Below are 121896 nucleotides of genomic sequence, written 5' to 3'. Positions count from 1 at the left end.
GGCTAGGGTTGGAGCTGATCAGGCATTAGAGACCTGTCTGTCCTTAACCTGATTAGAAAGAGAAAAGTTAGTAGGTACACCTCTACCCCTATATAATGCTGTCCTCGGGAGCCAAAAAATCTTACCGCATTATAGGTGAAACCGCGTTATATCAAACTTGCTTTGATCCGCCGGAGTGTGCAGCCCCACCACTCCGAAGTGCTGCTTTACCGCGTTATATTCGAATTCGTGTTCTATTGGGTCACGTTATATCGGGGTAGAGTTGTATGTATGTGTGTTCTATGTAATATTATGGGAGAGAGACCAGTTAAGAAGGTGAAATATTTGATTGCCTAATAGCTAGCTAGCAAGTTACATTCACATACAAAATATTTGAGTTCCATTGGTGGGAGTACTTGAGGCATAAGCATTAAGCATTCTTTTGTCATGGATTTCTTGAGCTAGAAGAGCAGATAGTGCTGTTTCTCTTGTAGCAACTTCCAAATGAAAGGGTTGGTTGGGTCAGGTGTGACTAGAATTGGAGTCGAGACTACAGTTTTTTTCAGAGCGGTAACTGCCTTTGTATGTTCCTCTGTCCAGCACCCTTGCACCCCCTTTCTAAGAAGATGATAGAAGGGAGCAGTGATTGAAGCAAAATCAAGTATGAAATCTCTGTGGTAGCCAATAAGACCTAGAAGAGATCTTAAGGCAGATACACTAGTAGGTAGAGGCAAGCACAAAATTAGGTCTACCTTTTGTTGAGCTGGTGTCTGTCCTTAGAGTAATTCTTAAAAAGGAAACTGAGTTAGCAGGTAAGCTTTGGGTGGATTACACTTTAAACCCACTTGTTGTACTTCATCTGGGACCTGGAGACACTCCTCCTGGGTAACTATAGCAAGGCACAAGTCATCAACATACTGAAAAAGATTAGATGGTTTAGAGAAAGGAAACAATGCATGTTTAGTTTGCCTATGGAAGATGGAGCATTTTGGAACCCGGAGGGCAACCGATTCCACATAAGTTGTTGCCCTTGAAAGGTAAAAGCCAGGTTATTGACATTTGGGGTGCAAAGGGATGACCTATTAGAAATATCTAAAACAGAGAACCACTGAATATCAGGAGAAAAAGATTTGAGTAAATCTGATATTGTGACCGGGCAAATCTGATTCAATTTGCGATAATCAATTGTGAGTCTCCAAGACCCATCAGAAGCAGTAGTTTCTGAAATATATGGTTTTGCTTCATCTGGGTAAGGATATTGGTGTTGAGGGGGTGGATCTGGCCCTGCAATCATTACAATAACTGCCATCCTGCCACAATCACATTTGTGTTGAGCAAAAGTTGAAGCGTTTGCTTCCACTAAAGGTTGCAGAATATCCCTCAAACGGCGAGCCTCATAAATTGCTAATAAGTTATATTGTGCAGGTTTCTTGATCATAGCAATTGCATGTAAATCAGAAATTGGATTAGTTACATAGAAAGTAACTATGTAACAGCACACAACAAGCAATTAGTAAGATCAACTATGCACCCATGTTGAACTATAAAATCAAAACCAAGTATATTTTGGGGTTCAGGCAAACTAGTGAGTGCAAACAAATGTTTGTTGCATTGGTCCTAAAGTCAGTGGTAAAGAAAGAGTAGAAGATAGAGAATTACTAAGAAAAGTTTCAAAAGCTAAATACTTACCAGAAGAAAAGGAAGACACAGAAAGGTTAACTTCATGCAAAAGAGAAATGGATGCTTTGATTAGTGGTGTATGGTGGGGGTTCATGGCCAGAAGGGTGACCAGTTACAGTCTGTTCCTCAGTCCGTAATCCTAGCATAGATAAATCCTCCTCTGGGTTTATTACACACAGCTGAATTCCATCCAGGGAAATTTTTCAGTTTTTCCTTAAAATCCTGGGTTTGGATTTTACCTCCTATTTATGTTTAACGCTTTGGGGCCTTCCATCCTTACTGTGTTTGCAGCAATTTTCTTTTTCCCAGATTCAGTCTTACTGGCCATGATCCTTTGGTGAGCTCGCACCATTAAATCCAAAACTTCATTTACGGAGGGTGTCTGGTTTTACTGTTAATTCCATTTTATTTCTGATCCCAGTGCTAGCATTATTAACCAGCAAATTTACATACTGGGGGGTTCTAATACTGTTTAATATTTGCCACCAGAGTAATCTCAGTTTGCCCAGGATTTGAAATTCCCTGTAACTATGTTACTGTTTCATCAAAGTCCCTCTGGCCAGTTCTAAAACTGTCTGGAATTACATTCCATACTGCCTTGTCAACTGTCATCTGCTGTATTTTAATTAGGTCTTCCTGAGTTAAATAAGAACATAACATAAAAACGGCCGTACTGGGTCAGACCAAAGGTCCATCTAGCCCAGTATCCTGTCTACCAACAGTGGCCAATGCCAGGTGCCCTAGAGGGAGTGAACCTAACAGGCAATGATCAAGTGATCTCTCTCCTGCCATCCATCTCCATCCTCTGACAAACAGAGGCTAGGGACACCATTCCTTACCCATCCTGGCTAATAGCCATTTATGGACTTAACCACCATGAATTTATCCAGTTCTCTTTTAAACGCTGTTATAGTCCTAGCCTTCACAACCTCCTCAGGTAAAGAGTTCCACAAGTTGACTGTGCGCTGCGTGAAGAAGAACTTCCTTTTATTTGTTTTAAACCTGCTGCCTATTAATTTCATTTGGTGACCCCTAGTTCTTGTATTATGGGAATAAGTAAATAACTTTTCCTTATCCACTTTCTCCACATTACTCATGATTTTATATACCTCTATCATATCCCCCCTTAGTCTCCTCTTTTCCAAGCTGAAGAGTCCTAGCCTCTTTAATCTTTCCACATATGGGACCCTCTCCAAACCCCTAATCATTTTAGTTGCCCTTTTCTGAACCTTTTCTAGTGCCGGTATATCTTTTTTGAGATGAGGAGATCACATCTGTACGTAGTATTCGAGATGTGGGCGTACCATTGATTTATATAAGGGCAATAATACATTCTCAGTCTTATTCTCTATCCCCTTTTTAATGATTCCTAACATCCTGTTTGCTTTTTTGACTGCCTCTGCACACTGCGTGGACATCTTCAGAGAACTATCCACGATGATTCCAAGATCTTTTTCCTGACTCGTTGCAGTTAAATTAGCCCCCATCATATTGTATGTATAGTTGGGGTTATTTTTTCCAATGTGCATTACTTTACATTTATGCACATTAAATTTCATTTGCCATTTTGTTGCCCAATCACTTAGTTTTGTGAGATCTTTTTGAAGTTCTTCACAGTCTGCTTTGGTCTTAACTATCTTGAGCAGTTTAGTATCATCTGCAATCTTTGCCTTCTCACTGTTTACCCCTTTCTCCAGATCATTTATGAATAAATTGAATAGGATTGGTCCAAGGACTGACCCTTGGGGAACACCACTAGTTACCCCTCTCCATTCTGAGAATTTACCATTAATTCCTACCCTTTGTTCCCTGTCTTTTAACCAGTTCTCAATCCATGAAAGGATCTTCCCTTTTATCCCATGACAGCTTAATTTACGTAAGGGCCTTTGGTGAGGGACCTTGTCAAAGGCTTTCTGGAAATCTAAGTACACTATGTCCACTGGATCCTCCTTGTCCACATGTTTATTGACCCCGTCAAAGAACTCTAATAGATTAGTAAGACACGATTTCCCTTTACAGAAACCAGGTGGACTATTGCTCAACAGTTTATGTTTTTCTATGTGTCTGACAATTTTATTCTTAACTATTGTTTCAACTCATTTGCCCGGTACGGACGTTAGACTTACCTGTTGTAATTGCCGGGATCACCTCTAGGGCCCTTTTTAAATATTGGTGTTACATTAGCTAACTTCCAGTTATTGGGTACAGAAGCCGATTTAAAGGACAGGTTACAAACCTTAGTTAATAGTTCCGCAGCTTCACATTTGCGTTCTTTCAGAACTCTTGGGTGTATGCCATCTGGTCCCAGTGACTTGTTAATGTTGAGTTTATCTATTAATTCCAAAACCTCCTCTAGTGACACTTCAATCTGTGACAGTGCCTCAGATTTGTCACCTACAAAAGCCGGCTCAGGTTTGGGAATCTCCCTAACATCCTCAGCCATGAAGACTGAAGCAAAGAATCCATTTAGTTTCTCCACAATGACTTTATTGTCTTTAAGTGCTCCTTTTGTATCTCGATTATCAAGGGGTCCCACTGGTTGTTTAGCAGGCTTCCTGCTTCTGATGTACTTAAAAAACATTTTGTTATTACCTTTGGAGTTTTTGGCTAGCCGTTCTTCAAACTCCTCTTTGGCTTTTCTTATTACACTCTTGCACTTAATTTGGCAGAGTTTATGCTCCTTTCTATTTGCCTCTCTAGGATTTGACTTCCACTTTTAAAAGGAAATATTTTTATCTCTCACTGCATCTTTTACATAGTTGTTAAGCCATGGTGGCTCGTTTTTAGTTCTTTTACTGTGTTTCTTAATGTGGGGTATATATTTAAGTTGGGCCTCTATTATGGTGTCTTTAAAAAGCACCCATGCAGCTTGCAGGGATTTCACTTTAGCCACTGTACCTTTTAACTTCTGTTTAACTAACCCCCTCATTTTTGCATAGTTCCCCCTTTTGAAATTAAATGCCACAGTGTTGGGCTGTTGAGATGTTCTTCCCACCACAGGGATGTTAAATGTTATTATATTATGGACACTATTTACAAGCGGTCCTGCTATAGTTACCTCTTGGACCAGCTCCTGCGCTCCACTCAGGATTAAATCTAAAGTTGCCTCTCCCCTTGTGGGTTCCCATACCAGATGCTCCATGAAGCAGTCATTTAAAGTATCAAGAAATTTGATCTCTGCATTTCGTCCTGAAGTGAAATGTTCCCAGTCAATATGGGGATAATTGAAATCCCCCACTATTATTGAGTTCTTAATTTTGATAGCCTCTCTAATTTCCCTTAGCATTTTATCATCACTATCACTGTCCTGGTCAGGTGGTCAATAATAGATTCCTAATGTTATATTCTTATTAGAGCATGAAATTTCTATCCATAGAAATTCTATGAAACATGTGGATTCACTTACGATTTTTACTTCATTTGAATCTACATTTTCTTTCACATATAGTGCCACTCCCTCCCTGCACGACCTCTTCTGTCCTTTCGATATATTTTGTACCCCGGAATGATTGTGTCCCCTTGATTGCTCTCAGTCCGCCAGGTTTCTGTGATGCCTATTATATCAATATCCTCCTTTATCACAAGGCACTCTAGTTCATCCATCTTATTATTTAGACTTCTATCATTTGTGTACAAGCACTTTAAAAATTTGTCACTGTTTATTTGTCTGCCCTTTTCTGATGTGTCAGATTCTTTTTTATGTGAATGTTTATCATCTGATCTGGCCCTTACATTATCCTCTTCCATCCTCTGCTCCTGACTATAACTTGGAGATTCTCTATCATTAGACTCTCCCCTACGAGAAGTCTGTCTGATCCACATGCTCCTCTGCAGCAATCGGCTTTCCCCCATCTCCTCGTTTAAAAACTGCTCTACAATCTTTTTAATGTTTAGTGCCAGCAGTCTGGTTCCACTTTGGTTTAGGTGGAGCCCATCTCTCCTGTATAGGCTCCCCCATCCCAAAAGTTTCCCCAGTTCCTAATGAATGTAAACCCCTCCTCTCTACACCATCATCTCATCCACGCATTGAGACTCTGGAGCTCTGCCTGCCTACCTGCGTGTGGAACTGGGAGCATTTCTGAGAATGCCACCGTAGAGGTCCTGGATTTCAGTCTCTTCCCTAGCAGCCTAAATTTGGCCTCTAGGACATCTCTCCTACCCTTCCCTATGTCATTGGTACCTACATGTACCACAACCACCAGCTCCTCCCCAGCACTACACATAAGTCTGTCTAGATGCCTCGAGAGATCCGCAACCTTCGCACCAGGCAGGCAAGTCACCATACGGTTCTCCCAGTCATCACAAACCCAGCTATCTACGATTCTAATGATTGAATCTCCCATTACTAACACCTGCCTTTTCCTAGCAACTGGAGTTCCCTCCCACGGAGGGGTAACCTCAGTGCGAGAGGCAACCCCAGCACCATCTGGAAGAAGGGTCCCAACTATGGGAAGGTTTCCCTCTGCTCCCATTGACTGCTCTGATTTCCTTGGCCTTTCATCCTCCTCAACAGTGCAGGGGCTGTCTGACCGGAGGTGGGACAATTCTACAGTGTCCCGGAAAGCCTCATCAACATACCTCTCTGCCTCCCTTAGCTCCTCCAGTTCCGCCACCCTGGCCTCCAAAGTCTGTACACGGGCTCTGAGGGCCAGGAGCTCCTTGCACCGAATGCACACATACACCACCCACCCACAGGGCAGGTAATCATACATGCTGCACTCAGTGCAATAAACTGGATAGCCCCCACTCTGCTGCTGGGCTTCTGCCTGCATTTTCTCCTAGTTAATGAAAGGGTTGTCTAAAGCAAGAAGTTTTGAATGTAGTTTGGTTTATAGGTTTTAAGGGGACTAAAGGGAAACGGATAGAACCGGCACGGGACCCCGCTCCCTTCCCACTCCTCTTCCCAACTCCCTTGTGAAACTCTCTGTTAGCAGCTCCTGTTCGCAAAACTCCCTGGTCGCTTGTGCGCTGCTTTATAAAGCCCTGGCCTGTGTGAATGCCCCGCCCACTGATTAAGGCTCAGCCAATTACCAGAGGCTTCTAGCTTTCAGACCTTCCTTTGAAGCTCACAGCCTCCAACTGCCAGCCACAGCACACGGTCCTTCAACCAACCAAACAAACAGACTGACAAACACAAGCTCAGCACACAGCAAGTAACCCCCAAACACAAACAAACACACACTACAGACAGTCACTTACCCCTAGGATGCTGTATTTGCTCCTCCTTCACCTGGAGGACTCTCTTGTGAAACTCCCTGTTAGCAGCCCCTGTTCACAAAAAAATGATGTAACTCCCTTTGTTTAATTCTACTAGCATGCAGAGAGATAGAATCCCCTTTTTGCATGTGACCCACAAGTTGAGCTACAAATGTAAGTGTTTTAATATTAGTTATATTTCTGATTTATCAGGTGTAGTGGAAGTTCCTAACCTATTTGTTTAGTGTTAAGTGCTGAAGGCTGGAATGTCATTGTCATGGTAACACTGGCCAAGGACTGCTTTGAGTTGTTACAGCTGCTCAGTGTTTCTGTTTCTGGAGCTCCAGTGTTATTAACACAAGCATAGAATGCAGTTTGCTAATTTAACAGACTAACCACCAGCACAGTTTGGTGACAAAGGCACTGAGCCATGTGTATTGCCCTCAGGACAGTCCTAGCACCTCGGCTCTAGGGTTACAGGTACACTAACACGAGTGACCTGTGGCAAGGAACAGCTCAGTTAGCAGCAGGAATTTATGCTGTCCCCTAGGCTGCACAAAGGGTTAAGGTGAGGTACCCCAACATTTATAGGCTGAGACAAACAACTTACATACCACCTTACGTGTTTCATGACCTCTGCTTGTTACCTCCCGTTGCATCATGCTCCCGATGTCTCGGGAAAAACACCCTCTTATCTGGTGTTAGGTCAGGTTAATCTTTTGGAGTATGTTCTCACACATACCCAGTGTCTGTTGCTTCTTAGGAGTGCCTGTGTTTTATCAACACCAGCAATACTTTTGCCAAGTTCATATATTGGACAGTGAACTTGTAAACATCTACTTCCTTGGCAACCTTGTACAGAGAGAGAGATCCTGGAGCACTGGGCCTGGTGCAACACCTGAGGCCTGAACCAGAGGCTGTGAGACCATCTATTAAAGTCATTACTGGGTTTACTATGGTGACAGTGGCTCCATGGTGCTGGGACCACAGTGTCAGGGGCCCCAGTGTCAGGACCATGGGCCCAACTCCCCTCCCCACTCTGCCTTTGCTGTGCCCAACCCAATGCTCACTCCTCTGCCATCACCTGCTGTCCTCCATCTGAACCCTGAGTGTGGGGCCAATAGCACAGCTGGGGTGGGTGGGCTCTTGGGGAATCACATCCCAGGGGTCCCCGCCATGGTTCTGGCTTAGGCAGTCTCTGCTGCCCACCACCTGTGGGGCCCCACAGACCTCCCCAGGCTGAGCTGGGGCACAGGCGGGGCTGTCTCGTCCAATGTGGGGCAGTGTGCAGGGCTTGGCTGGGCCCCTCCAGGCAAGTGGGTCCTGAAGGAGCCCAGCCAAGGCAGGCCCCACTCCATCCTGGCTGATTGCACTGTTCCCGAGGGGCTGGAGTGATCCCTGACCAGCCCCAGCTATATTGCCAGCTCAGCCCACACATGGACAAGTCACTTCCCAGTGGGCCAGTGAGTGCTGCTGGGAGGCAGGCAGGCGGGATCTCTTGGGAATCTGTGTGTGTTGGGCTCTGAGCAGTGGGGGATCTGTGTGGGGTACTCCCGGGAGAATGAAAACAGGTCCCCCTGCAGATTTCTTTCCTTCCTTTTAGAAAGTGAGAGAGAAGCAAAGGGAAGCAGCCAGATGTGTGTGTGTGTGGCGAGGGGCCTGGGAATGCCCATGGGCTTAGTTTGGGTGCATTGCCCACAAACAGAGGCAAAAGTTGGGGGGCACACAGGGTCACATGCCACTGCCCCCCCTTTTTTGTGAGCGCAGAGCTGCTGGACTGAAAAAAGAGGGTGCTGCTCAGCTCTGTTGACTTTGCAGCTGGATGCCACCTTCTGGGTCTTAGTGCTGGTTGAACTCCCCTTCTGTGTGCTGGGAGCCATCCTGTTTTTTGTATAAGTGAGTGACCACGGCAGGGCAGGGGCAGCCTGGGGCTGGGGAAAAGAGGCAGTGGGGAAGGAAGAGAGGTGTGGTGTGGGGAAGGGATGGAGCAGTGGGTAAGGGGCATGAGATGGGGAAGGGGCAAGGGATAAGGGAAGCAGAAGCCCAGCATGTGGCATCCCCTTGGCAGCAGCTGGGGCTCCCCCATTTGACAGGCCCATGAAACCCTCACTCTGAGAAGCCCCACCTCCCCTGCACCTGGACCACCCCAATGAGCCCCCCAGACACCATCCCCACTGAGTCACAACCAGCTGCACCTGGCCCCCGCCCAAATGAACTCCACCTCCCCTGCAATCATGCCCCCTCGCTGAGCTCCCACCTAGACACCCGCTGCTAAGCCCCAACCACCTTCACCTGGACCCCCTGGCATAGTCCCCTTGACCCCGCAACTTCACCCAAATCTTGCTGCTGTAACTTGACCCTGCACTAACTTGTATGCACTCTTCAACTCTGCAGCTTGCTCTTTCCAACTTTTCTCTCCTGACTAATTTGTTCCTGCAATGCCCAATTTTATCCTTTGCCTCCTGCAAATTACAAGACAAGGAGGTGTTTAAACTACTGACACTCTCCAGCTGTTTTAATTCCTTGTTTTGCTCTTTTTCTGATTCCAAATTGTATCCTAATTCCCTCATTTTTGTCTTCATTTTACGAACCATATTACTTAAAGCCATGGAGGTTACATGCCTTTTAGCCATGCCTATATAGCCATGCCTTTTAACTGTTTCTCTTTCCCTTTTCTACCTTTTCCCCTCTCTCTTCTTCAAACAACTTATATCCAAAGATTACTTTAATCAATTACTTTTAATGCAAATAAAGTGGTTCCTTGTTTAATAACATTGTTTATTATAAAATTCACGAGGGTTTTCCCTATTGTTAGTAATGGCAATTGTTTTAACTCCATCTAAGCCTTCCACATATTTTTTCAATTAAAAACAAACTTGAAAATAGTTATTTCAAAAGCCAGTCAATAAAACCAAAAACTCTTTACCAGCCCCCTAATACATGCAAAGTTCTGGTTATTTCAGTCTGTTTGATGTTTAATATTATGCTATTGCACAAATAAAAACTAATAGCAATAACACTTATAGCCTTGAGTATTACAGGAAATACATTAGTTGTTTTGAATTTGCATATCATCTTGCTCTAACTCCATTAAAAAAGAAAAGCATTAATTTTAAACCAGTTATTTCAAAGTTGCAAACTCATCAAAACAAAACAAAACAAAACAGCCAGTACCATCTTCTGAATGATCAGGAATAACTATCTGTTGCATTTGACTGGTATCTTGATCGAAATTACAAAAAAAAAATCTTTAAAAACATTTATTTTAAAAACAAATCATAATTCTGTAAAAGATTAAGCATCTTACCAAAATTTGCGAATCCTCTTAGTAAGTCTTGTGAAAATTCAAAATTTGTCTTATTTAGACAGAAATTATTGATTTTTTTAAACACTTGTATAAAACACGTGTCACACACAAAATAGTATTTTGTCTTACAATTTCATTGTCCCCTATAGAGTCAGACATTTTACGTAGGAGTATATCAACAATGTTTTTTCAACTCTGCATTCAGTTTTCTCTCTCTCATAATTTATAGCGCTAATAGGGGAACTAAACCTCTCAAAAATGTTAAAAATTAATCTATAGGAGGATCCCAGAAAACTTTTTTTTTTAGTTTAAAATAGCCTGTTATTGCAATGTCTCTAATAACCCCATAATTTAAGAAATCCATGCGTATTGTTATTGGGATTTTATAGGCAACTCCATTGCCATGGCTACCGATACTTAGTAACAGCACCAAGCCACATTCATCATGGAAGGCCTCTGTCATGCTGCTGGCTAAGATCTGTGAGAACAGCAACCTGCCTTTGTACACAGACCTCTTCTTCTAGACACCTTTTATGGTAATTTATGCTACCCCAGGATATGGTGGAAGCTGCTTGGCGCAATGAATGGTAAACTCTATGACAGTTGTTAATCACTTTCTCGTCATTGACCCAACTATCGGTCCACCATGTTTTGACCTGCCAAGTCAACTGTGGTCATATCTGAACCAATTTCAAAGAGGACAGAGCAACTGTGCAGCCAATTTCTTTAAATGGGGTTTTTCTAATGACCAATGATGCAGCTGTTGTCAACTTCAGACTATGTCGCATATCCTCAATGAGTGCCCACTGACTTGTTTTTATGACGGGCTAACAGCTCTCCACCTGGCTAATGACGATGCCATCAAATGACAGGGCACATTGGGCATATGCTGATAACCCCATTATAAAACATCTTAACATGTATTTGATTTTTAAAAAAGTTTATAATTTATTTTAGAACTTTATTTTAATTCTCATTTTATTTAATTAGTCCTTTGCTAAAAACAATTTATTGAGCAAAAGAATATCACAGCATAAAAATCTTTGAATTTTTCACAGAAAAAGCACTTGTGTAAATGAAAAAAATTACTAAAAGGCCTTGACTTGAAACCAAAGAGAGCCTTTTCATTACAAATGCTGCCTTCTAAGTGTGATGTTTAAAACCACAGTTTTATTTCTAATAAAAAATTATTTTGTTGAAAAACAACAATTTTTTGAAAAAAGCAGAAGGGGATTTGTTTCTTCAGATAGGAACAGTCCTTCATGCAATTACAAAAGCACAGAGTGTCCTTCTAAACTTTTAATGTTTATCGTAAAACTGCCCTGTAAATGAATATTTAATATATTAAGCCTTTATTTTTCACCTTTTCCTTTAAGCAATTAAAAATCTGAAATTGGATAAATTTTATTTTTATTATGAATGTGTTTTGTATATTGACATCCTTATTTTTCTCTCTGCCCTTTATCCTTTAGAAAGCTATGAATTGTAACTTTTAAAATTTACTATATACATTAGAAACTGGAGATGTTATATTCCTCAGAAACGTATTTCTTCAGAAATGACAAAATATTTTACAGGGTTTTTCTTAATACGCAAGACTATTAAAAATAAATCTTTATTTAAATTGTATCACGGGGTTGATTTTTTTAAAGTAAACTAAGCTAGTTCCTGCTCTTAGCATTTCTTTAAGCTGTAAAAACCTGCTTACATTAAAAAGCTTACAGTGAAAAAGTTTTTCCTAATATCCAACCTAAACCTCCCCCACTGCAACTTGAGACCATTACTCCTTGTTCTGTCATCTGGTATCACTGAGAACAGTCTAGATCCATCCTCTTTGGAATCCCCTTTCAGGTAGCTGAAAGCAGCTATCAAATCCCCCCTCAGTCTTTTCTTCTGCAGACTAAACAATCCCAGTTCCCTCAGCCTCTCCTCATAAGTCATGTGCCCCAGCCCCCTAATCATTTTTGTTGCCCCCTGCTGGACTCTCTCCAATTTTCTACATCCTTCTTGTAGTGTGGGGCCCAAAACTGGACACAGTACTCCAGCTGAGGCCTCACCAATGCCAAATAGAGGGGAATGATCACATCCCTCAATCTGCTGGCAATGCCCCTACTTACACAGCCCAAAATGCCGTTAGCCTTCTTGGCAACAAGGGCACACTGTTGACTCATATCCAGCTTCTCGTCCACTGTAACCCCTAGGTCCTTTTCTGCAGAACTGCTGCCTAGCCATTCGGTTCCTAGTCTGTAACAGTGAATGGGATTCTTCTGTCCTAAGTGCAGGACTCTGCACTTGTACTTGTTGAACATCATCAGACAATAACGAGGCACCCCTCATGACAAAGGGGTGCCTCGTTATTGCAAAATACTCATTTCTTAGTGTCGTGTTTAAAACCATAGCTTTATTTCTAATAAACAATATGCAATATGCTCATCTCTCTTTCTCCTTACAAAAGTTACTCAATCCTTTGTGCTGACACACAGCTTTTGTCTTTTTAAATTCTAATTTGTTATTGAAACACATCTGTAAATATGGGTTATTTATAATAGAGAATTGTATCTTAAACATTTTCATTTAACTGAATCTCTTCAAAACATCTCTTAGATTGTAAAGACAGGTCTTTTTGTTATGTTACAGGGTTTTTCATCTCAGTCAAAAGTGACCAATTCTGTTTTCTCATGTTAAACTTTTAAACGTTTATTTGCTAAAACTTTACTTCATGTACCATAATTTAGATTTTTTTTTTAAGTTAGGAAAGAAGGGGAGGGGGAGAAATGGCTGCCTTATCTCTGGTGAAAAAGTATTAATTGTTTTATGTAATCTAGTTTTTCTTTTGAGTTTTGTACAAAGTATATAAATCTAAAGCTTTCTTCACAGTTTACACATAATACGTTTTCAGAGCAGTTTTCCTTTAGGCAAAACTTGAAAAAGCAAGCTAACACTATTTTTAATAGGCTAGTGTATTTATTAAAACTTTTATTTGATTTAGTAGCATTTAGTTTTTTAAAAGGTTAGGAAAGAAAAAGAGTGTAGGGGAGAAATAACATGTTTTACCAGAGATAAGAAAGCTATCAACTGTTTTACAAGAGCTAGCTTTTCATTTAAGTTAGCCTGTGTGTATATTTTGTATAACATGTGTAAATCTCAAGGTTTTTTTTAAAGAGTTTACAAGCAATACATTTGTAGAGCAGTTTCCCAAAGTTTAGGCAATACTTTAAAAAGCAAGATAAACACATTAGCCTTCTAAAATAGTGTTATGTACAGTGTTTGTCTTTCCATTTATTTGTTTAAAGAGATGTGTTTTTAAACAGGCCAATGGCCACACCCCTTGACATATTATGATTGGTTCAGAAAATAGTTCAGGAAAATGCAATTCTGTGACATGTCCAATCAGAAGCTATTCTTTAGACAAGCCGTGCTTCTTGGCTGAGCCAAACTTGACTGGCCTGGAATCAGGGCTGGCCTTACAGATGGGCAATATAGGCTGTAGAAGGGCTGTGTTCACTTCAGGGAAGGGGATAAAGGGGACTGTGAGGCAAGAACCAGGCACTCTCATGCATTCTTTCTCCACCTTCCCAGCAGCATGACACCTGCAGTGCCACTCTGCCTGTTCAGTGGCTGCCCGCTGTTCAGAGAGTAGTAGTTAAAGGATGACAAAGAAAGATTGCCCAGGGCACCATTTTCCCTAAGGCCAGCCCTGCCTGGAATTACTGGCATTTGACTAGTGGTGACATTCCTCTTCACTCTGCCACTTGGTCAGTGACACAGGCTTTTGTCCTTTCCTGTTAGTTTAAAACTTTCTCTGCAGCCTCTCTGAATTTATTTTCTCTCTCTTTCTGCAACAAGCTGAAAGGCTTTTGCTTTTCTTAGCTCTTCTACAGCTTCTTTCACTTTGTGTCTTGTTTAACTCACCTCCACTTTAGTTTTCTCTAAAAATACATATTCTGTTACTAATATTTAATGCCTTTATTTAAAAAAATGCATAAAATATTTTTCTCTCAAAAGGCCTGTTAACACATTTGTTTTAATACTTTATTTCTTTGGTTACTAAACTTTATTTAAAATCTGTAAAAAGCCTCTTCTGAAAAAATTATTTGTCTTCTAAGTTTAAAATGGTTCTAAATGTGAAAAAATACACACAAAACTGCACCCAATAAAAATAAATAAAATAATTTCAGAATGGCCACTGCACCAAAAGTGTACGCATCCAAAAATGAGACCAGAGGATGGGATATAAATCAAGAAGGGGGGGTGGAAACATGTCAAAACTTATATGGTGATGAATGCCATAGAGGTCTTTACTACTTAAGACCCCTTTGTGGAGCAAGCCCTGGGAAAACAACAACTTTGTGGGGAGTTCACCTACCAATGATCTCCATGAATTGGAAGAGTCAAAGCCACAAAATTTAGCCATATAGAAGCCTCCTGAGGGCAAATACAAAATAAAACAACATGAAATGGAAAAGTAGTGAGTTGCCTAATTTTAAAGGCTATATAGTTAATTAAAATTACTCCCTCTCCATTACAGAAAGAGACATGTTAAAAGAGTGCACTGTTTGTATATAAATAACTAATATGAAATGGGCCAGTAATATGTAGTATTGTTTATAGATTTGTTATTACCAATAAAAAGTTCATTGTTGTCTACTGCAAATAACTTGCTTAGTGCAGCTCTTTACACCAGTTCTTAATGGGGAAACTTTGGCAGAGTGTGTATAGAAAGGACATATGGTGGGGTGGTTGGGACAGGGGAAGAAGATAAAACAGATACAGTTTTGTGGGGTAAGGAAGGGAGGGAACAGAGGTAAGCTTTGTGAAGCAGAGAGGGTGAGTGTCTTGGTGGGAGGGGAAATGAAAGGTTAGTGACTAGAGAGACAAATGTATTGGGGAAAATATACATGGTGGGAAGGGGAGCAAAGAGGCAGACAGTGAAAAAGATGAAAGAAACAGAATTAGTAAGATGGAGAAATATGGGAAGAGAGAGAGAGAAAGAGAGAGAGAGTCCTGCTTCATGATGTGGATATGGAGGGGCAGGGAACCATGTAGGGAACAATGAAGCATGGGTGGCAAGTTTGTAGAAATTTTGGTGGTGCCCAGAACCCGCCCCCCAACTCTGCCCCCCCCAAACTCCGCCCCCACCTGCCTAAGGCTCTGGGAGAGGATTGGGGGGGAGGTCTGGGGTGCAGATCCTGGGCTGGGGATTAGGGTGCAGGAGGGGTGCAGGGTGTAGGCTTTGGGATGGAGTTTGGGTGCTGGGTGCAGGCGCCAGGCTGGGGCAGGGGGTGGGTGTGCAGGAGGAGGTGAGGGGTGCAGGCTTTGGGATGGAGTTTGGGTGCAGGCTCTGGGCTGGGGGCATAGGAAGGGGTGAGGGGTGCAGGCTCCAGGAGGGAGTTTGGGAGTGGGAAGGGGTGTGTGGGAATGGGGAGGGGGTGCAGGGCTGGGGCAGAGGATTAGGGTGCGGGGGGGATGAGGGCTCTGGCTGGGGCTGAGGGTTTGGGTAAGGCCAGCCTGCCTTGCCATTAGTAAATGGCAGGCGCTAGGACCCTGCGGCAGCAGACAGCAGTTCTGCAGGGAGCCGCTCTACTCCGGCAGCACGGAGCAGGCAGGGGAGAGGCACACACTGCTTTTTATCAGGCAGGGACAGGGCGCGGCGGAGTGGGGGCGGGACACACACGGGGAGGGGTGGCAGGCGGGGGCTGGGACCTGCTCCAGGCAGGGATGCAGCGGGGGAGGGAGGAGGCCCACGGGGGCTGGGGGCCGATCCAGGCAGGGCCGGGGGAGAGACCCAGCTCCAAATATTGCTGGAGCAGGGCCCCCAGCCCTGAATATTCCTGGAGCCCAAGCACTGCAAATGTATATAACCTGCCGCCTATGCAATGAAGATATGGAGAAAATACAGAGAGGACAGAAAAGAAGTTGTGGGTGGGTATAAGAGTAAGTGGAGCAGGCAGGAGAGAGAAGTTTTCAAACTCAGGTGCTTTTTTCACCATATTGGGGATGCTGCACAAATAGAAAGATGTTTTGCCCAGAAGAAACTTGGGGATTGATTGTGCCTCAGAATACAGATCTCCTCCTTGGGATAGCGCAACCTGTTTCTACCCTCCCCACCCTCCATAGACATTAAGGGCAGAAGGGACCATCAGCATCATCTAGTCTGACCTCCTGCACATTGCAGGCCACAAAACTTCACCCACCCACTCCTGTAATAGACCCATAACCTCTGGCTAAACCACTGAAGTCCTCAAATCATGATTTAAAGACTCCAAGTTACAGAGAATCCACTATTTACTCTAGTTTAAACCTGCAGGTGACCTGTTTCCCATGCTGCAGAGGAAAGCAAAAAACTCCAGGGTTGCTGTCAATCTGGTGCTGGTGAAAATTCCTTCCCAATGCCAAATATGATGGTCAGTTGGACCCTGAGCATGTGGGTAAGACCCACGAGCCAGACACCTTGGAAAGAATTCTCTGTAGTAACTCAGAATCCGCCCCATCTAGTGTTCCAAAACCAGACACGGGATATTTGCTGCTAGCAGTACAGATTGGCTACATGTCATTATAGGCCATCTCATTGTACCATCCTCTCCATAAACTTATCAAGCTCAGTCTTGAAGCCAGTTAGGATTTGCCCCCACTGCTCCCCTTGGAAGGCTGTTTCAGAGCTTCACTCCTCTGATGGTTACAAACCTTTGTCTAATTTCAAGCCTAAACTTGATGATGGCCCGTTAATATCCATTTATTCTTATTGGCTCTTAACTTAAATGTCTCCTCTCCCTCCCTGGTATTTACCTCTCTGATGTATTTATAGACAGCAATCACATCTTCCCTCAGCCTTCTTTTGGTTAGTCTCTGCTCATAAGGTAGGTTTTCCACTCCTCTGACCATCCTAGTAGCCCTTCTCTGCACTTGTCCCATTTGAATTCATCTTTCTAAAACACGGGAAACCAGATTTGCGCACAGTAGTACAGATGAGGTTTCACTAGTGCCTTCGCTTTCCTATCTCTACTGGAAATGCCTTGCCTGATGCATCCTAGAACTGCATTAGCCTTTTTCATGGCTGCATCACATTGGCGGCTCATAGTCATCCTGTGATCAACCAAGACACCCCAGTCTTTCTCCTCCTCTGTCACTTCCAACTGATAAATCACCAGTTTATAGCAAAAATATTGTTGTTAGTCCCTAAATATATGACCTTGCACTTTGCACTGTTAAATTTCATCCCATTTCTACTACTCCAGTTTTCAAGGTCATCCAGATCTTCTTGTATGATTTTCCAGTCCTTCTTAGTATTGGCAATACCTCCTAACTTTGTGTCATCTGCAAATTATATTATCACACTCATACTTTTTGTGCCACTTTTGTGGCAACTTTTGTGCCAATAAAAATGTTAAATAAGATTTGTTCCAAGACTGATCCCTCAGGAACTCCACTAGTAACCTCCCTTCAGCCGTCAGGTTCACCTTTCAGTATGACCAGTTGTAGTCTCCCCTTAAACCAGTTCCTTTTCCACCTTTCAATTCTTATATTAATCCCCAGTTTCTCCAAATTAATTAATAATTTCCCATGTGGAACTATATCAAATGCCAAACTGAAATCCAGGTGGATTATATCTACTACATTTGCTTTGTCTAAAAAAACAGTTATCTTCTAAAAGAAGGAGATCAGGTTGGCCTGGCACAATGTACCTTTTGTAAAACCATGTTGTATTTTATCTCAATTACCATTTACGTCTATGTACTCCACTACTTTCTCTTTCAAAATGTGTTCCAAGACTTTGCATACAACTGAGGTCAAACTAAAGGGCCTGTAGTTTCTCAAATCACATTTTTTTCCTTTCTTAAAAATAGTAACTATATTAACAATTCTCCAGTCATAGGGTATGAACCCTGAGTTTATAGATTAACTAAAAGCAACAAAGAATCCTGTGGCACCTTATAGACTAACAGACGTTTTGCAGCATGAGCTTTCGTGGGTGAATACCCACTTCTTCTTTCACCCACGAAAGCTCATGCTGCAAAACGTCTGTTAGTCTATAAGGTGCCACAGGATTCTTTGTTGCTTTTACAGATCCAGACTAACACGGCTACCCCTCTGATACTAGATTAACTAAAAATCCTTGCTATTGGTCTTGCAATATCATGTGCTAGATCCTTTAATATTCATGGATGGAGATTATCCAGGCCCCACAATTTGATCCCATTAATCTGTTTGAGTTTCACTTCCACCTCATATGTGGTAATTTCTACTTCCATATCCTCATTTCCATTAGCCACCCTGCAACTACCGCTAAGCTCCTCAATACACTTATTAAAAATTGAGGCAAAGTATTGCTTTAGGTGTTGGGCCATGCCTAGTTTAGTAGTCTCATGTGTTATGTCCTTGTTTTCTTTTTATTTATATGGCAATAAATAAATGTATATTGCTTTTACTATTGGTTTTAATTTCCTTCCCAGGGTCCAACTCTGCTGGGCTTTTAGCAGTTCTCACTTTTGCCCTACATTTTCTGATCTCCAAGAGGTAGCTTTCATTTCTGATCCATCCAATCTTCCATTTCCTGTAGGCTTTCTGCTTTCTCTTAATAGCCTGTTTGAGATGCTTGCTCATCCAGCGTGGTCTGCAACCCTTCCCTATGATTTTTCCCCTTGCTTGAGATGCAGGCTTCAGATAGTTTCTGCAACTTTAACTTAAACTAATTCTAAGCCTCCTCCACATTCAGATCCTTGAGTTCTTCAGTCCAGTCCACTTTCCTAATTAATTTCCTTATTATTTTAAAGTTTGCCCTTTTGAAATCATGGATTCTAGTTGCAGATCTATTTTTGTTTATTCTTCCATAAATTTTATTAGCTCATGATCACTTGAACCAAGGTTGTCCCCTACAACCAGTTCTTCTACGAACTGCTCACAATTCACTAATACCAAATCTAAAAGGGCATCACCTCTTATTGGTATGATGACTATGTGGTAAAGAAATCTGTCAGCTATCACATGCAGGGAAATCTGGGCCCTACCATTACTTGTCCTCCAATGTATATCTGGGAAATTATAGTCTCTCATAATCACACAATTCTCAGTAGTATTTGTTTCATTAAAAAGATTAATGAGATCTCTATCCATATCCAGATCAAATCCTGGGGGTCTGTATCATCACTGTTGGAGGGGATCTCTGCTAGCTTTCTTCACCAAAGTGATTTTGACCCACACAGACTCTCATAGAATTCTAAGAATCATAGACTATTAGGGTTGGAAGAGACCTCGGGAGATCATCTAGTCCAATCCTCTGCTCAAAGCATGGACCAACACCAACTAAATCATCCCAGCCAGGGCTTTGTCAAGCTGGGCCTTTAAAACCTCTAAGGATGGAGATTCCACTACCTCCCTAGGCAACCCATTCCAGTGCTTCATCACCCACCTAGTGAAATAGTATTTCCTAATTTCCATCCTAGACCTCCTCCACTGCAATTTGAGATCATTGCTTCTTGTTCTGTCATCTGCCACCATTGAGAACAACCTAGCTCCATCTTCTTTGGAACCCCATTCAGGTAGTTGAAGGCTGCTATCAAATCCCTCCTCACTCTTCTCTTTTGCAGACTAAATAACCCAAGTTCCCTCATCCTCTCCTCGTAAGTTATGTGCCCCATCCCCCTTATCATTTCCGTTGCCCTCCGCTGGACTCTCTCTAATTTGTCCACATCCCTTCTGTAGTGGAGGGACCAAAACTGGACGTCATACTCCAGGTGTGGCCTCACCAGGACCAAATAGAGTGGAATAATCACTTTCCTCAATCTGCTGGCAATGCTTCTACTAATACAGCCCAATATGCCGTTGGCCTTCTTGGCAACAAGGGCACACTACTGACTCATATCCAGCTTCTCATCCACTGTAATCCCCAGGTCCCTTTCTGCAGAACTGCTGCTTAGCCTGTCGGTTCCCAGCCTGTAGCGGTGCATGGGATTCTTCCTTCCTAAGTGCAGGACTCTGCACTTGTCTTTGTTGAACCTCATCAGATTTTGTTTGGCCAAATCCTCCAATTTGTCTAGGTCACTCTGGACCCTATCCCTACATTCCAGCATATCACCTCTTCTCCAAGCTTAGTGTCATCTCTAAACTTGTTGAGGATGCAATGAATCCCATCATCCAGATCATTAATAAAGATGTTGAACAAAACCGGCCCCAGGACCGACCCCTGGGGCACTCTGCTTGAAACCAGCTGCCAACTAGACATCGAGCCATTGATCACTACCCAGTGAGCCCAATAATCTACCCAGCTTTCTATCCACTTTATAATCCATTCTTTCAATCCATACTTCTTGAACTTTGTGGCAAGAATACCGTGGGAGACCATATCAAAAGCTTTACTAAAGTCAAGATATATCACATCCACTGCTTTCCCCATATCCACACAGCCAGTTATCTCATCATAGAAGGCAATCGGGTTGGTCAGGCATGACTTGCCCTTGGTGAATCCATGTTGAATCTGTCTTATCCATTCCAACACTTCTAATTTCTTTACAATCTATCTCAACATTAACATACAATGCTACTCTACCACCTTTTTTTCTGTCTTTCCTGAACAGCACATACCCTTCAATACCTGTACTCCAGTCATGACTACTATTCCACAACATTTCTGTTACCACTATAGTATCTGGTTTCACTTCCTCCATCAGTAGTTCTAGTTCCTCCATTTTGTTACCAAGGCTACTTGCATTGGTGTACAGACACTTCAGCTGTTTTGTCTTGTTTTCACACAGATTCCTCACCTGATTAGTCCCAGTCATCTACTGCCAGTATCACCTTCCTGCTGGTACAAAGGGCATGAGCGACTTCCTCCACATACCCCAGGGACAATTTCTACTCCCAGGGCACAGAGAGGTTTCATAGATTCATAGAATATGGACTATTCATCTAGTCCAACCTCCTGCTCAAAGCAGGACCAATTCCCAACTAAATCATCTCAGCCAGGGCTTTGTCAAGCCTGACCTTAAAAACTTTAAGGAAGGAGATTCCACCACCTCCCTAGGTAACCCATTCCAGTGCTTCACCACTCTCTGAGTGAAAAAGTTTTTCCTAATATCCAACCTAAACCTCCCCCACTGCAACTTGAGACCATTACTCCTTGTTCTATCATCGGGTACCACTGAGAACAGTCTAGATCCATCCTCTTTGGAAACCCCCTTTCAGATAGTTGAAAGCAGCTATCAAATCCCCACTCAGTCTTCTCTTCTGCAGACTAAACAATCCCAGTTCCCTCAGCCTCTCCTATTAAGTCATGTGCTCCAGCCCCCTAATCATTTTTGTTGCCCTCCGCTGGACTCTTTCCAATTTTTCTACATCCTTCATGTAGTGTGGGCCCCAAAACTGGACATAGTACTCCAGATGAGGCCTCACCAATGTCGAATAGAGGTGAATGATCACGTCCCTCGATCTGCTGGCAATGCCCCTACTTATACAGCCCAAAATGCCATTAGCCTTCGTGGCAACAAGGGCACACCGTTGACTCATATCCAGCTTCTCGTCCACTGTAACACCTAGATTCTTTTCTGCAGAACTGCTTCCTAGCCACTCGGTCCCTAGTCTGTAACAGTGCATGGGATTCTTCCGTCCTAAGTGCAGGCCTCTGCACTTGTCCTTGTTGAACCTCATCAGGTTTCTTTTGGCCCAGTCCTCTAATTTGTCTAGGTCCCTCTGTATCCTATCCCTACCCTCCAGCGTATCTACCACTCCAAGTTTAGTGTCATCTGCAAACTTGCTGAGAGTGCAGTCCACGCCATCCTCCAGATCATTAATGAAGATATTGAACAAAACCGGCCCCAGGACCGACCCTTGGGGCACTTCACTTGAAACCAGCTGCAAACTAGACATGGAGCCTTTGATCACTACCTGTTGAGCCCGACCATCTAGCCAGCTTTCTAGCCACCTTATAGTCCAATCATCCAGCCCATAATTCTTTAACTTGCTGGCAATAATACTGTGGGAGACCGTATCAAAAGCTTTGCTAAAGTCAAGGAATAACACATCCACTGCTTTCCCCTCATGCACAGACCCAGTTATCTCCTCATAGAAGGCAATTAGGTTAGTCAGGCATGACTTGCCGTTGGTGAATACATGCTGACTGTTCCTGATCACTTTCCTCTCCTCTAAGTGCTTCAGAATTGATTCCTTGAGGACCTGCTCCATGATTTTTCCAGGGACTGAGGGGAGGCTGACTGGCCTGTAGTTCCCCAGATCCTCCTTCTTCCCTTTTTTAAAGATGGGCACTACAGTAGCCTTTTTCCAGTCATCTGGGCCCTCCCCCGTTCACCATGAGTTTTCAAAGATAATGGCCAATGGCTCTGCAATCACATCCGCCAACTCCTTTAGCACCCTCAGATGCAGTGCATCCAGCCCCATGGACTTGTGCTCATCCAGTTTTTCTAAATAGTCCTGAACCACTTCTTTCTCCACAGAGGGCTGGTCACCTTCTCCCCATGCTGTGCTGCCCAGGGCAGCAGTCTGGGAGATGACCTTGTCTGTGAAGACAGAAGCAAAAAAATCATTGAATACATTAGTTTTTTGCACATCCTCTGTCACTAGGTTGCCTCCCTCATTCAGTAAGGGGTCCACACTTTCCTTGACTTTCTTCTTGTTGCTAACATACCTGAAGAAACCTTTCCTGTTACTCTTAACATCTCTTGCTAGCTGCAACTCCAAGTGTGATTTGGCCTTCCTGATTTCACTCCTGCATGCCTGAGCAATATTTTTATACTCCTCCTTGGTCATTTGTCCAATCTTCCACTTCTTGTAAGCTTCTTTTTTGCGTTTCAGATCAGCAAGGATTTCACTGTTAAGCCAAGCTGGTCGCCTGCCATATTTACTATTCTTCCTACACATCGAGATGTTTTTTTTCCTGCAACCTCAATAAGGATTCTTTAAAATACAGCCAGCTCTCCTGGACTCCTTTCCCCCTCATGTTATTTTCCCAGGGGATCCTGCCCATCAGCTCCCTGAGGGAGTCAAAGTCTGCTTTTCTGAAGTCCAAGGTCTTTATTCTGCTGCTCTCCTTTCTTCCTTGTGTCGGAAACCTGAGAGGCAGGGACCATGAGATGGTCGAGTTCAGGATCCTATCTACTTTTGCTTCCCCTACTAACTCTTCTCTGTTTGTGAGCAGCAAGTCAAGAAGAGCTCTGCCCCTAGTTGGTTCCTCCAGCACTTGCACCAGGAAATTGTCCCCTACACTTTCCAAAAACTTCCTGGATTGTCTAGGCACCACTATATTGCTCTCCCAGCAGATATCAGGGTGATTAAAGTCTCCCATGAGAACCAGGGCCTGTGATCTAGTAACTTCTGCTAGTTGCCGGAAGAAAGCCTCGTCCACCTCATCCCCCTGGTCTGGTGGTCTATAGCAGATTCCCACCACAACATCACCCTTGTTGCTCATACTTCTAACTTAATCCAGAGACTCTCAGGTTTTTCCTGCGGTTTCATACCGGACCTCTGAGCAGTCGTACTGCTCTCTTACATATAATGCAACTCCCCCATCTTTTCTGCCCTGCCTGTCCTTCCTGAACAGTTTATATCCATCCATTACAGTACTCCAGTCATGTGAGTTATCCCACCAAGTCTCTGTTATTCCAATCACATCATACTTTCTTGACTGTGCCAGGACTTCCAGGTCTCCCTGCTTGTTTCCCATGCTTCTTGCATTTGTGTATTGGCACTTAAGATAACTCGCTGATTGTCCCGCTTTCTTGGTCTGAGACAGGAGTCCTCCCCTCTTGCACTCTCCTGCTCGTGCTTCCTCCCGGTATCCCATTTCCCCACTTCCTCTTGGGAAGGGATGGGGAGGGATGTGGGTCTGGTTCAGTTTGATCTGGTGGGGGTGGGGGGGTCTGGTCCAATTCAGGGGGTTTAATCCAGGGAGGGATGCAGCTCGGGTCTATTTAGTCTGGGAAGGGATGTTGAGTCCAGTTTGATCTGGGGAGGGATGTGGGTCTGGCCCAAATTGGAGGGTTGGCCTGGTCTTTTGGGGGAACAGCTGGTCCTGAGCCTAGTCTCTGTGCCTCTCTGCCTGTGGGGGAAGGACTAGCAAGACTAGTGTGAATAATGACACTGTAAATAAACTGTATTAATGTTTTTCATATTTTTTATTTTTAAAATGTTTTAAACAGTTCTTAAATTTGCCCCAATTTCACACAAAAATTTAATTCAAGCCCTGGTAGTTCATATGAGAAATGTGAAGGATGAGATAGTGTGATGGTTCCCTTCTAGTGGGAAGCAGCACATGGCTGGTGTTTTGGCCAGTTTTGGCTTTTGTTAGCTGTTTTTACCCCCACACACACTCGCTCACACACAGTCTCCCTCACACAGTTTCCCCCTTTCTGCCCCCCCCCCCCCACGCAACACACACACCAGGGCTCCCAGCATCCAGGTCACTTTACCCACTTGGGCTGTGCTGTGAGGCATCAGGAGCTGCTACTCTCGTGCCTTCTCCTTACGCAACCCAGGCGGGAAAAGTGACCTGGATGCAAGGAGTCCTGATGTTGCTCCTCACTCCCCACTCACAGCCCCTTAGGGGTATGTGGAGCAGAGGAGCAGCAGTCTGGGCTGGGGTAGCGAGCAGTAATGCCAGCTGCTTTGTGCATCCAGGTCAGTTTCCCCATGTGGGTGCAGGAGGAGGATGCAGGGATTAGGAATGAAGGGGTGGGGGCGTTGCAGGCATTAGGGGCTGTGTAAACGGGCTACTCACCGCCGCGGCACCTCCCGCTGGTTTTTCCGGGGAATTAGCTCTTTTTCAGCCCGGAGTGCCCTCTGCTGGCCGGTGGTCCGCCTGTTTTCCTCTCGGCCCCGTGTCCCTCCCAGGATCCCGGTGCCCCTTTAACTGGGTTTCCCCCTCCCCGGGGAACCCCCACCCTGCTTTCCCCGCTTCACCTCAGGATGGCTACTGCCCAGTCGTGCTCTAGCCCCAGCTCCTGGGACAGACTGCAGTATCCGCCTTCTCATCACAGGCAAAGGGGTTTGGACCTGGTGCTCTTCCTACCCCTGGGTCGCCCCTTGCAACCCCCAGTACCTGTGGCCTACCGCTAGGCTGCAGCCTGGGGTTTTTCTGGCTCGAGCTCCCCAGCTCCCTAGCCTGTTCCCAGCCCTGCTTCACCCAGGTACTTTAGCTCTGCTCACAAGCAGCCAGGCCCATCCCTCTCTGAAGGCAGAGAGAGACTGTCTGGGCTCTGGCTTCCCTGCCTTCTTATAAGCCCCAGGGCTTCAGTTCGGGCATGGCCCCAGCTGCGGCCACTTCCTTACTCAGCCCAGCTTCCAGAGCCACCCCTCTCAAGCCCTGGCAGGCAGCTTTTCAAGCCCCTCTGGGCAGGAGCAGGGTCCACCCTGCTACAGGCTGTAATGAGCCTCCAGTGCCTTTCCCTCCGAGGGAGGGCACTGGTGCTCAATCAACTGGTCCTGTCCATGCTCTGGTACCGGCTCAACACCCTGGTCCCGGCCCCGGTGTTCCTGACCGACCTCCGGAGGGTGGTGCTGGAGTTCTTTTGGCCAGGACTGCACTGGGTCCCTGCAGGGGTACTCCACCTGCCCCTGGAGGAGGGAGGGCAGGGCCTGAAGTGCCTCCGCACTCAGGTCCACGTCTTCCGCCTCCAGGCACTGCAGAGGCTCCTTTATGGTGCGGGTAGTCCGGCATGGAGAGCCCTGGCGCACGCCTTCCTGCGCCGCTTCCGAGGGCTCCGATACGACCGGCAGCTCCTTTATCTCGACCCGAGGGGCCTTCCGCGAGACCTCTCCGGGCTGCCGGTCTTCTACCAGGACCTCCTCCGGACCTGGAAGCTGTTCTCTGCGACCAGGTCCGTGGCGGCCACCGAGGGGGCAGACCTCCTCGCGGAGCCCCTGCTACACAACCCTCAGCTCCGTGTGCAGGTGGCGGAGTCCCCCGCGGTGCGCCAGAGGTTGGTCCTGGCAGAAGCCACCAGGGTCGGAGACCTCCTGGACTACGACCGGGGAGACTGGCTGGATCCCCTGACGCTCGCTCGGCGGATGGGGCTCTCCAGACCTTGTACTCCCCGGCGCGTACTACAGGAGGTGAAGGCCGCTTTGCCGCCCGCTGCTCGGGCTTACCTCGACCGGGTCCTGCGTGAGGGCACGCCCCGCCCACCCCCCACCCCGAGCCCTCCGGACCTCTTCATCGGGCCCCTGCCCCGTGGACCCGACCGGCCCCCCCGCCCCTTCTCCGCCAGCCGGCTGCACGATCTGCAGCCGGTCCGTTTCCAAACCGCGCCAAGGAAACAACTCTACGCGCTCGTGCTCCATACCGTTCACTTCCTCACCCTCGTGTCCCGCCCCGACACCAAGTGGCGGGACCTCTTGCCACCTGTGGAGGGTGAGGAGCCCCGGTGGGCCAGCCTGTACTCCACCCTGGTCCCGAGGCCCGCCGGGGATATCAGCTGGCGGCTCCTTCACGGGGCTGTGAGCACGGGCGTGTACTTGGCGCGGTTCACCCCTGTCCCGGACACCTGCCCCTTCTGCGGCGTGAGGGAGACCCTGGCGCATGTTTACCTAGAGTGCGCCAGGTTGCAGCCCCTATACCGGCTCCTCACCGACATTCTGTTACGTTTCTGGCTGCACTTTTCCCCTCACCTCCTTATCCATGCACTCCCTATCCGTGGCCCCACAAAGTCGCGGGACCTCCTGGTCAACCTCCTCCTCGCCCTGGCTAAAAAGGCCATCCACGCGACCAGGGAGGGGAGGTTGGCCGACGGAGACTCCTGCGACTGTGGGGCTTGTTTCCGATCCCTCGTCCGCTCACGTCTCCGGGCGGAGTTCCTCTGGGCGGCGTCCGCTGGCTCCCTTGACGCCTTCGAGGAGCAGTGGGCGCTGTCCGGGGTTCTCTGCTCGGTGTCCCCATCAGGGTCCCTCCTTATGACCCTTTGACCTCACTCCTGTCCCTGTTCTTTTATTAGTTGTCCCCCGCACTTAGTGGGTTTCCGTGGCCCTGTGGATCCTCCCCTTAGGCTGAGGGGGGGTTCCGTTAGCATGGGGCGGGCTTCCGCCCGCCCCCTCTCCCGGATAACCCAATAGTACAGGCTGTAATGATTCTGGCTTTGGTGGGACACAACTGAGAGTACCTATTCAGGACAAATTGCTTAGAGCAGGTCAATTACAGCCCAAGGCTGGGGTTTCTCCACTTTTAAGGCACACGAAACCAGCCCAACAGAGAGGACTTTGGTTTTACCCCACTGGTTAATCATAAGTCATACAAGCAATTCCCTTAGACACCATAGTTTCCCTGTATCACCACCAGTGCCACTTGTTATGGGGGTGAATGGTTATGAAAACTAATACCCCAGTAAAAGAAAAAAGGTTCTCCCGATCCCAATGGACCAAGCTCCAGACCCAGGTCAATATACCAGTTAGATCTTACCCACAAAGCACACTGTTGCCGATCCTTTAGAATCTAAAGATTTATTCATAAAAAGAAAGAAATATACATGAGAGCTAAAATTGGTTAAATGGAATCAATTACATACAGTAATGGCAAAGTTCTTGGTTCAAGCTTTTGTGATGGAATAAACTGCAGGTTCAAATCAAGTCTCTGGAGTACATCCACAGCTGGGATGAGTAATTCAGTCCTTTGTTCAGAGCTTCAGTTTGTAGCAAGGTTCCTCCAGAAGTAAGAAGCAGGATTGAAGACAAAATGGAGAAGTTTCCAGGGCCTTTTATATCCTCTGCCATGTGGCTTGTGCTTCCTTTGTCTCAAATACAAGCTGCCCAGACATGGCTTGAAAGCCTTAGAGTTCTGTCCATTAGGCATGCCTTTGCATGCCTTGCTGAGTCACAAGGTGTATCTGCCTTCTCTCGATGGGTCAGTTGTATAGCCAATGGTCCTTAATGGGCCATCAAGCAGGTGAGGCCGTGCTGATGCCAACTTGTCTCGGGTCTCACCCAAAAGCATAGCACAAGTTTGACCTACAGACAGTATAGAGCCAATACTTGTAACTTTAAATACAAAACTGATGCATACAGCTAGCATAATCATAACCAGCAATCATAACCCTGTCATAGACACCTCACTCGACAACCTTTGTACAATATTTGCTGCAAATATATAACAGTGGTTGCAACAATGATCTATATGGTCACAGTTCAGGTCAACAACATCACAGGGGCACAGGAGGGGGAGCAGGCGTTTGGGGTGAAGGGAGGGAGAGGAGCCCCTGGGGACCAGAGGCAATGGGAGGGACACCATGTCCACGGGAGCCAGGAGCACCAAAATACAGGTTCACCCAGGTTGCCATTTTCCCTAAGGCTGGCCCTGGTGGTAGTCAGGGGAAAAGGTCTTTTTATCCACCCTTTGCACATACTAGGCCCAAGAAAAATCAGACCCATGTCAGTGGTAGACTGATGAGGCAAAAAAGACCTGGTTCTTGAGATTAAAGAGGAGAATTGTGTACAAGAGGGACAATGAGATCATTGTTCTGAGACAGATGGAGAGAAGGATGAGAAATGACTGGACTTGCAGACAGAGGAAGGAAAGAATGAAATAGGGATATAGTTGGGATGAATGACCAACAATGTAGGCACAGGAATCAGTATTTTAGCCCCAACTTAATCTTGTCTTCCTAATGGTTCTCCTCCTCAGAGGAGAAGGATGGGTCTACCACTGGCCATTACTCCCCTAGGTGCTTTGCTGCAAAGGAAACCCAAGAAAGGAGGACCATGAGGAGCCTAAGGGCTAAACACACTAAAAAAGTGGAAAGTAAGTCACAGAGACTGTCTGAATTGGAGATTGAGCTGTCTGATTGCACTGTCCTGACTGTCCATATGACTCCTCAGGGCCACTGTTCCTCTACAACCATTTGTTAGGCGAACTACCTCTGGCTAGCGTGCGGGACTGGAGTCATGTACACTGGCTCAGACAGCCTGGAGCTGGACTTGTTCTGACTTTTCTCAGATTGTTTAGGCACTCTCACACCTTCAAAGATTGCAGGGGGCAGTCTCTGTGTCTGAGCCTGTCTGTGCTGCATTCTGAGACAGGACAGAGGGCAAGACAAACATATAGGTGTAGTTTGCCTTCTATATTTGGTGGGGGCAGCTCCAGTCAGGCCAATGGGGCTGTGCATGGCGGGGGGGGGGGGGGAAGTTCCATGCCTTCCCATAGGGGTGCCATTTCAGATTTTTTTGGGGGGGGGCGGCAACTTTAATTGTGATTCTAGGGGCTGATTAGGCAACTGAAAACTCTAGATTTTTTTTGCAGGTAATAATTTAGAAATTATCTGACAGGAGCACTGTATCTAATTCCTATATCAAGAAAGAAAATTAAATAACTATTAGACTAACTCAGCTCTCATACTAACACATACTGACATCTCGTAGCAAATCATTTAAGGGACACTGGTTAGGTTTAAAATTGTATATTCCTACTCAGATACATTTACTGAAGTCAGAAGGGACCATCGTGATCATCTAGTCTGACTTTCTGCACCTTGTAGGCCACAGAAGCTCACCCACTCACTCCTGTAATAGACCCCTAACCTCTGGCTGAGTTACTGAAGTCCTCAAATCATGGTTTGAAGATTTCAAGTTACAGAGAACTCACCATTTATATTAGTTTAAACCTGCAAGTGAACCATGCTGCAAAGGAAGGTGAAAAACCCCAGGATCTCTGCCAATCTAACCCAGAGGAAATTCCTTCCTGGCCCCAAATATGATTATCAGTTAGACCCTGAGCATGTGGGCAAGACCCACCAGGAAGATACCTGGGAAAGAATTCTCTGTAGTAACTCAGAGCCTCTCTGTTTAGTGTCCCATCTCCTGCTGTTGGGGATTTTTTCTACAGGCAGTTGCCAATAGGCTACACACCATTGTAGGCAGTCCCATCATACCATCCCCTCCATAAACTTATCAAGCTCAGTCCTGAAGCCAGTTAGGTTTTTTGCCCCCACTGCTCATCTTGGGATGCTGCTCCAGACCTTCACTCCTCTGATGCTTAGAAATCTCTGCCTAATATCAAGCCTAAACTTGTTGATGGCCAGTTTATATCCATTTGTCCTGTGGTCTACATTGGTGGTTTACTTAAATAACTCCTCTCTCTCCCAGGTATTTGTCCTTCTGATGTATTTATAGATAGCAATTGTATCTCCCTTAACAGGTTCTTTCACAACCGAGGGCTGCTCACCACCTCCCCATATTGTGCTGCCCAGTGCAGCAATCTGGGAGCTGACCTTGTCTGTGAAAACTCGTGGCAATCGGGGGAGGTCCTGGATGATTGTAAAAAGGCAACTAGAGTGCCCATGTTTTAAAAAGGGAGACAGAGAATCTGGGGAACTATGGACCCGTCAACCTCACCTCACTCCCTGGAAAAATCATGGAGCAGGTCCTCAAGGAAACTATTTTGAAGCACTTGGAGGAGAGGAAGGTGATCAGGAACAGTCAACATGGATTCACGAAGGGCAAGTCATGCCTGACCAACCTGATTGCCTTCTATGATGAGATAACTGGTTCTGTGGATATGGGGAAAGTGGTGGACATGATATACCTTGACTTTAGCAAAGCTTTTGATACAGACTCCCACAGTATTCTTGCTAGCAAGTTAAAGATGTATAGATTGGATGAATGGACTATAAGGTGGATAGAAAGCTGGCTAGATTGTCAGGCTCAATGGGTAGTGATCAATGGCTCAATGTCTAATTGGCAGCCGGGACCAAGTGGAGTGCCCCAGGGGTTGGTCCTGGGGCCAGTTTTGTTCAATATCTTCATTAATGATCTGGACAATGGGATGGATTGCACCCCAAATTCACGGATTACACTAAACTGGGGGGAGAGGTAGAAATGCTGGAGAGTAGGGATAGGGTCCAGAGTGACCTAGATAAATTGGAGGATTGGGCCAAATGAAATCTGATGAGTTTCAACAAGGACAAGTGCAGAGTCCTGCATTTAGGATGGAAGAATCCCATGCACTGCTACAGGCTGGGGACCAACTGGCTAAGTGGCAGTTCTGCAGGAAGGGACCTGGGGATCATAGTGGACAAGAAGCTGGATATGAGTCAGTAGTGTGCCCTTGTTGCCAAGAAGGCCAACGGCATATTGGGCTGTATTAGTAGGAGCATTGCCAGCAGATCGAGGGAAGATGACAGAACAAGGGGCAATGTCTCTAGTTGCAGTGGGGGAGTTCTAGGTTGGATATTAGGAAACACTATTTCACTAGGAGGGTGGTGAAGCACTGGAATGAGTTACCTAGGGAGATGATGGAATCTCCATTCTTAGAGATTTTTAATGCCCTCTTGACAAAGCCCTGGCTGGGATGATTTAATTGGGGTTGGTCCTGCTTTGAGCAGGGGGTTAACTAGATGATCACCTGAGGTCTCTTCCAATCCTAATCTTCTATGATTCTCACCTCAGCCTTCTTTTGGTTAGACTAAACAAGCCAAGCTCATTGAGTACCCTCTCATAAGGTAGGGTTTCCATGCCTCAGATCATCCTAGTAGCCTTTCTGTGCATCTGTTCCAGTTTGAATTAATCTTTCAAAACATGGGACAACAGAATTGCACTCAATACTCCAAATGAGGTCTCGCCAGTGCCTTGTACTAACATGTCCCTGTCTCTACTGGAAATACCTCGCCTGATGCATCCCAGGACTGTGTTAGCCTCTTTCATGGCCACATCATAGTCATCCTGTGATCAACCAATACACCCATATCTTTCTCCTCCTCTGTCATTTCCAACTAAGTCCCCAATTTATAGCAAAAATTCTTGTTGTTAATCCCTAACACTTTTGACATAAACCTTGCACTTTGCCCTATTAAATTTCATCCCATTTCTATTACTCCAGTTTACAAGATCATCCAGATCATCTTGTATGATATTCACGTCATCCTCCATATTGGCAATACCTCCCAACTTTGTGTCATCTGCAAATTTTATTAGCACACTCCCACTTTTTATGCCAAGGTCAGTAATAAAATTGTTAAATAAGTAATCTACAATTACTTTCTATAATTTAGGCTTCTTACTTTTTGCAGTTTACCAAGTTTGGAAAAGATCATTTAACTTTAGGAAACATCCCAACAGCCCTTTCTTATCTTAATCACCTGCTAATCACTCTGTTTACAAACAAAATTCTGACTCCCTGCCTCAGGGACACAAGCTGGGAGCAGTAGTCTCCTGTGTCCTCTGACTCCACTGGCCATCACATACAGTCCCCAGCTAAAACCCCTCCAGCGCATCATCAGGGATCTACAACCCATCCTGGAGAATGATCCCACACTTTCACAGGCCTTGGGTGGCAGGCCAGTCCTCGCCCACAGACAACCTGCCAACCTGAAGCATATTCTCACCAGTAACTGCACACCGCACCATAGTAACTCTAGCTCAGGAACCAACCCATGCAACAAACCTCGATGCCAACTCTGCCCACATATCTACACCAGTAACACCATCACAGGACCTAACCAGATCAGCCACACCATCACCGGTTCATTCACCTGCACGTCCACCAATGTAATATATGCCATCATATGCCAGCAATGCCCCTCTGCTATGTACATCGGCCAAACTGGACAGTCTCTAAGGAAAAGGATAAATGGACACAAATCAGATATTAGGAATGGCAATATACAAAAACCTGTAGGAGAACACTTCAACCTCCCTGGCCACACAATAGCAGATCTTAAGGTGGCCATCCTGCAGCAAAAAAACTTCAGGACCAGACTTCAAAGAGAAACTGCTGAGCTCCAGTTCATCTGCAAATTTGACACCATCAGCTCAGGATTAAACAAAGACTGTGAATGGCTTGCCAATTACAGAACCAGTTTCTCCTCCCTTGGTTTTCACACCTCAACTGCCAGAACAGGGCCTCATCCTCCCTGATTGAACTAACCTCGTTATCTCTAGCTTGCTTCTTGCTTGCATATATAAACCTGCCCCTGGAAATTTCCACCACTTGCATCTGAAGAAGTGGGTATTCACCCACGAAAGCTCATGCTGCAGAACGTCTGTTAGTCTATAAGGTGCCACAGGATTCTTTGTTGCTGTGTCCTCTGAGAAACTCATTGCATTGTACGCTCGGGCTGCCTGCCTGATGCTTGCAATTTGGGGGGCAATGCCCTCCCATACCACCTATGGACTCCATCCGCCATAGACAAACCTTGTCTTAAAAGATCCACAGATACAAACATCTTTGTCCATATACTTTGAGGAATGGAGAGGAGTTGGGGTAGACCTCTGTCCAGAGGCAGATTAAAATTTATTGGGAACCTGGACATTAAGAACATTTGGGCCCCCCACGCCTCATTAAAAACACAAATGTATCAAAATGCATTAATACAAAGATTCCATGCACGCCCTTAAAGTTTCACATTCCTTTTAAAGAGATTACATATTATTATTTTGATTCTGTGACTTTTATCCCATCAAAAGTCCTTTTCACCACCATCTATTGAACTGAGTAGCAGCTTAGGAAACTAATTACAGCGAGACTTTGCTTATCTTTCCTGTCCATAGCAATGGAAAAAATGTGCTACACTTAATATACTGCAAATGTCTCTCTTTACACTTACATTTTAATATCACATTATGTAACCAAAATACAGACATATAAAACATGGTATCATATAAGGGTTCAGAAGGGAGCAAGGAGGATGCAGTGGATGGAGGTGCTAGGCAGGAGGAGGTTATCAGGAAGAGGGAACTGGAGAATATGAAGAAGTAGCAAGGTCATGGGGTTCTGCAGGGCAAGAGGAAGATTGAGGGATGTGCTGAGGAATGTGGAGGAAAGCTGATAAATAAAGGGGGGATTGGGGAACTTGGGTGTGGGATGAGATAGAGGAGAATGAAAGAGAATGTGGGTGCAGAAGGGGAGCTGAGAGAGGCAAGGGAGAAGGAGTGGGACTGTTCAGGGGAAGGGAGCATAGGTGAGTGCAGAGGGTAGGTGGGAGACAGGAACCTCTGGGGGAGTAAAGAGGGAGAATGTGAGAGGCTGGCACCGAGAGGTGAGACAAGGCAGTGAGAAGAGTAGGGCTAGATAATCCCAGGGGTTAGGGGAGAACAAGTAACATCGCCCCTCCAAGGACCAGCAGGAAGGGGGGAGCTGAATGAAAACTAGCTGGGTTCTTATGGGCTGGGGCATATCATTTCCTTCTCACACTTGACTGATAGCCTGAAACGTTATCACAGTGAATCTGTGGACCTTAGTACAAGATAAAATGCAAATTTTACAGTGTGTTAACTTTATATTAGTATACAATAATGCTTGTCATTAGAAACACAGCATTTGAAAACAGTTACCCACAATAATAACTGGGATGCCACAGTTTCACTCATAAAGAGAATAAGAAAAAACGGTGGCAACTGTCATACTTGTTGGCAAGTGTTTCTTTTTTAATGTTGAACAATCTACTATAGAATCATAAATAAGGCTAAGGAATCATTATTGACTTTAAGCCTATTAATAAAAAGGCATCTCCTTTCTTGAGACTTTATCATGTGATGATTAGATGTAAACACTTATGAACCTGAAGGCTATGGGTTTTTAAATCACTGTGCCTCTCCTTCCTTTCTGGTCACATTGTTCAGTGATATTATCTAGCCAAATAAGAGGTAAATGTATCAGTAAAAATTCCCCTTACTGGGATTTAGAGATAAAAATAAGGTTTTATAAATGTTCTGTAGGAAATTATGCATGACACAGACTTTCATAAAATTTATTCTTCTGGAAGAAGTCTGGAACCCACTTATTAGCTCTGAATCTGCTGGAATCATTTTACTCTATAGCTGATAGTGCTAAATGTGTATTACAACTGAGTTTGCATAGGAGGAGTGGCAAGGAGTATTTCACAATCTGTTAGGTGATTAGAATTTTTAGGGCAAATTACCCCTTGAATGGCAGTAACTGGTAATGATGTTTTGTACTAACAGAACAAAGTGTTCAATAGAGCATTGGCAGATAAGGCATTAATAAGTACCAGAGCTGACTTGGTTAATGAAATGATTTGCTGACGCTTCTTTTTGTGACTCGTCTGCACTTTCAAGTTTAGTGCCAAAGGTTCATTATATATAGCTGAAGCCATCATTAAATGCTCCCATTTTGTCCAGACTTATAACCAGCTACTTGTTCCCTTAAATCTTTTCTAGGGCAGTAATTTCAGCCAAAATGGTGAAGCTTCAGCTGCCCAACCCAGGCCTGGACAATAGGATACCTTCCCACTCAGAACTTGAAACCATTGAGAAAGAAGAGGCTGATACAAGACCAAAATGGGATAACAAGGCTCAGTACATGCTAACCTGTATAGGGTTTTGTGTGGGATTAGGAAATGTATGGCGATTTCCTTATCTCTGCCAGAGCCATGGAGGAGGTATGTTTTTAATTATTTATTTGGGGAACAGAAGTCAGCCACTGTTATCTGGTGAAGCTTGTGTATACTGAATATTACATTCCATATGACAGTAATATTGTCAATTTCTACACAAATTCTGTGTTTATTTCCATGTTCATAGCTTGTGAAATGAGCATTTCATTTAGCTTTCTAAGTATATCTATTTTGGGTATATTGGTAATATCAAGAAAAATATTTTGTCTTTTGGAACCCATGCTTGATCACATAAATTGCTTATAGGTAACAGTACAAAATTTTTCTGTTGTTCATATTAAAATACATGGTATATTAGAAATAATATAAATGCAATTTTTTACTTAACACATATATTGCAGTAACATATACACAGTAACCTGTATTAAGCAAACACTCAAGAGACTGATAAAAATCACTTGCTTGATGGAGGTGGTTTTCAAATAAAAGTGATGCCAATATGAACTCAGATATTTTGAGGCAGTCTCTTAAGATAAAAAGAACAGGAGTACTTGTGGCACCTTAGAGACTAACAAATTTATTTCGCATAAGCTTTCGTGAGCTACAGCTCACTTCTTCGGCTGCATAGAATAGATCATGAAAGCTTATGCTGAAATAAATTTGTTAGTCACTAAGGTGCCACAAGTACTCCTGTTCTTTTTGTGGATACAGACTAACACGGCTGCTACTCTGAAAACTCTCAAGATAATAAGTTATCTAGTAAGGGGACAGACATATTTAATTGTTACTAAAATACTATAAATATAGTTTAATTTCACATTAATTGTTAAATATATTAAATATATTTTCATAAGTAGTATGTATTTTTAATACAAAAAGTGATCCAACAAACTGCACTTCAAGGGCATGATTCTGAGAGCGGCTGAGGGAAAGCTACTGTTGCCAGTATATAACACATCTCAAGGGGTTTACAGCTTAGAGGTCTTCATTAGCTTTGGACTGGTTTGTGGTATATCTATGATGTCAGAATAAATACAAATTATGATAGTGGGGTGTAGCACCTCTACAGTTAAAGTTGAGAATAGTTTAACAGCCAGTTTTTCTAAGTGCTCCAAAATCCACAAGCTTACTCAGATTACCTTGTAATTTACTATATCTCCTTGATTTCAGGATAGTGGTCCAAATGTGAGGTCATTTGAACAAGAGGTTCCTGAGATACAGCCCCCAGAAAATATGATATCAATTGTTAGAGCTCCCACTTGCCCTCCCTTGGTTTTTGTTATGCAGACAGAAAGCAAAAGACCAGAGTCCCAAGGCAATGTGATGGTTATTGGGTTACCAAGCAAGCATATTCACTGTTCTGTACACCAGCAGAGCTTTCTCCCATTTCCCCTCCTCTTTCTTAGAAGGCTCAATTATACCTTGAGTGCACATCCTTGGCGCCACTGCTTAAAATTTATAGTCATATTCTGTTTTGGGTGGTCGTGAGTCTGAGGGCTTTGGTACCACCTCTTTTGTACCCCATGGGAGAAGTAGGGAGTGAGGTTGTGTCCTGGCCAAGGCCACCTTTTTCTTGTTTTTTAGTGTTTATCCCCCAGCCCCCAGCCCTTTGCCCTTCCCAACTGGTTGCTTGACCTTATCTCGAGAAAGGAGTTGTACATTCATATATCAAAGTCCCACCATATCCAGCAACACTTTGACTCTATTCCTCATTTTTTCTCACTATACTAAAAACAATTGATGACTAGCCTCTTTATAACAACTTTGTACATATTTGAAGATTTATCATGGCTCCCCTCTAAACCAGAGATTCCGAAACTTTTTATTGCTGTGTGCCTCCCCACCCCTGGAGGAGATTTATATTCCATGTGCACCCCCCCGTCCCACCAATATGGGAAACTGAAGAGACATATCCCAGCCAGCTAAAATGGCAATACCTGGGAGAGCAGGAGGCAGGAGATAGTGGTTTGTGGGTGCCTGGGAGGATGCAGGGAGTAGTGGGTTCCTGAAGAAGGTACGGGGTTGGTGCTGGATGCCTGTGAGTGGTGGGGAGACAGGGGCATCTCTGATCACTGACTGCCTCCCTGTGCACACCCGTCAGGAGCAGGTACCAGCTGCCCAGCTGCCTCCAACTGCTGCTAAATGGAGCAAAACCACTTGCAGCTGGATGGGACACTCCACTTCCTCTGCACTGCTGCTTTCTGACAGCCTGAGGCTACAGCTACAGCGACTCCTATCCCTCTCACCAAATGTGATACCCATGCAGTGTGCATGCTGCCTGCCTAATCTGAATTTAAGCACACACACCCACACACCCCAGACACACAAGCAAGGGCAAAATTTCTAGTCAGGCAAAAGCAGCAGCTTCCTAACAGCATCACCAGGCAGGGCTCACAGGATGCAGCTTACTCCATGCTGCTCACTAACCCTCTGTCGGAGAAAAACTCAGTTCTCACTTTTTCGTTTGGGTGCAGCAAAATCAAATATTTTATTATTTCTCCAGTAATTACAATGGAGGGAGAGAGTGCCATAGGACACAGGGTTGCCCCAGTCCCGGACAGGTCTCTCAACTGGTAAACAATTACAGCAAGCCTTTATACCTTTGTTACAGACAATTTCTAGCAATAATACAGACGGTAAAAAGCAACAAATACATTTTGTTTATACATAAGCCTTTCTGCTATCTTATTTGTCTCACTCCTAGAAGACGCCAGCCTGCATATTTGGTTATCAAGTTGCAAGGTCGTAATAACTTTTTACACAGTTCTTTTCCTCTGCCTCACACTATCCTTGCTTCTATAAGTCTCATGTCATTAGGGTCACAGCTAGCCTAACTCTTGCTAACTGACTGACATGCATTAAAATTCCCTTCAAATCCTTGTTAATTCTTTCCCTGCTTCCACACCTCTGATGTCATTGCACTCCCTTCTCGGGGGGCCTGCCCACAGTTTGAAAACCAATGCCCTAGACTAGGGGTTCTCAATCTTTTTCTTTCTGAGGCCCTCCTAATATGCTATAAAAACTCCATGGCCCAACTGTGCCACCACAACTGGTTTTCTGCATATAAAAGCCAGGTCCGGAATTAGGGGGTAGCAAGCAGGTCAATTGCTTGGGGCCCACTCCACAGTGGGCCCTGCAAAGCTAAGTTGCTCAGGCTTCAACTTCAGCCCCAGAGGCAGGGCTCAGGGCCCCAGGCTTCAGCTCTGCACAGCGGGGCTTTCTGCCTTGGGCTCCAGTGAGTCTAACATTGGCCCTGCTTGGAGGACCCCATGAAACCTGCTCATGGCCCTCCAGGGGGCCCTGGACCTCTGGTTGAGAACTACTTCCCTAGACTAAACATGCCCAATTTTTTCAACTTCCCTTCATAGGGAGGTTTTCTAAATTTTTTATAAATTTTGATGCTTTCCTTTGGAGTCTCTCTAATTTGTCCACATCTTTCTTAGTACTCCAGTTGAGGTTTCACCAGTGCTGAATAGAGTGGGACAGTTACATCCCTTGTCTTTCCTGTTAAGTTTTAATTAACACTATTAATACTATTAATACATCCCTGAATGTCATTTTTATGTGTATGTATGTTTAAAATCAGGAATTCAGGAATGCTGTCCCTGGGAAAATTCACCTAAATTTGACTGAGTTACAAGTTTTTAAAAAAAGTCTCACTGCTGACAGGCTCAAAAGAAGTTTGTTAGAGGCTGGAAATATTATTCTCCAAAGATTCCAGCCCCACTGAGCATTCTCCATCCCCACATAGCTCCTACCTGTCATCAGATTGACCATAAGCCATTCCCACAGACCAATTGAGCACGTTACAGCCTAGGACTGCAGAGGCTGTGCAGGAATTTGCCTGCAATTGCTCCTCCTGGCACCAGAACTGAGAGAATAAAGACTGTCTCTCCTGTGGTCTCAGTGCTTCCCCCAGACAAGAAAGAGAAGAGGGAAGCACCTGACTCAAGAGGGGAAGAGAGAAGCAGAAACAGGCTTCAAGGGAGAAATGGGGCAGATGTGCTATGAGGGTGGAGAGGTAGGGACACAGATAAGCAGTCAAGTACATGCTAGGAGACAGGGACAGAAGAGGAATGAGGAATAGGGAAAGAAGGATCTGCATCCATTGTGGGGAGGGATAGCTCAGTGGTTTGAGCATTGGCCACCTAACCCCAAGGTTGTGAGTTTAATCCTTAAGGAGGCCACTTAGGGATCTAAGACAAAATCAGTACTTGGTCTTGCTAGTGAAGGCAGGGGGCTGGACTCAATGATATCTCAGGGTCCTTTCCAGTTCTATGAGATAGGTATATCTCCATATTATAGATTCCTCTCTATAACCTAGACTCAAACCTAGAATTCCCAAGCTTCAAATTTCTCTGCTATCAGCAAATAGCTGTGACACCCACTGGTAAAATGGGTCTTTTCTCTCCCTCTAGTGGCTAATCCACATAAAAGATTATTATTGCAATCAGTTGCTCCATTAGCTCAAGTAATAGAAATCTGTAGCTCTAAAGGTGCCTAATCTCTTTATAACCTGTGGGGACAATATGGTTCAGTGTGATGGAATATATTTTTTCAGTAGGCTTTTCAAAAATCATAGGAAATTAAACTAAAAAGAAAAAATGCATTAAAAGAAGTAAGGTTACAAGGTCAAGAATTAGGAAATACTTTGCTGCTTTAAGTCAACAGAGGGGTACATATCTTCAGTTACATGCTAACATTTTTTCCCACAGGACTCCTAACTCATTCAGTGCACAGGCTAGATTGTGTTATTGGAATGAATCAGGGTTGTGTAGTGAACAAGGTGGTTGTTGCAGAAGTTGGAAGGTGTGTAGTAAATGAGGCTGGGGATTGTAGGAAGAGAAAGGATGGTGTCATGGTTAAGGCATTTGTCTGCTGCCCTGAAGAACTAGATTCTAGCTCTGCCTCTGCCACAGAGTTCCAATGCAATACTGGTCAATTCATATGAAACAAGATTTTCACAGATGGCCATTGACTCCCTTTCTGAGTGTATGACATGAGGCACCTAGCACCTGATTTTCAGAGCAGCTGAGCATTCTTAATTGCAACTAAGTCAACTGGAACTGTGCTTTGAACATATAAAATATCATAAAAATGCTAAGTATGCTGAAAAATCTGCAGATTTTTTAAGGTCCAGATTTTTAAAGGTATCTGAAGATAAAGATAGGCACTTTTGAAAATCCCAATGTGCCTAACTCTAATTGAAATCAAGCTACATAAATGCTGTTAAAAATCAGCTCGAAGCGTCTCAGTTTGGGCATCCAAAATTTGTGGGCACGTGGCAATTTTGATCTTAATCTCTGTGCCTCTTTTTCTTATCTGTAAAATGGAGATAATACCAACGTTCTGCCCCAATGGAGTGTCATCCTGTCCCTGACAGAAGCAGGGACTGGATGACAGGGGATGGATCACTCAAAATTGCCCTGTTCTGTTTATTCCCTCTGATGTATCTGACATTGGCCAAAATCAGAAGAGAGGATACAGGGCTAGATGGAATATTGGTCTGTCCCAGTATGACAATGCTTTTGTTTTTATGTTTGTAAAGCAGTAAGGTACCATAAAGCCATGAGAAAAATGAATAATTCTGTATTCAGTGCAGGGTTTGGTTGGGGTGTGATAAATAAGGATCACACATTGAACAATGAGGTTAAAAAAATGTATAGCTAGCCATGCAGTCCACCCAATGCACTGAATGAGACAGGAATCCCATGAAAAATATCACATTATTAAAAATTGTATCATAATTTATATACACAAAGAGACAGAATCAAGGTTACATGGGTAATCTTAATTATTTGTTTAACATTTCCTAACTTTTGAGTTCTTGACTTTGCAACTTCAATGTCTTAACTTTTTTTATATAATTATACATATAAAGTGGGATTTTTCATAAGTCAAGATTCACTATTGATTTCAATGTGAACAGAGCTAGGCCTATGCTGAGCACTTTAAAAAATCCTATCAATAAATTATGTTTATTTTGATAGACTCTGTTTGTTTTGTGCTACCTGAGCAATATAAAGGGACTGGAGTAGATTATGATTTTTGGATTGTAATGAAATAGGGACTCTTAAAATCTAAATTCATTATATTAACTTGAAATAAGAATCAATATTTGAAGCTGACGGAGAACTTTTATCTTCCAGATATTTGTCTAGGATAAAACTTAAATTTAGACTTGTTTGAGGGTTTCTCTCTCCTACACACAATGCCATGGCTGACCCTTTTTAAGGGCCAAACACTAAAACAGAAATTAGTGGTAATTGTTTTTCTTTTTCATTGGCCTTGTTTGTAGTTTCTTTTTTGAAAGTGGAATATTTACTGTGGCACAGTGGAATGATATTGTTTAACATGTTGTATCTCTTTAAAAAACTATTAAAAATTCTAACGTGACTACAAAAGATACACAATGTCACTATGAGCACAGTGTAATGGTTAGGAAATTTACACTGGCAGTTCAGGTAGCATAATTAGAATGATATTTACTTTCATTTGATAGATATTTCTGACATTAGACCTTTTTAAGATTAATCTTTATTGGGAAATATGCCATTTAATTGACTGTGTTAAACATTTGTGTTTCATCCATGACAGAGCACTGTGAAAAACAGGATGTAATGTTTAAGCTGACAACCCTAGTAAAATGTCCTAAAAACACAATTACCATAAATCTACAGCAAATCTTGCTACTCTGTGGTACAGAACTTGTTGATTGTTGTGCCACTGTTATCAGATTGACTGTGGTTCTGTCAGAGATGATACCATGTCAACAGTCAATACACTGCAGTTCCTCAGCTGGAACCAGTGGAGCTCAACCGCAGTTCATGCGAACACCCTAAAAATGTTTTAGACTAAATTTTGCATATGATGTTTATTGGAAATTAAGTGAAGGCAACACAATGTTTTCCATTTTACATTAGAAATCAAATTATTCAATTAAGTTAGATTTCTAAATCTACTTAAATGACAAGGAATAATAATCCAGATGTTATCAAAACCAATGTTACAGTATTGAATTATAACACTAAAACAGGGATTAAAGTCCAGTTCCTCATTAAGGACTTTATGTTGTAAAGATTTCAAAGTGCAAATCCAATCTACTTATCATATTATATATATATATATATATATATATATATATATATATATATATATATATATATATATATATATATATATACACACACACACACACACTTATATAAATAAATAACCAGGTTATTTGTCTGCTGTGCACATCTATAAAAGGGAGAGGGTTTAAATTATTCCCGTTTTTACCTCTCACACAGAAGCTATGCACAGCATAGTCCCCGTACTCCCAACCACAAAATTTCCCAGAAACGGAGAGAAACAGGAATAGGGTTTTGCCTGAATTTGGACGTCAAGACTGAATCCTAGTTCAACAAAGAAAAGCAATTATTGCCAGGACTGGAAATGGCCAATTACTATGTTGCTTTTAAAATATAATTATATTCATATTCATATAGCTAAATATATTGAGAGTTATTTATTCTCAAACACTGATACATCAAACTTTATATTCCATTTTTTTAAACCAGTGTCTATACATTTAGTTTGGAAGATTTACAATTTTGCATTTAAGAACTATTACACAAGAGAATTCCATTTGTAATCCTATTATCTTTCTAATGTAAATAATGTATACAAAGGTTTCTTCTTAGAGTGTTGGTCCGTATGTGTGTCCTAAGAGCTGGAATCCCTTTCACTACACTCAGACCCAATGTGACCATAATCTCATAGGCTGGGGAGCCCACGGTGCAATCACGTGGAACATGGCATGTAGTCTCCTTGGGAGGCCAGGATGCTCATCAATTTCTTGGAATTAAGGGCAGTCCGACTTGCCTGCAAGGCATTCCTTCCACTCATACAATCCCAACATGTCCAGATAACACTCGAGAACATAATCACCATGTTCTATATAAACAAACAAGAAGGAGCAATTCTCTGAATAGAAGTGGTCAATTTATGGAACTGGTAAACCCAGAACTACATCACACTCCCAGCAACGTACTTCCCAAGTGTGCAAAACTCTCTGCAGACAATCTCAGCAGGCACTTCTCCACATACCACAAGTGGCAGATACACTTTATTCAGTGAGGAATGCCTTCCTGGGCCCTGCTCTCCAGACAGACGAACAAGAAGTTTGATCTATACTGCTACAGAGCAGCACTAGGTTGGGATTCCACGGATGATGCCCTTCTGCTGATTTAGTTGGGGATTAGGTCCTGCTTTGAGCAGGGGGCTGGACTAGATGACCTCCTGAGGTCCCTTCCAACCCTGCTAATCAATGATTCTATGATTCAATTCTCGACAGACCACCTGTGGAACACCTTTACGTGAGATTCCCACTTCTACCAGAGATTCTACAAAAGATTTGTCATGACAAAACACAAGTCATTCTCACTGCACCCAATTAGCTCACATAATTCTGGTTCTTCTTCTAGTGATTGTGCATGTCAATTCCAATTAGGTGTGTGCGCACCACATATACAGTCATCAGAAAGTTTTTTCCCTAGCAGCACCCTTTGGGACAGCTGTGGAGCCCCCTGGTGAGGCGCCTATATAGCGCTCAATATATGACCCTGCCGACCTGGTGCCTCTTCAGTTCCTTCCTACCGCCAGTGATGGTCATTGGAAGTGTGGCGTCCTGCTCAGCAAGTTCTACCACGTTTCAGTTTAATTGTTAGTTAGTGTTAGCAGTTGGGCTGGAGGGTTTACCTTCTGTCCTTACTGCTTTTTCTTGGGCGGGCTTACATGCCCAAGTCCCAGGGGTTCAAGCCCTGCAAGTCCTGCAGCAAGCCTATGCCAACAGGTGACCCCCCCACAATGCTTGTCTAAAGTGTCTGGGGGAGGCTCACCAAGCTGATCGGTGCAGAATTGGTAAGGGGTTTCACCCCAGAACCAAAAAGGAGTGAGACTTTTGCCTCAAGCAGCTCCTTATGGAGGTGGCACTTAGACCTCTGCCTCTGCCAGCACGGCAAGACCGGGCGCCGAGTTCATCAGTGCATAGCTCCCTGGCAACAGTGGTGGAAGCAGCACAGCGGATGAACTCTGGCAGAGACTCTCCAGCCCAGGTCATCGAGGAGGTGGAGCTGCCATCCACCCCAGACACCTTTGAGACCGTGAATGACCTCATTGCCAGGACAGCGCCGAGGTCACCCACTCTTCGCTCCAAGACTCCAATACCACATCATATGGCACCATCTCAAGACAAACCGGTGATGCTCCATCCCTCGGCACCGCTGATAGAATATTGGCATCACTGATAGAATTGTGGCGCTGCTCAGACTTGCTGCACCACTCCAGGTCACACCAGTGCTCCCACTCACAATGCTGATCCACACATTGATCTCCATGGCACAGCAGGTCCTGATTCTGGCACTGGTCCCGATGCTGCTCAGTGACCCCACGCAGCTCCAGATCATGGTACCTCTCCAGCCTCATGGCACCACTCTCCGGCATCAAGACACCGCTCCCCAGTGCAGCACCACTCGCTGGATCAGTTCCACTCAGCACCACCCTGGCCTTCGCAGTCCCAATCCTGGTCTTCGGACTCGGAGGCGAGATCTAGATACTCAGAGTGGGGCTGACCATGGAGTCAGGCCATGGACGCTCTGAGGTGGGGGCAGGGCCATGGCCTGTGCAGTGGCAGGGACCAGCACAGTGGCTATTTTTGACCCCGTTGGCATTCCACCAGGAGCAGGGCGCCCAGTCTAAAGGCTCCCAATCGGCCACCTCTGAACCGCGAGTGCTGGAGGCCTCCATCAGTCGCTCCACCCCTAGGGGTGCCAAGGAGGCACTGCACCGCTGCCCCCCCATGAAACCAACTCCAACTCTGGTTTCTGAGCAGGACCCTGGTCTACCTGGTCCAGACAGCAAGACAGGACGAGAGGTTCCTGATGACAGGAGGACCCTGTTCCCCCTTTAGCCTCCTCATCCTCCTCCCCAGATGAGGCTATTGCGGGCACTTCTATCTCTGGATCGCTCCCAATAGACAGCCATGCCCACCAGGCCCTCCTTTGCAGGGTGGCATGCAACATGGGTCTGCAGGCCAAGGAGGTGGTTGAGTCAGAGGACCCGGTGGTTGACATTATGGCCCCAGAAGGTCCTTCGAGGGTGGCTCTGCCCCTCATCAAAACCATATAGGCCAATGCCAAGACCATCTGGAAGACCCTAGGCCTCCATCCCTCCTACTGCCAATGGTGTTGAGAGGAAATACTTCATTCCATCAAAGGGGTATGAATACCTCTTATGCACCTGCAGCCTTGTTCATTGGTGGTTGTGGCAGTAAATGAGGAGAGCCAGGGGCAACTAGCCCCAGTGCCTAAGTCCAAGGACGCCAAATGCCTGGACTTGTTTGGACGTAAGGTGTACTTGACGGGGGTGCTACAGCTCAGGACTGTCAATCAGCAGGCAATTCTGAGCTGGTATATAATGTGGTCTTGGGATGCATCAGGCAAGGTATTTCCAGTAGAGATAAGGAGGTGTTAGTACTGTTATACAAGGCACTGATGAGACCTCTGGAATATTGTGTACAGTTCTGGTCTCCCATGTTTAAGAAGGATGAATTCAAACTGGAACAGGTACAGAGAAGGGCTACTAGGATGATCTGAGGAATGGAAAACCTATCTTATGAGAGGATACTCAAAGAGCTTGGCTTGTTTAGCCTAACCAAAAGAAGGCTGAGGGGAGATATGATAGCTCTCTATATAAATACCAGGGAGGGAGAGGAATTATTTAAGCTTAGTACCAATGTGGACACAAGAACAAATGAATATAAATGGGCCATCAGGAAGTTTAGACTTGAAATTAGACAAAGGTTTTTAACCATCAGAGGAGTGAAGTTCTGGAACAGCCTTCCAAGGGGAGCAGTGGGGACAAAAGACATATCTAGCTTCAAGACTGAGCTTGATAAGTTTATGGAGGGGATGGTATAATGGGATAGCCTAATTTTGGCAATTAATTGATCTTTGACTATTAGTAGTAAATATGCCCAATGGCCTGTGATGGGATGTTAGATGGGGTGGGATCTGAGTTACTACAGAGAATTCTTTCCTGGGTGTCTGGCTGGTGAGTCTTGCCCACATGCTCAGGGTTTAGCTGATTGCCATATTTGGGGTCGGGAAGGAATTTTCCTCCAGGGCAGATTGGCAGAGACCCTGGAGGTTTTTCGTCTTCCTCTGCAGGGTGGGGCACGGTCACTTGCTGGAGGCTTCTCTGAACCTTGAAGTCTTTAAACCACGATTTGAGGACTTCAGTAGCTCAGACATAGGTTAGGGGTTTGTTACAGGAGTGGGTGGGTGAGATTCTGTGGCCTGTGTTGTGCCACAGTGATCATAATGGTCCCTTCTGACCTTAAAGTCTATGATTCTGAGCCCACATTTCTCCAGCTTACTTATGAGAATTTCATGTGGAGACTGTCAAAAGCCTTGCTAAAGTTCAAGTATATTATGTCCACGTTCCCCCTATCCACCAAACCAGTTATCTTGTCAAAGAAGGAAATCAAGCTGGCTTGTCATGATTTTTTCTTGGTAAATCCTTGCTGGCTGTTAGTGACCACCCCTTCATCCTCCAGGTATTTGCAAATTGAATGTTTCATACATTGTTTGAGTAGTTTCCTGGGTATCAAGGACAAGCTGATTGTTCTGTAGTTCCCTGATTCCTCCTTTTTCCCCTTTTAAAGATGGGCACTACATTAGCCCTTTCCCAGTCTTCCAGGACCTCACCTGTCCTCCATGAGTATACAAATGTTATTGTCAGTGGCTCAGAGATTTCTTCAGCCCCCTAGGGATGAGTAGCCTCAGGCCCTGCTGATTTGCATTCATTCAGATTACCCAGAAGATCTCTGACATATTCTTTACTTATCCTGATCTGCATCCCTTCCCCTTTATTGTCTATGATAATTTCACTAGTCGTCCAGTCACATGTTATTTTCTGTATGAAGACTGAAGCAAAGTAGGCCTTGAGCAACTCTGCCTTCTTATCTTCTTCTATTGTCAGCTCAACTTCCTCACACCATCCCTGATCTTTTTTGTCTGACATATTTGTAAAACCCCTTCTTGTTGTCTCTATCATTTCTTTCCAGAAAGAGAAGGTGCTACAGTGAAATTCTTCACTTTTGAAGAAAAAACTGTCTAAAGTGAAAGAATGTAGGTGAGACATGGGCACAAGAATTTATATTGTAATCTGCCCTTTGATAGTCAGGGATTTATAGTGGAGTTCACATATCAGTAACTCCACCAGAGAGGTCCTTTGGGGCCATCTGCCTGTCCCAAGTCAGGGTAAAGGAGGAGGGTTGGGCGTGGGGCTAGCAACTCCACCCTGTAAAAATCAGCTTGCTACAGAAACGCCAACAATAGAGTTAACAGAGACTTTTAGCCTGGAAAAAGAAGGGTCTTCAACTCGAAGATGCATGACGCTGGGTGGTGAAAGCCGCGAGGAAGCCACTAAGCCGATCACCCTTCTTGCAGCCAGGAGGATTACCATCGGCACATGGAACGTGAGGACCATGTACGAGTCAGGAAAGACGGCGCAGGTTGCAGCAGAGATGAGGAGCAACAACCTGACTCTACTAGGCATTAGCGAGACAAGATGGACGCAAGCTGGACAGAGACGACTGTTGACAGGAGAGCTGTTGCTGTATTCAGGACATGAAGAGAGCGACACACACCACACACAGGGAGTAGGCTTCATGTTGTCCAAGCAGGCACAGAGAGCACTGATTGGTTGGGAGGCACATGATCCCAGGATCATCACAGCATCCTTCAGAACTAAAATGAAGAGGATTAAGATGAATGTTGTTCAGTGCTACGCTCCAACCAATGACAGTGAAGAGGAGGACAAAGACTACTTTTACAACAGACTCCAGAAAATATTAGAGACTCTCCCAGACAAAGACATTACCATCCTTATGGGAGACTTTAATGCCAAAATTGGACCTGATAACACAGGATACGAACAAGTCATGGGGACCCATGCTCTGGGAGAGATGAATGAGAATGGAGAGAGATTTGTGGATCTGTGTGCACTTAACAATCTGGTCATAGGAGGCAGCATCTTTCCTCACAAGCGGATCCACAAGAGTACCTGGGTATCGCCAGCAGGCATGACAGAAAACCAGATCGACCATGTCTGCATTAGCAAGAAGTTCAGAAGATCCTTGCAGGACGTTAGAGTTAGAAGAGGAGCAGACGTGGCGTCCGACCATCACTTAGTGGTGGCCAGATTGAAGCTGAAGCTGAAGAAGAACTGGATAGACGCGTCAGACAGAAGAGCGAAGTACAACGTCAACCTTCTGAAGGACCATAAGACCAAGGAAGATTTTGGATTGACGCTGAAGAATAAGTTTTCAGTACTACAGGATCGGTCTGAGGAAGAGGAAGACAGTGTACTCAACAGATGGCAGAAAGTGAGAGACACACTTAGGTCAGCATGCCAGGAAGTGCTTGGAATTAAGAAACACCAGCAGAAAGAGTGGATCACAGCAGAGTCCTTGACAAAGATAGAAGACAGAAAGAAGAAGAAGGCAGCAGTCAACAACAGCAGGACTAGAGCAGCAAAGGCCAAAGCTCAAAAAGCTCCACAGAGCAGTGAAGAGGAATATTAGGAAGGACAAGAGAGATTATGTGGATGGACTGGCAGCAGAAGCAGAGCAGGCAGCATACAGCGGTAACATGAAACAGCTGTACGATACTACCAAGCGACTGTCTGGAAAGTTCAGCAAGCCAGAACGTCCCGTTAAAGACAAGCAGGGAAAGTCTATAACAGGAATAGAACTACAGATGAACAGATGGGCGGAGCACTTTGAGGAACTCCTGAACAGACCAGCACCACCAAATCCACCAGACATCGACCCAGCCAACGAGGACCTCCCAATCAACTGCGATAAACCAACCAGAGACGAGATCAGAAAAGCCATCACCATGATGAAGAACAGGAAGGCGGCTGGACCTGACGATATCCCAGCAGAGGCCCTGAAAGCAGACCTGGATGCCTCAGTGGAAATGCTGTACCCCCTCTTTGAGAAAATATGGGAAGAAGAAGTGATTCCGGCTGACTGGAAAGAGGATATCTCATCAAAATCCCCAAGAAAGGAGACCTCAGCAACTGTGCCAACTATAGAGGAATCACACTCCTGTCGGTGCCAGGGAAGGTCTTCAACCGAGTCCTCTTAGAGAGAATGAAGGATGCCGTCGATCCACAGCTACGAGATGAACAGGCAGGTTTCCGGCAGAACAGATCATGCACGGACCAGATAGCAACACTCCGCATCATAGTCGAGCAGTCTATGGAGTGGAACTCCTCGTTGTACATCAACTTTGTTGACTATGAGAAAGCATTCGATAGCGTGGATCGAGAGACCCTCTGGAAGCTCCTTCGGCACTATGGCATCCCAGCAAAGGTGGTCAACCTGATCAAGAATTCATACGACGGCATACACTGTAGAGTGATCCATGGAGGGCAGCTCACAAACAGCTTCCAGGTGCGAACCGGAGTCAGACAAGGATGCTTGTTGTCACCACTTCTCTTTCTTCTCGTCATCGATTGGATTATAAAGACATCCACTTACAAGCGTAGGAATGGAATCCAATGGTCATTGTGGACCCAGCTTGATGACCTGGACTTTGCCGACGACCTTGCACTCCTTTCGCACAGTAAACAGCAGATGCAAGAGAAGACCAACGTAGTGGCAGCCACGTCATCACAGGTTGGCCTCAACATCCACAAGGACAAGACCAAGATCCTTAGGATCAATTCCATCAGCAACGACCCAGTTACACTGAATGGAAGCCCCCTGGAAGAAGTGCAGTCCTTCACCTACCTAGGTAGCATCATCGACCAGCAGGGTGGCACAGACGCAGACATCAAAGTAAGGATTGGTAAGGCAAGGACAGCCTTCTTACAGCTCAAGAACATCTGGAACTCCAGAGAGCTGTCTTTGGCAATAAAGATTCGACTGTTCAACTCCAACGTGAAATCAGTCTTACTGTATGGAGCTGAAACCTGGAGGACAACCAAAACAACCACCAGGAAGATCCAGACCTTCATTAATAGCTGCCTCAGAAGGATTCTCCAGATCCGCTGGCCAGACACCATCAGTAACATCCACCTCTTGGAGAGGACCCATCAACTCCCAGCAGAGGAAGAAATTAGAAGGAAAAGGTGGGGCTGGATAGGACATACACTACGCAAGCAGCCAACCAACATCACCAGACAGGCACTGCAGTGGAACCCCCAAGGCAAGCGGAAAAGAGGCCGCCCAAGAAATACCTGGCGACGCGACCTTCAGGTTGATAGCAAAAAAATGGGCTATACCTGGAACCAGCTAGAGCGAATGGCCCAGGATAGAAGACTATGGAGATCTGTTGTTGGCGGCCCATACCCCGGTTGGGGTGACGGGCATGAATGAATGAATGAATCACATATCAGTGGTTTTTGATTAATATGGTCAGAGTTTCACCCATAGCTCTGAGCATATATCAGTTTGTATTTACACATTTTTATCTACCATGCGTCTCTTTTATTTCCAATCCAGAATCTATAAAATAACTAACTATCAGGATAGTGATTATGCTTAAATCATGCAGTGTAGTTGTACCTGTTTCGGTCCCAGAATAGACAAGGTGGGTGAGGTAATATCTTTTATTGGACCAACTTCTGTTAATGAGAGAGACAAGCTTCCAAGCCACAGAGTGCTCTTCTTTAGTGCATTTTGCTGTGATGCTGGGAGTACCTTTCCCAGACCTGAAGAAGAGCTCTGTGTGGCTTGAAAGCTTCATAGAGTCATAGAATAGAATATCAGGTTTGGAAGGGACCTCAGGAGGTCATCCAGTCCAACCCCCTGCTCAAAGCAGGACCAATCCCCAGACAGATTTTTGCCCCAGATCCCTAAATGGCCCCCTCAAGGATTGAACTCACAACTCTGGGTTTAGCAGGCCAATGCTCAAACTCCTGAGCTATCCCTAAAAATAAAAGATATGGCCTCTCTCACCTATGTTTAAATCATGTCATCCTGTGATAAAACCTATAGAGGGGCTAATCTTCCTCACAGTGTCCCCCAGGAATTGGGTCAATTTGGCAGATGCAATTAACTTCCTCCAGAAAGAACTGTGGGGTATTGAGACCTTGGAACTCTGTAAATTCACTGGGTTCTGCAGTAGCCAAGGCCATCTACTCTGAGGCCATGAGCCTCAGTGCAGGACCTTAGGAATGGCATTCACTGAGACCATTCCCCCTCTTCTCCGCACCTTAAAAAAGTTGTGTTACCTTTCACATTTAGGCATTTATGAGGAAGACATATCCCTTGCCACTGCCCCAAACTGCCTGCACGCAATACAGGACTGCCCAGTCCTGCCAATATCCACCTGCATCCCAACCAGTCTCTACCACTTATGCCCATGCATTAATCCCAACCTCAAAGAGAATCTTCTACAGGGTCCCACAAAGACACTTCCACAGAGGCAGCTAACCACAATTCCTATACAATGCAACTGAGTTTTGTTATTGGGGGCACAGTTTGGGCCTGTTCATTACTGTAGGAAGAAATAGGTCTCACTTGGTTGAAGTCATAGATTTAATAAAGTTCTTCCACTGAACAATCTGGATATCAAATTGTTATGCACATAGATATTTAAGTCAAGTGTGTTAGTCTGAACATCTTAACCATCGATTCAATAGCTGAGGGAAGGGCACTCTGCAAGTCCTTGAGGGAACCAGACAGCCCTTGCCAATGGGTGCAGCTTGCAAGTATATGCCTACATCTTCTAACTAACCACAGCAGCAAAGGGGAGAGTCTTAAAGATGCCAGTTACCATCATTTTGCAGAACTCTACATTGAAGTGATTGAGCTTTACACACAGGGGGATGGACTATTGGACCTGTCACAAGACAGGCATTGGCTATTTTTGATGCTTCTTCTTGTCACTTAGTATGCCTTCTGGAGGTGACATTGAATTTCTTTAGAAGAAATGTCTTACAGTGATTCCTGGAGCTAAAACAGTGGATGAGTGGATTAGGCACATCTTTAAATGGGGTAGATGTGGCATGTTTTGCACATTAAGGAGCAGATTCCACAGTGTGACTTATTGCCTGATGTCAAAAGGGGTGATATTGGACAGGACTGGCAGCCAAGCCAAATTGGTTGGTCTCATGGTATCAGTTATTATAAAAAATAAGATTAGTCAAAAACACTGTTCAGAGAAAAATGTTCTGTACAATGACTTTTACACCTTGTTTTCCTTCTGTATAATTTCCATATAGCTTCATCATTCCTGTGTAAAACTGAAATTCCTGCTTCATCATCATATTTCATCATGTTCATGTTCAACACAGTTCATCATGTATGAAATATTTTTATTTTTATTTCAGGAGCCTTTATGATCCCTTTTCTCATTTTGCTTGTCCTGGAAGGTATCCCACTGCTTCATCTTGAGTTTGCTATTGGTCAAAGACTGAGGAAAGGCAGTGTGGGAGTCTGGAGTTCTATCCATCCTACCCTGAAGGGAGTAGGTAAGTCTCAGGCAGCTTACAACTAAACCAAACAGAATGCACAAAAGCCCACATTATTATTTTTGCCATTGAGGCTTTATTGTTTTACTTTGGAGCAGAGTGAATGTCTCAGGGGATGAATTATGAGTTCAGAGACTAATTTCTACATTGTCCACCTGAATGCAGCCCAGGTTAGTAGTGATCAAAAACTGTTACCATCTGATAACTATTTGATGTCCCATTCCCAGTGCACAGGAACAGTGGGCACACACAAAAACTGCACCCTGGTTTTAGAGAGATTACAGGCGACAGGGAATATCTCTGAAAATGGGGAATATATCTAGAACAATTTCTCTCTAGAATTGGAATTAACTTTTTTAAGTGTGCCAACAACCTGTGCTGTAGTTATTTTGAGTAAGATGGAGGAGTTCAATCTCCATGTCTGTCAGTCATAAGTAGTGATTGGTATACAACATTGTATACATTAATAATAGGGCTGTCAATTAGTTGCAGTTAACTCACACAATTAACTCAAAAAAATTAATTGCAATTAAAAAATTAATCGTGATTAATCGCACTGTTAAACAATAGAATATCAATTGAAATGTATTAAATATTTGTGGATGTTTTCTACATTTTCAAATATATTGATTTCAATTACAACACAGAATACAATGTGTACAGTGCTCACTTTATATTTATTTTTATTACAAATATTTGCACTGTAAAACCAAAAGAAATCATATTTTCAATTAATCTAATACAAGTACTGTAGTGCAATCTCTTTATTATGAAAGTTGAACTTACAGATGTAGAATTATGTACAAAAAAACCCTGTATTCAAAAATAAAACAATGTAAAACTTTAGAGCCTATAAGTCCACTCAATCCTACTTCAGCCAATCACTCAGACAAACAAGTTTGGTTAAAATTTGCAGGAGATAATGCTGCCCGCTTCTTGTTTGCAACGTCACCTGAAAGCGAGAACAGACGTTCGCATAGCACTTTTGTAGCTGGCATTGCAAGGTATTTACATGTCAGTTATGCTAAACATTCATAAGCCCCTTCATTCGTCAGCCACCATTCCAGAGGACATGCTTCCATGCTGATGATGCTCGATAAAAAAATATGGCGTTAATTACGTTTGTGACTGAACTCCTTGGGGGAGAATTGTATGTCTCCTGCTCTGTTTTACTTGCATTCTGCCATATATTTCATGTCATAGCAGTCTCGGATGATGACCCAGCACATGTTCATTTTAAGAACACTTTCACAGCAGATTTGACAAAACGCAAAGAAGGTACCAATGTGAGATTTCCAAAAATAGCTACAGCACTCAACCCAAGGTCTAAGAATCTGAAGTGCCGTCCAAAATCTGAGAGGGATGAGGCATGGAGCATGCTTTCAGAAGTCTTAGAAGAGCAACACTCAGATGTGGAAACTACAGAACCCGAACAACTAAAAAAAGAAAATCAACCTTCTGCTGGTGACATCTGACTCAGATGATGAAAATGAACATGCGTCAGTCCTCTCTGCTGTGGATCGTTATCAAGCAGAACCCATCATCAGTATGGATGTGTGTCCTCTGAAATGGTAGTTGAAGCATGAAGGGGCATATACATGTTTAGCATATCTGGCAGGTAAATACTTTGCAATGCCGGCTACAACAGTGCCATGTGAACGCCTGTTCTCACTTTCAGGTAACATTGTAAACAAGAAGTGGGCAGCATTATCTCCTGCAAATTGTAACCAAACTTGTTTGTCTGAGCGATTGGCTGAAGTGGGACTGAATGGACTTGCAGGCTCTAAAATTTTGCATTGTGTTGTTTTTGAATGCAGTTTTTGTTCCTAATTTGTAAGTTCAACTTTCATGATAAAGAGATTGCACTATAGTACTTGTATTAGGTGAATTGAAAAATACTATTTCTTTTGTTTTTTAACATTGCAAATACTTGTAGTAAAAAATAAATATAAAGTGAGCACTGTACACTTTTTATTCTGTGTTCTAATTGAAATAAATATATTTGAAAATATAGAAAACATCCAAAACTATTTAAATAAATGGTATTCTATTATTGTTTAATTGATTAATTTGTTTAATCGCTTGACAGCCTTAATTAATAAGTATACACATTTTTTCTCTCTCTTATTACTTGTGAAAAGCACTAGATTGACAGCCAGGGAGACTGAAGTCCAAATTAAAAAATGCCTGTACAAGAGCTCTAGGTTCTCTGACAATCTTTTTACACAACAGTATAGTACACCCAGGAGCATTAAAACCAACCAACCAACCTCCCCTTTCAATTAAAAAAGGAACAAATTAATTCAGCTCACCCAGCCAATTATAAGCTATAAAAAAAGTTCCCTCCATTGTCTCTGGAAAAGTACCCTTAACCTTCTTCAAAACCCCTAGGAAATAAATGGCTTTTGCTTTGTGCCCAGGAAAAAAAAATCACCAAAACTGGGTTATGTTGGACCAAGAAAAAAGGGGGAGGGGTAAATTCTAGTGTCCCAGAGCCACTCAGAAACAATATCCTGCTGGCAGCCTCCTCTCTTCAATCAGAAGGGGAAAAAAATCCCTATTGACCTTGTGATGGGTTGGATCACAGAAACCTTCTTGGGAGCTGCCACCTGATGTGCCAAGACTACTTCTACCCCAGCTTTCCGTGCCTGCTCGGAACCCCAGCACCCCATCTTGCTGAGCCAGACATGCCCGTCTGCTCCAATGCAGAAAGTAGGATATAAGTGGTTCCAAATAGTGACAGACAGAACAAAGTGAATTACCAAGTAAAATAAAATAAAATATGCTAGTCTATGTCTAATCCAACTGAATACAGATAAAATCCTCACCAGTTCCAGAATGCTTCCTTTTACAGACTAAATCTCCTTTTAGTCTGTGTCCAGCAATCACTCACACCCCTTGCAGTCACTGTCCTTTCTTCCAGTTTCTTTCAGGTATTTTTTGGGGTGGAGCCAGCTGAAAAAACAAATTGAGGGGTCTCCCCTGGGCTTAAATAGACTTTCTCTTGTGAGTGGAGACCCCCTCCTCTCTCCTATGCAAAGTCCAGCTACAAAATGGAGTTTTGGAGTCACCTGGGCAAGTCACATGTCCATGCATGACTGAGTTCCTTACCAGCCAAGCCACATTCCTGGGAAAGCCCAGATGTGGATTGGTGTCTCCAAGTTCATTGTTGGCTTAAGTGTTTCTTGATTGGGCACTTACTGAGAATAGTCTTTTCTCAGGAAACTGACCAATGGCTTCACTACAGCCTACTTAGAATCAAACAAGTATGCAGCCAATATTCATAACTTTGAATACAAAACTGATACATGCCTACAAACAGGATTAATAGATCATAACCTTTACAGAGATATGTTACATGGCAGATGTAGCATACAACACATTCTAGTTATGTTCATAGAATATCAGGGTTGGAAGGGACCTCAGAAGATCATCTACTCCAACCCCCGCTCAAAGCAAGACCAATCCCCAGGCAGTTTTTTATGCCAGTTTCCTAAATGGCCCCCTCAAGGATTGAACTCACAACCCTGAGATTAGTAGGTTAATACTCAAACCACTGAGCTAACCCTCTCCCCATAATAGCAGGGTTGGAAGGGACATGTTATATATATACACACATATAAGCATATTTCCATAAAGCCTTATAGGGCGCATTGACAGTCACAAACCTCAGTTGTGGTAGTGTGGCATGGGGAGGCAGGTGGTCTCAGGTAGGCATGTCTCAGCCCATTTAGGGCTTTATAGGTCATGGCCAACAACTTAGACTCCATCAGAAACCAATAGGCAGCCAGTGCAGATCCTGGAGCACTGTGGTGGTGCGTTCCCAATGAGATGCCCTACTTAGTGAACTGCAGCATTCTGCACTAGCTTCAATCTCCAAACAGTTTTAAGGTGTAGCCCCATGTGGAGCTCATTACAATGGTCTAATCTTGAGGTGACCAATGAATAGGTAGTGGCACAGTCTGCATCTGAAAGGGAAAGTGGCAACCTTCTGGCCATGTGTCAATGGTAAAAAGCTGACTTGGTTATTCCTGTAATGTAATCCCCTAACAGCAGCTGGTGTGGGGGGGTGTGTCCAAAATTACCTTTCAGCTGTGACCCATGATAACTAAAGGTGGACACACTCTCTCTGTCAGAGGGTCTGATATTACCTCTCCCATCTCTTCTAGCTGCTTCTCCCAAACCCCCTCCTCACCTCAGACAGCTCGATCTCATCCATACCCCGATCTCAGCTAAATACTGTCTGAGACACTGAATGGCTTCTTGTGTGTTGGATGAGATAGAGACATACAATTGGATGTGGTCAGCATAATGAAATCACTGCACCTTATACCTCCTTATTACCCCCACATGCAGCCTTGTATACACACTGAACAGGAGGGGTGACAGAGGGGCTTCCTGTTGCAACCCACATTTGAGAGCTCTTCAGGAAGAGGAGCAATTGCTCACAACTACCCAGTGAGATGTCTGAGAAAAGAATTAACCCCCTGAAGAGCAGTCTTGTTCATTTCTGAAAAGGTCTGTAGACAAGTGAATAATGCCTTGTGATCAATGGTATTGAAGGCACTGGAGAGATCTTAATAATACCAGCATGGTCATCTGATCTTCATCCATCATCAGGAGAAGCTCACTGACCAGCATGACCCATATAGTCTCTGTGTCAAAACTTGGTCTGTACCCTGACTGACAAGGAGTAAGGAGATCCAGTACACCCAGATACTGTGAGGAGTGATCTTACTATAGCCTTATGCACAATCTTACTGAAAAATGGAAGAAGTGGACTGATTGTCATGAACAAGTGCTGGCCTCTTGGAAAGAGGCTGCACTAATGCTCCTTCAAAGCAATTGGCAGGCTACTGTCTTTAGTCTCCACCAGAAAATGACCCAGTACTTCCCCCTGACCTTCAACATCTCAGAAGGGCACAAGTCCAAAGCACAGGTGGTGGCACAAAGTTCTCTCACTGCTTCCAGTACCTCAATAAATATTAATAGCTAAAACTCTAGTAAAGGTGATGAGGCCCTTGTTTCCTCAAGTCTCTGTTTTATCATTATGACCCTTGTCTCATGAAAACTCAACTGCCTGATAAATAGTTCTGTTGGTTTCACCCACTGCTAAGATTAAACATCTCATTCCTGGTTTACCCTTCCTTCTTGCAAATGTCTTATTTTTATAGCCTTGTCAGTCACCTCAGGGATCAAAGAGCCCAAGCCCTCACAGCCATACCACCTTCTTCTCTTTTTCCCACCTCCTTGGGACTCCATATTCCCTGCATATGGCAACACTATCACCCTCTTGGCAACTTAATAGTGACCATTGAAAGGATGCAGCTGAGTTCCCAAAAAGTGATCCCTAAAGCTGGATGCAAAGCCATAATCAAACTCCTTTCTAAACCACTCACCCACTGATTCACACCAACTAGCTGTCTCACACCTTAGGGCCTCCCACACCCTACTGTTCTGTTCTTCTCAAAACAGGATTCCCCCCTTTTCTGTACCAATTATGTCTTTCTTCTCTCATTAGCCACCCTTCTACGGTGGCTAGATGAAGAAGGAAATCAAAGTTCCACCAACTCCCATAGTCTCTGCATCCCTATCATTTCCACTGTCCTGGAAGTGGCAGAGAGAAGAATTCAAGACTGCCCTCTAACCCCAAGGGGTGGTCACACAATAGTACAAACCCTTTCAATCCACTACCTATCAACTGTCACACTCTCACCCTCAAAAAGAGTGGCTCTCACACCACAAATTGCTCACATTTCTAATCCTACTGTTACCTATAATCAGTCTGCCTGCCACAGAGACTAGCCCATAGGCACACACTCACCAGGTGATTCTTTAAATACTTTTTCCTTTGCCGGCCTCTCACCACAAAAAGAGAAACCACTTTAACCATAACTTACTCCTTCTCCCCATCTAAATCTCTCAGCACCATTAATCCACTGTCAGCACCACTTTACACTCATCCCATTAAAACACAAACATGACAATATTGAGCAAATCGACCCAGAAGTGTGAAGGTATGATCTCAGCCCAGGTACTGAGGCCCAGCTAACCCTGGTTAAAGGCAGAGTTTGTGCAGTTGCAGGGGCAAAATGGCTGAGGAGACTCCCTGTTTAAAGTCATAGCCACCTAATAGCAGTCCCTATTGGTGGTAAACAGGCAGAACTGCAGAGTTGGTAAAGAGCTGCAATTAATATTTTCCAAATCCTCCTAGAAGTGCATATTTTTATTATTCTGTACATTTCCCATTCCATAATCGGTGAGAATGTCAACATACTCCAGCAATCACAACATAAATGTCAGTCCCAGTCATCTCAATCCTACAGCCATCCCACACTTGCCCTAATGACCCAGAAAAAAACTTTCACTGAAAGCCAAGCTAACACCCTAGCAGGACAAACTCCCTAACTGGTCACAAATTTAAAACAAGAAGTCATTTTAGGTGCTGGGTCTACAATTTCAACATTTCTTGTTCATTGGAACTAATGAAAAGGAAAGCAATCTGCTTCAACAGATATATCTTGGTAAACTTCCTGCAAGAGACGTCCTCTAAACAGTGCAGTCAAAAAGCATTAAAAATATAGGGCCTAATTCTCATTGAGAAATATTCTGGATGTCTTCAGAGAGTTCCTAACTTTTTTAAATAAAAGGCTACATTGTGACTTGGACCATGCACAGGGATGTAAGATCTCTGTGCATGCTACCAGGCACTTGGGTCGGGGTGTACAAGAGTTTTGCCCTCCTGCTTCTCATCTAAGCCAGTGCAGGGCTATCAGAATTTGGTGTTAGCCTATAATGGCAGCAAATTTCTATGTCCCAGAAAGGTATCTGTTATGCACAATGACTCCTTGGATGGTGCAGCTTATGCACTACCCATTGCTCAGGACTGTGGCTAAATAGTCTCGCTCAAAACCTGCCATGAACAAAAGGACTGCAAATGCAAACCTTCTACAACAATCTGAAGATTTAGCGACATATGTTACTTTTTATGAGTGCATTAGTATGCTAATTTCTCACTAGTAGTGTGTGTTTACAGTGAGATACAATCCACAGGTAAATCTTCACACTTTATAGATGGTGACTTTTTACATAATAAATAACGTTGTAATGATATTCCCAGCTTCAAGGCTGGGTAATAAATACAGAGAAGCCCTTTATCTGTAGGTAACTGGTTTGAATCTAGCCCAGGTCAGTAGTGATCAAGTGTCACTAATTACTATCTGGCAGCTATCTGATGACCTAATAATTCTGTGGTGTCAATGTGGATACCAGTGGAGCAACAAAATACACACTCATAATTGGACTATTCTGCACCCATGCTGGTAGTCTCACCAAAAGCCAAAGATTGAATTCATGGAGTTAGAATTATTTGTTCAGCCCAGAAACTGTCAAAAATATTGATAAGACACATTGGTGAGGAAACTTGTACTACTGCTGTTATCCATGCTGTACCTGTTCTCCAGGAAGAGGCTTTTAGTTCTCAGGGCTATCAGTATGGGACACACCACAGTCACTAAAGTAACTTCAATATCATATCTTTAATTTTTGTAAAAATGCAGTCAGTACAGCTAAGTGGAGTACAAAATTTTCCTTCTAAACTATTGCAGAGATACATCTCTGCTAATGAGAGTGGTATGCTCACCAAGGGAAGAATGAATTCTAAAGCTGCATATGCCCAGCATGCGTTAAACACTGGATCTTGACATTCCAATGGATATTAACAAAAATCATTTCAGTTTAGTTACTTAAAATATTTGTTTTATATACAAAGTACTGAGTTCAAATCCTATTAAAAGTTATGATTTTAGTTTAAAAATTTCTGTAATTTCCTTAATGCCAAATGGTTCTCTTACTTTAGTTTGAAGTCAGTGAGCCCACTTGTGGAGTAAGGTATTAGTCAATATGAGTAAGATTATCAGAATCTGGCCCTATGTTTTCAATGTGTAGAGCTAGATTTTTGTTTTCAGGCAAAATCTTTAGACCTAAACCAGTGGTGGTGCATAAACTGCCTTACTCCGGGAGTAGCTTCAGGAGGTATTGTGACTCAGAGACATACCTTGGAATTTTTCTCTCCTGCTTCCTGCTTGCTCCCAGAGGAGGGTGTAGAAAAATTATTGCTAGCCTGCATATCGTCATTAAATTTCTACCCCATTCTGCTGTAGTAGGAAGAGAGCCTTAGACATAAACCCTTGTATTAGAGGCCTGGTATGAGGCAGGACCTGCTCACAGAATCTGGCAAGAACAGGGTTAATATTGCAGAAATGCACATTCCTAAGGCTGATACAAAAACATTCCCCAAGGATAACGGGGACCACACTGAACCTTTCTAAAAGATAAAGTCAGGTTGACAATACGTAATAGAGATGTTTTGATTGAATCAACATGTACAAGGTGATGGGTGATAACTAGCCACATCAGGGAGCAATAACTAGCTATGTCAGAGGAAGCATGTAACTTGTTTGTATCAGGATATAAAGACGTATCTCAGAGGGAGTATCTTTGTCTGGCCTAGGGAGGAATGGAAAGTCCCGCCATTCACTGAGCTGGTCCATTGTTATGAGCATACATTTATTAGTGGTCCAATAGAGTCCACAGGATACTAGTACCATACTTCATTGACAATAAACCTGGCTGGATGCCTTCATCCCTTACCATATCTTGTAGTCATTGGGTGGTTTGCTTGAGGTATGCCATGCCAGCTGTCTGCGTAGGGTTGGGGCAGCACACAGAGGGAACACATACATGCAGCCAAACATCTATCAACATCTAACCACATCTGCACTGGCTCAGCTACTCTTACCAGCAAGGTGGGTGTCAGAACCCAGGCTCCAACCACTCTGTCCATTTCCCACCCAGTCACTGCTCACCTACTCTAGGGCAGAGAATAAACAAGGAAATAACTTTGCTACTACTACTCACCTATACCCAAGGTCCTTTAAAAAGTGGAAGTCAAATCCTAGTGAGGCAAATAGAAAGGAGCACAAACACTGCCAACTTAAGTGCAAAAGTGTAATAAGAAAAGCCAAAGAGGAGTTTGAAGAACAGCTAGCCAAAAACTCCAAAGGTAATAACAAAATGTTTTTAAGTACATCAGAAGCAGGAAGCCTGCTAAACAACCAGTTGGGCCCCTTGACGATCGAAATACAAAAGGAGCGCTTAAAGACAATATAGTCATTGCGGAGAAACTAAATGGATTCTTTGCTTCAGTCTTCACGGCTGAGGATGTTAGGGAGATTCCCAAACCTGAGCTGGCTTTTGTAGGTGACAAATCTGAGGCACTGTCACAGATTGAAGTGTCACTAGAGGAGGTTTTGGAATTAATTGATAAACTCAACATTAACAAGTCACCGGGACCCGATTGCATTCACCCAAGAGTTCTGAAAGAACTCAAATGTGAAGTTACGGAACTATTAACTAAGGTTTGTAACCTGTCCTTTAAATAGGCTTCGGTACCCAATGACTGGAAGTTAGCTAATGTAACGCCAATATTTAAAAAGGACTCTAGGGGTGATCCCGGCAATTACAGACCGGTAAGTCTAACGTCGGTACCAGGCAAATTAGTCAAAACAATAGTTAAGAATAAAATTGTCAAACACATAGAAAAACATAAACTGTTGAGCAATAGTCAACATGGTTTCTGTTAAGGGAAATCGTGTCTTACTAATCTATTAGAGTTCTTTGAAGGGGTCAACAAACATGTGGACAAGGGGGATCCGGTGGACATAGTGTACTTAGATTTCCAGAAAGCCTTTGACAAGGTCCCTCACCAAAGGCTCTTACGTAAATTAAGGTGTCATGGGATAAAAGGGAAGGTCCTTTCATGGATTGAGAACTGGTTAAAGGACAGGGAACAAAGGGTAGGAATTAATGGTAAATTCTCAGAATGGAGAGGGTAACTAGTGGTGTTCCCCAAGGATTAGTCCTAGGACCAATCCTATTCAATTTATTCATAAATGATCTGGAGAAAGGGGTAAACAGTGAGGTGGCAAAGTTTGCAGATGATACTAAACTACTCAAGATAGTTAAGACCAAAGCAGATTGTGAAGAACTTCAAAAAGATCTCACAAAACTAAGTGATTGCTAAACAAAATGGCAAATGAAATTTAATGTGGATAAATATAAAGTAATGCACATTGGAAAAAATAACCCCAACTATACATACAATATGAAGGGGGCTAATTTAGCTATAACGAGTCAGGAAAAAGATCTTGGAGTCATCGTTGATAGTTCTCTGAAGATGTCCACGCAGTGTGCAGAGGCGGTCAAAAAAGCAAACAGGATGTTAGGAATCATTAAAAAGGGGATAAAGAATAAGACTGAGAATATATTATTGCCCTTATATAAATCCATGGTACGCCCACATCTCGAATACTGTGTACAGATGTGGTCTCCTCACCTCAAAAAAGATATTCTAGCACTAGAAAAGGTTCAGAAAAGGGCAACTAAAATGATTAGGGGTTTGGAGAGGGTCCCATACGAGGAAAGATTAAAGAGGCTAGGACTCTTCAGCTTGGAAAAGAGGAGACTAAGGGGGGATATGATAGAGGTATATAAAATCATGAGTGATGTTGAGAAAGTGGATAAGGAAAAGTTATTTACTTATTCCCATAATACAAGAACTAGGGGTCACCAAATGAAATTAATAGGCAGCAGGTTTAAAACAAATAAAAGGAAGTTCTTCTTCATGCAGCGCACAGTCAACTTGTGGAACTCCTTACCTGAGGAGGTTGTGAAGGCTAGGACTGTAACAATGTTTAAAAGAGAACTGGATAAATTCATGGTGGTTAAGTCCATAAATGGCTATTAGCCAGGATGGGTAAAGAATGGTGTCCCTAGCCTCTGTTTGTCAGAGGATGGAGATGGATGGCAGGAGAGAGATCACTTGATCATTGCCTGTTAGGTTCACTCCTTCTGGGGCACCTTGCATTGGCCACTGTCAGTAGACAGATACTGGGCTAGATGGACCTTTGGTCTGACCCGGTACAGCCGCTATTATGTTCTTATGTTCTTATGTCCAGATGGCCCAAGAGTGAGTGTGAGCTGGGGATTACTCCCCTGAATGGGTATATAGTCTGAATCACAATCTACTCCTTAATTATCTTTGGGTGATAAAGAGGGTTAAACAAGTGTTTGGTGAAAATGCAATTTACAATGCTGCCATTTTCTAGTGTTTGTTGTTACATACAGAGTCGGTAGCTTTCATGCCAGGTATCTGCCTCAGACTGATTTTTTTTTTTAAGTTTCAGCTAAAATGGTCAGCTCTCTCACAGAATCAGTGTAGGGAAAAAGATGTAATTTTGATCTGAGAAATCAAAATGAAATGATTTTAAGAAGCCCTAGTATCCTCATGATTTTACCTGGAAATGCTCCTCTTAGCTGCCCAGAGCCAGTGTGGCATCAAACACCAGAACTGAGATCAGGGAGATGCGCATTTAACATACTCATAAACCATCTGGAAAAAGGGGTAAACAGGGAGGTGGCAAGGAAGAAAGAAGAGAGGAGTAGAACAGAGACCCTGGCCTTCAGAAAAGCAGACTTTGACTCCCTCAGGGAACTGATGGGCAAGGTCCCCTGGGAGAATAACATGACGGGGAAAGGAGTCGAGGAAAGCTGGCTGTATTTTAAAGAATCCTTATTGACGTTGCAGGAACTAACCATCCCAATGTGTAGGAAGAAAAGTAAATATGGCAGGTGACCAGCTTGGCTTATCAGTGAAATCCTTGCTCGTCTTAAACACAAAAAAAACAGCTTACAAGAAGTGGAAGATTGGACAAATAACCAGGGAGGATTATAAAAGTATTGTTCAGGCATGCAGGAGTGAAATTAGGAAGGCCAAATCACACTTGGAGTTGCAGCTAGCCGGAGATGTTAGGAGTAACAAGAAGGGTTTTTTCAGGTATGTTAGCAACAAGAAGAAAGTCAAGGAAAGTGTGGGCCCCTTGCTGAATGAGAGAGGGAACCTAGTGACAGAGGATGTGGAGAAAGTTAGTGTACTCAATGCTTTTTTTGCCTCTGTCTTCACAGACAAGGTCAGCTCCCAGACAGCTGCACTCTGCATCATGGTATGGGGAGGAGGTGACTAGCTCTCTGTGGAGAAAGAAGTAGTTCGGGACTATTTAGAAAAGCTGGACGAGCACAAGTCCATGGGGCCGGATGCGCTGCATCCGAGGGTGCTAAAGGAGTTGGCCGATGAGATTGCAGAGCCATTGGCCATTATCTTTGAAAAATCATGGCGATCGGGGGAGGTCCCAGATGACTGGAAAAAAGCTAATGTAGTGCCCATCTTTAAAAAAGGGAAGAAAGAAGATCCAGGGAACTACAGGCCAGTCAGTCTCACCTCAGTCCCTGGAAAAATCATGGAACAGGTCCTCAAGGAATCAATTCTGAACCACTTAAAGGAGGGGAAAGTGATCAGGAACAGTCAGCATAGATTCACCAAGGGCAAATCATGCCCGACTAACCTAATTGCCTTCTATGATGAGATAACCGGCTTTGTGGATGAGGGGAAAGCAGTGGATGTGCTATTTCTGGACTTTAGCAAAGCTTTTGATACAGTCTCCCACAGTATTCTTGCCAGCAAGTTAAAGAAGTCTGGGCTGGATGAATGGATGGTAAGGTGGATAGAAAACTGGCTAGATGGTCGGGCTCAACGGGTAGTGATCAATGGTTCCATGTCCAGTTGGCAGCCAGTATCAAGTGGAGTGCCCCAAGGGTCGGTGCTGGGGCCGGTTTTGTTCAATATCTTCATTAATGATCTGGAGGATGGTGTGGACTGCACCCTTAGCAAGTTTGCAGATGACACTAAACTGGGAGGAGTGGTTGATACGCTGGAGGGTAGGGATAGGATACAGAGGGACCTAGACAAATTAGAGGATTGGGCCAAAAGAAATATGATGAGGTTCAACAAGGACAAGTGCAGAGTCCTGCACTTAGGACGGAAGAATCCCATGCACTGCTACAGACTAGGGACTGAATGGCTGGGCAGCAGTTCTGCAGAAAAGGACCTAGGGGTTACGGTGGACGAAAAGCTGAATATGAGTCAACAGTGTGCCTTGGTTGCCAAGAAGGCTAATGGCATTTTGGGCTGTATAAGTAGGGGCATTGCCAGCAGATTGAGGGATGTTATCATTCCCCTCTATTCAGCACTGGTGAGGCCTCATTTGGAGTACTGTGTCCAGTTTTGGGCCCCACACTACAAGAAGGATGTGGATAAATTGGGGAGAGTCCAGCGGAGGGCAACAAAAATGATTAGGGGGCTGGAGCACATGACTTATGAGGAAAGGCTGAGGGAACTGGGATTGTTTAGCCTGCAGAAGAGAAGAATGAGGGGGATTTGATAGCTGCTTTCAACTACCTGAAAGGGGGTTCCAAAGAGGATGGATCTAGACTGTTCTCAGTGGTAGAAGATGACAGACCAAGGAGTAATGGTCTCAAGTTGCAGAGGGGGAGGTTTAGGTTGGACATTAGGAAAAACTTTTTCACTAGTAGGGTGGTGAAGAACTGGAATGGGTTACCTAGGGAGGTGGTGGAATCTCCTTCCTTAGAGGTTTTTAAGATCAGGCTTGACAAAGCCCTGGCTGGGATGATTTAGTTGGTTTTGGTCCTGCTTTGAGCAGGGGGTTGGACTAGATGACCTCCTGAGGTCCCTTCCAACCCTGAGATTCTATGATTCTATGATTCTAAGATAGTTAAGTCCCAGGCAGACTGTGAAGAGCTACAGAAGGATCTTACAAAACTGGGTGAGTGGGCAACAAAATGGCAGATGAAATTTAATGTTGATAAATGCAAAGTAATGCACATTGGAAAACATAATTCTAACTATACATAGACGATGATGGGGTCTAAATTAGCTGTTACCACTCAAGAAAGAGATCTTGGAGTCATTGTGGATAGTTCTCTGAAATCATCCACTTAATGTGCAGCAGCAGTCAAAAAAGCGAACAGAATGTTGGGAATCATCAAGAAAGGGATAGATAATAAGACAGAAAATATCATATTGCCTCTATATAAATCCATGGTATGCCCACACCTTGAATACTGCGTGCAGATGTGGTTCCCCCATCTCAAAAAAGATATATTGGAGTTGGAAAAGGTTCAGAAAAGGGCAACAAAAATGATTAGGGGTATAGAACGGCTTCCGTATGAGGAGAGATTAATAAGACTGGGACTTTTCAGCTTGGAAAAGAGGCAACAAAAGGGGGATATGATAGAGGTCTATAAAATCAGGAGTGGTATAGAGAAAGTAAATAACGAAGTGTTATTTACTCCTTCTCATAATACAAGAACAAGGGGCCACCAAATGAAATGAATAGGTAGCAGATTTAAAACAAACAGAAGAAAGTATTTTTTCACGTAACGCACTGTCAACCTCTGAAGGAGGAGACGTATGTTCTTGGACTCAAATTCAGAGGTGGTGAGGAGCAGAGGGGAAGATAGGGACATAAGCAAATAGACTAGGTTGGGAATGGTATAACAGCAGAGGAAGGTAGGAAGGAACTTGGGGACAGGAACAGAAGATTTATAACCATAAGAGCATATGCTCCTCCAGAACATGTAACTAAACCCAGGATACCCAAGTCTCAACATTCTTCTGCTGTCTAGCAAATACCTATAAACCTAAATGAGTATCTCACCTCTCCCCTACTAGCTGGCCGCATAGAGGATAACGGCCTAATTCTGCTAAAAGTTCTCCATTAGGTTGAGTGGCAGAAGACTGTGCTGTCCATCTAAATGTCCCAAATCTGCTGATTACCCATGTGTGATAAATATGATTAAAAAATAATGGAATTTGGTTTTTGTTTGCTTGTTAGAAAATTACATTTAGAAAACCCTAAGTTTATGTTAAAAGAATGTTAAGATTATAAAGTCAAGCATTCAAAAGTTAGGGAATGCCAAATTTATAGTTGCCTTTGTAACCCTAATGTTTATATGGAGAGGTTGTATGTATAATATGTGTTACTTTGTGTCTAGAATACAAGAATTGTTGTGCTCATCTATATCCATTAAAAAACCTATTAATTTACATTGTCAAGATACAAATTTTCACAGCATTCATATAGTTGACTGAGATCAGTCTGGTGGCTTAGCTTTATAATGTCTTATATTTTTGTCGATATATTTTAACATTCCTTTAAAAACAACTAAAAGCTGCATATTATAATCTTTCTCCTTTTTCTTCAGGTATAGCAGCAATGCTTGTATCCTTCCTGGTGGGTTTATACTATAACACTATCATTGCCTGGGTGATGTGGTATTTCTTCAACTCTTTCCAGGAGCCATTGCCTTGGAGTGACTGCCCACTCAATGCTAACAGAACTGGTACAGATTATGAAATAGTATTTTAATTTGCAAAGCACTTTTTGTCATTAGCAATTAATTCAATAAGAACTTTTTTGTATAAAAATAACATATCATACCAACTATGTCAGGGTTGTATGAAGTGTAGTTGCAGCCATGTTGGTCCCAGGATGTTAGAGAGACAAGGTAGGTGTGAGGTAATATCTTTTATTGGATCAACTTCTGTTGGTGAGAGGGACAAGCTTGTCTCTCTTACCAACAAAAGTTGGTCCAATAAAATATACTAACTCACCCACCTTGTCTCTCTACTTTATCATGGAGCATTTTGATATTTTAATACTTCAGTTTTGCAGAAGAGTATTCACTATACACAAAATCTGTGTTGTGGAGTTATTATAGAATAGACTATCAGGGTTGGAAGGGACCTCAGGAGATTATGTAAAACAACCCCCTGCTCAAAGCAGTACCCATCACCAGATAGATTTTTGCTTCAGATCTCTAAATAGCCCCCTCAAGGATTGAATTCACAACCCTGGGTTTAGCAGGCCAATGCGCAAACCACTGAGCTATCCCGCTGGCTTAAATTTCAGCCTTTAGATGGAATAACTGACACACTGTAACCTCTTTAGAACTGGTGCCACTAAGAGAGAGTTGATACCGTTGATAGGAAAATACACGTATTTGCAAAAGTACAAGATCCAGTGCAAACATTAGCATTCAGGAGCACTTTGTAGATTATTGGCACCATAAAAAAATCTTGATAGGTTAAAAAAGATACAGTTCAATAATGCTTTTGTATGTTTCATGGTCTGTAAAGATAGAGTGTACCCATTTCCCTCACACTAGCACAATCAAATTTTAAAGTTATAAAGAGCTCCACTCAGTATAAACAAACTCAGAAACATATGAAATTAATTAAGCATCATCTTTGAAACTTCAGATTTCTATCACAAGTGAAATTGATAGCTTTCTTTTAATAACTTTTAACACTGTGTCTGAGATTTTCAAAGGTACCTAGGAGCTTTCAAATGGGAAATGATCATCTAAAACCTTTAGGCAGCTTTGAACATTCCAGTCTGTGTCAGATAAGAGAACAGGTTGGAAATTATTTATCTAAAATATGAGAGGAGGCTGTAACATTTTGTGACATATAAATACATCTAAGTGAGGTGAGACATGTTAGATATAACTTTTCAACTGCACTATTTCAGAAAATAGTAACTACTAATGACAAAATGTATGAGGCGCAAATATAAAAGAGCTGCATATTCTGGTAGTCCAGACCAGAATGATATTTAGGTTAGACAATTATAAAAGATCCGATTCTGGGTGTTGATCTCAGAACAGATTGCCTTGAATCAACAAACAAATGCTTAAATATTGCCCTACAACATGGAAAGACTAATGTCTGATGAACACTGATCATGAATGTATGAAGTAGTACAGAGGTGGAAGCACCCCCCCTTGCAGTCAGGCATGGTGTCGCAGGTGAGACCTTGCCTCAGTTTCTCCCCATCTGGGTATAAGATCAACCAGGCCTTTTTTTTTATTAAGTATTAAGGAGCAACCTTTTCTGATGGTCTCATTTATTGTAACGGAAAAAGGAAAACATAAATGAAAGCTTCAGTCAGCTGCTCCACTGGGAACTCTCCACCTCTGGTTTAATCAATCTTATGTCTTGCCTTTCTAGCCATAGAGCACTTTCAGGATGAATTTCCTGCCTGAAGCTTGGGTCTCTGCTGGGTTTTCAGCTGGCTTCCACTCTTTCCCCTTTGTTGAGCAAGTCATTGGTAGTTCCCAAGGAGGTGCCACACTCAGTTTGTTCTCTGGGGCTGTTCCTATCCATTGCCTGTTCCTCTCTCCATAAGCCTCTGCTCTCCAGGTAGACATCACTTGGAATAGCTTCCTAACCAGCTCCCCTGAGAAGTCTCTCACCTCAGGAGCTTCTGCTGTCCTGGCTTCTTGAGCCTCATGAGCCTTTATTAGACCCAAATATTTCTTACCAAATTAACTGCTTCCCAGCTACTTCAGCAATTAACTAGCTGCAGGTGGATCTGGGTTGGGTCACTCTCCTTAGCAGATCCTGTCACAGGTAAGCTGGGTGCCTGACCCCCAAACCCCTAGGGACCAGCTACCCTGTGATGTATTCCCCTTCCCCCCCCATTTTAAAAAATGAACATTGCTCTTCCCAAGGCAAGGTTAAGTATTTGCATATGTCTAAATGGGCTCAACCATTAAGCACCTTCTCCAGGACTGCTGACATAGGTCACCTCTCAATCATTTCTTCCAGCCAGGGAGGTCCTTCTTGTTTTTCTTGTTTGACTGCCTCAAGGAAGTCTGCAAATCGTTTAACCATTCTTCTATTCTCATCACTGAAGTACAACAATATTGCAAGTCATATTCACAAAGTCCTATGTTGGTTGTTTGGCAAACAAACTCCCCTATAGTCTTTGGTACATCATAATTCAAAACAAGTTGTACATTTTGTATTGCCAGAGATAATTAACAGCATTAGTCTCTGACCACTGGCAAACCTGAGTCAGGCTTCTTCTTGATCTTCTCAGACAAAGCCTTCCAGGATACATTTTCAGGCACATCCTTTGGAGTTAAGGTTGTCTTACATTGAGCCCAATTCTCCCTTGGGGTTTCTCATTATTACCAATCTAATCTTTTTTCCTACAGCCTTCAGTAACAGCTTAGCCCATTTCTGAGTCTCTTGGATCCACATCACTTCATGTGTGATGTTATCCATTGGAGAATCACTTTTACTCTCCTCCCTTGAAGGATCCCAGTTTACCTTTAAATTAGACTTCTTTTTAGACGGCTTTAAGATAGACTTCTTTTTAGCTCCACTTTGATTAGGGTCTTGTACTGCTGTTTCCAAAATCTCTGTCTCAGTCCTTCCTCTTGTACTTCAGCTCCTTTCTGGGGATGACTTTCTTCCTCACCAGCCTGGCAGCTTCCCCTTTCAAGGGTTTGAGGCACTACCTCACCCCATCTGTTCTCTGTTGTCTGACATTTCCTGAGACTCAATCCCCTCTTAAGGGCTGCCTACTCACCCTCTAGGAGTTCAGTTCTCTTACCTTGGGTCTTGATACCATGGGACTGTTGAAGGATTTTTCATGGGGCTTCCTCAGATTCTTCAATAACAGCAAGTGCTGTCATTACCTGTCACTTGCTTTTATCATCAGGCCAGCTAACTCTTGCTTTTGTTTCATGGCTTGGGCCAGAGTACAGTCTCTTGAGAACAGTATTTTCTCTAGTTCCTTCAAAGCTATCCACATTTTGGTCCTGTAGTGCACTGAGGTGTGCCATGATCAGAAGGAGACCCCGTTGACCGGAAGGTATGCGATGCATTGTCCTAGGGATGAGGGGTTCCATGATCACCACTCCCAAGAGGAGATGGATGGTAGTTGTCAGGGACTCCCTTATACTCATCCACCTGCCGTCCAGACTCGAGAAGTGTGCTGCTTGCCTGGAGCTAGAATTCAGGATGTGACGGAGTGTCTGCCAAGACTGATCAATCCCTCAGCCAGCTACCCCTTCCTATTTCTCCATGTGAACACCAATGATACTGCCAATAATTACCTTGAGCAGGTTACTGCAGACTATGTAGCTCTAGGAAGAAGGATAAAAGGGTTTGAGGCGCAAGTCGTGTTCACGTTCATCCTCCCTGTTGAAGGAAAAGGCCCAGGTAGGGACCATGGAATTGTGGAAGTAAATGTGAAGTTATGCAGGTGGTGTTGGAGAGACGGCTTTGGATTCTTCGACCATAGGAAGTTGTTCCAGGAAGAAGGATTGCTAGGAAGAGATGGGATCCACCAAAGAGAGGGGAAGAGCATCTTCGCAGGCAGGCTAGCTAACCTAGTGAGGATGGCTTTAAACTAGGTTCACTGTGGGATGGAGACCTAAGCCCTGATGTAAGTGAGGAAATGGGAGGAAACACAAGGTGGAGGGTGCAGAAGGGGAGGCCTCCTGATTGAGAAAGTAGAGTAGTCAGCTAGTTATCTTAGGTGCCTGTACATGAGCGCAAGAAGCCTGGGAATCAAGCAAAAAGAATTGGAAGTCCTGGCACAGTCAAGGAACTATGATGTGATTGGAATAACAGAGACTTGGTGGGGGTAACTCACATGACTGGAGCACTGTCATAGATGGATATAAACTGTTCAGGAAGGACAGGCAGTGGAGAGAAGGTGGAGGAGTTGCACTGTATGTAAGAGAGCAGTATGATTGCTCAGAGCTTCAGTGCGAAACTGGAGAAAAGCCTATTGAGAGTCTTTGCATTAAGTTTAGGGACAAGAGCAACAAGGGTGATGTCGTGGTGGGCGTGTGCTATAGAACACTGGATCAGAAGGATGAGGTAGACCAGGCTTTCTTCGGACAACTAACTGAAGTTTCCAGATCACAGGCCCTGGTTCTAATGGGGGACTTCAATCACACTGACATCTGCTGGAAGAGTAATACAGCAATGCACAGACAATGCAGGAAGTTTTTGGAGAGTGTTGGGGACAACTTCCTGGTACAAGTGCTGGAGGAACAAACTAGGGGCCATGCTCCTCTTGACCTGCTGCTCACAAACAGGGAAGAATTGGTAGGGGAAGTAGAAGTGGGTCGCAGCCTGGGCAGCAGTGACCATGAGATGGTTGAGTTCAGGATCCTGATAAAAGGAAGAAAAGAGAGCAGCAGAATATGGACTCTGGACTTCAGAAAAGCAGACTTTGACTCCCTCAGGGAACTGATGGGCAGGATCCCCTGGGAGGGTAATATGAGGGGGAAAGGAGTCCAGGAGAGCTGGCTGTATTTTAAAGAAGCCTTATTGAGGGTGCAGGAACAAACCATCCCAATGTGCAGAAAGAACAGCAAATATGACAGGCGACCAGAGAAATCTTCAGTGAGCTTAGACACAAAATGGAAGCTTACAAGAAGCAGAAACTTGGACAGATGACTAGGGATGAGTATAAAAATATTGCTTGAGCATGCAGGGGTGTAATCAGGAAGTCCAAATCACAACTGAAGTTGCAGCTAGCAAGGGATATGAAGGGTAACAAGAAGAGTTTCTACAGGTATGGTAGCAAAAAGAAGAAGGTCAGGGAAAGTGTGGGACCTTTACTGAATGGGGCAGGCAACCTAGTGACAGATGAGGTGGAAAAAGCTGAAGTACTCAATGTTTTTTTTGCCTCAGTCTTCACAGACAAGATCAGCTCCCAAACTGCTGCACTGGGCAGCACAGTATGGGAAGGAGGTGAGTAGCCCTCAGTGGTGAAAGAACAGGTTAAGTACTATTTAGAAAAGCTGCACATGCCGAAGTCCATGGGGCTGGATGCAATGCATCTGAGGGAGGCTGATGTGATCGCAGAGCCATTGGCCATTATCTTTGAAAACTCGTGGTGATCAGGGGAAGTCCCGCATGACTGGAAAAAGTCAAATATAGGCCCATCTTTTAAAAAGGGAAGAATGAGAATCCGGTCAGCCTCAGCTCGGTCCCTGGAAAAATCATAGAGTAGGTCCTTGAGGAATCCATTTTGAAGCACTTGGAGGAGAGGAAGATGATCAGGAACAGTCAACATGGATTCACCAAGGGCAAGTCATTCCTGATCACCCACTATGATGAGATAACTGGCTTTGTGGATATGGGAAAAGTGGTGGATGTGATATACCTTGACGTTTCCAAAGCTTTTGATAATGGTCTCCCACAGTAGTCTTGCCAACAAGCTAAAGAAGTATGGATTGGATGAATGGACTATAAGGTGGATAGAAAGCTGGCTAGATTATTGGGCTCAATGATCAACAGCTTGATGTCTAGTTGGCAGCCAGGACCAAGAGGAGTGCCCCATGGGTCAGTCCTGGGAACAGTTTTGTTCAACATCTTCATTAATGATCTGGATGATGGGATGGATTGCACCCTCAGTAAGTTTGCAGATGACACTAAGATTGAGGGAGAGGCAGGGCCAGCTCCAAACCTCAGCGCGCCATTTTGGGGGCGGCATTTTGCCGAGAGGGCAGCAGGCGGCTCCGGTGGACCTCCCAAAGGCATGCCTGCAGAGGGTCCGCTGGTCCCATGGCTCCGGTGGACCTCCCGCAGACGTGCCTGCGGAGGGTCCGCTGGTCTCGCAGCTCCGGTGGACCTCCCACAGGCATGCCTGCAGAGGGTCCGCTGGTCCCATGGCTCCGGTGGACCTCCCGCAGATGTGCCTGCGGAGGGTCCACTGGTCCCGCAGCTCCGGTGGACCTCCCGCAGACGTGCCTGCAGAGGGTCCGCTGGTCCCGTGGTTCCGGTGGACCTCCCGCAGACGTGCCTGCAGAGGGTCCGCTGGTCCCGTAGCTCCGGTGGACCTCCTGCAGGCATGCCTGCGGATGCTCAACCGGAGCTGCGGGACCAGCGGACCCGCCGCAGGCACGTCTGCGGGAGGTCCACCGGAGCCGCGGGACCAGCGCCCGCCAGTGCGCCCGCCACGGCGTGCCGCCATGCTTGGGGCAACGAAATTCCTAGAGCCGCCCCTGGGGAGAGGTAGATACACTGGAGGGTAGGGATAGGGTCCAGAGTGACCTAAACAAATTGGCAGATTGGGCCAAAAGAAATCTGATGAGGTTCAATAAGGACAAGTGCAGAGTCCTGCACTTAGGACGGAAGAATCTCATGCACTGCTACTGGCTAGGGACCGACTGGCAAAGCAGCAGTTCTGCAGAAAAGGACCTGGGGATTACAGTGGACGAGAAGCTAGATATGAGTCAAGGGTGTGCCCTTGTTGCCAAGAGGGCTAATGGCATATTGGGCTGCATTAGTAGGAGCATTGCCAGCAGATTGAGGGAAGTGATTATTCCCCTCTATTAAGCACTGGTGAGGCCACACCTGGAGTATTGCATACAGTTTTGGGCCCCCTGCTTCAGAAATGATGTGGACAAATTGGAGAGAGTCCAGCGGAGGGCAACAAAAATTATTAGGGGTCTGGGGCACATGACTTATGAGGCGAGGCTGAGGGAACTGGGCTTATTAGTCTGCAGAAGAGATGAGTGATAGCAGTCTTCAGCTACCTAGAGGGGAGGGGGGTTCCAAAAAGGATGGAGCTAGGCTGTTCTCAGTGGTGGCAGATGACAGAACAAGGAGCAATGGTCTCAAGTTGCAGTGGGGGAGGTCTTGGATGGATATTAGGAAAAACTATTTCACTAGGAGGGTGGTGAAGCACTGGAATGGGTTATCTTGGGAGGTGGTGGAATCTCCATCCTTAAAGGTTTTTCAGGCCTGGCTGGAGAAAGCCCTGACTGGGATGATTTAATTGGAGTTAGTCCTGCTTTGAGCAAGGGGTTGGACTAGATGACTACCTGAGGTCTCTTCGAACCCTAATCTTCTATGATTTCTACTTTGCCCTGTGGGCTGTAGCAACCATGTTTTCTAAGGTTGTCTATCTTCTAACCTTGTCCATGAGGAGTTCGGTAGCTGTCTAGGCTACCACCAATACTGCAGCTTCTATAGTCAATTCTGTATTGGCAGGTATTGATTATAAGTCCTTCGCTGAGTGATGAATCCATCTTCCTGCACCATCTTCCAGAATGCTTGGACTGTTGCCCACTCCCCTGTGGGGATGCAAGCCCCTTAGTAAACAGTTACCATGTTTTCCATCTCAATGTCCATGTTCATGCCCGCTTCACACAAGTCTTCTTTCTCCTGGACCACCATTTTTGTCCTTTCAGTTCCTTAACTTGCTACAGGAGGGGGTCCTTGACTTAGGAGGATTCCTGCAGTTAGGTGTTGTCTTACAATCACCTCCTCATTCTGCCGCTATTGCAGTTCTAGGCTTTGCACTGTGTCCGTTAGCAGCTTCATCTCCTGGGTCTTCAATGTCCAGATCCGATCCTGGAGGGCTTGCAGAGCCACTTCATGCTGCTTCTGCTGGCTTTGCAGCTGGTCGCACACACCAGAGTGAGATGATATAGCTGTTGCAGTTTCTGATTGTGGAGTTGCAGAGGTTTCAGCTCGCCATCTGTCCTTTGTTGAAGCTCAGTTGATTTTGGTCCTGCTATCATTGTAAAAAGCTTCCTTCTCCAACTGTAGCTGCTTATGCTTATGCTTCAGTTTATTGGTGAGCTTATTCAGCTCTTCCTGAAGCTGGGAGGTCTTGAGTTGCTTCGCCATCTTCAGACTCCCAAGTTGCTTCTTTAGCAGCCTCTTTCTCTTCTTTCTTCATCTCCCATTTTAACTCATCCTCCAACAGCTGTTGCTGGACTTGGTGGGTATGTTGCTATTGGCCCAGATCTCCTGCAGTTGCTCCTGCAGCTTTTCTGTTTGCTGAAGGATTTTAAGTGACAGCTGAACCTGAAGTGGAAGCAAAGTGCTGCCTTTCTGCTCCAGTATGTGTTGTCCATCCACAGTGACTTTCGGCTCCTGTAACTTCCTGATTGTCTATTACATTAATCATGTCTGGCTGCGCTTTCCAGAGTGCTTTGTCAGGAACCACAGGGCTTGTTCACCCTCTGTTTCAGCTCCTTGGAACTTGTCCTGTTGCCTAGCTCATTTTCCACAATTGCAGCCTGGTGGCCAGCAGCCTGGCATATCTTGGACTGTGAGTCCAATGCATTGCTTCTCCTCTAGAGTCAGGTCTCCCTGATTATGAGTATTGGCACCAGCTGCCCTGTGACAGGAAGCACTCTGTATAACACAGGCCCCAGAAATTCCCAAAAATAATTCCTAGAGCGTCTGTTTTAGAAAAACATTTAATCTTGATTTTAAAATGTTCCATGAGAGAGAATCCACCACAACCATTGCTAAATTGTTCCAATGATTAATTACTCTAACCATTAAAAATGTATGCCTTATTTCCAGTCTGAATTTGTCTAGCTTCAATTTCCTGCCATTGGATCGTATTATACCTTTCTCTGATAGACAGAAGAGGCCATTAGTAAATATTTTCCCCCAAATAGATGCTTATAGACTGTAATCGTCACCCTTTATTCTCTTTATTAAGCTAAATCTTGAGCTCCTTCAGTCTATCACTATAAAGCATATTTTCTAATCCTTTAATCATTCCCTGACCCTTTCTCAACATCATTCTTGAACTGTGGATACCAAAACTGGATACAATATTCCAGCAGCTGATGCACCAGTGCCAAATACAAATACAAACCTCTCTACTCCTCCTCAGGATTCCCCTGTGTTTGCGTCCAAGGATTGCATGAATCTTTCTGGCCACAGTGTTGCACTGGGAGCTCATGTTCAGCTGATTATCCGCCATGACCCCCAAATCTTTATCAGAGTCACTACTTCCCAGGATAGAGTCCCCCTATCATATCACTATTTTCTTAGTTCCTAGATGTATACATTAACATTTAGCCAAACTTACCTGTTCATGCAGAGAGATCAACAACCAGTAGATCCACCTGTATATTGCTCCAACTCTAGAATTGTGCCCTTTATATTATAAGAAAGAGGACAATTAATGGCAATAGGGACTCTTGCTTCAAGGACATTCCAGAAGGGAATTCTCAGACAAGATCTCTTGCAAGATAAAAACAATGGAAGGCCCAAAGATTTTTTTTTTAAATTGAGTTTGGAGAGGGAAGCTCTCCCTGAAGAACACCCACACATACATCTCTCTTACTTGGGGAGAAAAAAAAGCCAAAATACATACTGTAGAAATTGTACCTGTTTTCATAACTTCCCTCCCCTTTTATTCTCCCCAAGCCACCATAACTCCCTCATAGCTAGTCAATAAAAGATGGGAAAGGAAACTCATATACAAGAGTCTTCCTCCCGTTCAGCTTCACAGATTTCATATATAGAGTGGGTTTAATAAAACAACAAATTCTCCATGAGAATTGCCATTAGGCTGGCCTCCTTCTGTAAGAAGCTATCAGTTTCCCATGAAACCAGGTACTAAGAGGTTCTGAGACTTACCAAACAAATTTCAGTGGGATTATAGTTCTGTAATTTAGGATAGAATTGGTGTATAATTATTTTACATATCTATAATAAATTTACTGAATGACCATCTTTTTATGGTTACAGGTTATGTAGAAGAGTGTGCCAAGAGTTCTCCTGTAGATTATTTCTGGTATAGAGAAACTTTAAATATTTCCACTTCCATTGATGATTCAGGCACCATACAGTGGTGGCTTTTACTGTGTTTAACATGTGCCTGGGGAGTACTGTATGTGTGCACAATCAGAGGCATTGAAACAACAGGAAAGGTACTACATTTTGCTTTATATGAGAGTGAGATATACAAATTCTATTGTGATTCCCTATTTATACAGGAGGATATGTGAAACTAGTCATATTATAAAAGCTACATATTTCATAAGCAAAAGTAATCCTATTGCCAATATCAATTTTTTAAAAAATGTCATATCTCAGTAATCTTTTTGAACAGGGAAGCAGGATGAATGGGGATTCAATGTATGTGTGGATTCAGCAGGATCCAGCTCCATGATCTCAACAAGCCTTTCTCTCATTCTGTATCTTACTTACCTTTAAGATGTCTTAATGAATGATCCAATAGACTGATCTTTTTGGTATGACCATTCTCAAATCATGTGTGTCTATCCTTATTGGGGTTTGTGCTCATCCCTCAATACTTACTATCTAAATACCAAATCCAAGGTTTCCAAAAATGAGTACCGGTACCTAAAGTTAGGTTCCTAAGGGTACGTCTTCACTACCCGCCATATTGGCGGGTAGCAATCGATTTCTCGGAGTTCGATATATCGCGTCTCATCTAGACGCGATATATCGAACTCCGAACGCGCTCCCGTCGACTCCGGAACTCCACCACCGCAAATGGTGGTGGCGGAGTCGACGGGGGAGCCACGGACGTTGATCCCGTGCCATGAGGATGGGTAAGTAATTTGAACTAAGATACTTCGACTTCAGCTACGCTATTCGCGTAGTTGAAGTTGCATACCTTAGATCGAACCCCTCCCCCAGTGTAGACCAGGCCTAAGTGCATAGTTAAGCACTTAAATAAGTACCCTTATTTTTAAAAATGTTGAGCATTCAGCAGCTCCCAAATTTTTGTAATAGCAACAGTAATAATCAGACATCAGGTTGTAGATTTTTTTTTCATAGTTAGCAGTCATGACTTGAATGCTGAAGAGTTACAACTTACCTTAAATTGAGCACTGACTCTCTCTCTCTATATATATATTAATAACTCAAAATATACTTGTGTACTGCATTTGTCAAACACAAGCGTTCCAACAGTATGTTAATCATGACCAGTTTGACACTCTGTTGTTTCACATTTAATTGTTTTCTCCTCTCATTTCTTTATTTTTCATGAAACAGTATTTATGTCATACTTTTAAATATTTATATGTTCCTTCTCCAGGCAGTGTATGTAACATCAACTCTTCCTTATGTTGTGCTTACCATTTTCCTGATCCGTGGCTTGACATTGAAAGGATCAGTCAATGGAATTGTATATCTATTCACTCCCAATGTAAGTGATTGGATTCTTTTGTCTGTGAATGAGGCCATTAAGTAGATATCTGTATCATTAAGGAAAAGTAGAAAATAAACCCCTTCCATCAGTATGTATTCTGACTATCCTTCAGGCATCCTACAAGCCAATTCCTTAAGGCTTGAGTTGGATGGTGGAGCCCTTCTTTGCATTAGAGCAATGGTTCCCAAACTGGCAGGCTGCAAGACGCTTTGTTTATCTGAGCGTCCGCAGGTAGAGCTGCTTGCAGCTCCCAGTGGAACACATTAGGAAATTGTTAATAATTGCATGCTAGCCATTTGGGTCTTCTGTTGTAGTGATATTAGGGTCTCAAACTTATCACCATATCATGCTGATTATTCTTTCAGCCATGAAAGAATACATGCTCCCCTCAAATTATGTTGTTGAACTCCTGAATGGGCCAGAGGGATCATTCCAGAACAATGTGAACTGTTTTCTCACCTCCTACTACATTCTGCTTCTAGAATGCTTCCATAATCTACCAGTAGAAAGCACTCAGCCTGAGTTTGAAACATAAATGGTGGATTTAGAATGGGATTATAGTCCTATCTTGGAATTTTCTGACCAGATATCTGTATTAAAATGGTTTATTTTCAGAACAGTTTCTCACTGAAAGAAGTGTTCAGCTGCCATGGGAAGCCAAGATATCAGGGTTTATCTGTTGATCAATCAGTGTTAAGTGGTACAACTTAAACACTTTTTGGAGGAAAGAGATAAGGAACCTACTGTCACCTAAAGGAAGACAATTATTTGCATAATCTTGTCTTTTTATATATTTGTTTAAAAAACTACTTATATTTAATTTTAACACATAAGAAACGCAAAGAAAAGAAGTTTATAAAAGCACTCATTTTGTTTCCTGTCCATGTTTTAAGAGTGAGAATTAACTATGTACCATCATCTCCAATGATCTTGTTCAAGTCACTAGTATGACTTTCTGATATTCAGCATAAGCTGTAATATTATACAACATAAGATGTCATATTATACATTCATGAAGCTTTTTGTCTTATACCTCAGGTTACTGAATTGGCTAACCCAGTCACATGGCTGGATGCTGGAGCCCAGGTGTTCTACTCTTTCTCCCTTGCCTTCGGAGGCCTCATCTCCTTCTCTAGTTACAATTCCATTCAGTAAGTAGCAAGCACAAAAATACAATTTGATATCAGTATTTCATTATTTGAGATAAAGTGTTGCAGTTAGATTCTGCCCTTTAATTGCATAATTATTTAGGGCTGGATAGTTCTCAGCTCCAAAAGTTGAGCAGACTCAGACCCAGTACATCTTCTTTGGAGGGATAAAAGAGTACAACTTCAACCCCCTTTTCTCTGCATCCTTTGAAAGCACTTGTTCTTTTCTCATATCCTAGCAGAACACACCAATGCACTATAATACTAATGAATTCAGCATAATAAAGTTGTATGATGTAAGTCACTACATACTGAATGTCTCCTCCCCCTTTCCCTCCCTCACCCTTTGGAGCAAAGCTATAAAACAGGGGAGGAAATGGCAAAATAGGCCAGTCTGTGGGAACTTGTTTTTTTCCAGAACTCATCATGTCATGGGGTTCAGAAGCAGTGTAGAGTCAAAAGGCTCCTGGATAGATAGCCAGAGCCTCTGTAGGGCTCAACAACTCTGTAAATTTAAGGAGCAGAATCCAAATCAAGTCTGCAGCTGGGTAACCCCTGATCCCTAAATAGGACAATTCCAAAGAAATTCCATCTTTGGGCAGTTCATGGCATTTCACATACTATACCTGAGTTTTCTCCACACATAGTGGACAATAACAACGAGGAGTCCGGTGGCACCTTAAAGACTAACATATATTTGGGCATAAGCTTTTGTGGGTAAAAAACATACTTCTTCAGATGCATGGAGTGAAAATTGCAGAGGAAAATTCCTTCCCGACCCCAAATATGGCGATCAGTTAAACCCTGAGCATGTGGGCAAGACTCACCAGCCAGCACCCAGGAAAGAATTCTCTGCAGTAACTCAGATCCTACCCCATCTAACATCCCATCACAGACCACTGGGCATACTTACCTGCTTATAATCAAAGATCAATTGCCAAATTAATTGCCAATATTAGGCTATCCCATCATACCATCCCCTCCATAAACGTATCAAGCTTAGTCTTGAAGCCAGATACGTCTTTTGTCCCCATTACTCCCCTTGGAAGGCTATTCCAGAACTTCACTTCTCTAATGGTTAGAAACCTTCATCTAATTTCAAGTCTAAACTTCCTAGTGTCGAGTTTATATCCATTTCTTCTTGTGTCCACATTGGTACTAAGCTTAAATAATTCCTCTCCCTCCCTGATATTTATCCCTCTGATATATTTATAAAGAGCAATCATATCCCCCCTCAGCCTTCTTTTGGTTAGGCTAAATAAGCCAAAATCTTTCAGTCTCCTTTCATAAGACAAGTTTTCTATTCCTCTGATCATCCTAGTAGCCCTTCTCTGTACCTGTTCCAGTTTGAATTTATCTTTCTTAAACATGAAAGACCAGAACTGCACACAGTATTCCAGATGAGGTCTCACCAGTGCCTTGTATAACGGTACTAACACCTCCTTATCTTTACTGGAAATACCTCGCCTGATGCATCCTAAAACCACATTAGCTTTTTTAACAGCCATATCACATTGGCGGCTCATAGTCATCCTGTGATCAACCAATACTCCAAGGTCCTTCTCCTCCTCTGTTACTGATGTGTCCCCAATTTATAACCAAAATTATTGTTATTAATCCCTAAATGCATGACCGTGCACTTTTCACTATTAAATTTCATCGTATTACTATTACTCCAGTTTACAAGGTCATCCAGATCTTCCTGTATGACATCCCGGTCCTTCTCTGTGTTAGCAATAGCTCCCAGCTTTGTGTTATCCGCAAACTTTATTACCACATTCCCACTTTTTGTGCAAAGGTCAGTAATAAAAAGATTAAATAAGATTGGTCCCAAAACCAATCCCTGAGGAACTCCACTAGTAACCTCCTTCCAGCCTGACAGTTCACCTTTCAGCATGACCCATTGTAGTCTCCCCTTTAACCAGTTCCTTGTCCACCTTTCAATTTTCATATTGATCCCCATCTTTTCCAATTTAGCTAATAATTCCCCATGTGGAACCATATCAAATGCCTTACTGAAATCGAGGTAAATTAGATCCACTGCATTTCCTTTGTCTAGAAAAATCTGTTACCTTCTCAAAGAAGGAGATCAGGTTTGTTTGGCATGATCTACCTTTTGTAAAACCATGTTGTATTTCATACCAATTACCATTGACCTCAATGTCCTTAACTACTTTCTCCTTCAAAATTTTTTCCAAGACCTTGCATACTACAGATGTTAAACTAACAGGCCTATAGTTACTCGGATCACTTTTTTCCCCTTTCTTAAAAATAGGAACTATGTTAGCAATTCTCCAGTCATACGGGACAGCCCCTGAGTTTACTGATTCATTAAAAATTCTTGCTAATGGGCTTTCAGTTTCATGTGCCAGTTCTTTTAATATTCTTGGATGAAGATTATCTGGGCCCTCTGATTTCATCCCATTAAGCTATTCGAGTTTAGCTTCTACCTTGGATGTGGTAATATCTACCTCCATATCCTCATTCCCATTTGTCATCCTACCATTATCCCTAAGCTCCTCATTAAAGACTGAGGCAAAATATTTGTTTGTTTAGATATTGGGCCATGCCTAGATTATCCTTAATCTCCACTCCATCCTCAGTGTTTAGCGGTCCCACTTCTTCTTTCTTTGTTTTCTTCTTATTTATATGGCTATAGAACCTTTTACTATTGGTTTTAATTCCCTTTGCAAGGTCCAACTCTACATGGCTTTTGGCCTTTCTCACTTTATCCCTACATGTTCTGACCTCAATAAGGTAGCTTTCCTTGCTAATCCCTCCCATCTTCCACTCCTTGTAGGCTTTCTGCGTTTTCTTAATCACCTCTCTGAGATGCCTGCTCATCCAGCTTGGTCTACAACTCCTACCTCTGAATTTTTTCCCCTTTCTTGGGATGCAGGCTTCTGATAGTTTCTGCAACTTTGACTTGAAGTAATTCCAGGCCTCCTCTGCCTTTAGATACACAAGTTCTTTAGTCCAATTCACTTCCCTAACTAATTTCCTTAATTCTTTTAAGTTAGCCCTTTTGAAATAAAAAACCCTAGTCCCAGATCTATTTTTGTTTATCCTTCCATCTAATTTGAACTGAATTAGCTCATGATCACTCAAACCAAGGTTGTCCCCTACAACTATGTCTTCTATAAGGTCCTCACTACTCACCAAAACCAAATCTAAAATGGCATCCCCTCTTGTTGGTTCAGCAACTATTTGGTAAAGGACTCCATCAGCTATCGCATCCAGAAAAATCTGAGCCCTATTATTATTACTAGCACTTGTCCTCCAGTCTATATCTGGGAAGTTAAAGTCTCCCATGATCACACAATTCCCATTAGTGTTTACTTCATTAAAAACATTAAAGACGTCTCTATCCATATCCAAATTGGATCCCAGCGGTCTGTAGCACACCTCAAGCACTATCCCAGGGGAGGCTCTAGTAGCTTTCTTTCCCAATGTGAGTTTTGCCCAGACAGACTCTGTCTTATCCATTCCATCACTTCTTATTTCTTTACAGTTTACCTCATCATTGATATATAATGCTACTCCACCACTTTTGCCTTTATTTCTGTCCTTCCTAAACAGCACATAGCCTTCAATACCTGTACTCCAGTCATGACTACTATTCCACTATGTTTCTTTTATCCCTATAATATCCGGTTTCACTTCCTGCACCAGTAGCTCTAGTTCCTCCATTTTGTTTCCTAGGCTCCTCGCATTACTGTACAAACAACTTAATTTTTGCTGTTTGGCTTCACTGACATTTACCCGATTAGGCACAGACATTCTACCACCAGTATCACTTATTAGACTGGTATCTACACTATCCTTCCTCCTTATGTCCATTCTCCTACCCACGGCTGTATCCTTTCTTGCTTTGTTTTCTTCCCTCTCAATGTTAAATTCTGGCATGGAGATTACCTGGACATCTCCCAACTATCTCCCCCAAATTCCTAGTTTAAAGCTCTCTTAATCAGTTGTGCCAGCCTCCATCCTAGAAGTCTATTCCCTCCTTACTCAGGTGAAGTCCATCCCGAGAGAACAGTCCTCTGTCCATGAATGCTTCCCAGTGGCCATACATCCCAAAGCCCTCTTTATAGCACCACTGTCTTAGCCATCTGTTGATCGCCGTAATCTTGTCACACCTTTGTCGCCCTTCTCTAGGAACAGGCAGAATCCCACTGAAGAGCTCCTGAGCCTCAATTTCCTTAAGCATCTTCCCCAGTCTGGCATAGTCTCCCTTGATACTTTCCAGCGAGAATCTAGCCGTATCATTCGTTCCCACATGAAGGACAATCAGCGGATTCTTTCCCGCTCCCGTTAGGATCCTTTTCAGCCTCAGGTCCACATCCCGTATCTTAGCACCTGGCAGACAGCACACCCTTCCGTTCTCCAGATCATCTCTAGTTACAGGTCTGTTTATTCTTTTCAGTAAGGAGTCCCCAATCACGTAGACCTGCCTTTTCCTGGTGACAGTGTGATTCTCCGGTCTATCCCCTGTTCCCTCTGGCTTCAAGTCCTCTTAATTTCTATTGTCCCTTGCAATCCTCCGCAACCCATCCTGTATCCTCCTGGGGCTCATATTTGGTGTTGTCGCCATTGACTCTTCGCCTCTTCATATAGGACTAGCTACTCTTCTCTTCTTCCTTGCCCTCTCACCTTCAGCGACCACCTGCTGTGCCCCTTCTTCATTTTCCAACTCTGCAAACCTGTTCCTGAGTTTTATTTCTCCTTTGCTGGCCCGTCTTTTCCTCTGCCTGGTTCTCTTAGTCACATGCTTCCACCGTCCACTTTCCTCACCCAGCAGTCTTCCCTCAGAATTCTTTGGTCCTGCTTCCATCTGCAAGTCTGAGCTTTTCCCTTCAGCCTCATGTCTTTGCTCCATCATCCGCTTGAACCCCCTTCTAAACTTGACCAGAGTTTCCACCTGCATCTCCAGTCCTCGGATCTTTTCTTCCATCAGCTCTATCAGGTGGCACTTCATGCAGACGAAACTCTTTTCAGGTACTCCCTCCAGGATCATGTACATGTTGCAACTTCCACATCCAGTCATCCTCATTGTGTCTGTCACTGTTGCCTTTGTATTGGTCATAGTCTTCCCACCTAAAACCTGTTAATCCAGGAAACACAACCCAAAGCAAACCACCACCACCTACAGCAAACCAAACCCCCAACAGGCACCAGAACACCGGCAGAACACCACCCCCTCCCTTCACTAGTCTGTCAATTCCTCTGCCTAGGTCTCTTAGTCTCCCCCACAAACTCCCCCCGTCAACTCCCACTAAAACTCCCCTGTTTACAGCTCTGTTTGCTGGCTCCTGTGCCACTGCAGCTGTCTATGCCGCTGCCTGACTGTCTGGCTACCTTTATAGGACCCCTACGCAGAGAAGCTCTGCCCCCAATCAGAGCTCAGCTGCTCTCCCAGCATACTGCCCCTACCAGCCTCCACACATATAAACTACAAAATATAATACACAAAATACAAAAACCTTCTCCTCCAACAGAACTACCACTGAAACTCCCCTGTTTACAGCTCTGTTTGCTGGCTCCTGTGCCACTGCAGCTGTCTATGCTCCCTTTTGATCAGGACATTTTAAGGTGGCTCAGCTCCCTGTGATATCCCCAGCAAGCCAGTCTTCCTATCAACCAGTGCCTGTATGTTGCTTTCTCTCCAAGGGCTATGAACTGTGTACTGCCAGCAGTTACAGGTTACCTCACAGCTTTTTCTCAGCAAGAACATTTATTCTTAAAGTAAAAGCATACAGAGAAGACATAACAAAACAATAAACAGATTTAAACACACTAAACTTATCAGGTGTTTGTTTTCTGGATGAGAAAGTAGTCCCTGAGTCAGTTTAAACCCAGTCTTTTTATATCAAAAATCCCTTTCTTTGTCTCTTGGTCTCTGAGAAATCCAGTTTGAACCAGAATATGCAAGCCTCCCAGGGAGTGATACCTCTCTGGAGGTGTTTACAAAGTGATTCACTTTAATCACTCCCACTGTTTTGGTTCATGGAGGAGCTGTGATATCTCTCTTCCTTGGAATTGCATATAATTTATGGCCCACAGTGATATGTAAACTTAAAACAGTATGGTCCCCAAAGGGTTGCAATCTCTGTCACAGTGTATATGATGCATCTTGCCTTATTTGAGCACACTATTCTGGATGTGAATCATAGAATATTAGGGTTGGAGGGGACCTCAGGAGGTCATCTAGTCCAACCCCCTGCTCAAAGCAGGACCAATCCCCAGATTTTTACCCCAGTTCCCCAAATGGCCCTCTTAAGGATTGAACTCACAACCCTGGGTTTAGCAGGCTTATGCTCAAGCCACTGAGCTATCCCTCCCTGACTGCACAAAGCTGCTTATTGTTTCATGATTGTTGTGAATATCTCTCATCCAAGGTGACGTTTTCAAATACAGGTGAAATACACCTCAAAAATGTAGGTTTGCTCTTTGTGTAAGCTTTCATTTACACACACAGACAACTGGCATTTGAGGCCCTCAGGGCCTCTAGCTGCAGAGCCCCCATGATTTGGGGGGATAGATACAAGTCAAGGATAATTTTTTTTGAAAATGTTTCTAGCCTTTTTTATTGTATAGAAAACCTTAAAACAAATATAAGCTATGCAAGAGTTCTTGATTTGTAAGGGGTAAAATATAAACTGGCCACTAGGGCTGACACTCTGTCACAGTGATTAGGAAAAGTCACATTATTCCTATCCTTTTCCCCTTCCCCCAACAAAACCATCTTGCAAGCATGGGAATGAGAGCGATACTCTTACATTCTATATTCTTATATTAACATAACACAAGAACTAGGGGTCACCAAACAAAACAAACAAAAGGAAGTATTTCTTCACACAATGCACAGACAACCTGTGGAACTCTTTGCCAGAGTATGTTATGAAGTCCAAGACTGTAACAGGGTTCAAAAAAGAACTAGATAAGTTCATGTTGGATAGGTCCATTGATGGCTATTTGCCAGGATGGTGTCCCTAGCCTCTGTTTGCCAGAAGCTGGGAACAGGTGACAGGATGGATCACTTGATGATTATCTGTTCTTTCCCTCTGGGGCAACTGGCATTGGCCACTATCGGAAGACAGGATACTGGGCTAGGTGGAGCTTTGGTCTGACCCAGTATGGCCGTTCTTATGTTCTTATTCTAATTCATCCTCTGACACATAATAATTTAACTTAATTACAACTTTATTTCTCAAAGTATAACTTTTGCACATGATTGATTAATTTTAACTGTTTTGAAAATGTGATATAGCTGTGTTATTCCTTCAGTCTAACTAAAGACAGAAATGACTGTTTTTTTAAGGATACAGTTTTTAATTAATTTTATCTCAATCTAGTTAACAGATTTGTTTCTAAACTCTCGAAAAAATTTTTATATTCATATAAATTAGCGTCCTGATCCTGTGATAATTCCAATAACCAATTTTTAATATTATATATATTTAATATTATATATATATATATACTGGTGAAAATTCATTGATGTTTCTGTCTTTTGATTTACAGCAACAACTGTGAGAAAGATGCTGTGATTATCTCTATAATCAATGGTTTCACATCCATTTATGCAGCAACTGTCATATACTCCATCATTGGGTTCAGGGCAACAGAGAGATATGATGACTGTTTCGGCAGGTAAATTGTAATAAAACCTAATTATGCAGACTTTTGTTTAGCATGAGTGGAAGCAGCCTGACTTTCCACACCATTAGTTCAATTAGAATTATTCTGTTATTCATGTGAATAGCACTTGCTTGCACAAGGAGCCCTATGGACCAGTTACAGGATCTGGTCCCATACTGCTGACTGTAACTTAAAAAAAAATCATGATTGTGTCCAAGATCAATAACTTTTGATCATCTGATTTCCTAAGATGTGTTTATTTAATTGTAAATGAAAAGTAAATAAACCAAAACGATGGTACCATAATGAGTGGCAGTTGTTTGACCTGTCCTCCTCTTCACCTATAGGCACCCTAGCCTTGGAAGGTTCTGAACAGTGATGTTTTAGGGAGCTAAAACCATCCAGTCATTGATATTCCATTTTGTGAGATAATTTTGTCAATACAGTCCTTTCAGAAATAGCTATTAAGGAGGCAAGTCCCATTGGCACAGAGGTAGATCAAATTGGCAAAATACCCACCACTACCCATGAATACTGAAATAAGTATAGTTTTACATGTAATGGGACAATTTACCACTAGCATAATCAGGTATAAACCACTGAATTCAGCAGAACTGTGTATTCTTACTAGGGCTGATCAAATAGTTCAGTGAAAATATTTTTGCAGAAAATTGGGTTTTCCACCAAACTTTTTTTTTATGTGTGTATGTGAAAAGGAATCGTTTTCCACTGAATTTTTATTTATTTATTTTTTGTCAAAAAACTAAATGCCTGAAAACCAAAAATAAGTTAGCCAAAACCCAAGATATTTTGTTTCAGATATCCTGCTATGGTTTGTCATGAGAGTTGTAGTTTGGTTTCCTCATGTCCCCATTCTCCTGTATAAACTAGGCTCCTCAGCTGGACTATATCTCCCATGATGCACCAAAGCTGGGGACTCCCATGATGCAACCATTTCTCTTCACTGTAAGGTGAGACCATGCTGCATCACAGGAGAGATAATCCATCCATAGAACCCAAGCTATAAAGGTGAATGGTAGCATGAGAAACCATAACTACAACTCTCATGAGGCCCTGGCATAATTTCTGAATTGTAGAATTTCAGTTTTTGATTTTTTGAAAGAAAATTTGAACTTTTCCATGGAAGAGTTAGACAAAAAAATTTTTTTTTAAAGTCCACATCCAACTATCTCTAAAGCTCACACTAGCAATGAATATGTCCCAACTATTTTGTGGAACCAATTCTGCTGATACCTAGTTATGAAAGTAATTTCTTTAATTGTAAAAGTTAACATAATTTTGAATATATTTATATTCACTATTACACGTAAGTATTGTAAAAAGAGTAATTAAAATCCTTATTTGACCTAAAATGTCTGCATAATAAATGCAAGAATAGCTGGTATATGACATGACCCAAGCGGGAACAGGTGAGTAATTTTTGTTTGGTTTATTTGAGCAGGATTTAGATAATTTTTCTTTATCATAATTTAGGGACAGATTTTCAGCCCTGGGTCTCCAGATGTCTGTGTGCAGATTTGAGTATGCACATACCAGTACAAGTACTTTGCGGGAGCAAACAATTTGGGGCACATCCTCAGCCAAGTAGCCAGACTGAGTAGTTGAGCTGGGCAATGATGCGATGTGTTTAGAAAAAGGTGAGAATCATCTCCCCTCTCAGGTATGTGGATTGGCTGTGCAGCTGCTCCACATAAGGTACTTCATGGCCAAAATAGCCCTTAAGTCATCCTCACTGCAAAATGGAGAACCACAAGATCTGTACAGCATTTGATCCTCTGGACCTCTCCCAGACATCTATGTCTTTCCCCAGCCTGTCTCTGAATGATGCTGTGCAGAGAATTCCTATGAAGCTGGATTCCATGGAGCTGGAATCCAGTTGCCATCCTTGCATAGTAGGATGAGATTGGATCTGTAGAATGAGAAACCTATACAATCCATATGGGGTGGATTTACCTCTTTGTGTGGAATTTTTAATGTGGTGGGGCCATCCCAGTTTGCTAAGCTAGCCCCAAATTCAAATTTAGTACATACCTTGTGGTGGGAGAATCTATTTGCTTCTCACTAGGCTCAAATCTCTTGGTTCACTTGCATAACCATTGTGAAGCTGAGAATCAACTAAGAAATAAATAGCACTATCAGATACGTACCAGATTTTATCAATTAGTTAAAAAAGGACTATTAATGTACTCCTATGACAGGGCGGGCAAACTTTTTGGCCTGAGGGTTGCATCGGGTTTTGTAAATTGTATGGAGGGCCAGTTAGGGGAGGGGGTTGTGGCCCGGCCCCCACCTCCTATCTCCCCCCCCAGACTCCTGCCCCATCAACCCCCCCTGTTCTCTGACAGACTCCTGTCCCATCCACACACACCCGCTCCCTGTCCTGTGACCACACACACCCGCTCCCGGAGCCCTGCCGCCCCATCCAATCCCTCCTCTCATTCCTGACGGCCCCCCAGGGACCCCTGCCCCATCCACCACCCCTTCTCCCTGTCCCCTGTCTGCCCCTGGAACCCCTTCCCCTGACTGCCCCCCACCTCCCCATCCAACCCCCTATCCTTCCTGACTGCCCCCCCGGGACTCCTGCCCCCATTCAACCCCCTGTCCGCCCCCGACCGCCCAACCCCTATCCAAACCTCTGCCCCCTGACCACCAACCTGAACTCCCCTGCCCTCTATCCAACCCCCCCTACTCCCTGCCCCCTTACTACGCTGCCTGGAGCTGCCGCTGCCACCATGCAGCTCAGATCACTGGGTCAGGCTGGGCTCTGCAGCTGCGCTGTCCCAGGAGCTCACAGCCCCACCGCCCAGAGCATTGCGCTGGCAGCGGAGCAAGCGAGCTGAGGCTGCGGGGAAGAGCGGACAGCAGGGGATGGGATGGGGGCGAGCCTCCCAGGCCAGGAGCTCAGGGGCTGGGCAGGACGGTCCTGTGGGCTGGAAGTGGCCTGCGGGCTGTAGTTTGCCCACCTCTGTCCTATGAGAAGTCATACATATTAAAAGCATCTGGGGATTATAGTGGATCACAGACTGAATGAGAGTCAATAGTGTGATTCAATTGTGAAGTATCATTTTGAAGTGTATTAACAGGAATGTTGTGTGTAAGACATTGGAGGTAATTGTCTCACTCTACTCAATACTGGTGAGGCCTCAGCTGGAGCACTGCATCCAGTTCTGGACATCACAGTTTAGGAAAGATGTGGACAAATTGGAGGAGAGCAACAAAAATGATAAAGGTTTAGAAAACCTGAACTATGATGAAAGGTCAAAAATACTGAGCATGTTTAGGCTTGAGAAAAGCAGAGTGAGAGGATACCTGAAAACAGCTTTCAACATGTTAAGGGACCTTACAAAGAGGATGGTGATCAGTATGTCTGTTCACATGGTCATCGTGCTGGTCAGGGCTTCTTCACTGAATCTGGACTACTCTTCCAGCCTAACTGCAGCTGTGCACCTGCCAACTTCCTGAGTTGGTTTTCTACCCCTGGTTTCAGGCTGATCTGACAGTGATGTCCCTGAAGCACTGTCAGCTAGAAACTTTATTTAGTTATTTACAATGATCAGGATGTAGGATGACTCACTTTTGCTTGATTTCACCTTCAAGTGGAAGAGCTAACAACTCTAAACATGAGTTGATCTCTGTTGGGTTGAGGGAGGTCCTTTTCCCTAGTACTGGTTTCCTCTTATAGGTATAGATCTTACAGTCCTCACACTACTCCTGCATGTCCTTGGGTCAGGTCCGCACAGTAAAACCACCTGCGGACATCCATCACAGTCTTTTTAGCTTTTAAGTGGCTGGAAGCATTGTGGTAGGCTTGGAGAACCATCTCAGCTCCTGGTGGAGGCAGTACAGCCTGGGCAATTTCTTCATTTGTCCTGGGATCACAAGTGCTACATACCAGTCTTCACCTCAGCTCCTATAAATGGATCCACTGCCTCAGCTTCCAGCTGTCTGGTGGCTTCCAGGATAACCTTTTGCACTCAGCGCCAGAGAGCACTGCTATCCTGAAATATTTCTAACACTTCCATCATCTCTAAACCTTTATGCTTTGGGGCATTTCTGGCATAAGTATAGATAGGCAGCCTTGAGGTCCAGCATTCCTCCAGTGTTCTCAGTTGGCAGAGTTCATGTATGTGATCTGTATATATAGTGATGTGAGCAGCTGTTAAGTAGCCCTTCTTAGTTATGGCTTTGTCCAGAGGCAGGAATTCTAGCTTGGAAGAGCTGTAGCATTTGTCATTCTACTCTGATACAATCATTCCTCAGCTGGCATATGCAATTGCCATCTCCTGTACATCCTGGTCCTAGTAGAAGACAGTGCCCAGTCCTTTGTTGCTAGTATCTGTATAAAGTTTGAAAATATGGATGTGTTCCAGGTAAATTAGTACTGGTGTTCCTACCATGGCAAACTTTAAGCACTCAAAGACCTCCTGACATTCCTCAGTCCAATCCATGAGACTCCTGTTGGCCACCCTGCCCTTTAATCCTCATAATGGGGCATGTTGGTGAACCCAGCTTTGGCAAAGTCCTTTATGAAAGTCTTTGGTAATAACTAACAAACCCTAGGCATGTATATAAAATGGTTGTCCATATCTTAACAACTCAGATCTTTTCTGCATCAGAGAAGATCCTATCTGCTGTCTCATTATGGTTGAGGTATGCCACTTTCTCCTTTAACAGGTGGTACTTCGAAGATTTAATCTTCAGCCCATATTGGATTAGTTTGGTGAATGCAACATCTAGATAGTTCATGTGACTTTCATAAACCTTTGACAACACAATGATGTCATCCAGGTACAGAAGGACAGTCTGGAAATACTTGTTTCCTAGGCAGTGCTCTACCAGTCACTGGAACATCTCTATCTCATTGCAAAGCCTGAATGGCATGCATGAAAATTCGCAGAATGTCATTGGCATGATAAATGCTATCTTCTCCTGGTCCTCTAGGGCAGTGGTCTCCAAAGTGGGGTGCGCGCACCCCAGGGGGTGCGCAAGAGGATCCTTCGGGATGCACGGCAGGAGGAGCACCACTTTTTTTTTTCTTTTGGCAGTTCGGCCGGGAGTCCGAGCAGCATTTTTTTTCCCTTCCCTCGGCAGTTCGGCTACATTTGGACTACATTTCTGCAGTGCTGACAATTTATTGCCACATCATGCAGTATATTTTGATTCAAACCCCATAAAGGAAATACCTGAGAAAGGAAAACAGCTTCTAAGAATACAATTCTACTTGATAGTACAAAATGGTGAATTTCAGAAGTAAACTATTCATCATAAATCTGTTCTGTTGTCCTTTTGTTAATGATATGGTTAAAACAAAAGCTAATGTGTCCTAATTTTGACACCCTCACTCATAGAATCATAGAATATCAGGGTTGGAAGGGACCTCAGGAGGTCATCTAGTCCAACCCCCTTCTCAAAGCAGGACCAATCCCCAACTAAATCATCCTAGCCAGGGCTTTGTCAAGCCTGACCTTAAAAATCTCTGTTGCTTATCACCTTTCTCTAAGAACAGTCCCATTGCAATCAGTGATGCTACAAAACATAAGAGCTGAGTAAGGGGATCAGTATCTAATCCTCAATAAACATCAGTATGATAGTTTTGTATTCAATTTTGATTAAAATTAATTAGATAAATTTAAGAACTTATAAAAAGCCATCATAAATTCTTAAGATTTTTCTGTTTTATTTTTAAACTAAACAAGAGGATCCTTCAGCGTGTGTGGCAGGAGGAGCACCACTGGAGCAGCGCCATTTTTTTTCCCCCTCCCTCAGCAGTTCGGCCAGGAGTCCGAGCGGCTTTTTTTTTTCCCCTTCCCTGGAAAGTTCGTCCGGGAGCAGGGGGTGCGTGCTCAAAATTTTTTTGCTGATGGGGTGCACGATCAAAAAGGTTTGGAGACCACTGCTCTAAGGCCATCTGTATCTGCTAACATCTGCTAGCCATATCATTAGGGAGGCAGATTGAAGAGCAGCTTTCGTTGAGGAAGGGGATGTGCATCTTTACGTGTAAATTGGTTGAGTTTCCAATAGTCCACGCAGAATTGGATTTTCATGCTTTCTCATGACCAGGATGATGGGGGCTGCCCAAGTGCTGTAACTTTCTTTGATAATGTCTGTGTCCTTCATTTCATTAAAGATCTCATTCATTGGTTTATACAAAACCAGCAGATTTTTTTCCATAATGTCTCCTGAACTGAGGCATGGAATACAATGGATGATTCAGTGCTGGATGTGGGTTGCATACACCCTGTTCCCTGGATCAGTTCCCTAGCCCTGGGTTCAGGCTGCATTTAGGCCTGCCCCTCCCAGTAGCAGCATGTGCTCTCTTTTTGACTTATGAGGGCTTTTCTTTGCACTCTGGCAGCCAGTTTACTCCAGAGCCAGTCAGGTGGCCTGTAGCCTGTACCCAGATGGGCAGGACTGCTCTGGAACAGCATTCCCCTTCTCCAGTGAAAGAAGAGCTGGTAGCAGGAGGCCAGGAGTGGGATTTCCTCCTTGTCCTCTAGCCAGCTAGGGCTCTGAAAGCAGAGGGACCAGCTGTCTTCTCTGCCTATCCCCTCCCTACTCAATCACTGGGGGTTGGGCTGACCCTTTCATAGTGACACATAGTAGGGGCCCTCACATTAGCATTTGTACCTGCAAAACTCAGTGAGCTTCCTGGCTCTCAGTCCTGTACACAGACAACTAGACAGATACAACACCTTTCTTTATTGTGTCTTCTTTATGACTATAAGACATGGAATTAATGATAATTTATTTGATGATGAATATGAAATCTAGGTTTCTTATATACAAACATTAATTTCCAATTATTTATATTTCTCTTTTACAGAAATATTCTTACCCTGACAAATGCTTTCGATTTGCCAGAAGGTAATGTAACCCAGGAAAACTTTGAACAGATGCAGAAGTGGTGTAACATGACTGATCCAGGGACTTTTGTAGGCCTTAAGTTTGAGACCTGTAACCTTGAAAGTTTCTTAACTGACGTAAGTTGACACTATAGGTGAGCTGGTAACAACTCTGATATTTAAGTTTCTTAATGCTTTCCATTATAAAGGATTTGTGCAACCTTTTCTATGAGATGCTTTTACATCTATTCCATTTACAGCATGCTTTTGATATTTGGTAGAAGGAATGCCCTTGGACTAGGGAAGTGCTTTTTCTTTGGCTCATGAAAATCTATTCAGCTTTTGCTGAGCTATAAACTGTTAAACATTGACATTTCCCTCCTCTCACTTTCATTCCTCAGGAAACTTTTGGCAGCCAGCCAGAATAATAACTAAACCCACAAATATTCTAAGCCCAGGTTCACTGTACTGTTAAAGTGGTGGCAGACAACACCACACTTGAAAAGCCTATGAGCTGCCGGAGTAGCAATAGTGGGAAAAAAGAAAGAAAGGCTGGATTCCCAGCCTGGACCCAAAACATAGCCCATGTCTCCCTCTGGGGAACAATGTGGGGAAGGATTTCCCTCAGCTCCCAAGGTGAGGAGAGAGAATTGGGCCAAGTTCCCCACTCCAACCAACCACAGCCAACCCTGGACCCATCCAGCCCCACTCTGGGACAACAACCTTCTCCTGCTGCCAGCTAACCCTGTAATTCAGTTAGTTGCAGACACTGATGCCATGCTAAAGGTTTAGGTTTCAAACCCTGCTTATGATTGGTTGGTGGGAAGGGGTTGTTACAGTTGTATATAACAGAATTTTATTTTTACCTTTCTCTTTTAGAAAAGTTAGGAAAATACATATAAAAAAACTTTGAGGTAATTATTTAGGTTGCAAAAGACAAGCACTCAAAAGTTAGGGAATGTCAGATTTACAGTTCTCTGGACATCTTAATTTAGACCCTTTGTATATATGCATTAGGATACTGTCTTTAATTTCATGATCACGTACTATATTTTTGACAGGATTTTCACATACTATATTTTCCTTATTCAGTGCACAGGATGGCTGCACAAATTGGGGAAATCAAGATTGCTCTTGCATTTGTAAATCTGGTATTTTCAGGCTTTTGAGTGCTTGACTTTGCAAACTAAATAACATTTAACATATATTTAAAAACTGTGGATATTTTTTAAAGTTTGTATTTGGGTTTATTGCCCATGAAATAGAAGTGGTTTCAGAGCATAATTCAAACTGTCTTACTGAATTGCAATGTGTAAACTGCACTTCTAGTTATAGTGATGCTGTTTAGGATTGGTGTTGTTCTATGAAAAAGTGAGTTCACAAAAAGAGTACCTCTAAAGACTGCCTCCAACTAAATTAGCTTGTTGGGCTTGTTATAATCTGATATGATGCCTTCATCTGCACAGTGGCTTATTACCAAAGTCCTTTTCGACCAGAACTCCCAGTGTTTTCAGTGAGCATTCTATTCACGGCACAATTGTGGGACAGTGATAAGGAGGAAACTATAGGGAAAAAATTGGTTACATAGTTTGATTATATTTTATGTTATTGTCCATTCTGGAAACGTTATCTCAGTAACAGACTTTATATATGTTACAGTAAACATAATGCAGAATTAGGGTTGATTTATGAAAATAAATAGAAAAGTATAACTATAGTACAGTATAATTCATTACCATCTCCAGTATACATGGAAGTATTTTTAAATGCTAAATAGTATCAGTTGCTTCTAAATTTTGAGTCTGCTGTCATTTCTCTACAGGGAGTTGAAGGAACTGGCTTGGCTTTTATAGTCTTCACTGAAGCTATCACCAAAATGCCTGTCTCACCTTTGTGGTCTATTCTCTTCTTTATCATGCTGTTCTGCTTAGGCTTGTCATCTATGTTTGGAAACATGGAAGGTGTTCTTGTACCTTTGCAAGATCTTAATATCGTACCTAAAAAATGGCCTAAGGAACTTGTTACAGGTAGGTATTGTATGGCTCTTCAGTATCTATTATCTTTAAAGAAATTTGGAATTGTCTTCAGTCTTAAAATTAGTTAGAAGTGAACATTTCTGATTAGTTTTTATGCTTTATGCTTAAAATATTTGACTTTGCTCTTTATTTACAGGTTTGATTTGTGCAGGGTCTTATTTGCTTGCCTTTATTTTTGTGCTGAATTCTGGTAACTACTGGCTGGCACTATTTGACAGTTTTGCTGGATCCATTCCCTTGCTGATAATTGCTTTTTGCGAGATGTTTTCAGTCGTCTACATTTATGGGATAGACAGGTATGAAATAAACATAGGCTTAAGTGTTGTAGAAACTATGCAGGAATGAATGAAGACCATAGCTGCAATCTTACTATATCCCAGTGCATGTCTACTCTCTAATGGAATTCACAGGAATTACACAAACATAATTTAGCCTTTGTAATATAATCTTTTTTTTAAAACTCTCTCAACGAACAGAGAAAAATATCTGTTAAGATTTAATGTTCTTGATTTATACTGTAGATTACAGCTACTCAGCTTTTCTGCCAACAGGTAATAGTAATCTGTAACTGATAACTGACTACACACCTAAAACAAAAACTAAATAATTTTCAGAAGGGTTGCAAGAGAATAATATACTTAGCCAGTGTTCAAGGGTAGAGTATTCTGCACATGAATTCCTAGTTTTTTAAAATGAGTATCAGACAGTGTAATGCAAATATGCAATAATTGGTTCATGTGAATCTTAAGTGTGGTGCCTACGGTTATGCTAAACCATCAGTGGAAATATACTTGTATTTTAAAGTATTGATTCATTGTAAATACACTTAGACTTCTTTACTTCTTAACTTTCTGATTTAGTTAATTATTTCTGGTAATAATGATGAGATGATAGCAGCAATTGAGGTGTCAGAAGATGATGGTCCTGGAGCAAATTGATAATTTATAAAGTCACCAGGCCTAGATGCATATTCAAGACTTCTTCTCTGAGTAGAGTCCCTATGGGTGTTCCACTGTGGGTGTATCTGTGCCCTTAGCCTCTAATCAGAGATTTTAGGTAGCAGTGTCCATTCGGCCCGCACATGCACTCTCCCTCACCTGTTGTTTGCCTTGAGTCTATCTAGTGCTGCGCATGTGAATCGCCCCCAGTTCCTTCTCAACCGCCTTTGGCCTCAAATGGAGCGAGAAGTTGTCTCTTCCTTCTCTGCATCATTAGTTTAAGTAGTAGTTATTTTTAGTCATTTTATTGTCTTTAATAGTTAGAGTTTCTGTTTACCCTGTTGGGATTTTTTAAAGATTCCCCCACCCCCTTCTGGGGGGGGTGTCACCCCCACAGGGGCATATAGTAGTCTAGACTTTCTGTTTTTCTCAGTTACAAACAATAAACAAAAAAGAAAAAAATGAATGCATTAATTGTGGTATTTATTGAACATCTACCAGAGATGCAAAAAGAAGAGTTTCAGGCCATTTCCAAAGAGGGCCACTTAGTAGCCAGAACTGCACTACAGATGGCATTGGACACAGCAGATACAACAGCCCACTCAGTCTCCACAGCAGTGGTAATGAGATGGCCTCCTGATTACAGCTTTCCAAGTTGCCCCAAAAAGTACAGCCAATGGTTGAGAATCTCCTGTTCAAAGGACCCAAGCTCTTTACTGATAAGACTGACACCTATCTTCATACTCTGAAGGATTCCCAGGCATGCTATGATCCCTGGACATCTATGCTGCTGGACAAAAGAGAAAAATATGGCTCTCAACCACAGCACAGTTCATGCCCACCTCAGTATCCACCATCACACCGCTCTTACGAGCCACAATGATCCAAGGTACAAAAATGGAAGCAATTAGCCCCCCCTTCCCGCTCCCCCAGTCCATGACCTCCCAGCCCTCCTTCTCTAAGCACCTTTGACAGGTTTGTCATGGTCTCAAACAGCAGTTCCTTGGAACATTAGCTGCCATCTATGCACCTGTCATGGCCCTTCGGACGTCACCTGACCATCTTTCTCAGCGGTTGGCAGAATATCACCTCTGACAGATGGGTCTTGAAGATTATTTTGAATGGTTATGCCATTCAATTCACATCCCTCCCCCATAGCCACCCTCCTTCCTTGTTCCTTTTTAGGGACTCTTCTCATGAGAACCTACTTTTCCAGAAAACAGATCATATGTTATTTTTAGGGGCCAGAGAATCAGTCCTGATGCAACTCAGAGGCAAGGGGTTTTACTCCCACTATTTCCTGATCCCCAAGACGAAGGGAGGTTGGAGGCCCATTCTAGATATGTGAAGGCGCAGCTATAATGCAAGAAGATTGGTTTCTAGCCTTGGACCTATAAGATGCCTACTTCCACATCTCGATACAGCTGTCACACAGGAAGTTCCTACGGTTCACCTTTGGCCAGAACCATTATTAATACACGGTGCTCCCATTCGGCTTCTCATCCGCACCCAGTGTATTCTCCAAGGTTCTCTCTGTCATAGCAGCACACCTGTGAACATTAGGCATTGTTATATACCCTACCTTGACGACTGCCTCCTCAGGGATCCCTCATTTAAGGATGCCATACAAGCCACTCAGATGACCATGTGCACATTTTCGCAATTGGGCCTACAGCTCAACACCCAGAAATCAGCACTCACCCAAGTACAGCGACTGGAGTTTATTGGTGCTGAACTTGACACAGTACAAATGAGAGCATTCCTCCTGCTATACAGGTTCAGCACCCTCACAAGTCTCATCAAGACAGTCCAGGCCAGTCCACAAACATTGGCTAGGAATTGTCTACAGCTGCTTGGTCATAAGGCAGCATGCACCTTCATCACGCCACATGCTCAGTTGTTCATGAGGTGTCTACAGATGTGGCTCCAATCTGTCTATTCCCCAAACAAGGACAGACTAAGCAAACTACTATCATTGCCCTACACTGTAAAACACTCCCTGGACTAGTGGAAAGACCCATCCAATGTCTGAGCAGGTGTTCCGTTCGTACAACCATCACCAACTCTGATGAAGGATGCCTCCCTAATAGGCTGGGAGCATTAAGAGTTGTCTGGAATGCCTGTGCACACTTTCTCCCATTCATCAAGAACACCCATACAAAGGTCATGACAGACAATATGACCTGTATGTTTTACATAAATCGCCAAGGAGGCTTCGGATCTCTCTCCCTCTGTACAGAAGCACTCAAACTCATCTAAGCCGTCTACCTACCAGGCATACAGAACATGACAGCCAACAGTGTCAGTGTGACAAAGTTCCTCCTCTACCTTAGTGGGTCCTGTGCTTATTGGCAGATTTGCTCAGCTCAGTGATCTTCCCCACAGTCTGGATCAACTCCTCCTGTGTCTGACCAGGAGTTGGGAGCTTTGGGGGGAACCCGGGCCCGCCCTCTACTCCGGGTTCCAGCCCAGGGCCCTGTGGATCGCAGCTGTCTATAGTGCCTCCTGTAACAGCTGCATGACAGCTACAACTCCCTGGGCTACTTCCCCATGGCCTCCTCCAAACACCTTCTTTATCCTCACCACAGGACCTTCCTCCTGGTGTCTGATAATGCTTGTACTCCTTAGTCCTCCAGCAGCACACTCTTTCAGGCCTGGTCTACACTACGCATTTAAACTGAATTTAGCAGCATTAAACCAATTTAACCCTGCACCCGTCTACACAATGAGGCCCTTTATATCAATATAAAGGGCTCTTTAAACCGATTTCTGTACTCCTCCCCAACGAGAGGAGTAGCACTGAAATCGGTATTGCCATGTTGTATTAGGGTTAGTGTAGCCGCAAATCGACGGTATTGGCCTCTGGGCGGTATCCCACAGTGCACCATTGTGACTGCTCTGGAAAGCAATCTGAACTCGGATGCACTCGCCAGGTAGACAGGAAAAGCCCCGCAAACTTTTGAATTTCATTTCCTGTTTGCCCAGCGTGGAGCTCTGATCAGCATGGGTGGAGATGCAGTCCCAAATCCAAAAAGAGCTCCAGCATGGACCGTACGGGAGATACTGGATCTGATCGCTGTATGGGGAGACAAATCTGTTGTATCAGAGCTCCGTTACAGAAGATGAAATGACAAAGCATTTGAAAAAATCTCCAGGCTATGATAGACAGAGGCCACAGCAGGGACTCAGCACAGTGCTGCGTGAGAAGTGTAACGGAAAGCCAAAGAATCAAATGGACGCTCATGGAGGGAGAGAGGGGGTATTGAGGACTCCAGCTATCCCACAGTCTCCGAAAAGCATTTGCATTCTTGGCTGAGCTCCAAATGCCTGAAGGGTCAAAAACATTTTCCCAGTTGTTTCAGGGTGTATATCGTCAATTTACACCCTTCCCTCCCCCCGAAAGAAAAGGGGAAAAAATTGTTTCTCGCCTTTTTTCAATGTCACCCTATGTCTACTGCATGCTGCTGCTATGGGGTGCTGCAGCGCTGAACACCAGCATCCCCTTCCCAGTGGCAGATGGTACAATATGATTGCTATCCATTGTCATCATCAGCCCGTGAGTGCTCCTGGCTAGCTTCGGTGAGGTCGGCTGGGGTCGCCTGAGTAAAAATAGGAATGACTCCCGGTCATTCCCGGCAGATGGTACAAAAGGCTTGGTAACCATCCTCATCATAGCAGCTCCATCAGCCCCCCCTTTCATGTCTAAAGAAAAGATTCTGTACTGCCTGGACTATCATAGCAGCAGGAGGCTGTGCTCCTCTCCCTCTCCACCCTTTAATGTCCTGCCTGGACTATCATAGCAGCTGGAGGCTGCCTCCCCCTCATTTTATCTCACTAAAAGTCAGTGTTTCTTATTCCTGCTTTCTTTATTACTTCATCACACAAATGGGGGGACACTGCCACGGTAGCCCAGGAGGGTTGGGGGAGGAGGGAAGCAACGGGTGGGGTTGTTGCAGGGGCACCCCCTAGAATGGCATGCGGCTCATCATTTCTGCGGGATCTCTGGGGCTCTGACATGGAGCGGCTGTGCTCTCTGGTTCTCTAGTACACTTGCCCCATATTCTAGGCAGGACTGACTCTATTTTTAGACAAAACATAAAGAAGGGAATGACCCAGGGAGTCATTCCCATTTTTGTCCATGCGCCCCCAGCCGACCTCAGCGAGGCCAGCCAGGAGCACCCATGACAGCAGCTGATGGTACAAAAGGATTGATAACCGTCATCGCCAATTTCCAAATGTAAACGGTGCAAAATGACTGATAACCATCATCTCATTGCCAATTTACAATGGCAGACGGTGCAATAGGGATGGTAATCGTCTCTGCTACCTTGCAAAGGCAAATGAATGCTGCTGCGTAGCACTGCAGTACCACCTCTGTCAGCAGCATCCAGTACACATACGCTGACAGTGACAAAAGGCAAAACAGGCTCCATGGTTGCCATGCTATTGCATCTGCCAGGGCAATCCAGGTGAAAAACGGCGCGAAATGATTGTCTGCCGTTGCTTTCACGGAGGAAGGATTGATTGATGACATTTACCCAGAATCACCTGTGACACTGTTTTTGCCCCATCATGCATTGGGATCTCAACCCAGAATTCCAATGGGCGGGGGAGACTGTGGGAACTATGAGATAGCTACGGGATAGCTACCCACAGTGCAACACTCCAGAAATCGACGCTAGCCTCGGTACATGGACGCACACCACCGAATTAGTGCTTAGTGTGGCCGCGTACACTCGACTTTATACAATCTGTTTCAAAAAACTGGTTTCTTTAAAAACGGAATAATCCCATAGTGTAGACATACCCTCACTCTCAGCTCTTTACGCCTCTTGCTCCCAGCTCCTCACACGCACTTCCTCTCCTCTGGCTCCCTCCTCGCCTGACTGTAGTGAGCTCCTTTTTAAACCCAGGTGCCCTGATTAGCCTGCCTTAATTGGCTGCAGGTGTTCTAATCAGCCTGTCTGCCTTAAATGGTTCTAGCAGGTTCCTGATTACTCTAGTGAAGCCCCTGCTCTGGTCACTCAGGGAACAGAAAACTACTTGTCCTGTGACCAGTATATTTGCTTCTACCAGACTCCTGTACCCCACTGGCCTGGGTCTGTCACAGTCAGTCAGAACTTTTCACATGACTATGAATGGGAAATAAATTCAGAAGTGCTTCATGACCTATTTGCCTTTTGGAGAACCCTGACTATAGACCTCTTCACTACTTACTGGAACAAGAAATGTCCTCACTAGAACTCCAAGACAGGCTGGTGGAAACAGTCTCTGGGCGATGCCCTCATTCTCCCATTCCCCACCTTTTATACACCTTTCTCCCATTTCCTTTACTATCCAAAGTCCTGCTGACAGTACAATGAGACAAAGCAAGGGTTATTTTGATTGCCTCCTCCTGGCCAACATAAGGTTGGTTCCCTTACCTGGCATAGATGGCAGTATGTCCTCTGGTCTGTCTTCAGTCCATTCTCAAAATGACTTTCTCAAAACTACAGATTGATCCTTTACCCCAACTTGTGGATCTTCCCTCTCTAGGTTTGACTTCTTCTTCATTCCAATACTTAGAGGTAGAATGCTCTGACAAGGTGTTTCTACACAGCCAAAATTGATCACTCAGCATACTTACCTGCAAAAATGGAAACAATTCCAAATTTGGTGTCATTCTAAGTACATAGACCTGACATCATCCTCCCTCCCTCTGATTTTAGACTACATTTTAGACCTCAAAAAATCAGAACTCTCTCTCTCAGCTCCCTTAAAGTACATCTAGCACTCATAATGGCCTTCCACTGTCAAGTAGATGGATACTCAGTGTTCGCTCACCCACTGACCGCCGGATTCCTATAAGGGCATTGGAAACTTGTTCCTGCAGGTGAGCCCACCCACTCCAACCTTGGATCTTAATCTAGTTCTCAGAGCCTTGACTAGACCCCTTTGACCCCATGATGACTTACTCTCTTTCACACCTGTCAATGAAGACAGCATTTCTGGTTGCCACCACCTCAGCTAGGCGCATAGGAGAAATAGCAGGCCTGATGGCACACTGGCCATTCACAGTCTTTTTTTAAAGACAAAGTAACATTTATGCTGCATCACAAGTTTCTCCCTAAAAAGTAGCTTCTGTTTTTCATATGAATCAACAAATCCATCTTCCTGTTTTTTCCCCAAACCACATCATGATAACAGGGAAGCGATTCTCCATATGCTAGATGTTAGAAAAATGCTAGCATTCTCCTTGGACAGGACTAAGGACTTTAGGAAGTCTACTAAAATCTTTTGTTCATGGAAAGGTAGCCTTTTATTTTATTTAAAATGAATTTTGTAATGTGGTATTACACCACCATGGGTTCAGCTCTGGCAGATACAATTTCAAGCTTAACAGAGTGAAAGTCACCTCTGCTACTTGCTTCAGAGGGTATGTCTACACTACGGGATTATTCTGATTTTACAGAAACCGGTTTTTGGAAACAGATTGTATAGAGTCGAGTGCACGCGGCCACACTAAGCACATTAATTCGGCGGTGTACTGAGGCTAGCGTCGACTTCCGGAGTGTTGCACTGTGGGTAGCTATCCCATAGCTATCCCATAGTTCCCACAGTATCCCCCGCCCATTGGAATTCTGGGTTGAGATCCCAATGCCTGATGGGGCCAAAAATTTGTCGCAGGTGGTTATGGGTAAATGTCGTCAGTCAATCCTCCCTCCGTGAAAGCAATGGCAGACAATCATTTCGCACTCTTTTCCCTGGATTGCCCTGGCAGACGCACTTGCTCAGCCTATAGCTGAAAATGGGAATCTGTGATAAGCACTAGGATAAAAGCACAGACAGGACTGAATCTCCATTTGTGTGTGGGCCTTTGGTCGACACTGGTAAAATACAAAATGTCCCAGGATATGTATGTTGCGGGACAGTTCTAAACGGCAGCTTAATTTTTTTATTTGCAGCAAAATGTAGAGGTCTAAGTATCTGATGGTGAGCCCTGGTAGCAAGGGGTAGGCTGGGGTAGGTGCGATCGCACGGTGCGGCTGCCTGGGAGAGCGGCCTGAGGCAGAAGCCTCCAGCTGGCATGATATTCCAGGCAGGATTGATTCTCCATTACACAAAACTTAAAGAAGAGAATGACCTGGAGTCATTCCCATTTTTGCCCAGGCGCCCCCGACCAACCTCACCCAGGCCAGCCAGGAGCACCCACAGGACAACGATGACAGATACCAGTCATACTGCACCGTCTGCCGTCCGCAAGGCAGGGCAAGGGGATGCTGCTGTGTAGCGCTGCAGCACCACGTCTGCCAGCAGTATCCAGTAGACATATGGTGACATTGAAAAAAGCAAGAAACGATTTTTTTCCCTTTGCTTTCATTGGGGTGGGGGGGGTGGCTGACGACATATACCCTGAACCACCCACGACAACGTTATTAACCCTTCGTATATGTATCAGAGGGGTAGCCGTGTTAGTCTGGTTCTGTAGAAGCAGCAAAGAATCCTGTGGCACCTTATAGACTAACAGATGTTTTGCAGCATGAGCTTTCGTGGGTGAATACCCACTTCTTCGGATGCAAGCAGTGGAAATTTCCAGGGGCAGGTGTGTATATATAAGCAAGCAAGAAGCAGGCTAGAGATAACGAGGTTAGATCAATCAGGGAGGATGGGGCCCTGTTCCAGCAGCTGAGGTGTGAAAACCAAGGGAGGAGAAACTGGTTCTGTAATTGGCAAGCCATTCACAGTCTTTGTTTAGTCCTAAACTGATGGTGTTAAATTTGCAAATGAATTGGAGCTCAGCAGTTTCTCTCTGGAGTCTGGTCCTAAAGTTTTTTTGCTGGAGGATGGCCACCTTAAAATCTGCTATTGTGTGGCCAGGGAGGTTGAAGTGTTCTCCTACAGGTTTTTGTATATTGCCATTCCTAATGTCTGATTTGTGTCCATTTATCCTTTTCCTTAGAGACTGTCCAGTTTGGCCGATGTACATAGCAGAGGGGCATTGCTGGCATATGATGGCATATATTACATTGGTGGACGTGCAGGTGAATGAACCGGTGATGGTGTGGCTGATCTGGTTAGGTCCTGTGATGGTGTTGCTGGTGTAGATATGTGGGCAGAGTTGGCATCGAGGTTTGTTGCATGGGTTGGTTCCTGAGCTAGAGTTACTATGGTGCGGTGTGCAGTTGCTGGTGAGAATATGCTTCAGGTTGGCAGGTTGTCTGTGGGCGAGGACTGGCCTGCCACCCAAGGCCTGTGAAAGTGTGGGATCATTGTCCAGGATGGGTTGTAGATCCCTGATGATGCGGTGGAGGGTTTGAGCTGGGGACTGTATGTGATGGCCAGTGGAGTCCTGTTGGTTTCTTTCTTGGGCTTGTCTTGCAGTAGGAGGCTTCTGGGTACACATCTGGCTCTGTTGATCTGTTTCCTTATTTCCTCATGTGGGTACTGTAGTCTTGAGAATGCTTGGTGGAGATTTTCTAAGTGTTGGTCTCTGTCTGCGGGTTAGAGCAGATGCGGTTGTACCTCAGTGCTTGGCTGTAGACAATGGATCTTGTGGTGTGCCCGGGATGGAAGCTGGAGGCATGAAGGTAGGCATAGCGGTCGGTAGGTTTTCGGTATAGGGTGGTGTTAATGTGACCACCACTTATTTGCACCGTGGTGTCTAAGAAGTGGACCTCCCGTGTAGATAGGTCCAGGCTGAGGTTGATGGAGGGTGGAAGCTGTTGAAATCATGGTGGAATTTTTCTAGAGTCTCCTTCCCATGGGTCCAGATGATGAAGATGTCATCAATGTAGCGTAGGTAGAGAAGGGGCGTGAGTGGACAGGAGCTGAGGAAGCGTTGTTCCAGGTCAGCCATAAAAATATTGGCATATTGTGGGGCCATGCGGGTGCCCATAGCGGTGCCACTGATCTGGAGATATATATTGTCATTAAATTTGAAATAGTTGTGTGTGAGGATAAAGGCACAGAGCTCAGCAACCAGTTGTGCTGTGGCATCATCAGGGATACTGTTCCTGACAGCTTGTATTCCATCAGTGTGTGGGATGTTTGTGTAGAGAGCCTCTACATCCATGGTGGCTAGGATGGTGTTCTCTGGAAGGTCACCAATGCATTGTAGTTTCCTCAGGAAATCAGTGGTGTCACGGAGATAGCTGGGAGTGCTGGTAACATAGGGTCTGAGTAGGGAGTCCACATATCCAGACAGTCCTTCAGTGAGAGTTCCAATGCCAGAGATGATGGGGCGTCCAGGATTACCAGGTTTGTGGATCTTAGGTAGTAGATAGAATAACCCTGGTCGAGGTTCTAAGGGTATGTTGATTTGTTCCGGTGTTAGTGTAGGGAGTGTCCTGAGTAGATGGTGCAGTTTCTTAGTGTATTCCTCAGTGGGATCTGAGGGAAGTAGCTTGTAAAATTTGGTATTGGAGAGTTGTCTGATGGCCTCCTGAGATGTGATTATTCCCATCTATTCAAGATTGGTGAGGCCTCATCTGGAGTACTGTGTCCAGTTTTGGGCACCGCGCTACAAGAAGGATGTGGAAAAATTGGAAAGATTCCAGCAGAGGGCAACAAAAATGATTAGGGGGCTGGAGCACATGACTTATGAGGAGAGGCTGAGGGAACTGGGATTGTTTAGTCTGCAGAAGAAAGAATGAGGGGGGATTTGATAGCTGCTTTCAACTACCTGAAAGGGGGTTCCAAAGAGGATGGATCTAGACTGTTCTCAGTGATACCTGATGACAGAACAAGGAGTAATGGTCTCAAGTTGCAGGGGGGAGGTTTAGGTTGGATATTAGGAAAAACTTTTTCACTCAGAGAGTGGTGAAGCACTGGAATGAGTTACCTAGGGAGGTGGTGGAATCTTCTTCCTTAGAGGTTTTTAAGATCAGGCTTGAAAAAGCCCAGGCTGGGATGATTTAGTTGGGAACTGGTCCTGCTTTGAGCAGGGGGTTGGACTAGATGACCTCCTGAGGTCCCTTCCAACCCTGATATTCTATGATTCTATGACATTGGGAGCTCAGCCCAGAATTCAAATTGTTTTCGGAGAATGCGGGAACTGTGGGATAGCTACAGTCATCAGTTGTCCCTCCCTCCATGAGCGTCCATTTGATTCTTTGGCTTTCTGGTACGCTTGTCTCAGCTCCTTAAGTTTCACGCAGCACTGTGTTGAGTCCCTGTTGTAACCTCTGTCCATCAAGACCTTGGAAATTTTTTCAAATGTTTTGGCATTTCGTCTTTTGGAACGGAGTTCTGATAGAACAGATTCATCTCCCCATATAGAGATCAGATTCAGTATCTCCCGTACGGTCCATGCTGGAGCTCTTTTTTGTTCTGGGACTGCATGTGCTGATCAGCGTGTCATGCTGTGAAAACAGGAAATAAAATTCAAAAGTTTGCGGGGCTTTTCCTGTCTACCTTGCCAGTGCATCCAAGTTCAGACTGTTGTCCAGAGCGGTCACAATGGTGCACTATGAGATAGCTCCTGGAGACCAATAGCGTCGAATTGCGGCCACACTAACCCTAATTTGAAATGGCAATGTCGATTTCAAGGCTACTCCCCTCATCGGGGAGGAGTACAGAAATCGATTTTAAGAGCCCTTTATGTCGACAAAAATGCCTTCGTTGTGTGGACGGGTGCAGGGTTAATTTGATTTAACGCTGCTAAATTCGACATAAACTTGTAGTGTAGACCAGCCCAGAGTTAGAGTCTCTAGAAACACATAGAAACTAAGGGTAGTGTGACCACACATACATTCACCAATGCAAACTCTAGTCTATTTTACAAATTTTATCAAAGTTACAATTAAAGTATGATTACCCAAGCATATAGAAATTTTATACAGACCTATGCACAAATTACAAATATAGTTATACTCACATCCTTAACAATCAGGGCTGGCTCCAGGCACCAGTGAACAAAGCAGGTGCTTGGGGCAGCCATTGGAAAGTGGCGGCACGTCTGGGTCTTTGGTGGCAATTCGGTGGCGGGTCTCTCAGTTGCCGAATTGCCGCAGAAGAATGAAGCAGCGTGGTAGAGCTGCCGCCAAAGTGCCACCGATTGCGGCTTTATTTTATTTTTATTTTTTTTTGCTTTGCCACTTGGGGCAGCAAAAAAGCTGGAGCCGGCCCTGGCCCTTTTAACAATAGTGTTAGGGTCTGATGGGTCTCTCAAGGCTTGATCATCAGTAGAGGGATGATTCCTACTGGAGTCTCCCATAGGCACCTCTTTGCCCATAATCTTAGGGTTATTTCTCAGTCATTAGCTTAAGTCATCATTTCTTGTCTCCAAGGCCTAAAATAGCTAAGCTAAAGTCTTGCAGGCCTCAGCCTACGGGTTGTTTCAGCTTGTCTTACTCATGTCAAATATTTGGTTCCAGTGTTCCCTCTAATTTTTCCCACACATGTGGAGAAAAAATTGGTGCACATAACAAAATTCTGTTATGCACACCAATATGGAGGTGGATACATCACCTCCATAGTGATATCTTTGATCTTTTTGCTTTTCTTGATAATTACAAGCAGTGTGAAATCAGAAGCAGTCACACAATTATTGAAACAATGCATGTTTTTAAGAGTATTTTTCCTGGCATGCTTTTGGGAAATTTGATTCAAACTTATAGGATAATTCAAACATAGGATAATTATATTATATTGATATTATATTGATATTTGCCTGAATTTTGTTTTTACCAATTTATAGTTTATGGTGGCATTGGAAAGTTCTGAGAAGTACAATTGGGGCATTTTACTTTGCATTTGTGCATGTGATTGGAGAGTCTCTGAATGTGCTTTGTAAACCACTGCAGTGGAGTGAATTTCCCGAACTTGCTACCTTTGCTTTTAGGTTTAACAAGGATATTGAGTTCATGATTGGACACAAACCCAACATTTTCTGGCAGGCCACATGGAGAGTCATCAGTCCTCTCATTATGTTAGTTATCTTCTTCTTTTACTTTGTGGTGAAAGTCAATGAAGAACTGCTCTATATCATTTGGGATCCTAATTATGTAAGTACATAATGTCAAAACACATATCTTGAATTTTTTTATGTATTCCTCCTTTTTTCTGTGCCTGTACTAATTACATCCATCTTCCCCACATTGCCTGTTCAACAGTGTTCTAATGAATACTGTGCTACAATGCATAAAATGGAATATAAAAAATTAAATGTTAGACCTTAGAACTTGCTATTCTAAATTCAGCCACAAATTAATGGGAATTGTTAGATGATGAATGTCTTAGTAAGGATCCTGCTGAGAGACAGGATCACAGGCTGAAGGCTGTGAACTTAGTCTTTTATAGAGTAGGGATTGCATAACAGTTTGAAATGTAGAGAGCTGTCACTGTTAACAAAAGACTAGTGGGTCAGATTCTGAACCCATTTATAGCCATGAAAATCCTTAGGAGCTGCAATGTGGTTGTGATGGGTTTTCCCAGTGTGCAACCTGGAACTGGGGTACAACTGACCTTATTAACTGGCTTACTAACCTGGGCTCCCTCTCCCACTGTGATATTGTGACAAGCTGCAAACCTCTCCAGGTACACCACTTACACAGATAGCCATGGGCAGGGACACACCCAGCTGAGTTACATGAATGCTTCTTCCACCCACTCATGAACTAACAATAGGGAGGCTCCAGCCAATTCCTCACTACTCCCTGGCCTTGCACCGCTGAGCTGTACTGTCTGGCTCTGGTCAGAAGCCTGGCCAGTGTAAATTTATAACCCAGTCCGCCCCTCCCTCAAAGTAGAGAGGACATGCACCAGCTTTTGTTCCTGAGCATATTTCCCAAGCACTTCAACCAAAATGCACTGTTTTAGGTAAAATATAAAATGGATTAATTAATTAGAGAAAGATAGGTTTTAAGGGATGATAAGTGGTAGGCATAAAGGACAGAGATGGTTACCAAAGAAAATAAAAATAAGTGCACAATCTAAGTTCTACATACTAAAGAGAATGTGAATGTTTGTGTTTGGGGGTTACTTGCTGTGTGCTGAGCTTGTGTTTGTCAGTCTGTTTGGTTGGTTGGTTGTTTGAAGGACTGTGTGCTGTGGCTGGCAGTTGGAGGCTGTGAGCTTCAAAGGAAGGTTTGAAAGCTAGAAGCCTCTGGTAATTGGCTGAGCCTTAATCAGTGGGCGGGGCGTTCACACGGGCCAGGGCTTTATAAAGCTGAGCACAAGCGACCAGGGAGCTTTGCGAACAGGGAGTTTGGCAGGGGAGTGGGAAGGGAGTGGGGGTTCCTTGTCGGTCCTATCCGTGCCCCTTTAGTCCCCTTAAAACCTATAAACCAAACTACATTTGAAACCTTTTTCTTTAAACCACCCGTTCAATAACTAGGAGACAATGCAGGCAGAAGCCCAGCAGCAGAGTGGGGGCTATCCAGTTTATTGCACTGAGTGTAGCATGTATGATTACCTGCCCTGTGGGCGGGTGGTGTATGTGTGCAGTCGGTGCAAGGAGCTCCTGGCCCTCAGAGACCATGTACGGGCTTTGGAGGCCAGGGTGGCAGAACTGGAGGAGCTAAGAGAGGCAGAGAGGTATGCTGATGAGGCTTTCCAGGACACTGTAGAATTGTCCCACCTCTGGTCAGACAGCCCCTGCACTGTTGAGGAGGAAGAAAGGCCCAGGGAAGCAGAGCAGTCAATGGGAGCAGAGGGAAACCTTCCCATAGTTGGGACCCTCCTTCCAGATGGTGCTAGGGTTGCCTCTCACACTGAGGTTACCTCCACGGGGGAGGGAACTCCAGTTTCTAGGAAAAGGCAGGTGTTCATAATGGGAGATTCGATCATTAGAAACATAGATAGCTGGGTTTGTGATGACCGGGAGAACCGTATGGTGACTTGCCTGCCTGGTGCGAAGGTTGCGGATCTCTCGAGGCATCTAGACAGACTTATGTGTAGTGCTGGGGAGGAGCCGGTGGTTGTGGTACATGTAGGTACCAATGACATAGGGAAGGGTAGGAGAGATGTCCTGGAAGCCAAATTTAGGCTGCTAGGGAAGAGACTGAAATCCAGGACCTCTATGGTGGCATTCTCAGAAATGCTCCCAGTTCCACACGCAGGGCCAGGTAGGCAGGCAGAGCTTCAGAGTCTCAATGCGTGGATGAGACGATGGTGTAGAGAGGAGGGGTTTACGTTCATTAGGAACTGGGGAAACTTTTGGGATGGGGAGAGCCTATACAGGAGAGATGGGCTCCACCTAAACCAAAGTGGAACCAGACTTCTGGCACTAAACATTAAAAAGGTTGTAGAGCAGTTTTTAAACTAGGAGATGGGGGAAAGCCGACTGCTGCAGAGGAGCATGTGGATCGGACACAGACTTCTCTTAGGGGAGAGTCTGATGATAGAGAATCTCCAGGTTATAGTCAGGAGCAGAGGACGGAAGAGGATAATGTAAGGTCCAGATCAGATGATAAACAGTCACATAAAAAAGAATCTGGCACATCAGAAAAGGGCAGACAAATAAACAGGGACAAGTTTTTAAAGTGCTTGTACACAAATGATAGAAGTCTAAATAATAAGATGGGTGAACTAGAGTGCTTTGTGATAAAGGAGGATATTGATATAATAGGCATCACAGAAACCTGGTGGACTGAGAGCAATCAATGGGACACTATCATTCCGGGGTACAAAATATATCGGAAGGACAGAACAGGTCGTGCAGGGGGAGGAGTGGCACTATACATGAAAGAAAATGTAGATTCAAATGAAGTAAAAATCTTAAGCGAATCCACAGGTTCCATAGAATCTCTATGGATAGAAATGTCATCCTCTAACAAAAATATAACATTAGGGATCTATTATCGACCACCTGACCAGGACAGTAATAGTGATGATGAAATGCTAAGGGAAATTAGAGAGGCTATCAAAATTAAGAACCCAATAATAGTGGGGGATTTCAATTATCCCCATATTGACTGGGAACATTTCACTTCAGGACGAAATGCAGAGATCAAATTTCTTGATACTTTAAATGACTGCTTCATGGAGCATCTGGTACGGGAACCCACAAGGGGAGAGGCAACTTTAGATTTAATCCTGAGTGGAGCGCAGGAGCTGGTCCAAGAGGTAACTATAGCAGGACCGCTTGTAAATAGTGTCCATAATATAATAACATTTAACATCCCTGTGGTGGGAAGAACATCTCAACAGCCCAACGCTGTGGCATTTAATTTCAAAAGGGAGAACTATACAAAAATGAGGGGATTAGTTAAACAAAAGTTAAAAGGTACAGTGACTAAAGTGAAATCCCTGCAAGCTGCATGGGTGCTTTTTAAAGACACCATAATAGAGGCCCAACTTCAATGTATACCCCAAATTAAGAAACACAGAACTAAAAAAGAACTAAAAAAGAGCCACCGTGGCTTAACAATCATGTAAAAGAAGCAGTGAGAGAGAAAAAGACTTCCTTTAAAAAGTGGAAGTCAAATCCTAGTGAGGCAAATAGTAAGGAGCATAAACACTGCCAAATTAAGTGCAAGAGTGTAATAAGAAAAGCCAAAGAGGAGTTTGAAGAACGGCTAGCCAAAAACTCCAAAGGTAATAACAAAATGTTTTTTAAGTACATCAGAAGCAGGAAGCCTGCTAAACAACCAGAGGGGCCCCTTGACGATCAAAATACAAAAGGAGCCCTTAAAGATGATAAAGTCATTGCGGAGAAACTAAATGGATTCTTTGCTTCAGTCTTCATGGCTGAGGATGTTAGGGAGATTCCCAAACCTGAGCTGGCTTTTGTAGGTGACAAATCTGAGGAACTGTCACAGACTGAAGTGTCACTGGAGGAGGTTTTGGAATTAATTGATAAGCTCAACATTAACAAGTCACCGGGACCCGATGGCATTCACCCAAGAGTTCTGAAAGCACTCAAATGTGAAGTTGCAGAACTATTAACTAAGGTTTGTAACCTGTCCTTTAAATCGGCTTCGGTACCCAATGACTGGAAGTTAGCTAATGTAACACCAATATTTAAAAAGGGCTCTAGAGGTGATCCCAGCATTTACAGACCGGTAAGTCTGTAATTAGATGAAACAATAGTTAAGAATAAAATTGTCAGACACATAGAAAAACATAAACTGTTGAGCAATAGTCAACATGGTTTCTGTAAAGGGAAATCGTGTCTTACTAATCTATTAGAGTTCTTTGAAGGGGTCAACAAACATGTGGACAAGGGGGATCCGGTGGACATAGTGTACTTAGATTTCCAGAAAGCCTTTGACAAGGTCCCTCACCAAAGGCTCTTACGCAAATTAAGCTGTCATGGGATAAAAGGGAAGGTCCTTTCATAGTTGAGAACTGGTTAAAAGACAGGGAACAAAGGGTAGGAATTAATGGTAAATTCTCAGAATGGAGAGGGTAAATAGTGGTGTTCCCCAAGGATCAGTCCTAGGACCAATCCTATTCAATTTATTCATAAATGATCTGGAGAAAGGGGTAAACAGTGAGAAGGCAAAGTTTGCAGATGATACTAAACTACTCAAGATAGTTAAGACCAAAGCAGATTGTGAAGAACTTCAAAAAGATCTCACAAAACAAAGTGATTGGTAAACAAAATGGCAAATGAAATTTAATGTGGATAAATGTAAAGTAATGCACATTGGAAAAAATAACCCCAACTATACATACAATATGATGGGGGCTAATTTAGCTACAACGAGTCAGGAAAAAGATGTTGGAGTCATCGTGGATAGTTCTCTGAAGATGTCCACGCAGTGTGCAGAGGCGGTCAAAAAAGCAAACAGGATGTTAGGAATCATTAAAAAGGGGCTAGAGAATAAGACTGAGAGTATATTATTGCCCTTATATAAATCCATGGTACGCTCACATCTTGAATACTGTGTACAGATGTGGTCTCCTCACCTCAAAAAAGATATTCTAGCACTAGAAAAGGTTCAGAAAAGGGCAACTAAAATGGTTAGGGGTTTGGAGAGGGTCCCATATGAGGAAAGATTAAAGAGGCTAGGACTCTTCAGCTTGGAAAAGAGGAGACAAGGGGGGATATGATAGAGGTATATAAAATCATGAGTGATGTTGAGAAAGTGGATAAGGAAAAGTTATTTACTTATTCCCATAATACAAGAACTAGGGGTCACCAAATGAAATTAATAGGCAGCAGATTTAAAACAAATAAAAGGAAGTTCTTCTTCACGCAGTGCACAGTCAACTTGTGGAACTCCTTATCTGAGGAGGTTGTGAAGGCTAGGACTATAACAGTGTTTAAAAGAGAACTGGATAAATTCATGGTGGTGAAGTCCATAAATGGCTATTAGCCAGGATGGGTAAAGAATGGTGTCCCTAGCCTCTGTTCGTCAGAGGATGGAGATGGATGGCAGGAGAGAGATCACTTGATCATTGCCTGTTAGGTTCACTCCCTCTGGGCACTTGGCATTGGCCACTGTCGGTAGACAGATATTGGACTAGATGGACCTTTGGTCTGACCCGGTATGGCCATTCTTATGTTCTTATGTTCTTATCAAGCAATATGTCACCCTGATAGATAATACAAGCAGGTTACAGATCTTCAGTACACAGGATAGAATTCTCCTTCAGCCTGGGACAACGTCCCCAGTTCAAGAGTTTTTGTCCTTCAGATGTGTTTCCAGGTGTTGAGTTGTGGGGGAAATGAGGTCCAGTGATGATGTCACTTCTCTTTTATAGCTTCTTCCAGCTTGACATGGGTCAAGCAGTCTCCACTGTCTACATGCTCTGAGAAGTCTCCATTGTATACAGTTCCTAGGATAGTTGTGAGTGTGGACTCACTTTAATGGGCCATCAGGAACATCTGGCTGCTCCATTATTGTACCTGAAAGGCTGCTGGTGGGTGTTCCCAACCTCACAACACATTTCAGTAACACACACATAAAACTTTATCATAGAATATCAGGGTTGGAAGGGACCTCAGGAGGTCATCTAGTCCAACTCCCTGTTCAAAACAGGACCAATCCCCAGGCACATTTTTACCCCAGTTCCCTAAATGGCCCCCTCAAGGCTTGCACGCACAACCCTGGGTTTAGCAGGCCAATGTTCAAACCACTGAGCTATTCCCCACCCCCCTGTCAACTTTATAACTTCACATACAATTATAGCACATACAATACAGCAGAACTTTAATGTTCAACAGATTAAGACTTTTAAAACGATACTTCACAAGGCATACTTTGTACAAAATATATCATAATTATCTGATGGGGGTGAATATGAGGGTCTCAGGGTGCTGCTTTAAGGCACAGTGTGCCACAGTGGTTATTAAGATTTTCACTTGTATAACTAGAATCAGAATCTACCTCTGTAGTCTCTGGGTCAGTCTTGTGTTTATTATACATAAATATTTTCTCCCAGAGAAAGGTTTACAAGGTACTGTGTATGGACAAATGAATTTTACATGAGCTTCATCAGGCTAAGAATATATGGAATCTAGTTGCCTTATGCCACACTGTGTGCTATTTTTGTACTATATTTTATATAAAAAACCTCAGCTCAGATTCAGCAAATGTCTCGCAATGCAGTTTCAACTTGTTATGCAAGTTTTGGTTGAACTGGCTGAGGTACATGTGCAACCAACATGACAGGAAAGACAATAAATTAAAAATAATTGTAAATGTGCCCCCAACGTATTTTAACATCCTTCCACTACATTTCCATCTCCCCCACCCAGGCATTTAATTGCCCCTTCACTCATTCCCACCGCTGGGCATTTTACCTTACTCCCCAATACACACTCTCTCCTCACGTGAGGGCATTTCAGTTTAAGCTCCCCTCAAAGCACTGCTTTTTGTTCTCCCTCTCCCATTACTTTTAGAAACCTCAGAGGGGTAGCAATGTGAGTCTCTTCTTAGTGTCCTCCTAGTTCAGGAGACCAGTGGTAAAAGCAAGAGCAGGAGCTGCAGAGCCAAGATAAGCAGCTGTTCCCTGCCTTCTCGGCAGAGTCCCATCTGTTTCTGGCTCCTCTTGCCTCACCACCCTCAGCAATGAAACTTCTGAAACCTGACAATGCTAAACTCAGAACATACACAAAACCCTCTGGGCTCAGAAAACCTAGCTGCATCTACTGCACTAAAAAATAGGTTGATAGAATTTGCAGTAACAAAGAAGTCACTGTAGTCTAGTGCATAGATCAGCTGACACCACCAGTGAACTCCTATGGTCTAGCCCCAGCTATGCCACAATGACTTAATCTGTGAATTTGGACAGATCACTCAATCTCTCCTTTTTCTCATTATCTGAAACACTTACTGTACCTATCTTACAGTGATGTTGTGAAGATTACTTAGTCAATGTGCGTACAGTGCTTTTAAGACATTAAGTGCTAAATAGTATTATTGTGGCACTCAGTTACATTATAAAAACTATTTTTTAAAAATCTTGTTTTATATCTTTTAATGCATCAACTACAAATATTTCTTTATCCTTTCAGAGTTAAAATACTGTTATGGAGGAATTAATGTTATGGTTCTGGGTTTTCTCTGTATTACTGTTTAATATATCTAGTAATGGGGACAAACAACCTAATTAGTTTTAGGATGGATCTTGATACATTTATGAATGGGATTATATAACAGGGTTGTTTGCATTATCTGGGAACTCGACTCAGTAACCGAGGAGAGTCCCTTCCAGGACTATATTCCTGTGTTGAATATATTTATATATTTTGCCCACCACAAGTCCTTGAAACTTGATTGTTTATTCTCACAGGATCAGTTCCCCAAATCAGAGAGAGTTGGATATCCTGACTGGGTGTATGCCATCATTGTGATCTTGGCTGGAGTGCCTTGTTTGGTCATCCCTGTCTTTGCCATCTACAAAGTCATCAGAAATTGCTGTCAAGAACAAGATGGACATCAGGGCCTTGTCATCTCAGTTTCTGAACCCTCTGTGAATGGAGACCTGAAGAATCATGCATAAAAACATATTTCAAAGAGATTGAAAAAAAACCTTGTTAGTGAGGGAAGGAAGAACAAACCAAAAAATTTAAATGAAATCCATAGTTAGTTCAATTGTCATAAAGGGGCAATGATGTGAGGTTCCCAGGGAAACAATGAAACTAAGTGAATCCTATAGTAACTGATTTCAGGCAGAAGAAATAATGTGAACATTAATTTTATGCTGACTTGTGTCTTGCACACTCAATTGTTTTTAACCACATATATCACTGTGTTGCACAGAGTCACAAATACTTTTCCTGAAGCAAAAGTTTTAAATATTTAATTATTAAAACATTTCTAAGTATGAAAAAGTTTTCTTGATTTATTTATACCATCTGGATATTTCACTAACTTCCCCTTTACTTTCTAATTGCCAGCAGATAGTTCTTTCCCCTGCTGACAACATAGGAGAGTAGCAGCAGCAGCTCAGGGAATGACACAATCTACCTTCTTTAGCTCCTGTTTAACAAACAGTAGAAGGAGAAGTGGTCTCACGCACACCCGTTGTCCAAGACTCCCTTGGTGCCAGGGGGAGCTGATGGGGGACAAGTTAGGGTTGCCAACCCTCCCGGTTTTGCCGGGAGTCTCCCAGAGGCTACTAAAGCCAAACTGGGAGATTATAGGCACTAAAAGTCCAGCGGCACAGTGGGGCTAAGGCAGGCTCCCTGTCTGCCCTGGCTCCATGCCACTCTCGAAAGCGGCTGGCATGTCCCTATGGCCCTGCGGGGAGACAGGAGGCTCCAAGCGCTGCCCCTGCCCTCCCCACCACCAACTCCGCAGCTCCCAGCACTGAACTTCCTGTTAACCCCCCATCAGGCCAACTACAACAAACAAGACCACAACTTAATACTAAGATAAAGTTATGGCACCATCTATTGGTGGACGTGCTGGCTACACTAATAATTACATAAGAACATAAGAACGGCCGTACCGGGTCAGACCAAAGGTCCATCTAGCCCAGTATCTGTCTACCGACAGTGGCCAATGCCAGGTGCCCCAGAGGGAGTGAACCTAACAGGCAATGATCAAGTGATCTCTCTCCTGCCATCCATCTCCATCCCTTTTTTAAAGGAAGTCTTTTTATCTCTCACTGCTTCTTTTACATGGTTGTTAAGCCACGGTGGCTCTTTTTTAGTTCTTTTACTGTGTTTCTTAATTTATCCCCTCAAGTTAAATAAGGATTTAAAACAGTAACTCCTAGGAACCCAGGTAGTCTGCCATCCACACAATCTTCAGTGTAAGTCTGCCAGCTCAAGTCTTATATTTAACAATGGAGCTATTGCTCATAGTTGGATCTAGATTATTAGCAATTTGGAAGGTTTATATCCTCCAGGTTAGGCATAGCTGTTGTGGACAGACTGTGCACTGAAGACTGCAGTGTGCTGAGGTCCTGAAAACACTCTGGCAATTCTTCCTGCAAACTTGTCTCCCACTCTAAGGAACAGAAATCTGCTGGGGTACCTCAAATCCTGTTCTGCATCCCTCTGGGACAGTTGATGTGCATCCTCCTTGTTTACTCTCCATTTTCTTTGAATAAATCTGTTCATCAGATTTCAATGGACTACAGAAAGGCAGTGGCAAATCTGCCAATGGGCCCACAGGGCCCATGCCCAGGGGTCCCAGCCCCAGAAAAATGAACTCCCCAGAAGAAATCTGCCATGGGGCAGTGGAAGCCTGGAGCCCTGGCAGAAGCCATGGGTGGGGCAGGGCAGGGGAAGCCCCAGTGTCCCAACCCCAGTCTCTGGCAGAAGCTCCTGGCAGGCAGGTGGGGCTGGGGAAACTCCAGTGCCCTGACCGTGGTCCCCGGCACAAGTGCTGGGTGGGCGTGTGAAGCAGGAGAACCGCCAGCGCCCCAACCCTGGTCCCCTTCAGAAGTTCCAGGCAGCAGGGGAAGCCCCAGCGCCCTGACCCCGGCTCTGGCCCCAGGACTGCAGGAGCTCTCACAGCTGCAGGATGGGACCATGGGATAAAGGTCAGAAAGGGCTGGTGTTGTGAGTTGGGCCACAGGTGGAAGGGGTGGAATGGGGGTAGAACCACAAGCAGAAGGGGTGGGGTGGGTCCCTCCATTTGCTCTGGCCCAAGGCAGGAAACCTTAATCTGCCCTCTGCAGAAAGGCTAGCTCTTCCTTTTTCTAGGACCAAGAATACATTATTTAGTTTCTTAATTACTGTATACGAGCCCCTCTAAAAAGGAGTAAGTCTGGGATATTTTCCAGACTGCCTTTTCCAGATGCATAACTACATTTTCTCGCCTTCCTGGAGGGGAATTTAATGTTCCTCTTTCCTGGCATCTTGTGTGGCATGCTCACTTCTGGCTCCTTTATTCCGCTACCTTCTGGAATGCTGTCCTAGATTGATATAAGAATCTGCCATGTCACACACCTATGTAGGTGCAGGAACAAGCAAGGCCCTGCTGCCTGAACATCACCTCAGGGAAGCATATTTTGCAGAGTCCAAGAATCATCTTATAGGGATAGTAATAGCTAGCTGAGTGCTGTCTAGTTTTATATACAAAGATGACAAAACATTGCTTTGTATCCCAGTCTTGCTGGACTCAAAGCATGAAACCAATGGTGCAGTTTACTCTCTCCACTTCCCCATTACTTGCAGGTGGGCAACGCTGGTCCTCACATGGTTACCTGGAGTTGTTGGCAAACCTCATGTAGTAACTGTGATTCAAATTCCTTCCTCTGATCACTGTATATACAAGTTGGAGGGCCAAACTGCTATGCTACATGGTTCATTAATGCATTTGTAACTGTATCATTCCTTCTATCTTTCAGTGACTGCACCATCACATACATTACCAGCAGCTATCGATCGCCACCTGGTGTTTCTGGCACTGGTCAGTGTGTGTGCTTCGTAGGTTGGGGCATTTCCCCTAAAGGAGTCCTGCCTCTCCTTGCCGCAGCTTTCCTTTCTGGACAGGCAAGACAGGCAAGTACCAAGTCCTTAACATCTGCAACCATGCCCAGTCAAAACAATCTGCCAAAAATACCCTGCTCAGTTATACCGCAAGTGGACTTCCGTTTCATGATCATGAAGGCACTCTAGTACTGTTCTCTGTAAGCTGGCTGGCAAGACAATTCTTTTACCTTCATGCACCAGTAGTTTGGTAGCCAGATCAAAGGATAATCATTTCTGGTACTGTGTTGGACCTCCCCAGTCTTGGTCTTCTTTGATAGATCTGTTGGCGCACCAAACATAACTTAGGGTCCTTAGATTGTTCTTGCCAGATGTCCTCACAAGACCAGGCTGAATTTAGTCTCGCCACCCCTCACTTAGCTGAGAGCATCCACAACCACATTTTGCTTTCTAGGTTTATGGTGAATTGTGAATGTACATTCAGACAGTTTGTGAATCCATTTACACAGGTGTCCTTCTGGGAATGGGCAATAGGGGATGGATCACTTGACTATTACCTGTTCTGTTCATTCCCTCTGACGCACCTGGCATTGGCTACTCTCAGAAGACAGACTACTTGCCACTCTTTCTCCTATTTCAAAAAGGCCAATCCCTCCTCACAGCAGTTGTGTAAATGTTTGCATAGCTCTCTATAGGAACCACAATCTGCATTGGCAAACTGCTAGTAAAAGGTTTTGGGATTGCCATCCAAAACCACTACTAGGTATTGTACTGCTTTCTCATCTACCAACTCATTCACAGAGAGCAA

General features: G+C 43.8%; 1 protein-coding gene across 1 annotated transcript; it reads left to right on the top strand.

Moving 5' to 3' along the window:
• The first annotated feature begins 6923 nt into the window (after positions 1-6923).
• Positions 6924-118386, top strand: SLC6A19 (solute carrier family 6 member 19). The gene is made up of 13 exons (XM_039524671.1): positions 6924-7029; positions 35264-35484; positions 52831-52971; positions 68152-68289; positions 78269-78450; positions 79590-79700; positions 80742-80854; positions 88376-88504; positions 95337-95493; positions 97178-97382; positions 97528-97687; positions 110151-110313; positions 117995-118386. Coding segments are annotated over exons 1-13 (1932 nt in total). The 5' UTR covers positions 6924-7027; the 3' UTR covers positions 118205-118386.
• The last annotated feature ends 3510 nt before the right edge of the window (positions 118387-121896 follow it).

Source organism: Mauremys reevesii, linkage group 2 (genome assembly GCF_016161935.1).
Source record: "Mauremys reevesii isolate NIE-2019 linkage group 2, ASM1616193v1, whole genome shotgun sequence".
Classification (NCBI taxonomy): Eukaryota; Metazoa; Chordata; order Testudines; family Geoemydidae; genus Mauremys; species Mauremys reevesii.
The sequence above is the reverse complement of the archived record's forward strand: the minus strand, read 5'-3'. Positions and strand labels throughout refer to the sequence as shown.

Coding starts and splice junctions, on each gene's coding strand:
- SLC6A19 (XM_039524671.1), top strand. Junction 80,855..88,375: donor TCTAGTTACAATTCCATTCA/GTAAGTAGCAAG, acceptor TTTGATTTACAG/CAACAACTGTGAGAAAGATG. Junction 110,314..117,994: donor TCATTTGGGATCCTAATTAT/GTAAGTACATAA, acceptor TTATTCTCACAG/GATCAGTTCCCCAAATCAGA.